A 117,048-nucleotide genomic window follows, 5' to 3' on the forward strand; every position below is an offset into this window, starting at 1 on the left:
TGCCGGCACGACTTCTTAAAATACCGTACGACTTCGTGTTGGCACGACTTCTCTTGTATTCCTTGCACAGTCACCCAAATTCGACTTATAAATTGAACAAGCCCGAATCTGTATACATGTGCTTAGTATGGAATCAGCAAATAAGTTGAATTTATATCCCCCGCCTGATAAGGCAAAGTAGATGGAATGGAGATCACGTATTCGTGAAATATTCTTAACGAAACATATAATACGGCTGCAAAGTGATGGACTCTTATGAACGATAGACATGATATATGAGCTTTGTTTGCATTTGTTTGAATTTATAATGTAACATTAAGATTTGACTTTGTAACCTAGGGTTTGTCCCTGCCTTGCCCTATTTCACCAAGGCAAACATTCTGATAAAGTTTCATTAAAATTGGGCAATTATAAACATTACAAAAATATAGCATCTAGAGTATTCACAAGTTTGTTTCTAAGATTTGACCAAATGACCTCATAGCTGTCGACCCCATGTGACCTAGTTTCAAACTACTGATTTTATCGAGGCAAATGTTCTGATTAGTTTCATGAAGATTGGAACTGATATATTGCGTCTGTTTGTTCCCAATATTTCTATAAGAGTTGACCTAATTACCTAGTTTATGATCGACTTTTAGATTACATCAAGGAAACATTCTGAACAATCTGACATTTCAATACCAATAGATGGTTCTAGACATGATTTTTCACCTATTTGAACTATTGACCTAGTTTCTGATCTCTAGTTTCAAACTATTCGGTAATTTCATTAAGGAAAATATTCTGATTAAATCAGATTATAATTTGACCAAATATATTGGCTCTAGTATGTTTCCATAAGTTCTTTCTAAGGTTTGGTTTGGCAGGGAATAAAAAATGTCCTTTAAATAGAATTAAAACAATCCGGTCAGGAAAGCATTTTACGAGTGCAGGGTTTGCGCGGGCTGGTGCTTATTTGGGCCATGCATCCATTACTATCAAAGTTTCGCAACACTGAAATATGTCCTCTGTGTAAAATGATAAACAAAAATAAAACTATACATGACATTAAAACCTAAAAACTCTGGTCGAAACAAAACAAACACATTCTTTCATGAAATATGATTTTATTTCTGATTCTACGGCAACAATAACCGACAGCAACAGCAGCACAAGTTATGTGTAAGTACGATGGGTTTATAAATTCTACTGGGCATGAATGTATCTATATTTACAGTGATCACTAGAAGAAAAATAAAAGTCATCCTACTACAAGAACTCCTTAGGAGCATATACAAGCATTTATCGAGTTCTTGCATTAGGCTGGCAAAATATACCCAATATCAACTTCATAGGGGAGAAAAAAAATGTAATAAGATTAGCCAAAATAATTTTCAGGTAAACGGGCCCCAATTTCTTGAAATATCTGAAGTCCCTTATAGAATGTTTAAGTTAAGCTCAATACTTTTATTTTGGTATAATTTGTGTAATATTTACATTTTTAATAGACTTAAGTCTGAAAAGAAAATTTAATATAATATTGATTATTAATTTTTTTTATTTATCAAAATAGATTTAGTAAGAAATTTGCCTTGATGAAATAAACTACTTAAGCTAGTTACACTTTATAACTTTTGAGAAATTGGGGCCAGAAGCTTTAGTGTTTTTTTTTAATATTAAACCAAAAATATTTATTTTTTCCAAAAAAAAGAGAAGAAGAATAGGTTAATTACTTTATATGGAGGATGTGTTTCTTGACACACTCAGACATTCCTTAAACATTAATGCATAGTTTTATTCAATAAAAGTTATCCTGAGTAAATAATCTGACATACAATAATCTAAAAAAAAATCTTTTCTAAATTCATTTAAATTAATTAATTATGACTTCTACTTTAATATATTCTTGTATTTTTCAGGATCATTACCCTGTAATACATAAATACAATTAAATATGAAAAAAGTTTGTCCTTAAAAAACAATTCACCAACAATTTTGTTGTTTGTTTCCCATATTTGTTTCTTAAAAAAAAGAGGTTTAAATTTCATTCTTGATCTATAGAAGTCTTTCTATAGGCAAAGGTTGTCAATTCAATTTTTTATAAAATTGATGTATATGTCAAAATAAATTCGCAATTTATATTCTAATTAAGTGCAATTGCAGTAGAATTTGAAAAATATATATAATGCATTAAGCAAATATTGGGCATAAAACTTAACAATTATTAAAAAATATACATAATTATTATTATCACTATTATTATATATGAAATATCACAGATACTTTTCACACATATAAATCACATTTGCCGAAACAATCAACAACAGCAAAACATATCACAATCATCAGTTAAAACATAAACACAATTTTCATTTCATCTTTACTGATATTCTCGAAAAAAAAAATGTATTTAAGGCCACTATTAAAAAAAAAATCTGTTTACAGTAACCATACCCACAACCTTGGGAGGTGGAAGGAAGGAAAGTAGGGATTTTTTTTATAATACTTTACTTCCAGCAGTATGCAGCTTTTGGCTACAAATACAAATTGACAATGCAGATATCCAAGATTTTCTTTGATTCGGACTGATTTTATTGATTGGGTCGGGTAACTTCAACCTAACATATTTTTAAAGATGGCCTGACGGAGAAAATTTGTGAGACTGGGGTTCCTTCTTCATCTCATGAAAACAATGATTGCATAGTTTTCAATGTAAGATGGACAATGTCCATGATTATTATTGCATCACATTTTTGAGGCCCTGAACTTGTATTCAATATTGGTCTTAATTGGATCTAAGAACGATGTAGCTAATCGGATTACTTGTTATCAATAACTGATATTTTAATCAGTGATGCATGAAATATAGCTAATCCATAAGACTGTCCTGGCCCCATATACAATATAATCCTTATCCTAAGACAAGCCTCAATGATCACATTCAGTCTATTGGTCAACTATTTTTACTGTCCAATCAAAGCACTTGAATTCTGAGCTTTACTTTAAGTTCAATGTTAGTTTGATATTAAATAACACCCCTGGTCCTTGTAACTACATTGCTGATTGAAATATGGAGTAAGTAATGCAATACATTCTCTTTGTAACAATACAATGTTTACAATTCTAAAAATACTGAAATTATCTGATAAACTGTGTATTTGAATTACTTCCCTTTCAAAAACTATGACCATTTGTAAACCATAATTCATGCAAGGAGAAAATTATACTTAATAATAAAATAATATATTTCATTTAATTCTGATAAATATATCAGTAACACATTTAATCTTCAAAACAATTTTCAAAAATATATCACTATAACAAATGTATAAAATAAATAGATACAAAAAACTTTTAACAAAAATAAAAAGATAAAATATCTTTCACTTGGACGGAATGTAATTGAATGATAAATCATTTGTAGAAAAATCGTTATATTAAACACATTTGCAATTTGTTTCAATAATAGTTAACATAAAGATTAGCTAATTATATGAGAAAATAATAAAATAATGTACATAATAATACATTCACAGTCTTAACATGTTGTTTTTAGGCTTGCATCTTGCAACCATGAAAGCAATTCTTAAAATATAGTACATAATTTGTCATGAAGATATAACATAGCATAAATAAAGTATTATATACACATTATTGTAGAAGAAAGGTCATTTATTACGGAAGCGTATATGGTATATACTGATAAGGATATCATGTTGTCTTGTAGACTTGATTTATGTTGTCATGATTAACTATAACACAACATTTGGTCAAAATTGTGTCAACTTGCTCACTTACCAACTGGATAAGTTGGTACAAGTTTGATTGACAAATCAATATAACTGTGTTACATAAAAAAAGCAGTCGACATAGAATGTTCAATCGATAAAAAATAAGTTGCCAAATCCACTTAATAAGCTGACAAGTCGGCTTAATTTTGACAATTCTCATGTTATCACCATCAAGTAATATAAAACAAGAGGGTAAGACCACATGACCATATTATCAGTATATACAGAATATGCTTCCATACATTCATAGTCACACTTTGAACAAATACTCGAACAATCTGTAACTCCTCTTCGTGAGCAAAAACTAATCAATGACATGATAGTGCTATGAAATTTCATAAACTAAAAACATCCATTTTTACTGGATTCTATATATGTGTCAATAATTTTACTAGATTCCAATTTGTGTCCATTCTTTTTTCGTGAAATCATTTATTACAACATAACCATTTTTCAATCTTGTATGCACAATATAACATAACCAAATTTGAATGAATAACGAGATATTCTGTTGTTGTTTTTTGAAAACAGGTTAAAACAGTATGTAAAACACTTGATAATTTAAAATGACCTTTTTTTCATTTAAGCATATAAATGATATAACTATACACAGATCTATAATGTTATTTATAAGATATTTGCCTGTAACTGAATACTGAATATATATTAACGAATCTTTAAAACAGACTACGCAAAACACTTCAGAATGTTTTAAACCAGTCCTTATGGCAAAATGCAAAAATTTACCAGAATAAATACTAATTTGAGATTTTCTTTGTGGACGGACGATATTCATAATGTCTGTCTCTAAACAAATTGCAAAAAAATAAATCAAAGTGGTATAATTTGAAAAGTTATGTTCATGTCATGAAAAACCTAAAACATAAAGAGGTTGCACAACATTACTTATACATCAACTTGTACGCATAACTACATGTACAGGTAAAATTTACGGATAAGTTAAAACTTGTTCGCAAAATCTCGCTTTAAACTACCTGTAGGCTCGCTTATATCAGATAAATCACTTCCCTCATGCTATTTACCATGTAATTAAAAACTTGTAAAATGTACACAACCTTTGATGACGTTGAGCACAAAAAGTAGTCCACATGTGCATGTACCTGGATGATGTAGTGCACAAAAAGTAGTCCACATGTACATGTACCTGGATGATGTAAAGCAGAAAAAGTAGTCCACATGTACATGTACGTGGATGATGTAGTGCATAAAAAGTAGTCCACTGGTACATTAACAATTACAAGTAGTGTTTGGAAACCTCTTTAATTACTTTACAAAATATTTGAATACTTGTATGAGTATCAATGATGTTCAAGGTAAAGCATATTATAAAAATCAACAAATCCTTCATTTCATTATCAATTAATAGAGAACATGATTTTGTGAATTATTTCATCAATGAAAATTAATCATGATTATTTGACTAAATAGTAACATTGCCGTAAATATGAAGTAAATTTATGTCTGTCATCATAATCAACAATGGAATTATCTAATATGCGATAAAAACATCCAAAATGTCAATTGATTGAAAACAAGGTTGATTTGAACATCTGCATGAAATGACTTATCTTAAATTCTCTCCCTTTTATTGTTTCAACAAAAACCACACAAACCAAAAACCTGAGACTCCTAGTTTGACATTAAAATATTTTGACATTTTAATCCTTTTTTCGGTTTAAAACTTCAAATTTCCATTCTTGCTTTAAAATGTTAAATACAGTTTGCTACTAGATAGTTTCAATTGTAATCAGAAACATGTATGGAAACCTGAATTGGCACTGGCTTTGTATGCACTATATTTCTTTTTTCTTTTTTTGAACTTGACTTGAACTATATGCACTAGTCAGAGTTACATATACCATTACTGACATTGTAATATTAAGCAAATTACATGAGCAGTTAACAGTTATTTCCCTTGTTAATCAAAATCCATGAACTTTTGTTATGTTTTTAAGTTTAACTATCGGCTTAATCCGACTTTCAACAATAAAATCAGCAATCCTATTCAAAAATCATATCTACACATACAAGGTAAACTAAACTTGTACTCAAATATCTGAGCTGAATACACCACAGAGCTACCCTATTTATAACTTTGTCAGCAGTTAGCAATTCAATTATTCATACAACAGTATGTCCATCTATACAAATATAAGCACTTCCGGAAATGTCTAAATTCGTCGATCAACATCATCCAGTCAGAGCACGCTTCTCTTTCATCTTCTGATAGGACTCACGATTCAAAGCAGCCTGGGTTTCAAATTCCTTCCGTGAGACTTTACGAAGCTCGTCTATTCTCGATGCATCCATACTCGACACATCACCGCCACATAGAATCCAGGGGTGGCATAGAACGTCGATCGCCGTGTAGCGACGCTTCTTCTCTACTACCAGTAGATGCTCAATCAGATCTTTAGCACCTGAAAAAATAGATATAAAAATAGTTCATACATGTACTTTAGAAGTTGAGTAAATAGTATAACATACATTCTACAATGGAACCCAGTTGACTCAAGCTCCCAGGGATTGACAAAAATACATCGAACCTCGAAAAATTTGAGCTAAGCAGGAATGCTTTCCTTTAGCATAAAGAAATCTGTCGTTTACATCCAGTACGAGCCAACGAGGAATTTAAGCCAAGCGACTTCGAGTTAACAGGGTTCGTCTGTATCTTAACTTCCTCAGAATGTCTGCTTTAAACACCTCAGAATGCAAGTGGATATCAAAACTTTCAGTTGATCAAGGATAAATTAACAAAAAATAGCTGTCAGAGTTAATAGACCATGCTGACACAGAATGTGAGTTGCCATTTGTAACGCATGTTTTAAATTTTATGTGAATAACTTGAATGCCTATTTTAAAGGCTAAAGTTAAAAGTATTTCCATATCAACTGTATTAAATTCACAAAAAAAGACAATAACAACACAGTCATTACCTTTTTAGTCAATAAAAAAATCAGAAGCATTACATTGCCAATTTCAGACATCATATCGAGATGAGTGTAAGATTTGAATTGCGCCTTTCTAGATTTACTAATCCATCCCGTAAACACATGATGGATATCATTATCTGATTTTTACATTACAAGAATAAACCATTCTTGATCTTCCTTCCAACCAAAGCTTACTAGATGAGATATTGTCCCAGTATGGGCTAAGAAACTCGTATTCTCCCGCCTTGATGAACTCGAACAGTTCCGTCTGGTTTCTGTCGGGACTTCGGAACGGGGGAAACCCGCAGAGTAGGATGTAGGTTATCACGCCCACTGCCCACATGTCAACTTCGAGACCATATCCTGAAAATAATCATATTGAATGTAAACTGACCATATCCTGAACACAAAATTATATTGGAAATAGGCTTCAGTTCGGCGCAAAAAATAACAAGTTTGTTTCCTGTTTCAGTCATATTTTTTCTCGAGAGTCATCTGCTACGAACATTTATATGCTTAAGAACATCTATACAATCAGTATTAGCATCACTTATATGATTGTCTAAAGCCTAAACAGTTCAGTTTTAACTTTTAAAAGAAAAACATTTAAACAAATGATTTTTTTAAAAATTACGCCTTAAACAACATGAGACTTGTTCAGTTTTGTTTCTGCAAGTATGCCAATTAAGAGGAAACTCAAATGATAAATGTTATGAACCAAGCAATGTTTTGCCCCTGCTGGGGGTGTAGGGCATGCAGGGGGAGGGGGGGGAAGGGGGCTATTGATAGTAGATGATTCCCTAAGGGCAAGATTTTGACACATATTATGAGACTCCCATCCAGGGAATAGCAATTGCCAGATTATATATTTATAACTGTCTGACCACTTTGCAATTTGTCTTAATCCCCTGGCCCCAATTTCTCGAAACTTCTTAAGCTTAACAGGCTTAAGTCGTTTATTTCAACTGGCCAAAATACATACTAAAAATGGATTTTGATAAATAAAAATGATTTCTTCTCATTAGCATACAGATTTTTCTTATAAAATTTCTAAAAACTCTTAAAGTAGTAAATATAACGCATTTTATAAAACAACAAAAATAGTGAGTTTAGCTTAATCCTGTTATAAGGGACTTAAGAAGTTTCGAGAAATTGGGGCCAGGTGTTGAGCATTTGTTGGTGACCGTGTCAAACAGGTCACCACCCTAGAAAGTGGCAAGTCAAATAGGCTCCAATACATTGAAACAACTTTAACAATTATCTACAACTTATTCACTGCCTTTTCATTCAGAGTCTGGTCACTGGTTAGACACAGTGGTTATTTCCCTTTGTCAAGAGAAAGCATTGGGCTTGTAAATGGATTTGGTATTACTTAGCCATACCTATTTCTGAGAGGATTTCTGGAGCCACGTAAGTGGGGGTACCACACACGGTGTATATTGACTCCTTCACGTCCATAGCCAGGCCAAAATCGGCAAGCTTCAGGGATATCGTCATGTCCTTGTTACGATGCACCTGAAAAGCAGATGAAGTATTTGTTTATTGATCAAGTAGAACTGACAAATAAAATCTGTCTCGGAATTTCTATAATAATTATTGCTCATTAAGATTTACAAGCTGTGGCTTTAACAAAATGTCATGATCACTTCTATACAACTTAAGTTTTCCTTCAGAAAAAAACAGCTAAAGGGATAAGATTGACAAATCTTTGAACCTCAAATGTACATTTTATCCATGAAACATTTGATTTGATGGTTAACAGGCATGATAAATAATTTTTAAGCAAAACATCATTGTCCGGTTAGAGCATTGGTTAGGGCACTCACTTCTAACCAAGGTGAGCCTGGTTTGATTCCCGGCCTTGGCCTATGTGAGTTTGGTTGATGGTCACTGAGCCAGACAAGTGGGTTTTCACTAGGTACTCTGGTTTTCCCCACAACACAAGACACCACTATCAGGCAATATTGTGTTGTGCAAACCAGCTCTGATTTAACATTAGCTAATGTATACTTCCTTAATGATCATTATAATATAAATATTGTTTAAAAAGCACCAAATCATCACTAATATTTCTTTATCTGTACACAAGTCATAAGCTTTTGTTTTGATCATTAAAGGCAAATGTGTTAAACATAACCCTTTTTCAAAGAGAAATTTTTTGACCCCAAAAAGAAGATTAAACAGTCCCTGTGACTCAATTAGATTGTACAGCAGCATTGGGAGGTTTAATGCGCATTGCATTCTGGCTTGGCCTCTATAATAGGTCAAGGTCACACTTACAATTCAAATGGCTATCACTCCGACATGGCCAAATGGGGGGCATTTGTTATGTTTCTGTGACAGCTCTTGTTTCAAATTAAATCTACGTATCTTACCAACAAGTTTTCTGGTTTCAAGTCCCTATGTACGATGATGCGGGAGTGCAGGTAGAACAGAGCGCTGCAGAGATCTTTCACCATATGGGCTGCATCCACCTCTCCGAACTTGACGCTCTGGGTGATTGCGTCAAACAAGTCACCACCCTAGAGATTAGAGAGTAAAATCTGTTTAAATACATCAAAACCGGAAGTAAAGGTAAATAACAGGTGATAAAATGTACTCAAGAGTTCATTTTTTTATGCTGTTGTACAAAACTCGCTCCATTTCCATGAACAATTTCAAGTCCTTTGCTGATCGAGTTCAGTATTTTTGCTTTGCAATAAATTGTGTAATTTTCTTGTATTGAAGGGTCTCGAGACTTTTAAAGGAGATTATCTTGATGACGCGGTCTAAATAAAATATTTTTTATTACATTAAATCAAGATTAAGTGAGTACTCTTTTGAAATGAAATAAGGTCCTTTAATCTTAAAACACTTAAGGTTTTTCTTGAAAATTTCATTAAATCAAGATTAAGTAAGTAATCTTCATAAATGAAATAAGCTCTTTAAGCTTGTAACACTTAAGATACGTCTTGAAATTGGGACCATGTACACTAAACTAAAGCGATGACAATTATCTTACTTCTCATAAGGGGGTAGAAAATCTCATGGGTTTAAAAAGAAATATAAAAGTCCAATATCAAACTTTTTTTTCTAAGACATATGCACCAAAACATTTGGCTCGTAAATCTGATCAAACCTCATAATTAAATCACAGGTTTTTCAGCTGCAGTCTTTTATAAAAAAAAGAAATTTTGAGCAAAGAATTTTACAGAAACACCTATGTACAAATCTTGAGAAGGTCTTCCTTAATGTTTAAATAATTATGTGACACTGTCAGTGAAAAAGGTCCTTTATTGAGGAAGTCAATAAGAAACTATAGTATTCCACTAATATGATGCCTCGCTTGCTAGGAGCTCCAATAAGCTTTTCTAGTAAAGGCTACCGTGACCTTGACCTTTGACTGATTGACCTCAAAATACATAGGGGTCCTTTACTAACCATGCCCAATATGCATACCAAGTTTGAAGACTCTACCAAGTTGCTCCAATGATATTGATCGAAAATGATAGCACATGTTATTTGTGTAAGGGTGATCATGACAATGACATTCAACAGTTATTGATTGGAAATATGAGCGATGTGCATACCAAGTTTGAACACTCTACACCAATTATTGATTAGAAAGGAAGGTGTGACGACACAGACAGCAGCAGCAGATAAAGTCATCCCTTTGTGTCTGCTATACTTTGCAGGCAGCATAAAAAGTAAACATTCCACATGAAAGCAGTGAAAAGAAACTGATCATGAAGATTTAAAATTGAGTAAACGATTATTGTCAAAAGAATTTTAAAATATCAAATTTAGGCATAGAATTTGCCAAAAAATAAAATGTCATTTGTATCATCTTCGTTGACAATGTCACATAATTATGATCTCAATGTAAACTTTGCTCAAGGCTATCAATGTTTAAAGATCGGTTTGAGACAATCTTTCGTTCCTTATTCGTTGTACAAAGTGCTCACCCAGCTGACAACAAACCCTTCTGTTTTCTGACACTGTGCCAAAACAATGATTTTTTTAAACAGAACAAATATTTGACGTGTAAACCGATATTATTCATCTAAATAAATAAAAAAGCATTGATAGTCAACAAACGATATTTGTTATTAAGTAAAAATGTAGCAAAATGTTTTCTCAATCTGTAAAAAAAGAAATTCAAGGAGAATTTAATTTGTGAAATAGATTTATGATTTTTATTTCTTGTACTTAAGTTGCAGTTATTACATTCTTTTTTTATATTAATACTGACAAAAACTGATAGCTTTAACAGAATAAACTATAAGTTGGCACAAACATTTAATACTGGGTTTGTTTCATCAAAAATTCTAAGAGCGATCTTGTACCTAGACAAGGTTTTTGTTTCAACACTGGAGCATAAAGTATACTGTCTTATAGGGTGACAGTGGTCTTTTGACAGAGTGGAAGTGGACTCATGGTATATATGTCCTCCCCTCTCCCAGTAACCCAAGCAGTTGTGGTGTTCGATCCCCACCAACTGTAATTATTCATGGCCTCAAAAAAGGGACACCAGTACTGGTTTTTACTCAGGAAACGAACTCGAGAGTGATTCTATATTTAGCTATATCAGCTTTCGTCACAATTATTTGCTAAAATAAATTTGTATAAACTTAAAAGTACTGCTAAAAATTGTTCGTGGGTACATAATTGTTGCTTGGAATTGGGATGAAATGGTCCTATGGTGTTCTTTATGAGGGGTCATAAAATAGTTCCCATGATGAGGCAAAAAAAAATAATGGTTTGGTAAGGGTTACATCCTTTTCAAAAACAGGTAGGGCAGGTAGTTTTCTGGGGTTTTTTTTATTAGGCATTACAAAAGAAGTTGACATCATTGTCATCGTCAGGACATGATCTTATAGTAATCTCTAGTATAAAGAACACATATTGTTTTTTAACAACATATTATTAAAACAGTAAGGACTTGGCGCTTGTTTCTAGACCTAGAGTGGCCTATTCCGGTTATGTGGAAAATACTAGAAGATATTTCAGAAAATTAGACCCAGATTTGTACACGTGCCTTCTTGCCCTTAGGCCTAAGGCTACATGCACCACTCTAACCTGCCACAGGAAGACCTAAAAATACCATTAATAAGACCATCTCACACTACCTTCATTAGGATATATATAGAACTGATGGTAATTTGTCTTTTAGTATTAAACTCTGTCTTAAAGGTCAACTTTCACTCATAATGAAACAATAATTTCTTCCTTATCTAAACAATTTAAATCTATCCTTTCACATTGTTTTTTCACAGATAGATCTCAAGATTTCATTAATAAACTGGAAAAAAAAATCATGAGATTAATAATGATGATAAGCGACCTTACATGGCTGATAAAATTACAAAATGGCACAATTGTTCACCTATATATCCTGTAAAACAAAATTGTTTTCAGAGATTTAGAAAATCTCCTGCGATAAAAATTCAATTTAATTGTCAAAAACAAAATATTAAATTGGAAATTAAGTAACATTATTGACTTTTTCATCATTTTAATCATATTTAAACTCTCAATGTCTCGTCCATTACTTATAAATTGGATCAAGGTAAATAGTCCAAAGCAATTTTTCAAGTTTAAACCAACAACAAGTTTAGGTTGAAAGAATGTTCAAGAAAGGATAAGGGTTCAAGGCACTTTAAGTTCATGTCCATTGCTGTTTAAATTCTGAATGAGAATTTTAACTTTCATTAAAATTTATAACACAGAACTGGTAATAAATGTCATCTACCTCATATATTTAAACAGTCATCGAAATTAAGACTTTTGGATGAAAAAGCCCAAATTTTCATACTATCGCCTGGCATTAAATTTTTGAACATTCAAAATTCATTCTTTGGCCTTACCAGACCTAAATTTTGATGAGGGTGGGGTGGGGAGGGGGCAGGCAACTAGTATGGTTTTGTTTGTCTAAATCCATTTCAAAACTCTTAAAATTCTTTAAATTCTGCATCATAACATCAGCTTTCTTTCCCTGTTTGAAATATCCTAATGTAAATTCATAATTGCAGGCATTTTGTCGCTATTTTCACAATTCTAAGGGCCCTGGCCTCATTCACAAAAATTGGAAAGAACACAGACCTGAGAGCTAAAAAAAGTGAGTTGGGTAAGGTCAGACAAACTTATTATAAATTATGACATTAAACAGTTGGATTGAAGTAAAAAATCTTGCCTTAACAAGCTCCATAACCAGATAAATCTTGTCCACTGTCTCATATTCTTCATACAATTTCACAATGTTAGGATGATTACAATCCTTCATTATTTCAATTTCATTTTCCACCATGTGTTCCTTTCCCTTGAGTTTAGATTTATCAATCACTTTCATAGCATATTCTACACCAGTAGCCTTCATCTTTGACATTCGAACAATGGCAAAATTGCCATCACCTAAAGTCCGTCCTAAATCATATTTGGATGTCACATGTTCATCACTACTTATTTGTCTTTCTAACTTAGTTTTTCTTATAATCCTATTTTTACTAGTCTTTTTCTTCCTCCTCTCTGCCTCTTTATTGTCTCTTTCCTTATTGTCAACTTTATTCTTATCCGCTTTCTCATCTACATCTTTCTCATTTTCCGTATCTTTAGCTTTCTCTTCCTTTTCACCGTGTCCCTTCTCCTTTTCTTTCTCCTTATGATCCTTTTCCTTTTCATGCTTTTCACCATGATGTTTATCACTATGATGTTTTTCAGGATGAGCTTTATCTTTATCGTGTTTCTCTTTTTCCTTTTCTTTCATCTCTTTCTCCTTTGCTTCTTTATCCTTCTGTTCCCTTTCTCTGTCCCTAGCAGCTCTCTTTTCAGCTTTTTCTTTCTCCCTCTCCTGTCTGTCCTTCTCGGCTGCTGCTTGTCTTTCTCTAGCAGCTGCTTCCGCTTGGTCTCTGTCATGTTTGTCTTTTTCTCTTCTCTGTCTTTCTTCATCTCTTCTTTGCTTGTCCTCATCTTCCTGTCTCTTCCTTTCCTCATCTCTCTTTCTCCTCATTTCTTCCCTCTCTTTTTCCTTTTGTTCTTTCATCTTCTTAAAAGGATCATCTCCTCTACCTTCCTTTGGAACTTGTCGACGTTTTCTGTTTTCTTCTTCCTGAGCTCTTCTTTCTGTATCAACCATCTTCATTCTCTGTTTTTTTACTCTGTCCTTCTCCTCCTGTGCCGCTTTCTCTTTCTCTCTATCTAATCTCATTGCAACTTCCAAGTCTCTTGGATACTCATTCCTACGTTTCCCCTTCTCTGTCGGTCGTCCTTTGTACAGAACATATTCTGAGTCGGCATCTCTATTGCTTCCATCACTTCCTTCCCCGAAACCACTATCACGTTTATCCGCATCATGGTCTTTTATTGGTTCTTTCACTTGTGCTAGCCTTTTCCGTTTTTGTCTTTCAAAGTCTTTCATAATGTTCTTTGCATACGGACTGTCTGGGTAGACCTCCTCTATAATGTCATGAACATCATGTTCTGTGAGTGGCTCATTTCCGACACCAATAAAAATATCATCATCTCTGAAAAAGTCTGCAACACCTTGCACCTCCCTTCCTCGAACAGTGAACAACTTTCGCACTTTATTTGTTTTCCATTTAGGACCGAACGCTTCAGAAATATCACCCATAAGTTGTTCAAAGGACTGAACACTCCTACGGTTTAGTAAAATCTTAACATTGTTTCTAGGTTTGGCCCCATTGCGAACTATTGTTATCACTTTGGGTTTCAACGGAACCTGAGCTTCACCCCCATGGGCCAAGTAGCTGTTTCGACTTGCGGGCCCAAACGCACCCGGAAATCGCCTGTGATGGGTGGAGGTCTCGATGCCACCTTTACCCTGCAAGTACCGCCCCGGTTGAAATGCATTCCCATACATGCGGGGTCTGGTATTGAGACCCTGCGTGTAGTTTTGATCTGGGTCATATTGGTCATGCTGGTGGGCTCGTGCTGAAATAATACAATAAAAAATGTAAATGTTCACAATGTGAGACACGTTAATGAAAAAGTTACACCGAATAATGAATAGTTGTAATACAAAATTTATACAGTTCAAGTGCTTCAAACTAAACAAGATCTAAGTAATTTCCAGATAATTTATTTACATTTATAGCTGAAATAATTTTGATTTACAATATATGCGCACTGTGGTCAAACAGCAGAAAATATGCTTTATTTATAAGTTCTGTTCTATTATAATCAAACACCATTAGCATTTGTTAGTTTTGTTAGTGTTGGTTTCTTTACAAACATGAAGATATGATTACAAAGCTGTTACCAGGGTAATATTGTGCAACTTGAAACATAATTCCGTGCTTTAACAGTTGATGCAAATATCTGAATCCAAATCACAAACTATTGTTTATTCCTTATAATTCAACATATTTGTTTCTTAAACCATGTTTTCAGGTTGCTAATTAATTAACTAATACACAACATCAGGAAAAGACAAATAAATTTAAATGATCAAAATCTGGCGCAGTGTCAAATGCCTTTCAAAGATCAATAAATGGGAAAAACAAAACCCTATTTCAGGATCAGAATGTATGCAAAACAATATAAAAGCTGCAAACAATTAACAATTAATGATTTTATAACAAAGGAATGGATGAGTTTTAGTACAATTTGATATAGGATCATGATTAAAAGGCGTGGTTTCGATGTCAATCCAAGATTGATGATGTCACATATTGAGTTTAATTTGAAACAATAGTATGATGTACAAATATACTTATATTGCACCAAATTACATCATGTCATATCACTGGGACATTGCATGATCTTTTGTTTTAAGTTTTGATGAGCTTAAATGGTATGATCATCCTATTTAACTGACACTATAACATTTTTTTTCTATTCTACACTGCAAGAACTTCCACATCCGGTGCTATTCTTCAAATCTTTAAAAAACAACACCACATTTAAGGTGTGTTTTAGTGTATTTCATCAAACATCTAAGTAACCAATGACATCATTTGGCATTGATCAATATCAATATAAATATCATAAAGGACATACTTAATCAACTATCCTGAGTCACCTCAGACATGCAAAACTGTCCTACATGTTCATTCCATGATCAATAGGATTGACAAAATTGTCTACATCAGGCTCAACCAGTATGTTGGCAGATTTGCCTATATTTTAAAATGGAAAAAGTAACTAATACGTGGACACAACCCTCTTATGAATGGTCGGTGAGGATGAAATTTCAATTAATTAAACTTTATTGATAGAAATTGTAATTACTGCGATTGTTTGTTTAAAATATGTGTACACATGTATAACTATAGTGATAATGAGTTATTGCATTATGGTGACGAACTGCAGGAATACCTGAAGTAGGATATTTTAAAGCCTCAGGTTTCAAAAGTAGGTTTTATTTAAACTTAATATGATGAAATATACAACTAGGGCGGTATTAAATAACGAACTTATATTTAACTAAAATCTGAGTGTTTTGATTGGCCAATAGACTAAAATCGATTTACTACGATATGTCTAAGGATAAGGATAAGACTGGCCCAGAGGCGGTATTCTGAGCAAGTGTTTTGATTGGACTGTTAAAATAAGTGGCCAATAGACTGAATGGAATCAATAAGGCGTGTCTATAACGATAACAATTATATTGAATTATGGCCCCTGGGTAGATTTATATGTTTAAATCCGGAAATAATTTTTCAATGGTGTATGTGCATGTATATAAAATCTCTTAAAGCACAATAATGATTATATTAACCATTATGTCTACATAATGTTTAATCTTTGCTTTACCAATTTAGACATTTAAATTTGGCATAAGCTGGTCGCAGCCTCGCTGCTGATTCAATTGTTTAGTAAAGCAAAAATAAAATAAAACATATCATAGTGTTTGGCACGAATGTACTCTATACTAGCCAGATGGCTTATGGGAACCACTGAAGAACTTGGTGGAACCCACTTTTTAAAACATTGTAGTGTCAAAATGAAATTTTGGCGATCATTCTTGTCTGAAGTTTTAATAATAATAAAATCATAAATAGTCTGGAGATCTCATTGATGGAGACATAAGCGACAACACTAAGTACAAGCCAAATCTAGTATTTTACTTTTAGTAAAAGTTACCTACAATTAATGTAACGCCAGGCCCAACCACTGAACGGTGAGTTAAAAGCCATAACTATCCCATTATTTCAACACAAAACATTATATTCCAAATTTATATAAATATCTAATCCATTATCTCGTAAGAATTAAGATCCTAAGCTTCATTTCTGAACCGAAAACTGTTGCTCTCAAACTGTACAAATTAACACATGTTAAAGCGTGAACGAGATTTCATGTACATTATTGAACTGTCATGTACATCTTGATTATACTATGAACAAAGATTATTTTGTGCATCGAAAAAGGCCTTAATAATATTCTATATATTGTATAGCTCAGTTGGTGATATTCATTTTAGAATCAGAACAATCGCATGGTACGGTATCAATGTGTAACAGCGTAGTTTGTAACATGGCGGCTATTGTTTTATGGAGATCCCATATTATGGACAAAAGTTATCTATAATCTTGCTGATTAGTTTTGGATTGATTACTTTATGATGTGCAAAATATCTTTTTACTGCCTCGGTAAATCAATCCGAATGATCAGTTTATTTGTTTGTTTTATAATAAAAACACACATTCAGACAAGTAATTCACACTGGATTTTAAGTCATTAACACAAATCTATATCATAATTTATCATCCGGAGAATGTGCTCGATTTCAGTATGCGTTTTGAAGGCTAGTTTGAGGTAAACATAATATGTATATATGTATTATAAGTGAAAGATGAAGAGATCAAAATATAATTAATAAGACATAACAAAAATGTAAGTTTCCAGTTTCTGGATCTAACCTTTTTTTCACCTGACTTGCTTGAGGAGAAAACTGACAATTCAGGGTTATTGAAAAGTATTTAATTGTAACATGCAATTTCATTGGAGGAAGAGTTGTCTCCCCTGCCTCATGCATATTCATATAATCAAGATTTTGTCCGTCAATTTTCCCATGGTATATATGTAAGTGTAACAGAAGAAAGTTTGTGGTTGCCTACAATGATGGTTACCAACAATCCATAAAATTACTAAGATAAAGGGGAATAACTCGACAGATATTTTAATCAGATCTAATAACTATAGTTCTAAATGCTACATTTTTTTAATTCCACAAATATATAGGTCCTTATAGATGTACATGCCCTTAGACCAAATTGTAAGGGTCTTGACCAGCTGTGTATCTTCTCAAGTCAAGTCAAGTCAAGTCAAGTCAAGCCTCTCAGGCCACATTATTTATTTAAACAGCAAAATGAACAATGCATCTACACAAAATTGCTGAGTATACATATAGAGATCTCTGATGTTTGAATCCCTGCTGTGCCTTACATTTGCCAAAGCTGCAGATGTAAGAAAATCAGTAAATTGATGTATTCAATAGTTACGTGTAACAATTAATCTGTCGGTCAGCTGAGAGAGTTCTTTGCTTTTATCCGAATGCACCAGTCAATTGTAACCACGGCCCCCCCCCATGTCCTGTACACCAGGGATAGCCTGGGAAATGGACCGTGTTTTTACCTTCCAGGTGGCCCTGCAGTGCAGGGTGAAAGCAGTGGTTTTGTCTCAGCGCCAAAAATAGCGGGGAATGGGCCTTTAACCTAGTGCCCCTGGTGTGCGTGGCATTTGGCTGGGATTTTACCAGCAGTTCGTCCCTGTAGTGCGGGGATTCTGACCAGGCTTGGCTGGACCGAAATTCAAAGTCCCCGCTATTCCCTGGACCTGGGGGGGCCTTGGTTACAATTGATTGGTGCATAAATTTCTCATAAGTTTCTGCTTTAGACAATTCCAATTATTTCAAAAAGTGACATAACCTTCACAATGCATCTTTAAATAAATTTCAGACAAACATATAATAAAGAAACAAATCCAAAAATAAAAATATTTACCAAACTGTCGCAACGGTCGTGAAATTCCAGAGTCAACCCTTATAGCCATTTTTTAACAAACCGAAGAAAATAGTGATTTTTTTACGTCCAAAAGCTAACTATAATCCACATTAAACTAAGTACTCGATCCTAACTAAAAGAGATCCAGTGTACATATTTCATTACAATCCATAATGTACTGAATATTTTTATTTTACTGAATTCTAAAAACCAGCCTTTCGTTAGATAAAAGTTCACATGATTGCTAAATTTCAATAAAACTGAGACTGGGTACACAGACAATGCACTTCTGATAAGAGACCACAAATCACTGGAATGTCAATTTAGCTGTAAATCGGAGTATTGTCTGTGAAAAACAAGTAAGAACAATCACATTGAAATATTTATGAAGTCGGAATTAAATTCTCATCCCCGTGTGATTGTAAGAGGTATTATCTCATATATCTACGTAAATGAATTCCTTAGAGTACATTGGCCATTAGGCCAAGCTGATGTTTCATTCCGTGGATTTACTTAACCAACTTTTAAGTCTTCTTCTTTTTTTAAAGGGGCTGTACTCCGTATGATAAAATAGCAAAAAAAAAGAAAATTGTCAAAAACTGACATAAACTTGGCATCGATGTGTACAATGCATTGAAACTTACTAACTGAAGTACCACATAGTTTACAATTTATTTAAGTTTAGCAGTTATTTCGTATTTTTCCATTAAAAAAGATTACTGGGTATGTCTACCTAGTAGAATTAATTCCTTATGCGTGATTGGCTAGTCGGTGTTATCACGTGATATTACCGAGGTAGGTGTATAGCTTAATTATGTCACCCGATTGGAGTCATAGCTCAGTGTATACGACGCTGGACTGCACTTTTGGCGACACGGGTTTGAACCCGGTCTCCGACACAATTTTTTTTTTTACATTTTGGTACTTTTTTTACAATTATGATATCAAAGCGTGACACATTCTATTAGATAATTGTCCTGAGATTCGTTACAGAAAAAAACTTTTTTTGGTGCCAATCTGGTGTACAGTCCCTTTAAATCAAGCAACAACGGTTGAGGTCCTATTTATTTCAAAAATGTGCCGAAGAACGCTTCATTGGGAAGACATGTTATTTTTTGTCAATGGCAAACTTTCTAAAGACTAAAACAGGTATATTTAGGAGTATTTCCTTGCACTTAGTAGAGTTAATAATGTTATAAATTGTTCCGAAATATAAATATATCATTTATCACATAGGATAAAATGGTCTGGCCTTAATCCTGTTCCTGCTTTTAAACCAAAAGATTGTATTTTTATTATAAAAAAATGTTCACTCTCACTAATTTTCTTGGCCAAAGTTTGTAGGGGTTTTAAATCATTAAAATGGTGCAGCCATAGTTATTGAGTGGAAAATTTCACATTTAGGCAGAAGTCATTTTTATTTTGATGTTAATTTTTCGATTTCAATACTGTCAATTTTTTCCATTCCATGTATCCTATAAATATTATATCAACTTAAATCTTGCAAAAAAAATAATCTTGCAACCCAAAACTGAAAAACAAACTTGAGATATGAACTTGCAATACAAACTTGCTATACAAAATTTGCAATACAAACTTGCTATACAAAATTTGCAATACAAACTTGCTATACAAAATTTGCAATACAAACTTGCTATACAAAATTTGAAAATTTGCAATACAAACTTGCAATACAAGATGTTTGCCACTGCTTGACAGAAACGAAAATAGGACACCTTTAAGACCTAAGAGCACTTTTAAAGGTGCTCTATAATTGTTTCTGTAAAGCTAGCAAACAATTTGCTTCAGTTTCGCACCACCAAATCAAAGCACTTGATAATTCTTATCAGTTTTGATAATGTTGAAATTAATCAAACTTTAGCCAAGTCTAATAAAGCTGCACACTCACAGATTAATTGTTATGACAACTTTTTTTTATTTTTTGTCTTGGAATGAGCCAATTTTTTCCATAAATGTCTGGAAACTAGAAATATAAGACTCAGCTGACAAAAGAGCTGATCACAGTTTTCATATTTACATTCCAAACTGATTTTTCATGGCTTAAAAGCTTTACTTAAATGCTTTCAGAAAAATGAAAATTTCGGCAGACTTTTCCAAACATTTGACATTTGTTGAAGTCTATATTGTGAGTTATCTTATATTACTAAATTGGAGGCATTCAGATGCCAAAATCAGCTGATTCTGAGATTTTTTTGATTTTTTTTTTAAAAGTGAAAAACTGTCAATCAGTGAGAGTGCAGCTTTAACGAATGGCAATGGCATTTAAATAAAATGTCATCATAACTCTCAAATTCTAGTGTGAAGTCATTGATGTGGGTATACATTGGACAAAAACTTTAAGATAAAAAAAAAACAAATATTAGAAACCTTAAGATAAAAAACAAATAAGAAGAAGAAGGGGTGTTATAAACTTAGGTACAAACTTGTTAAAACACTCGAACACGAGTAATTTTAGTGCAATAATATTCACTTGAAAGCAATAAATTTCAAGATGCAGGCATAGCAAATATTGAAATATGGACTGATTTTTTCATTGCATTTAAAGTTAAACATAAATTTCTGTCAGCAAAAAATGAATTTGTCACATGATAATAAGATAATACCGCAAGATCAAAATTAGAAATTTACTGCAAGATGTCTGTTTTTTAGTTAATAAAGGAGCTTATCTCCTCAAATGTTTTGCAAATGAGATATGACACTTAAAGCTAAACAATAATTACCTGTTCACTGTGAACCAGCTGTGAACCAGCCCGCTTGATTGTGAACACTGGTATAGACTGAGATAATCAGCTCAGGGCTCTTATCACTAATAATAATATATAATAATAATTGAGTCTAAGTTTGCAAATTTTAATTTTGTTGTTCAATAAATGCTAGAATGAATTTTAGTAATTGAAGGAAATGAAGATTTGCAGTTTTGTTACTTGAGACTGAATTCAGACTTGAGACTCACAGTTTGTTATCATTTTCAGGCCCCAGAGTTCACAATCACCATATAACATCTTGAATCTGAGTTTGAGGCTTGACAGACTCAAAAAAGCCAATCCTTAAAGGTCTGATAATAAATTTTAAATATAGTGTGGTTATTTTTAATATGATAAATTTTTGTTAAACACAATATTTGCAACATGTATGGCAAGTTTTACCATTATCATTCTAATCTATTAAAAATGTACAACAAAACAAGGAATTGCAAATTTAGACTCAAGACGTAATAAAGAGCCCTGAGCGTGACTATCTTGGCCTATGCCAGTGTTCATAATTAAGAGGGCTTGTTCACAGTGAACAGATGACCTTGTTTTCATCAGAATTTGAGCCGCATTGCGCAATTTTGGGCCGTCGGACAAAATTAGTTCAAATGAAATAATCATTAATAAAATGATCTTTGGCTCTCATAACTCTGTATTTTTTACGCTTTTTTATTTTTAAGACTCTGAGACACCATTCTTAAAAGTTCTAAACCTTCTAAGAAAAGCAATACTTACTTTTCCGTCCCCAGATATACCTCTTCATACAAAGCGGGGGGTCAGGCCCGATATTAATGACCTTGATCTTGGATTTCTCAAAATCAGGGTTGTCCCCATATTTCACTTCCTGTGTCAGAGTAACCTTGGTTTCGTCAGAAGTTCTTCTCTCATAACTTTGCCGCCAATCGAAAATGTCATAGTACGGATTAAATTCCTCTACATTATTTTTCACAGTCTCGACCATTTTAACTGATTATTCTCCAAAACTGATTTCTGTTAAAGTCTTTATAAACGATGAATATTCTCAAAATTCTCTTTTATCATTTAAAGTCTCAGGCGATATATCACAAACAATTTAAAAACTCCATGCTGAAAAGTTTACTTTTTTTACAATTTAAGAAATTCTTATCTTAAGATACGATTGAAACACACGTACAACTTCATGAATATCATTATTAGCAACATCTTCGGTATATGAATCCAATGAGTGTATTAAATATTCAGTGAAATCTTATATAATTTCAACAGTCTCACTATCACAATAACATTTCTCTTAAGAATAAAATGATTCAAATCCATTTATTCCATGTCAAGTCTTTAAAATTCTTAACTTTATTTACATAAACCAATCATTGTATAAAGTTGTTATTTCAATGTAAGTGAATCGCAAAATAAATAAAATTGAAATGATTCCATTTTTCTTTCTTACACAAAACAAACTCATTAGGAAAAAACATGCAAAGCTATTCAAATGTACGCTCTGGGGTAATAAAGTGTTTAATCCTGAATGAAATGTTTTCATTAAAAAAAGGTTGAAATTTTTAAGTATATAAGTTTACAAAAGTGAAGCACTTTCTCACACTAAAGCAACAAACTTTGGCTGACATTGTCATAAAAATTGGTAAATATTCGGAAAAGAATAGCGTAGGCACAATTCATGATGTATTTTAAAATAAATAACAATATTTAAGGCATTAAACTTGCATCTTAAACTCAATGTAAATTTGGTCGCCTAGCTGTAAATCCAGCCGTAGAAAATATGTTTACCACCTATGAAAGTAACAAACTTTATTGTCACTTTCATTACGAAAATTTGTAATAAATTTGTAGCTGGTCAATTCAGAAAATACAACTAGAATTAACTTTATCCTATTATGTACTTGTTTCAATAAAATAAACAAAGGGAGGTAAGCATACTATTTTTGAGGGAAATAATTATTTAGAATGGTTAGAGTTGTCTTTCTTAGTAGCATTTAATCATTTAACCTTAAATCAATTGCAAGTCATAAGAGTTGTGACACATTTTAAATTCTCTTACTTTAGAAAGTGTAAAGATTATCATAAAGAGATTAACCGCATAACATGTTAAAATAAAAGGCAAAATCTTTGATCAATTATTATAACACAGTATGACGTCTCAATGAATTACCAAATAAAACGATCTTTTAAAAGCTCTTTGGCTTTGATCCATTTTTGAAATTCGATAACTATAACTGATCTGAAGGTTAACAATTTTGAAAAATAATTGATGTTAATGATTTCAATAATGTCAGATACTTATACTTGATGAGCAAAATACAAAGATGTCAATTTTCAGTATAAAAAATTGCTAATGTGTTGGTGAAATCCATAACTTAACATCCATAGTGGACTGCATGATGCATATGTATAAATAGTGGATTCATACATATGTATACATTAAAGAATGATACATTTATATCCAAATTGGATCCATATATATGTTTCAATAGTGGATACATATGTCTGTATACATTTTGGATTGATATGTCTGTATCCCTAGTGGATTGATATGTCTGTATCCCTAGTGGATTGATATGTCTGTATCCCTAGTGGATTGATATTTCTGTATCCATAGTAGATTGATATGTCTATTATCCATAGTGGATTGATACGTCTGTATCCCTAGTGGATTGATATTGTTGTATCCATAGTGGATTGATACGTCTGTATCCATAGTGGATTGATATTGTTGTATCCATAGTGGATTGATATGTCTGTATCCCTAGTGGATTGATATTGTTGTATCCATAGTGGATTGATATGTCTGTATCCCTAGTGGATTGATATTGTTGTATCCATAGTGGATTGATACGTCTGTATACATAGTGGATTGATACGTCTGTATCCATGGTGGATTGATATGTCTGTATCCATAGTGGATTAGTATGTCTGTATCCATAGTGGATTAGTATGTCTGTATCCATAGTGGATTAGTATGTCTGTATCCATAGTGGATTAGTATGTCTGTATCCATAGTGGATTAGTATGTCTGTATCCTTAGTGGATTAGTATGTCTGTATCCTTAGTGGATTGATATTGTTGTATCCATAGTGGATTGATATTGTTGTATCCATAGTGGATTGATACGTCTGTATCCATAGTGGATTGATACGTCTGTATCCATAGTGGATTAGTATGTCTGTATCCATAGTGGATTAGTATGTCTGTATCCATAGTGGATTAGTACGTCTGTATCCATAGTGGATTAGTATGTCTGTATCCATAGTGGATTAGTATGTCTGTATCCATAGTGGATTGATACGTCTGTATCCATAGTGGATTAGTATGTCTGTATCCATAGTGGATTAGTATGTCTGTATCCATAGTGGATTAGTATGTCTGTATCCATAGTGGATTAGTATGTCTGTATCCATAGTGGATTAGTATGTCTGTATCCATAGTGGATTAGTATGTCTGTATCCATAGTGGATTGATATGTCTGTATCCATAGTGGATTGGTATGTCTGTATCCATAGTGGATTAGTATGTCTGTATCCATAGTGGATTAGTACGTCTGTATCCATAGTGGATTAGTATGTCTGTATCCATAGTGGATTAGTATGTCTGTATCCATAGTGGATTAGTATGTCTGTATCCTTAGTGGATTAGTATGTCTGTATCCTTAGTGGATTAGTATGTCTGTATCCATAGTGGATTGATATTGTTGTATCCATAGTGGATTGATACGTCTGTATCCATAGTGGATTAGTAGGTCTGTATCCATAGTGGATTAGTATGTCTGTATCCCTAGTGAATTAGTATGTCTGTATCCATAGTGGATTAGTATGTCTGTATCCTTAGTGGATTAGTACGTCTGTATCCATAGTGGATTAGTATGTCTGTATCCCTAGTGGATTAGTATGTCTGTATCCATAGTGGATTGATATTGTTGTATCCATAGTGGATTAGTATGTCTGTATCCATAGTGGATTAGTACGTCTGTATCCATAGTGGATTAGTATGTCTGTATCCATAGTGGATTAGTATGTCTGTATCCCTAGTGAATTAGTATGTCTGTATCCATAGTAAATTGATATGTCTGTACCCATAGTGGATTTATGTCTGTACCCATGGTGGATTGATATGTCTGTATCCATAGTGGATTGATATGTCTGTATCAATAGTGGATTAATAAGTCTGTATCCATAGTGGATTAGTATGTCTGTATCCATAGTAAATTGATATGTCTGTACCCATAGTGGATTTATGTCTGTACCCATGGTGGATTGATATGTCTGTATCCATAGTGGATTGGTATGTCTGTATCAATAGTGGATTGATATGTCTGTACCCATGGTGGATTGATATGTCTGTACCCATAGTGGATTGATATGTCTGTACCCATAGTGGATTGATATGTCTGTATCCATAGTGGATTGATATGTCTGTATCAATAGTGGATTAATAAGTCTGTATCCATAGTGGATTAGTATGTCTGTATCCATAGTAAATTGATATGTCTGTATCCATAGTGGATTAGTACGTCTGTATCCATAGTGGATTAGTATGTCTGTATCCATAGTGGATTAGTATGTCTGTATCCATAGTGGATTAGTACGTCTGTATCCATAGTGGATTAGTATGTCTGTATCCATAGTGGATTAGTATGTCTGTATCCATAGTGGATTAGTATGTCTGTATCCTTAGTGGATTAGTATGTCTGTATCCATAGTGGATTAGTATGTCTGTATCCATAGTGGATTGATATTGTTGTATCCATAGTGGATTGATACGTCTGTATCCATAGTGGATTAGTACGTCTGTATCCATAGTGGATTAGTATGTCTGTATCCCTAGTGAATTAGTATGTCTGTATCCATAGTGGATTAGTATGTCTGTATCCTTAGTGGATTAGTACGTCTGTATCCATAGTGGATTAGTACGTCTGTATCCATAGTGGATTAGTATGTCTGTATCCATAGTGGATTAGTATGTCTGTATCCCTAGTGAATTAGTATGTCTGTATCCATAGTAAATTGATATGTCTGTACCCATAGTGGATTTATGTCTGTACCCATGGTGGATTGATATGTCTGTATCCATAGTGGATTGATATGTCTGTACCCATAGTGGATTGATATGTCTGTATCCATAGTGGATTGATATGTCTGTATCAATAGTGGATTAATAAGTCTGTATCCATAGTGGATTAGTATGTCTGTATCCATAGTAAATTGATATGTCTGTATCCATAGTGGATTAGTACGTCTGTATCCATAGTGGATTAGTATGTCTGTATCCTTAGTGGATTAGTATGTCTGTATCCATAGTGGATTGATATTGTTGTACCCATAGTGGATTGATATGTCTGTATCCATAGTGGATTAGTACGTCTGTATCCTTAGTGGATTAGTACGTCTGTATCCATAGTGGATTAGTATGTCTGTATCCATAGTGGATTAGTATGTCTGTATCCCTAGTGAATTAGTATGTCTGTATCCATAGTAAATTGATATGTCTGTACCCATAGTGGATTTATGTCTGTACCCATGGTGGATTGATATGTCTGTATCCATAGTGGATTGATATGTCTGTATCAATAGTGGATTAATAAGTCTGTATCCATAGTGGATTAGTATGTCTGTATCCATAGTAAATTGATATGTCTGTACCCATAGTGGATTTATGTCTGTACCCATGGTGGATTGATATGTCTGTATCCATAGTGGATTGGTATGTCTGTATCAATAGTGGATTGATATGTCTGTACCCATGGTGGATTGATATGTCTGTACCCATAGTGGATTGATATGTCTGTACCCATAGTGGATTGATATGTCTGTACCCATAGTGGATTGATATGTATGTATCCATGGTGGATTGATATGTCTGTACCCATGGTGGATTGGTATGTCTGTATCAATAGTGGATTGATATGTCTGTACCCATGGTGGATTGGTATATCTGTATCAATAGTTGATTGATATGTCTGTATCCATGGTGGATTGATATGTCTGTATCCATGGTGGATTGATATGTCCGTATCCATAGTGGATTGATACGTCTGTATCCATAGTGGATTGATACGTCTGTATCCATAGTGGATTAGTATGTCTGTATCCATAGTGGATTAGTATGTCTGTATCCATAGTGGATTAGTATGTCTGTATCCTTAGTGGATTAGTATGTCTGTATCCATAGTGGATTGATATTGTTGTATCCATAGTGGATTGATACGTCTGTATCCATAGTGGATTGATACGTCTGTATCCATAGTGGATTAGTATGTCTGTATCCATAGTGGATTAGTATGTCTGTATCCATAGTGGATTAGTACGTCTGTATCCATAGTGGATTAGTATGTCTGTATCCATAGTGGATTAGTATGTCTGTATCCATAGTGGATTAGTATGTCTGTATCCATAGTGGATTGATACGTCTGTATCCATAGTGGATTAGTATGTCTGTATCCATAGTGGATTAGTATGTCTGTATCCATAGTGGATTAGTACGTCTGTATCCATAGTGGATTAGTATGTCTGTATCCATAGTGGATTAGTATGTCTGTATCCATAGTGGATTAGTATGTCTGTATCCATAGTGGATTGATACGTCTGTATCCATAGTGGATTAGTATGTCTGTATCCATAGTGGATTAGTATGTCTGTATCCATAGTGGATTAGTACGTCTGTATCCATAGTGGATTAGTATGTCTGTATCCATAGTGGATTAGTATGTCTGTATCCATAGTGGATTAGTATGTCTGTATCCTTAGTGGATTAGTATGTCTGTATCCTTAGTGGATTAGTATGTCTGTATCCATAGTGGATTGATATTGTTGTATCCATAGTGGATTGATACGTCTGTATCCATAGTGGATTAGTACGTCTGTATCCATAGTGGATTAGTATGTCTGTATCCCTAGTGAATTAGTATGTCTGTATCCATAGTGGATTAGTATGTCTGTATCCTTAGTGGATTAGTATGTCTGTATCCATAGTGGATTGATATTGTTGTATCCATAGTGGATTAGTATGTCTGTATCCATAGTGGATTAGTACGTCTGTATCCATAGTGGATTAGTATGTCTGTATCCATAGTGGATTAGTATGTCTGTATCCCTAGTGAATTAGTATGTCTGTATCCATAGTAAATTGATATGTCTGTACCCATAGTGGATTTATGTCTGTACCCATGGTGGATTGATATGTCTGTATCCATAGTGGATTGATATGTCTGTATCAATAGTGGATTAATAAGTCTGTATCCATAGTGGATTAGTATGTCTGTATCCATAGTAAATTGATATGTCTGTACCCATAGTGGATTTATGTCTGTACCCATGGTGGATTGATATGTCTGTATCCATAGTGGATTGGTATGTCTGTATCAATAGTGGATTGATATGTCTGTACCCATGGTGGATTGATATGTCTGTACCCATAGTGGATTGATATGTCTGTACCCATAGTGGATTGATATGTCTGTATCCATAGTGGATTGATATGTCTGTATCAATAGTGGATTAATAAGTCTGTATCCATAGTGGATTAGTATGTCTGTATCCACAGTAAATTGATATGTCTGTATCCATAGTGGATTAGTACGTCTGTATCCATAGTGGATTAGTATGTCTGTATCCTTAGTGGATTAGTATGTCTGTATCCATAGTGGATTGATATTGTTGTACCCATAGTGGATTGATATGTCTGTATCCATAGTGGATTAGTACGTCTGTATCCTTAGTGGATTAGTACGTCTGTATCCATAGTGGATTAGTATGTCTGTATCCATAGTGGATTAGTATGTCTGTATCCCTAGTGAATTAGTATGTCTGTATCCATAGTAAATTGATATGTCTGTACCCATAGTGGATTTATGTCTGTACCCATGGTGGATTGATATGTCTGTATCCATAGTGGATTGATATGTCTGTATCAATAGTGGATTAATAAGTCTGTATCCATAGTGGATTAGTATGTCTGTATCCATAGTAAATTGATATGTCTGTACCCATAGTGGATTTATGTCTGTACCCATGGTGGATTGATATGTCTGTATCCATAGTGGATTGGTATGTCTGTATCAATAGTGGATTGATATGTCTGTACCCATGGTGGATTGATATGTCTGTACCCATAGTGGATTGATATGTCTGTACCCATAGTGGATTGATATGTCTGTACCCATAGTGGATTGATATGTATGTATCCATGGTGGATTGATATGTCTGTACCCATGGTGGATTGGTATGTCTGTATCAATAGTGGATTGATATGTCTGTACCCATGGTGGATTGGTATATCTGTATCAATAGTTGATTGATATGTCTGTATCCATGGTGGATTGATATGTCTGTATCCATGGTGGATTGATATGTCCGTATCCATGGTGGATTGATATGTCCGTATCCATGGTGGATTGATATGTCCGTATCCATGGTGGATTGATATGTCCGTATCCATGGTGGATTGATTTGTCTGTATCCATGGTGGATTAGTATGTCTCAACAGTACCCATAGTGGATTGATATGTCTGTACCCATAGTGGATTGAAAGTGTATCTGTACCTGTAAGTTCATCCACTCCCACTACCCCCCCCCCCCAACCCCCTCTCAATCTCACAAAATATTAAATATGACATTTAACATGATTCTTAAATGTCCTCTTTCCTGTGATCAAAATGTCATTAGGAGTTTAAATGAATGTTTTAACTGTAACACACACTTATTCAAGTATAATCTCCCGAAGATGATCATACCATAAATTTTGAAAAACATTTTGAATATATTTACTGACATTATGATTGCATTAAGAACATTAAATCTACATTTACAATGTCAAAAGTGCCGATTGTGGTCTCAATACTTGGCCATTGTCATTCGTATTATAATAATGTATATTAGATAAGAGTTCGTTCTTGCTAACAATTATTTAATGAAAATAAAAGCACAATCAAAAGGTTCCATTATAATGAACATGTACTTTTATCATTTTATATCAATATATTCATAATAAGGCGTCATTGTTGAACCAAAAATTGATCGAAAGCTTTTTAATAAATATGAAGATTTAAATAGATAAGAAAAGAATTGACAAAGGACAGCAGGTTTGTAGATTATGTTTGTTTAAGATTTCATGTACTAAAAGTTCTTTCAAACAGAAATCTACAAATAAGCGTACTGCACTCCATTTCGAGGACTTGTGTCCTTTTACACAAAAAATGCATTTTACAAAGCATGAATCATTAAAAAATGACCCTAATTCTACTTGATCAATTAACTTCATGTTTACTGGTTTTCACTAACGTCAGACCACTTTCAATGTCTTTATTTGTAAAAAGTTGCGTCAATGACTTAATTTTTCATACGTCAATAGTACATTACAGTCCATTCTTCAAAATACTATATTATCATTACTGATCACTTAATTGACAATGTGAACGCCAAGTAAACAAGGCAATTTACCATAATGTACCGACACTTAAAAGCCAGGATCATATCATATGAATGATCTCATGCAAGGAACTATTTCAATTTGTTCCAGTTTAAAAAAACAGTCAGATTTTTAAAATTATTTATGTAATAAACAAGAAGAATGATGATGATGATGAAGGCTATGATGCTGATGATGATGACAACATTGATGACAAAGAGTCGTCACGATGATGACAACAACGATGATGATGACACCAATGATGATGATGATGATGATGATGATGATGATGATGATGATGATGATGATGATGATGATGATGATGATGATGATGATGACGTTGACAATGACGATGACGACAACAACCATGATGACGATGATGATGATCTTAGATATTGACAATAATGGTTTATCTTTTTACATTCATAAACAGCAAAGTTATGATAAGCCCCGTCCAAAAAATCTGGTAAGGTAAGTTAAGACACACAATTACCTCGACTGGAGTCATGATGTTAGATATTGACAATTAATCACAAAAATGGATATAAAAACATAAATATACAGTAAAGTAATGATAAGCCCCGTCCACACATTCTGGTAAGGGGAGTTAACACACACAATTACCGGTGCTGGAAGGAGGTGGTGCTTGTTTTTTAGGTTCACCTGAAATATTTTCTACCAGATTTCATAAGCTATTGAATTGTTTGTTTTTGTTAATAATTGTCTTGTTTAAGGAGACATACTTATATTACCATGATACAAATTTGATTCTTATACATTACTGCTTACATAGCAGTTTATGAATGCAAGCCAAGTTTATATCAAAATTGCTAAGCTCGATTATAAAAGCAGCTTTAAGCTTATACAGTGGTCGAAATAAGGACGAGCCTGTGAGCCCAGTAAGTACATTCAGGTGAAATATTGTTTTCTGGGCTTGCTCAAATTCTCGATTTTATTCAGCTAGGCTTGTTGAAAAAAACGATGGCAACATTAAAGTAATTGGGCTTGTGCTCATCCAAAATTATCATTTCAATGGTCACTTATACATGTCTATATATATCATTAAAATTTTCTTGCGGGGAAAGGTACCAGTACAGTGGTTTATTTCTAGGGGTCATGAGAAAGAGCCCCTTCAAGTAAAGCTAGAAACCAGATTTCTTTGGTAAGAAGCAGACGCCTATACTGATTGATACACCACTTCACCTAACTCTTTAAGAGTCCTGATAAAAACATACATGACTGTATAACAGGCAAAGACCTTATTTTAATACAATAACAAATAGCACAGAAGCAGCCCTTATAGATTGTGTATTTGTTTAATCAATGACTACAGTTCTATGTTGCGACTTGAATGTGGTTGTTCAGCAATGATTCAGTCACCAATTTTGCCGTAAGACTGAATTCAGCCTTCATTCAGCTTAATTCAGCTTAATTCAGACAAACTTCAGACTTTCTGTTTCATGAGGGTTGAATGTGAAAAATCTAGATATGGCATGGACATCATTTCAATCAGTATATATTTGTTCTAAAGAAGAAAGAAGGAATAAACAACCTAATGAATGGCAAAGTTTCCTGGTTACAGCAGAAAAAATGAAATGTCTGAAGAAAAGAATCCTTTAAGAGGCTGTTCTTTTATTGTAAATTACAGACAGTTTTTTTAAATTATCAAAATTTATTTTTATCAAATTATGACATATAATTCTTATTTATCTCCCACCGAATGAAAATTCCATCTTAATTACTTTTGTTTTGAATTTTAAGACTCCATTTTTTTAACATATTAAAAAGGCATGACTCAAAGCTTTCAAAGGGAACTAACTGCTGAAAAAGTTTTCTTTCTGACCAATTGAAATACATCCTATTAGTGTTGTGATAAATGTGAATGTGCAGGAAAGGCCAAGAAGTGAGCACTTAATCATTATATAAATTCACTAAGTAAATTATTATATATAAGAATTAATAACTTCACAAAGGACTTAAGATAATCCAGATTTCCCATAATTTTGAAACACAAAATTAAGTGCCCACTTTGTAACAGTGCTGTAACTGAGGAAGAACATCAACACATAAAACTCATATCTACCTGCTGCTGAAAGAAAACCAGACAAAGAATTAGTAAATATCTATTGTAAACAGTAAGAATCCTCAAAAGTACATTATAGTCAGATATATCAAAAAGTAATGCACCAGTCAATTGCAACCACGGCCCTCCCAGGTCCAAGCAATAGCAGGGACTTTGACTTCGGTCCAGTCAACCCCGGGTAAAATCCCTGCCCTGCGGAAACAAACAGATGGTAAAATCCCTGCCAAATGCCCCGCACCCCAGAGACCCTAGGTAAGGCCCATTCTCTGCTATATTTTGCGCGAAGACAAAACCACTGCATTTGGGGCCACCTGAAAGGTAAAAACACAGCCCATTTCCCCAGCTATCCCCGTTATACCCCCGGACCTGGGGGGGGGGGACGTGGTTACAATTCACTGGTGCATAACAAAAAGACTGTTAGAAAGTACTCATCAATATTTAAAGTTCAACAAATGCATGAGATACCCAAACAGTAGATGAACTTTGCCCAAGCGCAAGCCTGCAAGCTCAGTATTCTGGCTCAAAATTTGCAGGGATTGTTAATTCTTTGAATTTTGATTGTTAAATTTTTGAATTTCATACAGCTGGGGATTTTACAATTGTTATTGATGCCAAATAATAGAAATTTGGGCTTGTTCATGCAAAAGTTTAGATTTCGCTGAATGCCTAAATGTATAATGAATTACTAATAGTGTACAAAACTGAAAAAAAAGGAAAGAAAAAATATGAAAAAAAAAATAGTTAAGGATGTGACACTTGAGGTTTGTCAAACATATGCACTGTATGTGGATGTAAACGCTTTTTTTTTTAGATTATTCCAGTTTGACAAGGGCAAAGCTCACAATTACTAAAACCTGGGGGCCATTTCAATAAAGATTTTAGTCGATTCTCGTAAATTTCAATTATCTTAGTGTCAAAGTTTCATTATTTCGCTCCATAGTTGAATAAATTGAAATTTAGCCAACATTGAAAATTCACATGAAGTTGAAGAAATAAGGAAAATTGATGTTATTGAATTGCCATTTGTGATTTTTATACAGATTTAAGTTTCATAATATATGTCATGTGTTTTCGGTCCGGATAGAAAAATCCGAAGCGAGGGCACCTGTGTAAATGCCAGGTAACAAGGCTTCATATAGCAGAGTTACCGGCTACTAAGCTGTCTGAGGGTCAGAATTTTCTATGCCAACCGGACAAACATGATTGAAATTTTTTTCTTGCATACCTTTAATGACATTTTTGTGAAAAAATGACATAGGCAAACACATTTTTGTACTGACGACATAACATAATTTTTATTCACTGCATACGTCATAAAGTTCCTTCATTAAAGTCTTATTTTGTTTTGTTTTGAAGCTATAATTTTGCTAAGTTAATGTTTATGGAAATCATCTATTGAAAAATCCTATTTATACTTGCTTAAAGTATATGATAAAAGAAATAAAAAGTACTGCGTCACAGTGCACATTTAACCCTGTTGAGAATAACATGAACTATTCATGAACTATTCATGAATGACAATTTGGACAAATCAGGTTCATGAACTTAATGTTGGTTCATGAACTTTTAAGTTCATGAACTTATTTGTAGTTTTGAGTTTCAAGTTCATGAACAACTTCATATTAAGAAGTTGATGATCGAACAGTTCATGAATTATTCATCAAAGGTTCATGAACAGTTCATGACTTGTGCATGAACCATGCATGAATACATTTCATGAATGTGATGAATAGTTCATGAATTATAACTAGTTCCTGAACTATCACTGAATGTGATAAATAACCCCGATCCCTCCTTTGTCACAGGAAATAATTTAATATTTCATTAAAAGCATAGGGGGTGCCAGATTGTTTTCCAGTATGGCTGAATTCACCAAAAATGCCTATCCGGTATGCTAGAAACAGTTAGAACTTAAATCCTTCATTGAAATGGTGCCCTGGGTTTCTGTGTACAATGTTTCATGTAAATTCTGGGGTTTTGAGTTTTTCGCCAACCACGTGTGCTAAAAAAGCTTTGCAAAAGCATCGCTAATGCATCGCTTAAGCTGTGCTAAATGCTTTACTTAATAGGCTAAATTTTTCGCACAACCACACTGATGACACAAAGGCTATTACAATATCTAAGTGTTGTTTTTTTTTTTTTGAAAAACAGACATAAATAAAATAAAATTAATACATTTCCAGAAAAAATATCAAAAAATTCAATTAAAATCTTCACACACTTAATTCAAAAGCTAAAACTAAAAGAATTTACAGTTTTCAGTATTTTTATTGCTATTTTGTGAATTGGAAGTTTTGACCATAATATTTTGCATTGCTTTCCATATATTTGCAAGAAAACAAGAAAGATCTAATGCTCTAATGCAAAAGACACCACAAATGCTTGACATGCATTTTCTACTCAAGAGTACCACTACCGGTATATAAAAACTTCAAAAGATGCAAAACCAGAAATGCGTGAAAAAACATGGCTTTATTTGAACATAATTATTCCTACAAATTTTTGATAAAACCTTGCCTATTATTAAGGTACTTTTTATACTCCTAAGCTTAAAAGCGTTTTTATTCATTTTGTCTTGGGAACCATAATTTGTAAATTAAGAATATAAAGAATATTAGAATTTACAAACGAAAACTCTGTGTTACACATATATTATAATTACCAGCGGAGGAGTAGACCTTGGACAGTTTTTGAGGATTTTTCAAGATGCCTTCATGATTTGTTGTGATATCAGGTATTTTTTTCTGAACAGAAAACTTCAGTTCCTTTTCTGTTAGAAATATACAAGATTAGCTGAAATCAAACTTCTTGGTTGCAAATAGTTCCTAAAAAGAATAGAAGTGATATACAATTAAGAGCTTGCAAGAGTTCTCGGACTTTTCTTGAAAGATATCATCAAATATTTTATTGATTTTTTTTCTATTTAATATTTGAATTTTTAAACATATACTTTTTGTATGGAGCTTTATGAATAATTTTGTTTAGCAGAAAATATGTCTCCTTTATTTTTATGCCAAAACGTGATGTTTGGTGACGTCTGACATATCTTATATGACGTTCAGTGATGTCTGGCATATCTCATATGACGTTCCGTGATGTCTGTCATATCTTATATGACGTTCTGTGATGTCTGTCATATATCTTGTAAAAAGAATATACACAGTAATAAAATCAAATGAAACAAAAACAATATGCCTCACAAACTCTATAAAAAAATGTTTAACAGACTCTTGAAAATAACTTTCAAAATGAGGCAAAGATCATGAATGTCCGAAATCTAGTCCTGTCCGAGATCTACTCCTGTCCGAAACCTAATTCGCACTTGCTATGTTGATTTGTTCAAGTTAAATAAAATAAATTATTTTAAAGGTCTGAAATGGTATATGTTTACAAGTACCTATGATTTCAATTATAAATAAAATTAACGCACTAAAATATGGTCCTTTTATTTTTTCAGTTTTAATAAAATTACATGATAGTTTTTACCCGAGTTATTTCGCTTACAATTGAGTGCAACCCTACGTCACCTCAAGTGATTGAGGGTACTGAAGTTATCTTCTGAAGATAAAATTTCAATCATTTTTGACACTTTAAAACAAAAAATGACAGCCATTAAGGCTGCACTCTCACAGACTGAACGTTTTGACAACTTTTTTATTTTTTGTCTTGGAACAAGCCATTTTTTGCGAAGTGCATGGAAACCAGTTATATTATACTGCTGACAAAAAATCAGATCACAGCATTTTATATCTAAGTTCAAAAATTGATGTTTTATGCATTTTTCTTAAACCGTTAGCCAAAAAACATTAATTTTCGGACAGAAAATGAAAAATTCTGATCTGATTCTTTTGTCAGCATTCTTATATCATTGGTTAGCAGCTATATACGCAAAAATTTGCTCTTTCCAAAAATTTTTTTTTTAAAAGTTGTAAAAACTGTAAATCTGTGAGAGTGCAGCATTAAGGCATCCTATGTGGAATTGTGTGATTGTATTATACTTTAGATAACTTATTGAGCTACTACAGCCATATAACTTGTACCAAACTTTTCCGAGATTTTGCCAATACACATTGAAACTAAATTTTTATTCTCCAAAGTTATTGATTGCAGGACAAGAGAATTCGCGGTACTTTCTATAATAAATGGGCGATAACCCTCCAGCTACTTGAGCGTCATGGCTGGTAATAAAACTTATCCGAGATATAATGCTCATACTCATTCTGACTAAAGTCGATGGTATTTGGACAAAGACTTCGAAAGTTATTGAGCAGATTAGACATAGTCAGGGCGCTGCCAGCCCATCCACCTGTACGCTGTAGGTATAAACTATAAAACTTCCCCTTTTTTTTAAAACGGTCATATAAAAATTCATACTGCAATACTTTGATTGATTTTTTCGGTCATTCATTTAACACATTCATAATCAGTCGGCAATGTAACCCTTTCAAAGTTTATACCAAAATTACATGAAGTCACCAGGCATCAAAATTTAACATTATTGCCGTACTAGGCTTTCAAGCATCCTTGGCACCCCAGCCTATCATAACCTATATGATACCCTGGGCAAATCAGCTGTAAAAATCTCATACTCATGAATAATTAAAAAGGTGAAATCCAGACGCTTGATTGGTCGCATGGGACACACCTTATGCAGTGCGGAAATGGCCAAGAAGTTACGGATGTAATCTGCGTTCGAAATAATCAAATGAGGTCACGGTTTACAAATCGTTTTAGACTGGATATTGTTAAATATGCCAAAAGCTCTTAACAAAGGAGATTCTTTCCTTTTATTATTGGCTATTTCATTGGTCAGAAAAGCTTATAAATGATTTACGAAGTTTCCCTAGCCAATTTAATTGCCCAGGGTATCATATAGGTTATGATACGCTGGGGTGCTGAGAATGGTCCATAAGATACTTTAATTAAACCAACAAGAAACATGTTTTTAAGACAAGATCACAGTAGGTAATAATGTTAACCTTCCAGTAATACTGCTATAGGACCACTCCAACTTTCTTCAGAATTTATAGAAACCCTCCATAGAAACGCATATAGTTGGTATAACTATGTGTTTTATTGTTGAATTAAATTGGATACTTAAAGAAGCCATGTTTTATGGACAGATAGACAGAAATATGGTGGGAAAACCACAATTAAATAGTTGCTGGTTTTTGAATGACAAAGCTTTTAACAATAAAAGTTCTGCATTTCTCCATCCAAAGAAATATGTCCGTTTCATGCTTGAAAATTTGCAAAAATAACGTTAAAACTCCTTCCCAATAGTAATTTAATTATTACTCCTTTATGCCAGTTTTCTTCATAATGATAAACTTCAATGAATTACTTTAATAATCGTAAAATCTTCACTGGATTTGATTAACTCCCCTGATTTGGACTGACAATCATACACTCCCCAATATTCCCTTAAAGGGGGCTGTACTCTGTATGATGAAATAGCAAAAAAAAGAAAATTGTCGAAAACTGACATAAACTTGGTATCAATGTGTACAATGCATTGAAACTTACTAACTGAAGTACCACATAGTTAACAGTTAATTTATTTTTCGCAGTTTTTTGGTATTTTTCCATTAAAAGAGATTATTTTTCGCAGTTTTTTTGGTATTTTTCCATTAAAAAAGATTACTAGGTATGTCTACCTAATAGAATTCATTCCTTATGCGTGATTGGCTAGTCGATGTTATCACGTGATATTACCAAGTTAGGTATACATTTGTCTTTAAGAATTGTTATCTTCCCTCAAATTCTATATGTAATGGCTATCTCTCCTGAAATCCTGGTACAAGTAGTTATCTCCCCTGAATTATCATTGCAATGGTTTAGCTTTCCTAAATTTCCTCCTGAATTTCCATTACTATGAAAATCTCCCCTGAGTTTGCTTTACAATGATTATCTCCCCTTAATTTCCATAACAATGCTTATTCCCCCACCCCCACCCCCTGAAAACCTGCAACACATAGTAATCTCACCTCTATTTCCTTCACAAGAGCAATCTTTCTGAATTTCCTATAAAATGGCCGGTAATCTCCCATTAATGTCATAAATTGTACTTTTCTATTAATTTCCATTTCAACATTTATTCCCCCTAAATATCCTTTATAATAATGGTTTTCTCCCTGAATTTCTTTTAACATTGGTTATCTCATCAGAATTCTTCAAAATGGTTATCTCCCCTGAATTTTGTTTAGAATTGATATCTCCCCTGAACCTCTTTAGGAAAGGTAAACTCATATGTATTTCTGCATGAATCATATTTCTGATCAATGAAATGCTAGGAAATATACATATATAAAATATAATTAAGTTATTCAATTATAATGAAAAAAATAATTTATTTTCAGTGATTTTCGGTGAAATAACAACTCTCCTGCAATCACAGTGATTTTTATCTTGCAAAAGCAAAAAAGTCTGCGTGCATGTTGAAAATTTAAGCATCTGAATAATTCCTTACTTGCTAAATCTGTAAATGCTAAAAAAATAATAATACCATGTTAATAAGTTCCCGATTGAAATTATTAGTATAATTAAGTTTAACATTAAAGCAAATAATAATTATCATTATAGGTAACAAGTTCAAATACAGTTGCGCATAAAATGAATTTTGTAATAAAAGCTGAAATGTAATAATTTATTGTATATTATTTTGGAATTTTCATGACACACTTAAATATAATAATTCATCTAGAATATTGATTGTTATTTTATCATTTTTTCATAGAAGATTATGAGTTACGACTTTTTTTATACCATTTTTTTGAAAGATTAAGATATCAATTCTCCTGAATATAAATCTTAAATTTTATTACTGATATAAATTAATATACCACCCTCTAAAATTGATTTATGATAAATTATTGATATAAGTATCATATATGCATATCTTAACTTCACAGACTTTCATTATTACCATTACACCACGTTCAGTATCCTTCAAAGGGGGCAATAATCTGGTAATCCCCATTAGCAGGCACCCAACAAAGGCATGAAGATATCTACAAATCCTAATGCCACATTCATTATTGAAACCTTATCTTGGTAAGCAAACATTGATACAAAGCTAAAATAGTGCAATTATTTGACATTGGGCATTAAGTAAATTTTAGGTAAAATTTAACCCTGACCCATTTCATTTTTTTAGGCAATATGGCTTCCTTATGATTTTTACCTAATTGCGTGTTTGCATTTATCGAGATGGGAATTCGTTAAGTTAAGCTGAGAAAATTATTGAAAAGAACCAATTTATTTTTTAAATGATTTTCAGTTCATTGTCAGGCAATACTAAATGGCTGTTGTATTTTTTTATTTACAGTCAAACCCAGATGGCTTGAACTTGCTTTGCTCGAATTCCTCCTTGACTTGAACTGGATGTAAGGACCGATTTCTTTATACTGAAGTTAAGCATTTTCAATACACCGAGGCTCAAGGTAATGTTGCTGGTCCCTGGGAGTTCAAGTCAACAGGGTTTGACTGTATGTTAAGTATAATTAAGAACAAGAGTGATGACTAAGCCAGGTACCAACAATCATTAAGTATGATTGCCTTAAAGATAATTTTATTATTTTTCACCAAGGGCCATAACTCATAAACCTTTTATGCTTTTGGCAAAAAATAACAAAGTAATACAAGTCACTTTATAGATGAGTGCATAATTTAACATATTTTTAAACATTAATGTCAAGTTTCACAATTTTAAACATCAGTACCAGAAATGTTACCAGTTATGGCGAAATTTTAAGTAGATCTTGGCTATGTATTTCATTTAAATAATGGATATATTAACTTCAAATATGTGTAAACCTTACGCTCATCAAGGGACATAATTCGGATTCAAATGATCTTAAAATATCAGCTCATCAAGGGAAGGAACTCCCGAATTTTGAGTAGCTGATATGTTCTCATTAAGAGATTGCAACTTAAGATTTTTCTTGTATTTGATTTGTGCTCATCAAGGGACTAAAGTCCTGATTTTTTTAAGTAGTTGATTTGTGCTCATCAAGGGAACTAACTCCTGATATGTTTAGTTGTTGATTTGTGCTCATCAAGGGAACTAACTCCTGATTTTTTGAAGTTTTAGATATGCACTCATCAAGGGAAATAATTATTTGCGAAAATCTGAATCCATTTCAAGTTTTAAGATGCAATTTTCTAAGCCATAAAAACATAAGAGTGCTTGAACTTTAGACAAGTTATTGACAATATAATCACTAATCTATCTGCATGGTTCTAGATGGGTTTAACTCTTTTAAGAAGGTTTTTATTGCAGTATAGATTTGCAAATATGTGAGGTGGCATCTCTAATGGTATCCTAGCTTCAGATATTTGCAATAAAATAACAGGTTAACAAAACCTCAACTAATTTAGACAACCCTACGGCCTAATGCAAAAAATAATATTTTTGAAAAAAAGTATTTTTGCAACCATTACAAAGTTTCAAGTTTTAATCTTGTGTGTTTTGTGATCTTTGATGTGTTATTTGCTTTAATTAAAGTCTTATGTCTGTATATATAAAAGTTTCCTTTTCAAGAGTTCTTTAAGTTAGTCTTAAGTTATGATAAATTATTCACTTAAAAATAATCACTCTGAATGATCTACCTAATTTGAAACATATCAAATAGAAATCAATACAATTGTTAAAAAGGAAGTCAAATGCATAAAATTTAAATTAAATTTTAAATTTTTCTGTCATTTTTGTAAGTAGTTATCTTGAAAATTCATGTTTCACTTGTGACTTGAATGCCATCAAAAGATAAATCATAAGGCCTAGAGAAAAGGGTTTGTTTCTTGTAACAAGACCAAAAAGATATGGCTCTGTAGTTTGTTTTGTTTTTTAATAATGCATGTTAAACAACTGTTGTTGAAAATTTTCATTGAGATATTGAAAAAAGAAATTATGCACAGTTTGAAGCTGAAAAAAATCTAGTTGTGAAATTAGCAACTGCCATATATTCAGATGAAAAAAATTGGGTATACCTCATTTCTTTTGCATTTTTTTCTATTTCCATTTTTGGCCCCAAAAAATGAGTTGGTGTTAAATAAAGAGGTGTGGTTGGGTTACCAGAAACAAATCTATTTTTTTATTTTTTAGGCCGAGAGAGAAGATCATTCAATTTTGGAATTGATATTTTAGTGCATAATTGATCACTTCCTATGAACTTGAACCCCATGTTTTCAAATCACTGAAAGCCATTTAATCCTGAATTTCTTCGTATTAATTTTTGAAATACATACATTAAGTGCCAAGGGTTTGGTGTGTATTTTATAACTATATATATTCCAAATCACTAATTGTCCTGGAGTTTAAAAACTTCCGTCTAGTTAAATGAAACAATTATATTTACTTAATACATAGCCTCAAATGCCAGTATTTCTTTCAATAAAATGGTCTTGAACAACTTAACTTACATTAAATGTTGCAAAATTGTGATAAAAATGGGAAAAAAACTGTAAGAAAAAGAAAAAAAACTAAAACAAAACAGATGCTCAAAGAAATAAACATGAAAATGAAATATTTGCTACATATTCTATAATGTTTATTATATAATTATTGAATAATTAAGGATGTGAAAATCTTTATTGCATCCTTAAAGCTCACTTTTCACATTGATGTTTATTCAGAAAGTCTGGCTTTATGACACAAGCCTTCTAATTTTAGACTTCCCTCGTTTTACCAATTCTATCAAAGAATATATATATATGCCCATACATATATTTTGTACATATCTGGAAATAAGTGTTTTTCGTATCAGATTCATCTTTCAATTACGAATTAAGTATATATAAGTTTAGTAAGGATCATGAGAAAAGTGAGTTTCGATGAAATAAATAATTTCACATGTATGCATAAACGTGCTCCGATATAGTACTTATATCTCACCTAAAGACCACGGTTCCAGCTCCGCCTTCCCATATTTGATGGGTTTATAGCCCTCAAAGCCAGCGCACACGTACGAGCGCCCATCTTGGAGATCCTCTATATCCACAACACGATGTCCGCTACTTGGAGTAAAGATCTGTCGTACCCCGTACGGCAAGCTGAGATTAGATGGCAATTTACCCGTAAGATCATTCAACAAGTCGTTGAAATTAAAGTATCTGTGCGGAGTTATGTACAACTTTTTCCCCTTAAAGTAACGATCCCCATTAACGAAGAACCGCACTTTCCTAGGGCGCCGCAAATCACGGTATCGATCGTCAACAACATCTCTATGGGCCTGCGATACTGTGTTAAAGTTGAAGGCCCGCCGATGCATTGTTTCCGTCATTGAAGCGGTTTTAAGATGTTCCCGTTATCAGCAATGAAAAGTACGCTGAGCGACGATGCTGATTATACTTGGATCTTGTCTATCTGTCACCATGGCAACTGAAAATAAACAAAAGACTTTGTTTAAATTTACAGTAAAAACTGGCTTTGTCAAAATTGTTGGGACATCGGGGAAAATTGCAAGATAACAAACATTTGATATAACCAACATACCACACAATTGTCTTACTAAACCTCAAATATTTTTTAAAAGTTTGACATAACCGGAATATCGAGATAACAGAGTTTGACATAGCGAGTTTCGACTGTATTTACTTTACAATAATGGTGAAATAATTTACTTCATCCTCATACGAATTCAGAAATAGTACAGACCACTGAGGACCTCCTTGCATTATAGCAGGGCTCTCGTGAGGGGGGCTACTTGGGCAAAGTCGTTACCTAAAATTTCCAGACTTCGCCCATTTGTTGCATGAAAATATCGACTTCACCACCATGTTTTTTAAGTGACCAACAATTCAGCCGACAAACATTGAAAGGATGATATCCATTCAATATTTGTGGGCTGACTGGGAGGTCTGTTTATTTGAGCCGCTTTGTGATGTTTCAATCAAGTTCTTTTGCTCAATACATCATATGCGTGACATAAATTTTAGAAGCAAAAAAGTAAGCAGACGAAACTCACGTCACATTGTCTTGCATGTAAGGCCATATCTTCAACACTATATCCGACATAATCTTGAAATGTTCAGCATTGCCTCCAGAAATATCAATAAATTCAAATATCAAATAAAATCAGATAAGCAAGGCCAAAACTCATGTGTCACGGCTCATTTACAATGTTTCAAGTTTGGGTAAAAGGAATTGCATGTTCCTAAAGCTAATGCTTCCCTGTAAACTGACGGAAATGGTCGTCTGCATGAAAGTACACAACCAGACCTACAGATCAGACCTTTTTGAAGATAAGCTACCCCTTTTGTGAGAGATTGATTCCTTCAACCACTTTATATTAGTTTTTGTTTATTATTTCTTTATTGAACAATTATTTCTGTGTATGTCAAATTCATTGTTTAGTACTGCAAAATAGACGTTATACTCCTTCCAATAGCAATATACCCCCATCTGATTGCAAAATACCCTTCCCAATGCAAAATACCCCTTCTGATTGCAAAATACCCTTCCCAATGCCAAATACCCCTTCCCCTTCCCAATGCAAAATACCCCCTCTGATTTCAAAATACCCTTCCCAATACAAAATACCCCTACCCCTTTCCAATGGAAAATAGCCCTACCCCTTCCCAATGCAAAATCATATGTTTTTCCCAAATATGAAAATAAAAATCCCAATTTAAGGTTATAAAAAACATGGATCCAACCCCAATCCATTATTGTATGGATTTTTTTTTATTCTGTTTAACTTTAATGATAAAAAACAACATATGATTTGTCACAGTACAGATAAAGAAATATTAGCAATATTTTGGCGCTTTTTCAATGGGGAATTTGTGTACACTGACATAGCTTAGGTTAATTGAAAACCCCATTTATAAAAACTAATATTTTTTATATGTACACAAACCATATGCTTTTTTTGTTTTGACCATTAAGTCAAATAAACGAGTGAAATTATAATTAAATGATGCATTTAAACTAATATATTTCTAAAATTTCTATCTTTAAAATGGAACTGCAGTTATTCATAATTACTAAATAAATTATCTGTGCTACATAACCTGATTATTTATGTAATGTAATAATCCCTTGATCTTACCTTTCAAACGACCACAAGGTTTACATGGTCAACGCTTTTAATTCCGATAGACGAAAATAGATTAAATTCCTACCCAAGTTTTTTAAACTTTATTGGCCTTAATTTTTGTATCCCATATCACTATATTACTCCATGATGAAGCTAATTGATTCTTCCGTCCATAATATTTTAGTGTCTTAATCACAAACAAACTTCTTATCGTATCATTTGTTAAAATCACAGAAGTTTTAAACAATTTGCTAATGTATCGCATTATAATTTGAAATCATTAAGAACTAGGTGTATTGGCTATTGAAACCATTGTAAGCTTGTTATAAATTTGGGGTTAACAAACACTTACTGCCAGATAGATATATATATACATAAACTTCAGATCAATAATCGAACAAGAAGTAGTGTCGATAGTTTACGCAAATAAGATAATCCTATGACCGACAAGAAGCATACAACAGATGATCAAATTAAATGCCCTCGTGCAAAACCTTTTACGGAAGATGGCTTTAGAAATGATTTTGAAGTAAATTTGCTCATCGATTTCATGTAGGAGTGAGAAAAAAATCTTAAGAAACGTCATTAATAAGTATATTCAATGGGACTTATTAAGTTTGATAAAATTCAAAATAAACAAAATAAATGTTATTTATAATCTAGAAAAATCGATTCACTCTGGCGTAGCTCATGGATTGTGCATTTTTATCCTTATTACAAAGGGATGTTGGTTCATGGAGGCTCCCTTTTGACCTCCCAAATGCTAAAAAACAAACAAAAAAACATTGAGATAGTGGTGTTTGAAACATATGTTATAATCACTTATAAATCTTAAATAATGCAAAGCTGAATACTTTTATTTTCACTTTCACCAATTTAGGGCGCTTCATGAAATGTGCTTAAATATGACAATGACTGACTTAGAGTTCTAAATACTTAAATGTGTGTATTCAATGCAATTTAAATATGAAAAAATCATAGAAAACATAATTACTTTAAAAATTAAGCATGAATCAAATTTCATCGCAAGTAAATCAAAATGGATGAATTTGAACTAAAATTGGAATCGCTATTGTCTTAAGCTTGGTGAACCTGATTAAGTATACTATATTCTTAATTGAAGGGTTTAAAGGTAAAAAAAATTTTTTTGTTTCCGTTATTGGCCTATCATTTTCCGGAAGCAAACCAGAAATAAAAGGAGAACTCGGTGTTTAAGTTTAAAAGCTTTTCATTGATTCCTTAGTAGATACGATGCTATATGATCATCATATCTTTTATAGATGCAAACTTGCCCATATCATGAAGTAACCTGATATTGTTTCCTCAATCAGTAATATCAACCTATTATATAAAAGACAGTTCATTATTGATAGACAATTAAAATAAAAATGATGGGATGATAGAAACTTGAAATACTCATTGATCATGCTAGATACCCAATTCATTTTAAATGTCATGCAGTAATGCACCAGTAAATTGTCATCACGTTCCCCCAGGTCCAGGGGTATACCGAGGAAAGCTGGGGAAATGGGCCATGTTTTTAAGTAATGGTCCTGCAGTGCCAGTGGAATGGGGCGGTTTTGTCTTCGCGTTAAAAAATAGCCGGGAATGGGCCTTTCCTAAGGTCCATGGGGTGCGGGATATTTGGCGGGCATTTTACAAGCAATTGGAAAATTATTGCCGCCGTGGTTACAACTGACTGGTGCATATATAATAATCATTTACATTGGTACATCTTATCTGTAAGACTGATTGCATAGATTTCAAGCACAATTTTCTCATTTGGCAAATTTGCAGGGCTAAAAATGAGCCTATATGGAATTACCTCTTTAATTATTATCTTCTTGAAATTAATTCATGATTATAATGAATAACCAAACAGTGTATTTTAAAATGCAGTTCAAATGAAGCAATTATTTGATTTACAGAAATTTATGTTTTGAATAAATGTTCTAAATTTCATTCTTAAAAAGGCAATTTAATACGTAAAAAATGTAATTTTTTTATACAAAATATCTTACACAGTTACTTTCAATTCAACATTTGATTAATAAAAAAACTGACTTCAAATTATTCAGTTTATTGAGTTAAGTTATAATCAGCGTAAATTAAAGTATTACCCAATACTTTAAATTATAAGAAAATTGATATGGACAAATTTTCAAGCACAAACTTAGTTGTTCGTCAGTGGTCGAAATTAAAACAAGCCCGTAAGCCCTGCACTGGTAAAATGTCTTCCAGGCTTGCTCAAATTCTGAATTTTATATAGCAGGCCTTGTTAAAAAAATTGATGCCAAGCTATAGTATATGAATTCGGGCTTGTTCATCCAAAAGTCTAATTTCAATGATTGGCACATTATAACATTCTTTTTCATCTAGTAAGTAAAGTAATTGTACTTCTATCATAAGCTGATAGCACTTTTCTTTGATAACGACACCCTCAACCCTATATAAGTATCAATCTCGTTTGACGATGTCAATCTTATAATTTATCTTGAAGATTTAAAACGTCAAACAATCACACCGTAAAACTATCGACAAAAGGATTACTTCTGCCAGGCACACCGTTTCCTAGCTGGAAAAATCTATACATCATTATTGTGATTATTAAAGCCGTCGTGGGACATCGCAATAAATGTCAACCTGTTTGTGCCTATTATAAGTATATTACGGTTTGAAATTACATTGCACAGGCAAAGAATAAATCCACTGATGCTCTTGAATTGCTCAGAAACAAACAGAAATTCTGTCAATAATTTAAGTAAGCAATTGTGAGATTGTTCAGAACTTTGTCAAAATGAACAGCGTGAACAGCATCTTTGTTAACTTTTATAAACATGAATTATTTAATGATTTGCTCCCATATTTAAATACAAAGTACAGCTGAAACAGTTGTCTTAAATCTTGTTAAATACAGTAGAGATTACAATCATTGACTTAAAGGGTGATTCTTGAAGAATTCATAAAGTTCTAGAAATGAATTATTCCAGAACTGAAGAAAATTCTTGAACATTTTTCGCAGAGGAGGTGTATCTATATTAATTTTCCTGTAACAATTTGAAAGTTAACAATGAGAATATAAGCAAAGTTTCGAACAATCCGCCCATTATTATGGTAAAAGAATAAAACTAAATCATTTGCGGTTTAAGGAGGAGGAGGGGGTAGGGGGCACAACTAACATGTTCCCATTCCCCATTTATTCTTGTCCAAGATAATGCATTTATGTCAATATATTTTTTTTATTTTTACAAATACTTCACATCAGATTGCATCAAAATTTCCTTTCACATACACTTATATACGTAATTAACAAAATTTTAACTTCATATTTTTTGTATTCAAAGTTGAGTCCCTGAAGTTGCATGTCCGGCTACACGACCACTTACAATTAAATTGTAAATTATTTTCAAATACCCAGCACCTTGAAGCGTTTTTTACTTTTCAAACTTATAAAGCTTATACTTTCAAGAGTAAACAAAAATTACTGGTTATACATCTTAAAGTCCCGTTATGTAACATACCCCAAGGCAACAAATAACAAATAATGTGTTTGATGTTTCTGACGGACTCACGAAATACTTGTGACTCTGAAAAAAAAAAATTTGCTTTACAGTCGGTCATTTTTTTTTATCTTTCATTTTCCATAAAAGAATAAAAGGATCACAAAAGAAAACACACACACACAAACAATTCAATATGCGGGTAGGCAACGCCAAAAAACCTATTTGTTACTGTGGCCCAATGATACAGAATTTATAATGAGGCACAAGACAAGATGAATGTTTTGTACATAGTGATATTAGTTAAATACTTCACCATGCCTTTGTATATTGAATCAGTAAATATTTGCTTAACACAAGGACACCAGGTCTAACTAAATCTTTAAATTTATTGGACATTGAAGGCACGACGGTTTTATTGAACTCTCTACCATGAGCCTTATTAGCCTTTAGCCTTTTTGAGCAATGATTTGTAGACCAATAAGAATTGAGTATTGAGAATGATTCAAATTTTCTCCGGTTTTAGACTATTTGTATTCTAAAGAACAATGTGGCTGCTGCCTATATTTTGTAGAACATATTCACTGGAAAAGTTTTCATTTTCTCTTTTAAAGATAAAAGTTCTAGCCAAGGGTTTGCGCTGGTGAAAGTCAAACTTACAACGAAATGTATGTTAATCAATTTATCAACTGAGCGATTAAGGATCACATAATTCTTATTAGTTAAACCATTGCTTAAATTTTCTAACGTCAATGTCAGTTCTCATTGGTCCACAAATAACTGCATCCGCAAAAAAAATATGTGGCCAGACAATAACATGTGGATCTGATACACACTAGATTGAATTCATCATGGGTCTGATACACCATGGGTCTAATACACCATGGGTCTGATACACCAAGGGTCTGATGCACCATGTGTCTGATACATCATGGGTCTGATGCACCAGGTTTGATGCACCAGGTTTGATACACCATGGGTCTGATACACCATGGGTCAGATACACCATGGGTCTGATACACCATGTGTCTGATACACCATGGGTGTGATGCACCATGGGTCTGATACACCATGGGTCTGATACACCATGGGTCTGATACACCATGGGTCTGATACACCAAGGGTCTTATGCACCCTGGGTCTGATACACCATGGTTCTGATACACCATGGGTCTGATGCACCATGAGTCTTATACACCATGGGTCTGATACACCCTGTGTCTGATGCACCATGGGTCTGATACACCATGGGTCTGATACACCCTGTGTCTTATACACCATGGGTCTGATACACCAGTTTTGATACACCATGTGTCTGATACACCCTGTGTCTGATACACCATGTGTCTGATACACCATGGGTCTGATACACCATGGGTCTGATACACCATGAGTCTGATCCACCATGGGTCTGATACACCATGAGTCTGATACACCATGGGTCTGATACACCATGTGTCTGATGCACCAGGTTCGATACACCATGTGTCTGATACCCCATGGGTCTGATACACCATGTGTCTGATACACCCTGGGTCTGATACACCCTGTGTCTGATGCACCATGGGTCTGATACACCATGGGTCTGATACACCAGGTTTGATACACCATGAGTCTGATGCACCATGGGTCTGATACACCATGGGTCTGATACACCAGGTTTGATACACCATGTGTCTGATGCACCATGAGTATGATGCACCAGGTTTGATACACCATGGGTCTGATACACCATGGGTCTGATGCACCAGGTTCGATACACCATGGGTCTTATACACCATGTGTCTGATACACCATGGGTCTGATACACCAAGGGTGTGATGCACCATGTGTCTGATGCACCAGTTTTGATACGCCATGGGTCTGATACACCATGGGTCTGATACACCAGGTTTGATACACCATGGGTCTGTACACCAGGTTTGATACACCATGGGTCTGATACACCCTGGGTCTGATACACCATGGGTCTGATATACTGCGTGTCTGATACACCATGGGTCTGATACACCATGGGTCCGATACACCAAGGGTCTGATACACCATGGGTCTGATACACCATGTGTTTGAAACACTAAGGGTCTGATACACCATGGGTCTGTTCACCAGGTTTGATACACCATGGGTCTGATACACCCTTGGTCTGATACACCGTGTGTCTGATACACCATGGGTCTGATACACCGTGGGTCTGATACACCGTGGGTCTGATACACCATGGGGCTGATACACCATGGGCCTGATACACCATTGGTCTGATACACCATTGGTCTGATACACCATTGGTCTGATACACCATGGGTCTGATACACCATGGGTCTGATAAACCATGGTTCTGATACACCATGGCTCTGATACACCATGAGTCTGATACACCATGGGTCTGATACACCAGGTCTGATACAGCATGGGTCTGATGCACCATGCATATATAGGTCTTAACCCAGCTGCAATAAAAAAATATATACCATTTGCGGAAAAAGCCTTGAATTATCTTCCTTTTTTTCTTTGGCACAGTCTTAAGTATCAAAAAAAGTATTATTTTGCCAACTGAAAAACTTTCAGGTTAACAAGCTAGGGTTTTTGTTACAAATATTTCAATTATAGTCTTTTTTACTATTCTTTTGTTTTGATTTACACGCTTTGGAATTTCATTGTTCTATCTAAAGCGTAAGTTCAACTGGGTTCTATGAGCAGTGAAACAAAAAAGATCAAGTTTCATGACAATTATTTGATGAAATAAGTTTAATCTAAGGTGTATTGCAATTTCCCTTGAATGGGGTCAACTGGTAATTTTGTAGATTTTTTTTTAGCAAAAATGTTTTTCATGATAGTTATACTAACAAATATAACTGACAGATGATCGGCAATTTAGGCAAATTGTATTGATTCAAATATGTAAACAAACAACATTTTGAAGTGCATTCCTCTTTTACAAAAATCTGATTTTTTCTCTGAAATTCCTGAAATAGGCAAACACTATGGAACTCTGAAGGGACTTTTTTCACTAATAAGCTGTATCTTGAAAGAAATCAGGTGCAGTTCCATTTGATTTATATTTTATATGAGCAGTCAATATGTATATATGTGTACTTTGGTTTCATAAACAGGTAATGCCTGGAGAAAACAAATGTCTTACTTGAATGTCTTTCTCGGAGCACTGTATGAATGGAGAGGAAAATGTTTGCATTTGAAACTTTGTCTGCATATTTGGAGAAGAGTCTGGTTGTTTATGTAAATACGAGTAATCTAGTTTCAGTCATATTTTTAACCAGTCAATATGACTCAATTAATATGCCATTAATTTTAGTGACAGCTCCATGAAAGGGCTAGTTGTGAATGTATTTTAACATATTTTCTATTATGTTTACTTCTGGGGATAATATTTTTTATTATTATTTTGAGCGCACAGACCGGTTGTAGTTAAAATTTGCCTGCCATAATTTTTACTTGTCCCAGGCTTTGTGCAAGTGGTTATTATTTTTATTAGTGCAACACGAGTTAATAATAATCTCAAGTGTCTTCATTATCGATTAATGTTTCTCTAAATTAAAATGTCCACAACATTCATTAAGCATTTGAGATTTTTAAGCATTTGAGATTTTTTAATAAACTGGATAGATTAATGTTATTTTGTCATGTTGGATAAATGAAGAAAAAAACACCTTAATACATCAGGCAAGTTAAAACAAACCATAGATAATAAACTTTAATTTTAAAACAGACTTTTGACATTTTTCCTCTCTTACTCTGATAATGATTTGTATCACAATCATTACCACTGGTGGAAAAATTGAAAATTGTTCTTCAAAGTTCCGGTGAGGGTACTGTCAACGTTTATCTTGATTAGAAAAGGTCGGTGGTCAGCTTTGATGCCTTTTTATAACACATTTTAAGAATGCTTTTGGAAAATGGGTAATGTGATTTGATGTGTGTTAGATCTACTTGCACACTGGTAAATATGAGACATATCAAAACATTGTTGAGTTATGCACCAGTCAATTGTAACCACAGCCCCCCAGGTCCGGGGAATTGCCGGGACTTTGACTTTCAGTCCAGCCAACCCCGGGTAAAATCCCCATCCTGCGGGGACGAACTAATGGTTAAACCCTGGCCAAATGCCCCCGCACCCCAGATACTCTATATAAGGCCCAATCTCTGCTAAATTTGACGCTATGACAAAACCACCGTGGTCACCCGGCCCTGCGGGGCCACCTGGAAAGTAAAAACACGGCCCTTTTCCCCCGCTATCACCGGTATACCCCCGGACCTGGGGGGGGGGGGTCTTGGTTACAATTGACTGGTGCATTATAACGAACATTCAGGCTCTGAACTGAGAGAAAGTCAACCAGAGATGAAGTTTTTATCAATTTTTATGCAATATTTAGTCAAATTCTCGTCTTGTTTCATTTCAAGTCTTTGTTCCGTTGTGTCCTGTTCTTTGAACGCCTATTATTTTAGACTAGAAATTCACTAATTAAGGCTAGGAAATAAATATTTTAGACAAGAAAAGAACTAGAGAACAACAGTAAATCTTATGTAATATACATACTAATACACAAATTGTGCATATGCATAATTTATTAACACATTTTCGATACTTAAAAACAAATTTTGTAAATATTGTAAACTGCTCGACAGCGATGAAAACTCAATTTACACCTTACCAAATATCGTATCCTATGAAAACAATAACCCCAGATACAAAGTTAATGAATGTTTTCTCAAAGTCAACAAGTTAATTCGCTTGAGACTTATAATATATAGCAATAATACTGCATTATTTATTAAAATGAATTGATTTGACATGACAACAAACCATTTTATGTCCATTAATTGGCACGAAAATATCCAATTTACGGGATCTGTGTTTTATCGTCCGCCATCTTGTTGTTCTGTCAAACATTGAGGCCCCGAGAGGGGAAAATTCCGATATCTTCTGGCCTTTTTCCAAATTAAGGCTACATGCAACTATCATTATCTATTCTAATTTATCTTCGATATGTTGATTTAGATATATCATCAAATTTATCAATATATGGAGAGTTCGGGATATAATCATCCTATACGAACAAGAAGAGCTGTACTAAAATGTAGTACGCACCTGTTGGTTACCGGATGAAATGAACAGTTCAATCTTCAAAGGGCACATACACTAAACAAAATTCCTAACCGGCCACCTAAGTTATCTTCTAATATCCCTTTCCCTGTAAAATAATCCTTATTACAAATTAGTTTCATGAAAAGACCATTATCTCGTACACATGCTGTAAAAACTTGGTTCATATATATCGCTTTGTCAAAAAGATACAGTGTCTCAAATGACAACACACTCAATCATAGAATCACAAAATCTAACATAGAGTGTAAAGGAGGAAAAATAAAAAATACCAACTTTAGTCACTTTAAAATGATATTACATCATATGTGAGACTAAAACTGAGTCATCAACGGCTTATTTAGTTCAAATGAATGTTTAACTTTAACATTACCTTCTATGTGAAACCAAGCTCGAGTCAAAAGATTGCTAAAAATACAAAAACAATGAAAGTTTCCCTATATATGGACTTTGCATTGTTATTTCTTTTCCTTGTGACTTTTGGATTTAGGAGTAACCGCATATGAACTGTGTTTTCTCTGCCGTTTATGTTTCGATTTAGCTGAAATTTTCAAAGAATGTTGCCACGTGAGGGCAGATCGATATCGAATACTGAACTGTATAGTGATTATACATTGTACTTAATGCACTTTTCAGGAAGGTAACTTTACTAAGTGGCCGGTTAGGAATTTTGTTTAGTGTACATCATGACTGTACTATTTACTTTCTATCCAACCTTTTGAAACTCAAAACTATTTCCAAAAATGCAACATTAACGTCACTCTTTTGTTCCTATTAATTTGCTATATACCGCGTATACTAACAAAACTCCAAACAAAACCTTTTTAAATGGGATTTCTAAGTATGATGCCAATACACTCTTATGAAACTTAATGTTCTTTAAATTATACCGAGGATGCATTCAAAGCTGGAATCAAACATTCTAACTGAATATTCCTAGAATTTTGTTCACACGGTATTGATGTGATGACAATTCTTATGGTCAGTCGGACTAATAGCACTCTTAGCGCATAGGATACATGTAACATTATTAATTGAAACAACAAGAGCATCATTAGCGGGCTCAAACGCTCGTCCTTTTTCTCGATTTGCCAAAATGAAATTGATTGCTTCCATGATTTCAAAGTCCAGTTTCAGAACCTATCTACCTGACACGAACAAAAACAGATGTGCGAAAAACGTATGGTTTCCTTAATTCAACATATTTTGAGATATATACAGCTATACCTGGCAATGAAAAGCTTATAGACACAAGTTTGCCTAAATTAATAAGCTGAACTTGCTTACTGTTAATATTTGGTTAATAACTTATTAAAATATAATGTTAGATACACAAATGTCTGTAGGTTTTCTTGCTTCATTTTGATTTTTAAAAGCTCTGTGTGTTGTTGTTGTTTTTTCGAAGGCTCAAAAGATACTAGCTAAATGTCGCTTAACGCAAATTCTCTTTGACATTGCCTCAGTCAATGGGAAACAAATAATCCAACATTTTTTAACCTGAGTTATATGGGTCTTGCTACCCTAGTCAACAATAGTACATTTTCAGGCGAATATCGTTATCGGTGTATTAGTATGGACAAAAGTTACAGTGTTTGCGTCAAAAATAGAGCTGTGTTATAATTCTGTTGTTGTTGTTTTTTCAAACATATGCTAAACTTTTTTTTTATTTTTAGTATGGAAAATGTCTTTGTGGTAGATCCATCGATGTTAATGTATAAATTTAAATGTTTCATTTTCATTTGAAAGCTGCACTCTCACAGATTGAACGTTTTGACAACTGTTTTATTTTTTTTTCTTGGAACGAGCAAACCAGTTATAAATGACTGCAGACAAAAGATCAGATCGCAGTGTTTCATATTTCCGCTCCAAAATTGATGTTTAATGCATTTTTCTTAAACCATTAGAAACGCTTTAAGCCATTAAACATTAAATTTGGAATGGGAATATTAACATCTGCGATCTGATCTTTTGTCAGCAGTCTTTTATCATTGGTTTGCAGATATATTTACGCAAAAGTTGGATAATTCCAAGACAAAAAAAAAAATTGGAAAAACGGTATATCTGTGAGATTGCAACTTAATTGTTTGGACAATTTATAAAGGAAAATGTGTAAGCGCCAATAGTTGGGAGTTTGTATAGCGTAAGTATATGGTATATATTTGTTAATCTTTTGTGGTTGGCAACACGACTTAGACGGGGTACATGTAATCCGCAAGTTACAGAAAACAGTCCTTAATTATTATATCGCACGCGTGAATGATGCTAAAAAACATAAGAAAATAGTATCCATGTATTAATAGGCCATACTTGACAACCAGTTGTCTATACGCATGGTCATCATATGTCCGGGCACTTTAACACAACGTTAAGGGACTCGCTCATGTTTTGGTAACAAACAAAAATATTTCCCCCTAAAATGCATCAAAAAACTTGTCATATAATTAGTATACTCTTTGGTACCGAAATTGCAGGAGAAATACAGTTCAAGCTGCACACTCACAGGTTGACCGTTTTGACAACTCTTTAACTTTTTGTCTTGGAATGAGCCAAATTTTGCATCAATACCTGAAAACTATGATAGCAAGACTGTTAATTAAAGCTCAGGTCGCAGTTTTCCATATTTACGCTCGAATATTGATGTTTTATGGCTAAAAGCGTTACTAACGCGTTTAGATTTTTTGTTCATCCTATTTAGACTCGTTCGATTGTGAGTAGTCTTATATGACTTAATTGAAAGCAAATATGCTTAAATCAGCTGATTCTGAGACTATAAATGAAAAAGTTGTCAATCAGTCAGTCTGTGAGGGTGCAGCTTTTAAGTGTAAGACCCTGTTGTAGTGGCGAGCAAACTCAAGTCGGTATAGTCAAGAAATAAATAGACAACTTTTACCATATCTGCTCGCCAACAAGGACTAGTATGCAAGATGACTAACATTTTAACATTTAATAAATACATTTGTAGCATCACGTGATAATATCAATCACTGACAAATCACGTTGCAGTATTTTGCTGAATCGCGTTCCTAACGCTTTTCAAAATCGTGAACTTCAAAGACAATAAATATTTGAACATATATCAACATTTTTTAAAAGAAAAAAATAGACATTTTCACTGTCTTGAACAAAACAAACAAAAAGGAATCTATTTTGAAAATATTTTTTAACTTTTTAACTTACGTTTTTAAAGCTGCACTCTCACAGATTGAACGTGGTGACAACTTTATTATGTTTTGTCTTGGAACGAGCCAAATTTTGCGAAAATCCATGAAAACCAGTTATATTAGACTCCTGACAAAAATTTAGATCGCAGATGTTTATATTCAAGTTCAAAAATTGATGTTTTATGCATTTTTCTTAAACCGTTAGTAACGGTTTAAGCAATAAAACATTATTTTTCTGAACGGAAATATGAAAATCGGCGACCTGATCTTTTGTCAACAATCTTATATCAATGGTTTGCAGATACATTATTTACGCAAAGATTTGCTCTTTCCAAGACAAAAAATAAAAAGTTGTAAAAATGGTAAATCTGTGAGAATGCAGCTTTAAGTAAATTTTATTGAAAACTGGTTGAGCGTTTGTTGTGATTCGAACTCACGATCCTCCCACGACAGTATTACGTAGCATTTCCAACTCCAATTTTTTATCAACACATTGCATGAGAGAATGATTTTGAAAAGTGTAAAAACATACATATTTAAAAAAAAAGTTATTATATGGTAAAATAAGTTGAGATTGAGATTTGAGCTAAGTATTTTCGTGATATTTGGGGCAGGTCGACAACGGCGTCCTGAACACCTGCTTGTAGAACTTTCTGCATGTGAAAATCGACATACCAGCTCAGTAATGGTGTTTAATTACAGAGTTCTATGATGACTCTTTAGACATACTAGTATACGAAGGATTCACTCTTAGCGACATAGATAAGGTCATAGTTGTAGCCATGAACTAATCGTCTCGGACAACTTGGATTTTTCAGCATACACGACCAGAATGCTCCTAGACACTATGGTTGTGGGGTATGTTGCCTTACAGTGGGCCAGAGATAATTCCCATAGCTTTTAAAGTGATTAAGATTATATAACCATCTTCGGCAGCTTTTCTGGTGTTACCAGCTTTGTTTAAAAATCTCTTTAGAGCACCTGCCGTAAGCTGCAGCTGACCATACCAACATGACCATCCTACAAAAACGTTCATGATAGACCTCTGTACAATCAGAATGTGTATGCCCCGTCCCTACACACAGCAAGCATAGACGAGCTGGAAACCCCAAACACATTCTTATACATGCGTTAAGTCTATCCGCCAATGAGCTTCATGTAGCTTCTCCGAGTCTACTAGGAGAGCTGGGATTTATGTTAGGTTTTCCGGGTATTAAACACTCTTTTCTCGTTTCAACTACGCGATTAATGACTTGCACTGAAAATGCTTAAATGACCGAAGGTCATGATGAGGGTGTGGAAAGTTTATCGCCCAGTTTGGATGGATGCTTTCTTTCCGAACGCTGACATAAGAATTAATTAAGGGTGGGGGGGGGGGGCTTAAAGAGAATCTTCAACTGGTTGAATAAGGTTTAGAACCGAAAGCTTGGATGTCATCCTTTATGGTAAATGTATCAATTAAACTACTGCTCAGGCAAAAATAAGGCTATAAATCAATGAGTGTTCTAGATTGTCTCCAAAATCAACGAAATAAGACTCAAAAACCTCTTTCAAACGTAAATGTGACATCGCCTGGTTCCTTGTGTACTGATATCACATACCGATAATGATAATGTAAGGGAAGGTACTCCACACTAGTTCTTCTTAGTAATGGTGTAATTTGACCTACAGATAATATCCCCGTGGGAACCTCAACGGGAAATATCGCTTACCTAACAAATCCGTTTTACAGTGTATATTGGCCAGACGTAATAATTTATTCGAATATTTTTTAATAATTATGTTTGAATAAAGGAATCAATGCACCATTTTTTCTTAAAATTTGCTTAAAGAATCCACTTTGAGTTGATGTAAGCGACACAACATGGCGGAATCCGGAGATAAAAGTCAAGAGAAGTCGAAATCTCAGGTTGAGACTGAAATCGATGAAGAACTGAATGAATTATTAGACAGTAAATATCAAACATATATTGTATTAATGTTTTTTATTTCTTTTTCTATAAATGAACTAAGGCTATCATTAAAATGTTATGATGTCATGTAATTTCGCGACATGCGTCGTCCTAATTTTTATCCGCAAATATTATTTTTTATGAATACTTAACGGATGTGCATCACCGTTAATAATGTACAAGGTTAATACAGATAAACCTTTTAAGGAATTATCATGCATTGTTGAAGAAACCTCAGAATATAACATTTTTTAAGTTATTTCAGCAGTCACTTGCTGTATCTACACGAACGTATTTATTGAGACATCATGTTTAAGCAGTAAGGGGGCAATTGACTGCCTTCTAAAGGCTGTTTCCTTGAGCGAAAAAACGTCCATTTTCCCAAATAAATCATAATTTTTTCCCCAATTTGATCAGTGCAGATTATGTTGGTGAATAAAAAAGAAATGAATTTCTTGAAAAATAAACAAAATCTTGACACAACTAACTCTTACACAGCATTATGTATAAATTTAAAAGTGAAAACAGGTATATTCGCCATTATGTTTGCTATTTGGATCAGATTTTGTATTTCTCCTAATCTCAATTTTTTTTACCCAATTTGCCATTAGAAAAAAATCACTCATTAGGGGGATGAAATTTGCAAAACTGATGGTGATGAAGTAAAATACAACCTGCCTTTCATTTCAGGTGCATTGGAGGATTTTGATGCAAATGCAAAGCCTGGGCAAAAAAAGGACCAGAAAACTGCAACACCAAAAACAGATGGAGCAAAGGTAGTAATCAGATATTGGATAGGCATCCTTGTGGACGTATCTATGGAATATATACATTGATGTTTATGAGGTGTCTATCTGTCTAAGTCCAGATGAGGTAAAGTGAAAATCTTGTTCTTTAATTTAAAGAACAAAATATAATGCAAAAATCTTGGTATAAGATGTCAAACAAAGCATATTTTGATTAGGCTTCTTGCCTTATGCTGGCCAAAAGATTTGTTCCAGCTTTATACCATCCACATGGGAAATTCCTATAACAGGCTTTTTCTATTCTTTTTTTCCTTCCTATCTCAGGGAGCAGCTGCAGGCGGAGGTGATGATCCCATCTCGGACATGTTTGCAGAACAGTTTTCTGATGAAATGGCGCGAGAGTTTGAAGATGCAATGAAGGGTCTACTCTCAGATGACCCAAACATGATGCAGCAGATAGAGAAACTGGCTGAGGCTGCAGGCAACACAGGTCTCTTTCAGTCCACTTTTGTATATTTTATGCTGCTGAATAGGCTCATTATTGTTAGGCGATTTCTTTTGTTTATTATTATGCGTTCTGATGATTTATAGAGATTTATCAGTGAAATGAAAAGTACCGGTATATATGAAGAGGTGAAAATATCAGTTTGGTGTTTTTCACTTTGAAATTTAAAACTGCTTCACTTTCATCAAACGTCAGCACGCACAGGGCCGATACATAAACTCTCTGACCTCATCTCGGAAAAGACTTTAATTGCGCTTACAGATTGGCAAGTTTTTCTAATAAAATGCAATAAAAAAGGTCTTAAGTACCACATTTAAGCATATAAAGGAAAAAAAAATGTTTGTTTTGGTTTAAAATCTCACTTTTATTCACCCAATGAATACCTAAAGTGAATATTTCACTCTTGACTACACCGGAAAATCAAGAGAAAATTCACTTGTCCAGCTTGGTGAACAATAACCAACTCACATGAGCCCACGCATTATTGAACCCGTGTCACGATGGTGAGAATTGAGTGTGATAACCACTTTAGTAACCAAATATCCAAATATGGCATATGATATCGCTCTGTGAAATATGGGATGATCATAGCAGTTCATTGTGAATAAACACTAAGTGTGACCTTGACCTTAGAGATAGGGACATGGGTCTTGCACGCAACACGTCATCTTGGTATGGAGAACACATATGGCAAGTAATTTTAAAATCTGTCCATACAAGGGAAAGTTACAGCCCGGACACAACAACCTATACTTTATGTCCTTATATGCAGCATTCCATTGTGAATAAACACTTAGTGTGACCTTGTCCTTAGAGGTAGGAACACGGGTCTTGCACGCGACACGTTGTCTTGGTATGTGGAACACATGTGGCAAGTTGTTTTAAAATCTGTCCATACAAGGGAAAGTTACAGCTTGGACACGACAACCTATACTCTATGTCCTTATATGCAGCACTCAGTTGTGTGACATAGAGTATAGGTTGTTGTGTCTGGGCTGTAATTTTCCCTTGTATGGACAGATTTAAAAATAACTTGCCACATGTGTTCCATATACCAAGACGACGTGTCGCGTGCAAGACCCGTGTCCCTAGCTCTAAGGTGAAAGATACACCAAGTGTTTATTCACAATGGAATGCTGAATATGAAGTCATAAGATTGTAGGTTGTTAAATATGGGTGGTATTTTTTATGTTCAGAGGCAATTTAAAATAACTTGCCATATGTATTTGATATGTAAAGGCAAGATCAACTTTTCATGTACTGACCTTGTTCATAGGTCAATGTCACATTCGGGGGCATTCGTCACATACTGTGACAGCTCATGTTTTTAATAAACTCAAATTTCACTTGAAAAAGGAAGACATTGACTTGTGTCTTTTTTTCAGATGATAACCCTGAAGGCCAGAAAGAGTTTGGAGAAACATTAAAACAGACTCTAGCAAGCTTAGCTCAAAATACAGAAGGATTACAGGTGACGATTGTGTTAATTTGTTGATCACTGATACTTACAGTCAGTTGCAGTGCCCAGATAGGCCTAATAGCAAGGTGGGGCACCCCGCTGCCCTTTTCCAGCACACAACTGCCTTTTGACTTCACCCTGCTGTGCCCTTTTGTCTGATAGAGTCATTTTTCAGAAAGAAGTATACAAATAATAAACAAACATAATTTTAACACTAAAGTAAAGATAACAGCTATTAGAGATATTCATAACAAACTATTATTATTAAGAGTAGTTGCAACACATACACAATAATAATTGTACATTGTTCCTTGCTGGACTATGCTCTATTAAGGCTCATTCAAAGCAGACCAAAAGCGCCCTTTCTGACCTAGCACCCTGCCCTTTTAAAATCCTTGCTGGAGCACTGGAGAAAAAGTAAAAAATTACCTCTGCTTTAGGGAATACATGTTCATACAAAAATGTTTTCGGCTTTCCATTTTTGTTGTAAAGATCTTTGATATCTTGCTTTTTATATATTTATGCCTAAAATTATGTGCTTTTTATCTTCTTCAGGATGCTGCCTCAGGCACAGGAGTGGAGGATGATATGATGAAGATGTTTTCTGGTCTGGGCCTCGACCCAAATGCCCAGGAGGACAACTTTATGCCAATGATGCAAAACATGATGAAAACATTGCTTTCAAAAGACGTGCTATACCCATCATTAAAAGAAATTTCAGAAAAGGTGATAAATGATAACAGTTTTAGCTCTCTTTTTTTTTTTTTAAAGAAAAACAACTTCAGAGATTGCATAACCAAAGAGCTGCACTGATTTACAGTTTTGACTGTTTTATTTGTTTGGACTAAGAATATGTTTTTTTGGGCATCAGTTTTGTCATAAAAGATAACTTGCAAAAGAACAGATTGAATTTGTTAGAAAAACTGCCAAAAATTACATTTATCTTTTAGTATTTGTAACACTTTTACCAATGGAACATAAATATGAACAACTGTGAGGTACAAATGTAGTATTTTGCCTTCTTATATCAGTGGATTCCAGATATTGATACAAACACTGGCTCATTCAAAGACAAAAATAAAAAGTTGTCAAAGCGGTCAATTTGTGAGAGTGCAGCCTTAAAACCGTCGTTAGCATCATTCCTTTACTTTAGCTGGCCATGACTAAAAATGACCATTGTACAAAAACGTTAACTTACTTGTTACAAAGTTCAAAGCATTGTCTTTAAGGTATGTTATAGCTAAATGCCAAGTGCCTGGATTGAGTATGCAGCATTGCTACTTTAGGTTAAAAAAAGTAAGTCTGAGTAATGCTCATTATGAATAGGTAGTTGTTATACTTTGAATTCAGTCTAATACCTGCAATCAGAAAGAAAGATAAACAAACTAATAATTCCAAGATTAATATATTTTCTGCTTGATTAGGCTTTTGCTAACTTCCGTCCTAATGCAAATGGATAACATGAAAAATTAACATTGCTTAAATCAACTGGATTTGAACTGAATTTTAAGCAAATGTATGATTGTCAAATATGCAAAACCCCAAAAGGGGCAATTTTAACAGGTTAAAGTTTGTAAATATACATTTAAATGTAAAAGGAAATTAATTTGTAGTCTGTAACGTTAACTGCACCTCTGGACTGAATGAAAAAAAAGTTTCAGCTTAAACATCATTAATAAACTTTATTTTATGCCTGCAGTATTTTTTATAGAGTTTAAGCAGTGAAATATAGTTGATATTTTACTGTTTTGAAACAGTGAAATAACTTTTTGAAACCTCAATAACACTGATATTTCACCGTTTTTTTGTAAGGTTTTCCAGATTTGTCTCCCTTGTTCCTTAATCAAACTACAATTGGAGTTACTCCCCTTGTGGTAGCCATAGCAAATATAAAAAAATGTTAACCATGATTTTACTCTGATTGTGTGCAACACGTTTTTATTTATTTTTCCTTTTTAGTTTGTTTGTTTGGAAGAAAATATGTTTATGTATTACCAGAGCTTTTGGGGTGTCAGCTTAAAATTCTCAAATGATAAAAAAGTCAAACAATTTACAGCCTGGCACAATGTGCCATCCCCTCCCTAAGCACCCTGCCCTTTCTAAAATCCTAATTTCTGTGTATATTTTTCAGTATCCCCCATGGCTGGAGAAAAATAAATCCAAAATTACAGAAGCAGAGTTCAGCAACTACTCTAAACAAAATGTCATGATATCACAGATTTTAGTAGAATTCGATAAAGAAAAGTCTACTGACACAGATGATATGAAGAAACAGAGATTCGAACAGATAATGGAAATGATGCAAAAGGTATTCTCATTAGTGATAATGTATGACATTTAACTGTATATAGGTTGGTTGGGAAGTTAGTACATTCGTGATTGAAAATATTTGTAAACTGGTTGAAACTAATTTCACTGCAGTCTATATTAAATGGGCACAATCTAGGTTGATGCCATATTTTTTTATATTTTTTTTAATGCATTATTATGTGTAAACCACATTTGATTTTAATGATAAAAACAAAACAAAAGCATATGGTTAATGAACAGATATAAAAAGTTAAACAGAATAATTCGTTGAACAATAAATACATATTCAAAGTGCCCATGACATCACACACATATGATATGTAACTTACAGTTCCTACATATGTATAATAAATTGGATATAGAGTCAGTAAATTAAATATGACACATACTAGATGATTGTATTAAGCAAGGTTTAACCAATGAAGAACCTTCATATTTCAGATGCAGGATCTGGGTCAACCACCGAAGGAAATAGTTGGTGACATGGCTCCAGGACTTGATTTTGATGCCAATGGTGTTCCAAAGTTTCCCGGGACTTCAGATGCCTGCTCAATCATGTGATAATTTGTAGACATTTGATTAGTTCTTACCTGTATCATGTGACACTCAATCAGCATTTTCATTGGTTGTTTCTAAAATCATGTGACAGCAGTCAGCCTTTTCATTGGTTGATTGTTAAAGTCATGTGATTCTCAACTAGCTTTTGATTGGGTTGCATACATGTACAACTATTATGTGATATACACAGCTGATTTTCTTCGCTGTTATTGTTTAAATATGCCTTTAGATATTCTATGTTGTTTTTTTGATCAAGCTTGAAGTTTAAAAAATTGTTCCAACGTAGAAAAGAATGAATTATTTGATAATATATTAATAATAATAATGACTTAAAAACTGACTGTAATAAATTAGTTTTATTGTAGATATTTTTGCATATTTGTTGCTGGTGAAATGATTGTTGTAATTATATTGTTTCAGATTTTTATATTTTTTTGTAGTACATGTAAACGTCAATATTTGTATTACTCGTACATCCCTTGTTTTGAAGAGATGCTCTTTATGATTATATAAATGAATAATATTAAGAATTGACATTATAGAAGTGGATGTCTAGTGTTTTCATTGAAATTATTCATCTGAAGGTACATATTTGTTTAATTTTCACTAGTCTCAAGATTCCATCCTGGGCTTTTTTACTGTATGATGACTACCAGGGCCGCAACCCATATATACTAATACTCTTGGTGAAGATATGAAACGGCAGTCTGATTTTATCTTCATGGTATATCGTAATAATGCTTTTTAAACAGACTTTTTCCTGCGCAAAAGGATTTTTTAAAAGTCATCAAAAGCTGATAGATTTTTCCTTATTCTATTTGAATTGCGGCTATAGAGTCTTTTGGCGATTTTTTGTTTGGGCGACTCTACACTTCCATAGTACACTGTATCATTCGTATGCCAAATGCAAGCGCTAAGAATATCTTGCGGAAAACACACCTGCTAATAATCATTAAGAAAAAGTCACTATTGGTAAACCAAGATGACGATGAAAAGTTGACACTAACAAGTCATTAGTAAATGGTATTGGCTACTAAATCTACGATTCAGTGTTATAGTGGAGTTATAGTGGTAGAGTATATTTTACTTTGGTATGAATCGGTTGACTTTTGTTGTTAAGTAGAACATAATGAATTTACAAATGTTTAAAAAGTAGCCCTTACACACATTATTGTAACTAGACGAACCTTGCGACTTACCAAAATTTAATTAAATGTTATAATAAATTGTCCTAGTCCAACAGCTCAATATTTGTTGATTTTATGGATCTTTTTTCTTTTAAATTTCCATTATGTGATGATAAGGCTTGAAAGATTTGTCTTTAGTTTTACAATTTTAACGATATTGCGATATATTGCAAGAAGGGCGCTGTATATTTCCAAATAATTATTAATATTGAAAAAAAAGTGTTTGGTTTATTGTTACAATGCTAACGTATACAAACCAAATTGGAAACTTAAAATTCAAAGATTTCGACATCATGAATCCGTGTCACAAGATATAAACATTAAATTTTTCTATGAGTGTCTTGTACTTTGAATGGTGTTTGCCATTGTTCAGTGGACTGTCCTCGTTGCTTTAGAATGCAAATCTGGATGCATTAGCAGTGTAATCGGGGAAAAAAATAATGGCGGGTGGGGTAAATGGGGTAAATTGGAATTTTATGGTTAAAGACACACTTTTAATGATAATACATAATGAAATCTAAAACTTAATGTCACACGTTTTTTATTCAATTTGGTGACTTTTTGTTTTTTTTATATGTATTTATATAACATTCCTGATAGATTTTACCCTTTGAATGTATGTGAAAGTAAGCATAATTCTTATTACGTTATGTTATTATTTTGCCTATTATTGTTTGAATGTAGCCACCGTTTTTGTATAAATATTGTACTTTGCAGACTGTATTTGATATTAATACATCAATTGTTAAAAATCAAAAATGGAAAAAATATATGTTTTAAGAAAATTTCATTACAAATGCTTACCAGGTAATGTCTTCCTATCTGTTCTTCAAAATATATATTCTGATAATGTTCATAGTATAGTTTGAGTTGGGAAACTACAAATTAATTGCTAGAATTTCATCCCCGCAAGCCCCTTAAAGTTTATTGACCGAATAAAAATGTTGAATTAGGGTCTGTATTTGTGTATCGCTCCGGTACTGTCCGGGAACGCAACGGTATTTGTGGTTTATCTAGAAACACATGTTTATGGTCCCTTATCAGCATGAACACATATTCAACCATGAAACAGTGATCGAAGAAAAAAGAAATATGAAATGTCACCCAACGCTTCCATTTAAAAAAAAATTGGTTGAAAATCTAGCAATTATTTTATATTCACCTTAAATGGGAAATTAAAAAAAAATCACCAAACATAAACTAAATACATTCTATAGATACTATACTATAGATACTCTGCTTTTAAAAATACTCTGAACGGTGGTTTTTCGATCTCCCTCGATACATAATACATCATATTAATTTTGCATTTTTTTTTTAAATATGTCTTCAGATCATTTATCTTCCTAGATATTATACAATGTATGTCAAAGAACATGAAAAGGATCATAAGAGCTTATTAATTTTGTAACAGAGAATATTTCGATTTGTTTTGTAATGAAAACTGCATTGTAACAATTGCATTGTAACATTTATGCATTATATTTTATAAATGTAGTTATTATCAAAGAAGATGATAATGTCCGTGTAAAAAAAATCACCGAGATTTTACTACATGTTTTTGTTTAAAATTGTCAAACTGAAAGTGATTCCTTTTCAGTACTGTTTCAACTTTTACTGATGGGCGTTCAAGCAATAAAAAGATTAATCATGTTTCTATCTATTTGTCTCTAAATTATTTTTAAAATCCATGATATCATCGTGACATATTTTTGAAAGGCTTCCCAGGGGATTTTGGTCTGAATTCCAGGGGATTTTGATATTACAGCAGGGTCCAGGGGATTTTGGTCTGAATTCCAGGGGATTTTGATATTACACCAGGGTCCAGGGGATTTTGGTCTGAATTCCAGGGGATTTTGATATTACACCAGGGTCCAGGGGATTTTGGTCTGAATTCCAGGGGATTTTGATATTAGACCAGGGTCCAGGGGACTTTTACGCAGCAAAATTTTGCGCAACATCTACATTTATGATATAAAAATAAATACAAAAACACCCTAATTACAATAAATTGTGGACTTAGACATCATCATGTCCTTTATGGAATTTCACACTCGTACTATTATGGATGCTTTCCACTGACAACCTGGAGCTTTTTTTAAAATTCCAGGTGATATGGATCCCCCGGCGGGGAACCAGGGATGGGTTAGACTTTGGGGAAATCCCCCCCCCCCCCCCCCCCCAGAATGGTCTAGTGGTATTGGTCTTCGTCTTTCACCTAAGTGGTTGTTTGTTGGATACCAACCAGGGTGAGAGTGGTCTAGTGTTATCGGTGTTTGATCATTTCCAGGGTGATAGTGGTCTAGTAAATTAGTGGTAATAGGTGTCCACCTCTCACCTAAGTGGTTGTTTGTTCGATCCCAACCAGGATATGTTTCTCGTTAAGTTTACATTTGAGCTTTGAACTGTGTGCCTTAAAACAGGGCTATCGTTAAATGTTATACTACTGGGCTTAACCCTGTAGATTCCATTATTAAAACAGGCAGGGCAAGGCCCAGAGTAAACGACATAAACCTTTGGCCTAGTATAAAAAAAAAAACAAAATACTTGTATTGTCATTGTGTAATTTTAATTATCCTTAAAAATGGCCGGAATTTCTCAAAAACTCTTAAACATAACAATCTTTAGTAGCTTATTAAATAAAGCCAAATTTCTTTTTCTTGATTAAACTGAATGAATAATTATTTGTCGTGATTATCTTAAGGATAATTTCCTTTTAAAGTACAAACACTCTTAAGAATGTAGATATTGTACAAATATTACTAAACCAACAAAGAAAACATTCTGATTAAGTTTCATAAACATGGGACCAGACATATTGCCTCTCATATGTACCTATTTGCCTCTAGTATGTTCTTAATATTTTTATTCAAGATTTGACCTAATGACCTAGTTTTTGACACCATATTTTCAAAGTAGTCATACAGTTCCAAAGATTTTCCTACAAATTGACCTAGTGTTTGACCCCACGTGACACACATTGACGAGCAGTCGAAGATTTAACCAAGGAGGCATTCTAACCAAGTTTAAACATAACCTGACCAATGCTACCAAGATATGGTTTCAGACAGAAAAAAAGTGAAGGACGGGAGGTCTGACGGACAGATGGAATGACAGAGGGACGGAAAATGCCTAAACAATATTCCTGTCCACAAACCTTCAGTTAAGCGGGGGTAAAAAGTAAGCTAATCTTAATCCTGTTATTATGGACATAAGAACTTTGGAGAAAGAAGTTTGGGGCCACGCCTTTTTCTTTAAAACAACAATTAATCAATTCAGAAATTTATTTTAAGAAAAAATGGAATGTTAGACATTCATTGCTAAATATGTAGTTTAACTTTATTATAAACACACACACGCCGCCTATGGCATAAAAAGAGTATAATATCAATGCAGAAAATACATTTGAGTATGTGTGAAGTGTGAAGTATGTACATAAAACATAGCAAAGGAATAACATGAAAAATAATAAAGTATTAAATACTTAAATGTGTTTGCTATTCTGACTACTAAATCACAACAAAGCAATAAAAGTCTCAGAATGAAGCACTACAGTTATGAAATACTAATTTATTGAGTGAGAATTGCATTATTGAGTAGTTTTGATGTAAAAGTTGATCTAGTGGTTCACTGTATACTAAAGAATAAGTTAGCCTGAAAGCTTACCTTAACATTATTTTAGAAAGAAAAGTCTGAGGGAGTAAACATCTTCCCATAAAATGTTGAATTATGTAAAACGACCTAACTCTTAAGAAGGGGCGTAGCTAACCCCTTTTAATGTGCAGGCACCAAGTAAGAGAGGCCATGGGTATGCCCCCACACATGGAAGTTTAGCAGATAGTGTTGAAATTCTGCATTTCCTTCATTTGATAGCTTTTAGTGTGTACATCATAACACTAATAAATCAAATGCTAACGCTTGCTTATATACATGTAAATAATTAAAATAAAGTGATAATAAAATAAAATGCAAGTGAAGGATAATGAGATTCATTATATTCACAGGGCAAAAAAGATAAATAGTTTAGTTCAAGCTTGGCCATATATATACACTTTAGAAAGCATGTACACTTCAACTACAAATATTAAAAAAACACATTACCCGGTATTCAGTAATTGTAAGTTACATTTTTTCTTTGGATTTGTATTTTCAACGGATTTGCAGAATAACATATAAATAAAAAACAAAACAAAAAAGCATGTTACTTGTCTAAACGTTTCGGTGAAAAATCGTCATCAGCAATCGGAACACCTCGGTCATTATGTAATTGAACAGTTGAGTCTCTCCCGATTGCCGAACATTGCCGAGTGTTTACGATTGCATCTTCAGAAATATAAACCGTTACTTTAAACCTGGATACCAATAATCTTACTCCCAGCTTAAACTGCATGAGCAAGAATGTGTTTTGATGTAAAATAAGGACAATAAAGATATCTGTACAAGTAAATGGAATAAAAATATAAAAGCATAAATGTCAGCACATGGTATCTCCTAGCAGTACATCAGATAGGGTTAAAGGCGCCCAATAAAGGCTGATGCATTTTTTTATTTGAATTTAAATGATAAAAATAATAAAACCGTATGATTTGTGTATACAGATAAAAAAGTATGTAACTTTTATGAATGTTTTTTTTTAATTAATACCTACGTGACCTCAAATTTCCCAGTATAAAAAAGCCCCAAATATTGCCAATATATTTTTTTCTCCCACCTCAGATAATTAGATCCAATAATTTAACCATGCTAGATATTCTTATCTTGCCCACGGGCGAAGATAAAATGCCCGTATGGAACTCATTTTTAATAGTAACCACATTGTAATTACCTCCCTTGTTGAAGACTGTCGTCAGTAGCATCAAGGAAATCTTGTCTTATGGTAATATTTAGAATGCTGATTAATTATTATTTCTCGCTTCAAATGTCACCATAAAACAGTTTTTACGCACCATTCAAGAAATAATGCTTCATTCTCCTTAGAACTATTTAAAAAGACCGATTTTACTATTAACATTAACTGGATCACTGCGCGCGTATCCATGACAACCACGTGCTATCGCATATCCATACGCAATTATTTTCCCTAAGCACAAAAGAGTTCCAGCAAAAAATACATTTTTAATTAATTTTGTTTAACTGAAGTGGGAGAAAAAGCATCTACCATAGCCGCTCGTGTAAGATAGTTTCATCCCGACCCTCGCGCCGGGTGTTTTGCGGAAACCTCGTTTCCGCAAAACACCCTACGCTCGGGTCGGAATGAACCTATCTTACACTCTCGGCCATGGAAGATACTTATAATCTGTATACATCATATGATTTTCTTTAAATCATTAAAAGCAAATGAGCTAAACATGAAAATGCATTGAAATATATATTTTTGGCATTGACTTATAATCTGTGCCTTTAAACTTCATGGGGAGCATCTTATCAACAAGCTTACGACAAAGTATCAGGGGCGTACCTAGGCAAACTCCAGTACGCCCGGGCGTACAAATGAATTTAATCGAAATGGCAAATGCTTAAAACTCGAAATCAAATGTTATAATAAAAGTCTCAGGAGGTGTTTACTGTTTATACATAATAATTATTATATTTTCATTTCATTGGTTCAAGTTGGACTTAATTTGACTGAATATTGACCTACATAATACTTGAAAATGGTTCCTTTATAACTGTATTCTTTAAAACAAATCATGGGACACCCCATTTGCTTCCACCCCATATAGCGTATTGTGACCTTAGTAAAGAAAGACTTTCATTTGTCGACAGTAGAATGCAAACTGTATGTCACAGCACCGTTAGCAAATTCTGACCTGGTGCTGTGAGATACAGTTTACATACTACTGTCAACACCTGGAATAAGAGTGCACGGGCGTTCAGTTCTAAATACCCCAGGTACGTCCCTGAAAATACGTTAAGATGAAGAATTTCAATTGTATATTATCATTATTATGTCATTGTGATAAATTGACTTAAAAGTTTTATTTGCAAAATCAAATAAATGTTGCCTTAACTGACCAATAAAGTTTCATTATATAGATTATAACAACTAAGAAATGACGATTTGAAAAAAGCGGTCGTATGCTACGAGTGTTAGTAAGATGAACCCCATATCCATATAAATATAATACAAATTATGTAAATACCATGGTATAACAATCTCTAGTTGTATACATTATGCCATTTGGTTATAAAGCTGCACTCTCACAGATTGCCAGTTTTGAAATCTGTTTAATTTTTGTTTCAGGATCAGCTGTCTTTTTGCATCAAAACCTTCATATAAGATAACTCACGATGAAGGATCTTAATTATTTGGAATACCTTTTTTTCTTTAAGCGTTAAGTAACACTTGGGCCATAAAACAGCAATCAAATGTAAATATGATAAACTGCGATCTGATCTTTTGTCAGCAGTCTTTTAATACTGGTTTCCAGACGTGTATGCAAAAAATGGATTACACAAAGACAAGAAATACAAAGATGTTGTCAAAATGATAAAACTGTGAGAGTTATTTGATCATGTAGCATTAGTTTTTATCACATTTGGTGCTATCATACAGTCAAAAAATAATTGCCTAAAACGTAAATTTTATTGGAAGAGCTGGTCACTTTTTGGTTATAAAGTCCTTAAAGGCCTAGATTCTGGTCAATTCCCAGCTATGCGCCCGCTGTTTATTGCCCTGTTGTCTCAGCAGTGTGCCCACATGTGTACGTTCATTAGCAATTTTTAATTCTGCCATTTGTAACAACAATAATGAAATTGTCATGTTTTAAAAATCGTTAATTACTTCATTGTTCTTGTTGGATTTTTAAATATATATATATATTGATTCTTTTCCATTTGCAAGCCCTGACTGGTATTCAATATGCGGCTTCAGTTAACGTTATGACCATACATCGTTGATCCATTCAATGTATAGGTCCGTTATTTATAACACGAGCTCCGATTGGCTACACCATTCTCAGATCAATTTAAGACCAATATTGAATACCAGTGAAGTGCCGTTAGTTTAATTCCTCTCACTATGAAAATATTGTACACAAATTGAAATGCTTTTTAATCTCTGTAAACTCATTCATTATATTTTTTTACACATTTCCAAGTCCTTTTTCATAGCAATAAACCCTTTTATTATGAAAAATAGCTTTACACATTTCAAAGTCCTTTTTCATCCCCATAACTTCTCATGTAGATATTTTTACACATATCGAAGTCCTTTTTTATCTGTTTAAACTCTCTCATCCATGGTGTAAGAGTCGAGCCAGCCATAGTCGGATTCTTCATAATCACTCAGCAGTATGTAGTCATCGTCCATGAGGGCCTCGTGGTGGGCCACGATGTCCGCAAAACTCGGCCGGTCCTCGGGCTTCTGCCAACACTTCTCCATTAGCATGTACCTAGAATAAAAGCGAATTCAATAAAACAGTTGCTTTCGTACTGAAAGCTGCACTCTCACAGATTGAACGTTTTGACAACTTTTTTTTGTCTTGGAATAATCCAATTTTTGCGAAAATGCATGAAAACCAATTATATAAGACTGCTGACAAAAAGTTAGACCGCAGATTTTTATATTCAAGTACAAAAAGTGATGTTTTATGCTTATTTCTTGTAACGTTGTAACGGTTTAAGCCATAAACCATTAATTTTCGAACGGAAATATGAACATCTGCGATCTGATCTTTTGTCAGTAATCTATTATCATTGGTTTGCAGATATTTACGCAAAAGTTTGCTATTTCCAAGACAAAAAAAATAAAAAGTTAAAAAAACGGTATATCTGTGAGCGTCCAGCTTTAAAGCGTTACCAAAATAATGATAATTGTTATGTTTTTGTTTTCCCGACCTATTCTAGTTTTTAGCACCAGACCATATTGTGTGTTTTTGCCAATAGACGTATTATTTTCTGTCCGTTTTCCCCCCTTCTTTTGGGACATATTTTCGGTATTTTTTTAATGCACGGGAATGGCTCGTTTATGTACACAGACAAAATGGCGACGATTTTTATTGTGAAATTTATCGTTATACAAAACTTTATAAAAAAAATACCGACCTACCTACCGTGAAAAAAAGTTCTGCCGTGAAATCGAAAACAAGTTTTTTTTTGTTTAAGGCTAAATTGAAAATAAGCCATTCACGTGAAATTTGAAAGGCATGCTTATTGAATTATAATAAACAAACACTGCCTGAAGTCAGTTTTGTTTATGCATTTCATCTTTCAAATTTTAGTCCTGTTGGCGTAAGGGAATATCTGGATACGAATTTTAAAGTCATATAATTATGCTGCACAGTTGCTGTTAGAAGTTTCAGTTGCTTCAAAAAATTTGCGATATTAATCATTGTCTCTTGTAAAAACTTCTTAATATGACTTATACGTAAATAAATAATGTACTTTAATATACTAGGACATGCAAGCTAGCCATACAATTGTTATAGAGAAATGGCATAGTAGATCTATGTTTTCATAATCCTGATGTTTCTAACATTTACCAATAGCAATATGTGTGCATTGTTTGACGTTTGCTTGTCCTTGGTCAGTGTGTATTTAATGAGGACATTGGATACATTTTAGGCTTCTGGGCTTGTCCCTGTAGTTGCCATTGTCTTATACACACATTTCTTCTAAACAAAGCAGGGGCCCCTGTAGTTACCATTGTTTATACTCACATTTCCTGCCTACAGTGCAGGGGCCGCTGTAGTTACCATTGTTTTATACACACATTTCTTCACTACAGTCCAGGGGCCGCTGTAGTTTCCATTGTTTTATACTCACATTTCCTCATTTCAGTGCAGGGGCCGCTGTAGTTACTCTTGTTTTATACACATATTTCCTCCCTACAGTCCAGGGGGCGCTGTATATACCATTGTTTTATACACATATTTCCTCCCTACAGTCCAGGGGGCGCTGTATATACCATTGTTTATACTCACATTTCTTCCCTACAATACAGGGGGCGCTGTAGTTACCATTGTTTTATACACACATTTCCTCACTACAGTCCAGGGTCCCCTGTAGTTACCATTGTTTATACTCACATTTCCTCACTACAGTCCAGGGTCCCCTGTAGTTACCATTGTTTATACTCACATTTCCTCACTACAGTCCAGGGGCCCCTGTAGTTACCATTGTTTATACTCACATTTCCTTCCTACAGTTTAGGGTCCCCTGTAGTTACAATTGTTTTATACACACATTTCCTCCCTACAGTTTAGGGTCCCCTGTAGTTACCATTGTTTTATACACACATTTCCTCACTACAGTCCAGGGGCCCCTGTAGTTACCATTGTTTATACACACATTTCCTCACTACAGTCCAGGGGCCCCTGTAGTTACCATTGTTTATACACACATTTCCTCACTACAGTCCAGGGTCCCCTGTAGTTACCATTGTTTTATACACACATTTCCTCCCTACAGTTTAGGCTCCCCTGTAGTTACCATTGTTTATACTCACATTTCCTTCCTACAGTTTAGGGTCCCCTGTAGTTACCATTGTTTTACACACACATTTCCTCCCTACAGTTTAGGGTCCCCTGTAGTTACCATTGTTTATACTCACATTTTCTCCCTACAGTTTAGGGGCCCCTGTAGTTACCATTGTTTATACTCACATTTCCTCCCTACAGTACAGGAGACGCTGTAGTTACCATTGTTTATACTCACATTTCCTCACTACAGTCCAGGGGCCCCTGTAGTTACCATTGTTTTATACACACATCTCCTCACTACAGTCCAGGGGCCCCTGTAGTTACCATTGTTTATACTCACATTTCCTCCCTACAGTGCAGGGGCCCCTGTAGTTACCATTGTTTATACTCACATTTCCTCCCTACAGTGCAGGGGCCCCTGTAGTTACCATTGTTTATACACACATTTCCTCACTACAGTCCAGGGGCCCCTGTAGTTACCATTGTTTATACTCACATTTCCTCCCTACAGTACAGGAGACGCTGTTGTTACCATTGTTCTATACACACATTTCCTCCCTACAGTACAGGGGCCCCTGTAGTTACCATTGTTCTATACACACATTTCCTCACTACAGTCCAGGGGCCCCAGTAGTTACCATTGTTCTATACACACATTTCCTCACTACAGTACAAGGGACGCTGTAGTTACCATTGTTTATACTCACATTTCCTCACTACAGTACAAGGGACGCTGTAGTTACCATTGTTCTATACACACATTTCCTCACTACAGTCCAGGGGCCCCTGTAGTTACCATTGTTTATACTCACATTTCCTCCCTACAGTGCAGGGGACGCTGTAGATACTGCCCTTGCATCACCTTTCTCATCACCTCCATCGCCGCTACGCCGGCGTACGGCGTAGCGCCTGAAACATGTTAGTTGAAATAGTATTTATGTTAGAAAAAAATGTTCACTCTTTTTGGCACAATTTTACGCAAGATTGTGGTCTTGTTTTGTGAGGGAAACCGTATAAACCCGCAAAAACACGTCTCCGATTTAGGGACCCCAACCAAACTCCTATTCTCCCAGGCCGGTAATCGAACCCGCGTCTCTATTGGTTTAACAGTACTGATTAACTACATCGATTTCAATTATTTTTGCTTGGTATTTGATCTGACATTAAACTCGAGCCCCATCGTATGTGCATGTCTAATGTTGGATGTTTGTTTCAAAAATGGGTAAATTCGTAATATCACATTATGTATTGATATTTTAATTTTAATAATTATCTGCATGCAGTAATCAATATTAAAACAAATATCAATTATGACCGTTTATGCAAGATCAACAACTAAAGTACACACACGTTTCTATTTTTTTCATAATCCACCGGTTAAATCTTTCGATTAACATGCAAAATGTTGATGCGTTGTTATTTCCATTTCAGAAAATATAACGACTGAGTGGTGAGGCAAAATTGCGCCAAGTGGAGGGGAAGACATGCGCCGAATGACGGGACGAAAATGCGATTTTTCAATGCGGTGCATATTTGCCACCCCGTTTAACGCGTTTTCGCATGTTCGTCATGCCACTTCCGGTAGGCATGCACATGTATGTGTGGGTGGCGTAGGATTCTCTTTTTGACGGTTTTATTCACCCAGATATACGATCTCTCGGTAAAACTACATGTACATAATAGTTTTAAAACACTTACGGCATATTGAATAAATGCCATTTTTTCATTCAATCTACGTGTCTGTTTTTCCCTTCATCTAAAATAGTTTGCCTTAGACTGATATCGTTCAAACCTATCTTTTTTCAATATATAAAACACTTAAAAGGGAACATTATTGCATATGTTTAAAACAGTAGTGGTATGCTTTGCTTTGATGCCGTTTTGCGTGACTAGCGGAAGCTGAAAATACGCCAGGCAGCAGAGCAAAAAGCGGAAATGCGCCAAGTGGCGGGGTTATAGTTGGCACATTTATAAAGCCCCTCAACTTCGCACATTTTTGCCATATTGTCATACAAATGCAAAAAAAACACGAAAAGGGAAAATAATCAACTATCATAAGGAAATGTATGCAGATTGAATGACGTTGTTCTGACAGAATTTCTTACCGAGCGTGACAATCTCCCACAGCAGGACGCCGTACGACCAGACGTCACTTTTGCGAGTGAACATGTTGTCAGCGAGCGCTTCCGGTGCCATCCACCTGATTGGTAGCGGTCCCTTGAAAAGTAAAAAACGTACTTACATTGACAATGTATCCTTACGCTTAACAATGTTCTTAGTATGACAAGTAGAAAACGTGCTCCCGTTACAAACATCTGTGGCCGTATTCAAAACTGGTCTTAATTGGATCTTTATTGGATCTCTCCGATGATGTAGTTAATCGGATTGCTAAAAATAAATAACTGACCTATATAGTAAATGAAGTCAATGATGTATGACCATACTATTGACTTAAGTTGCATTTTGAATACCACCCCTGACCACAAAATTCTCATATTTAATTACATCATGAATTGCTCGGGAAAATCGACCCGATGGAACGTGCTGAAGCAGCGTGCCCGAGGGTCAGTGTATCCGATCCAGACTGCAACATCTTATATTCCTTTATTTAAACAATTTTAACGTTAGGATTAACTTTTTGATCAAGTATTTCAAAGAAAGTGTTAATTACCTTGGATGTGCGCTCATACACGTCGATCCCTTCAACGTCACGTGCAAGGCCGAAATCACAGATCTTGCACGTGAAATCCGTGGCCAGAAGAATATTACGTGCTGCGAGATCGCGGTGGATTATCTGCAAATAAAAGTGAACATATAACGTGATTCACAGCTTGAAAGAATTTCCTATAAAGAAATCAGTGTTAAAACTTAACATGAAACCGTCGTTCTTTTATTTTTGTTTTCGTTTGTTTATCTTTGGGTGTTTAAGCTAAAATTCTGAGCAGATTCTATTTTATTAACTAGAATCTATGCAATTTAGTTTACTATGACGTGTTTCTCCTGTCAAGTTTATTTCAAGAACATAATATATATCATTTTTTATTATCATTTACATTATCGAAATACGTCAAACTAGTGTATGTCTAATTAACTTACGCCTAGGTTTGCAATGTGTGACATTCCGCGAGAGATTTGTAGAGCAAAAATGGTGAGATCTTTAGCACGTGGCTCCATGAAGCTTGATGACGTAGTAACTGACGTCATCGTACTACCACGTGACATGCGACTGCTTGGGCGGCATTGGCGGAGATAGTTCATCAAACTTCCCCTTTGAACGTACTCGAGTATGATATAAAGTGGATCTGAAATTCAGTAATCCGAACCAAAAATAAGCTAATTTTCTGATAATAAGGTTAAATTTTTCTGCCTGATGTCACCATATAATCGATTTGGAAGGTAATTACTGGCTGAGTCACAACATGCATACTTTGCTGAGAGCAGCACACCTAGAGAGTCACAACATTTATATCTAGTTTGGGGCAGCACCCATAGAGAGTCACAACATTCATATCTAGTTTGGAGCAGCACCCATAGAGAGTCACAACATTCATACCTTGTTTGGAGCAGCTCCCATAGAGAGTCACAACATTCATACCTTGTTTGGAGCAGCTCACGTAGAGAGTCACAACATTCATACCTTGTTAGGAGCAGCACCCATAGAGAGTCACAACATTCATACCTTGTTTGGAGCAGCCCCCAGCACCCATAGAGAGTCACAACATTCATACCTTGTTTGGAGCAGCCCCCACAGAGAGTCGCAACATTCATACCTTGTTTGGAGCAGCCCCCATAGAGAGTCACAACATTCATACCTTGTTTGAAGCAGCTCCCACAGAGAGTCACAACATTCATACCTTGTTTGGAACAGCTCCCATAGAGAGTCACAACATTCATATCTAGTTTGGAGCAGCTTCCATAGAGAGTCACAACATTCATATCTTGTTTGGAGCAGCACCCACAGAGAGTCACAACATTCATACCTTGTTAGAAGCAGCACCCACAGAGAGTCACAACATTCATACCTTGTTAGAAGCAGCACCCACAGAGAGTCACATCATTCATACCTTGTTTGAAGCAGCACCCGCAGAGATTCACAACATTCATACCTTGTTTGGAACAGCTCCCATAGAGAGTCACAACATTCATACCTTGTTTGGAGCAGCTCCCACAGAGAGTCACAACATTCATACCTTGTTTGGAGCAGCTCCCACAGAGAGTCACAACATTCATACCTTGTTTGGAGCAGCTCCCATAGAGATTCACAACATTCATACCTTGTTTGGAGCAGCTCCCATAGAGAGTCACAACATTCATACCTTGTTTGGAGCAGCTCCCACAGAGAGTCACAACATTCATACCTTGTTTGGAGCAGCTCCCACAGAGAGTCACAACATTCATACCTTGTTTGGAGCAGCTCCCATAGAGAGTCACAACATTCATACCTTGTTTGGAGCAGCATCCATAGAGAGTCACAACATTCCTACCTAGCTTGGAGCAGCATCCATAGAGAGCCGCAACATTCATACCTTGTTCGGAGCAGCACCCATAGAGAGTCACAACATTCATACCTTGTTTGGAGCAGCACTCACAGAGAGTCACAACATTCATACCTTGTTTGGAGCAGCTCACGTAGAGAGTCACAACATGCATACTTTGCTGAGAGCAGCACACCTAGAGAGTCACAACATTCATATCTAGTTTGGGGCAGCCCCCATAGAGAGTCACAACATTCATATCTAGTTTGGGGCAGCACCCATAGAGAGTCACAACATTCATATCTTGTTGACAGCAGCACCCATAGAAAGTCACAGCACTCATATCTAGTTTGGGGCAGCACCCATAGGGTGTCACAACATTAAAACCTTGTTTAGAGCAGCACACACAGAGAGTCAAACATTCATAACCTTGTCTGGAGCAGCAACCATAGAAAGTCACCACATTCATACCTAGTTTGGGGCAGCATCCATAGAGAGTCACCATATTCATACCTTGTTTGGAGCAATACCCTTAGAGGGTCACCACATTCATACCTAGTTTGGAGCAGCAACCATAGAGAGTCACAACATTCATACTTTGTTTTGGAGCAGTACCATTAGAGGGTCACCACATTCATACCTTGTTTGGAGCAGCAAACATAGAGAGTCACCATATTCGTACCTTGTTTGGAGCAGTACCCTAAGAGGGTCACCACATTCATACCTTGTTTGGAGCAGCAACCATAGAGAGTCACCACATTCATACCTTGTTTAGAGCAGTTCCCTTAGAGGGTCACCACATTCATACCTTGTTTGGGGCAGAACCCTTAGAAAGTCACCATATTCATACCTTGTTTGGAGAAGTACCCTTAGAGGGTCACCACATTCATACCTAGTTTGGAGCAGCAACCATAGAGAGTCACAACATTCATACCTTGTTTGGAGCAGCATCATAGAGTGCCACAACATTCATACCTAGCTTGGAGCAGCATCATAGAGAGTCACAACATTCATACCTAGCTTGGAGCAGCATCATAGAGAGTCACAACATTCATACCTAGATTGGAGCAGCATTATAGAGAGTCAAAACATTCCTACCTAGCTTGGAGCAGCACCCATAGAGAGTCACAACATTCATATCTAGTTTGGAGCAGCTCCCATAGAGAGTCACAACATTCATACCTTGTTTGGAGCAGCTCCCATAGAGAGTCACAACATTCATATCTAGTTTGGAACAGCTCCCATAGAGAGTCACAACATTCATCCCTTGTTTGGAGCAGCTCCCATAGAGAGTCACAACATTCATATCTAGTTTGGAGCAGCTCCCATAGAGAGTCACAACATTCATATCTAGTTTGGAGCAGCTCCCATAGAGAGTCACAACATTCATACCTCGTTTGGAGCAGCACCCATAGAGAGTCACAACATTCATATCTAGTTTGGAGCAGTACCCATAGAGAGTCACAACATTCATATCTTGTTTGAAGCAGCTCACGTAGAGAGTCACAACATTCATACCTTGTTTGGAGCAGCACCCATAGAGAGTCACAACATTCATACCTTGTTTGGAGCAGCTCCCATAGAGAGTCACAACATTCATACCTTGTTTGGAGCAGGACCCATAGAGAGTCACAACATTCATACCTTGTTTGAAGCAGCACCCATAGAGAGTCACAACATTCATATCTAGTTTGGAGCAGCTCCCATAGAGAGTCACAACATTCATACCTTGTTTGGAGCAGCACCCATAGAGAGTCACAACATTCATACCTTGTTTGGAGCAGCTTCCATAGAGAGTCACAACATTCATACCTTGTTTGGAGCAGCTCCCATAGAGAGTCACAACATTCATACCTTGTTTGAAGCAGCACCCATAGAGAGTCACAACATTCATACCTTGTTTGAAGCAGCTCACGTAGAGAGTCACAACATTCATACCTTGTTTGGAGCAGCACCCATAGAGAGTCACAACATTCATACCTTGTTTGAAGCAGCACCCATAGAGAGTCACAACATTCATATCTTGTTTGGAGCAGCTCCCATAGAGAGTCACAACATTCATACCTTGTTTGAAGCAGCACCCATAGAGAGTCACAACATTCATACCTTGTTTGAAGCAGCTCACGTAGAGAGTCACAACATTCATACCTTGTTTGGAGCAGCACCCATAGAGAGTCAAAACATTCATACCTTGTTTGAAGCAGCTCCCATAGAGAGTCACAACATTCATACCTTGTTTGGAGCAGCACCCATAGAGAGTCACAACATTCATACCTTGTTTGGAGCAGCACCCATAGAGAGTCACAACATTCATATCTAGTTTAGAGCAGCTCCCATAGAGAGTCACAACATTCATATCTAGTTTGGAGCAGCTCCCATAGAGAGTCACACCATTCCTACCTAGCTTGGAGCAGCACCCATAGAGAGTCACAACATTCATATCTAGTTTGGAGCAGCTCCCATAGGGAGTCACAACATTCATACCTTGTTTGGAGCAGCACCCATAGAGAGTCACAACATTCATACCTTGTTTGGAGCAGCACCCATAGAGAGTCACAACATTCATACCTTGTTTGGAGCAGCACCCATAGAGAGTCACAACATTCATACCTTGTTTGGAGCAGCACCCATAGAGAGTCACAACATTCATATCTAGTTTGGAGCAGCTCCCATAGAGAGTCACAACATTCATATCTAGTTTGGAGCAGCTCCCATAGAGAGTCACAACATTCCTACCTAGCTTGGAGCAGCACCCATAGAGAGTCACAACATTCCTATCAAGTTTGGAGCAGCTCCCATAGAGAGTCACAACATTCATATCTAGTTCGGAGCAGCTCCCATAGAGAGTCACAACATTCATATCTAGTTTGGAGCAGCTCCCATAGAGAGTCACAACATTCATATCTAGTTTGGAGCAGCTCCCATAGAGAGTCACAACATTCATATCTAGTTTGGAGCAGCTCCCATAGAGAGTCACAACATTCATACCTAGTTTGGAGCAGCACCCATAGAGAGTCACAACATTCATATCTAGTTTGGAGCAGCACCCATAGAGAGTCACAACATTCATTTCTAGTTTGGAGCAGCTCCCATAGAGAGTCACAACATTCATACCTTGTTTGGAGCAGCTCCCATAGAGAGTCATAGCATTCATACCTTGTTTGTAGCAGCACCCATAGAGAGTCACAACATTCATACCTCGTTTGGAGCAGCTCACGTAGAGAGTCACAATATTCATACCTCGTTTAGAGCAGCACCCATAGAGAGTCACAACATTTATATCTTGTTTGGAGCAGCTTGTTTGGAACAGCCCCCACAGAGAGTAACAACATTTATATCTTGTTTGGAGCAGCTTGTTTAGAGCAGCACCCATAGAGAGTCACAACATTCATACCTTGTTTGGAGCAGCTCCCATAGAGAGTCACAACATTCATATCTTGTTTGGAGCAGCTCCTATAGAGAGTCACAACATTCATACCTTGTTTGAGCAGCTCCCATAGAGAGTCACAACATTCATTTCTAGTTTGGAGCAGCTCCCATAGAGAGTCACAACATTCATACCTCGTTTGGAGCAGCTCCCATAGAGAGTCACAACATTCATACCTTGTTTGGAGCAGCTCCCATAGAGAGTCACAACATTCATACCTCGTTTAGAGCAGCTCCCATAGAGAGTCACAACATTCATACCTCGTTTGGAGCAGCTCCCATAGAGAGTCACAACATTCATACCTCGTTTGGAGCAGCTCCCATAGAGAGTCACAACATTCATACCTCGTTTGGAGCAGCTCCCATAGAGAGTCACAACATTCATATCTAGTTTGGAGAAGCTCCCATAGAGAGTCACAACATTCATACCTCGTTTGGAGCAGCTCCCATAGAGAGTCACAACATTCATACCTAGTTTGGAGCAGCTCCCATAGAGAGTCACAACATTCATATTTAGTTTGGAGCAGCTCCCATAGAGAGTCACAACATTCATACCTAGTTTGGAGCAGCTCCCATAGAGAGCCACAACATTCATATCTAGTTTGGAGCAGCTCCCATAGAGAGTCACAACATTCATACCTCGTTTGGAGCAGCTCCCATAGAGAGTCACAGCATTCATACTTTGTTTTAGCAGCACCAATAAAGATTAATAACATTCATACCTAATTTGGAGCAGCATCCATAGAGAGTCACAACATTCGGGTGAAGTGGAATCTTCCTCATAATCTCAAGTTCCAGGAATAAATCCTGTTTCTCTGAATCAGTGGCGGTACCTGCAATTGGCCAATCGCCGCTTATCAATGGAATATTTAGCTGATATATGAAAAATTCGCCGAAGATTGCAATGCATATGATATATTTACAAGTACAATCATTAATTGTGATTCTGATTAAATGCTAGAACTGGTATAAGTATTGATTTAATATATACATGTACATTCAATTCAGGTCTATTTTTATCTGAATTACTTGATTTGGTATATAATCTTATTTGCGGCTGAAATTTGAAGTAACTATTGAAGAATTAAAGCTGCACTCTCACAGATATGCCATTTTTACAACTTTATTATTTTTTTTGTCTTGGAAAGATATTTTGCGAAAATATCTGCAAATCAGTGATATAAGACTGCTGACAAAAAATCAGATCGCAGTATTTTTGTTCGAAAAATGCATAAAAATTAATTTTTGTACTTAAATATTAACATCTGCGATCTAATTTTTTTGTAAGCAGTCTTGTATAACTGTTTCTTTTTATGGATTTTCGCTCGTTTTAAGACAAACAATAAAAAAGTTGTCAAAACGTTAAATCTGTGAGAGTGCAGCTTTAAAACTGGTATTATAAGGCGCGTTTCAAAGGGGAAATTTTTCGAAAAAAAATCCCATATGTTACAAGTTACCTCTGCATGTTTTGACCGCAACCTGTGTCCACTTCCCGTTCCCGGAAATGTTAAGAGCCCGGGCCTGAATCACCTTCCCAAAGCGGCCCTGGCCCAGGTCCACACCAAGCTGGAGGTTCTCCCGGGGAAATTCCAGCTCGTCCTTCCGCAGACTAACATATGTGTTCTGTAATCAAAAGTAAAGCCAAATTTTTAAACAAGTATATTCATTTGTATTTATTTCTTATATCTTAAGTTTGTTTGACATATCGTCGAATACACGATCTGTTATTAATATCCAAAACTTCATGATCGACATGTAGTATTTAATGCTAACAGTATTAGAAACATTGGTACCAACAGTATGAAGTTGGTAAGTTTTGTAAAACATAGGTATGTTGTTACAGGCGCCTTCACTCTCATGGAACGTGAATTTGTTTTGTTCATGGGATATAGTTAAAGTGATACTCGCATTTAAAAAAAATACATATACATGTATAACAATTATAAATTTTGAATGATGAACCTTTTACTACTCACTAAATGCATTAATAGAAAACATTAATTACTGATAACAAAATTGTAATCGTGTATTTCATAGCTGAAAACACACAAATAGTAAATGACTGGTGAGTGCTAAAAGAATTACAGTGATCAACTATCGTCTCATAAGGTAGAAATATTGTGTTTTCTGCACCTTTCTTTCAAATTAAACACGGTCTCCTTCATAAGAACCATTATTTTTGATATGTATTCATCCTTTTAGGTAATGTACATTCACATTCATCAGAGGTTCGATCGTGATAAATCTGTGGTACACATAGCATCATCACTCTGGTGTACGAGAATAGTAAATTAAAACAGTGGTATTATTGTGGTACATCTTTTGCACCAGTCAATTGTAACCACGCACCCTACCCCAGGTCCGGGGAATAGCGGGGACTTTGACTTTCGGTCCAGCCAACCCCGGGTAAAATCCCCGCTCTGCGGGGACAAACTGATAGTAAAATCCCCGCCAAATGCCCCTGCACCCAAGGGACCCTAGGTAAGGCCCATTTCCCGCTATATTTTGCGCGAAGGCAAAATCACCGCATTCACCCAGCACTGCGGGACCACCTGAAGGGTAAAAAAAACGGCCCATTTCCCCGGCTATCCCCGGTATACCTCCGGACCTGGGGGCCGTGGTTACAATTGACTGGTGCATTATTTGGGAGTAAGAGTGCATCTTTAACATAGAATTGCCATTCTTGGTTTTCACTCTGGATTTATTCATGGTCTGATGAAGTATACATATCGTTACATTTCTCTTTGTATACCTCTTTCCTAGCGACTTGTTTGGGCATCTGGCCGTACGCGGGGTTCGTGAAGGCTGGGTTGTCTTTCATCAGGTTCGCCTCCGAGTGGTACTCATACTGGTACAGAGCGCTAGGGTCTGTGTAGGTGCCACCGTTTATCTGGAAATAATGGTTGAACTTCCATAGACATTCTTCCCGAACTCATTATTATCAAAACCTAAATCCATAGGTGTCAATCACTTTACTAGTAACTTGTTTAAACTTCAGTAGTTGAAGTAACACCATAGCTGAGATATAAGGTCGAATCTCGTTATGCCGAACTATGTTATCTCGATGTTCTGGTTATGCCGAACTATTTTCGAATGTGTTTGGTTAAGTTATACACTTTTTGTATTTCGGTTATATCAAATGTGCTGGAATGCTTTAACATCCTTTTCATCCAGTTCAAGTCAACGAGGAAATCGAGCCAAGCGAGTTCGAGTCAATGGGGTTCGACTGTACCTCAGTAGAACAAGTAATACCATGGCCATCATCCCGCGGGTTAAACCCATTCTTTTAAAACGGCCATGGCGTATGACCTTGTTTTTTTGTTCTAGCTTTTTTCCTGTGACGATATCATATACATCCAATTAAAACAATTAAAACTACAGCTAAACTTTAGGGTTGAACCCACGACTAAAACACCGATATTTGTTTTAAAACGACTACGGTCGTATCTACAAGTGAATTATTGGGAACCAACCTTTTGCATTCTTCCGCTGACGATATAATATATTTCCAATTAGAACAGCCAACGCTCCAAGGGTTAAACCACGCCGTGACTGAACCTCTGATATTTGTTTAACGACCATGGTCGTATCTACAAGTGAATAATAGGGAACAAACCTTTTGCGTGTCCGCCTTTTTCTTCCACCGACGATAGCATATATACAACAGCAGGACAAGGAGTACCATAGCCAACGCTCCGAAGGTTGAGCCCACGATTGTGGCCACGGAGGTGTGTCGTACGACCACGGCATCATCGTCCTTGTCCTTGTCCTTATCACCACCCTGTCCACCTGACATACCCCACTCATCTCCTGAAATTGGTTTTATCGTGTATTGATAAACACATATTTTTATTATTACATTATAACATATCAATTTAAGACTCTTTTTGCGCCATGTTATCAAACTAGACCCCGTGTTTTGCGCCATGTCATCAAACTAAACCCCGTGTTTTGCGCCATGTCATCAAACTAGACCCCGTGTCTTGCCCAAAGCCACCAAATGAGACTCTATATTATGCCATTGGGCTCTACGTTTTGTCTAATACCATCAATTAGAATATACTTTTAGTCTAATGCCATTGAAATAGACCTGACTTTGTGTCCTATCAGACCATTATTCTAATGCGATCATGTTATGCCGAATCTTAAAGGGACTGTACTCCATAAGATGAAATAGCGAAAAAAAAATGTCGAAAACCGACACCATTTTTTTTAATTCTGGTATTTTTTTTAACATTTATGATATCAACGAGTAAAACATTTTATTAAATAATTGTCTTAAGATTCGTTACAGAGAAAAAACCTTATTTGGTCCCTATCTGGTGTACAGCTGCTTAAATGCAGATCTTCGGTTGATCTGTGGAGTTTAATCACTTTAGTTGCTTACGTATATAAAGTCTATATCACACGAGACCTTATTCAAACAACGAGAAGTGATACATTCCAGAAGATCACCCGACAAACATCGTATTTCATTTTTTTTTCATACCTGTAATTATTTTTTGAAAGAAAAAAAAAGTTTTCTTAACAATGGCAATGAATTCCGACAAAAAAACAAAACAAATTGTGAGGCCAAACATATACTGTTTAATACTCTTAAATAATTAAAAAAAATAGCCATTTGAAACAAGACTCTTCCAATAAGTACTTTTCTATAACACAGTTACATTTATTTAACGATCGAAGTATTTGCCAGTTATTTTGGACACATTTTGTATCATGCAGTTTCTTTTTTCCAGTAGTTTATATCGTAAATGACTTTATTGCATGCTAACATGGAATACCCAAGGCGATATGATTACGTCATAAGACTGTGCTAGATAAATAATACGATTATAGTGTACTTTATTTATATAATGTGTAATGCTGTGTGTTATATAATACAGTTGAACCCCGTTGGCTCGAACTCGCTTGGCTCGATATATGTGTTGGCTCGAACAAGATGAAAAAGGACCGATTTATTAAAACTGAAGGTAAACAATCCCGTTTGGCTCGATGTTTTCGAGGCACGATGTATTTGTGTCGGTCCCTGGGAGATCGAGCATTCGGAGTTCGACTGTAATAACATTTTCTTACATGCTGCATCCCTTAATTCAATTACTTTTTTTTGACACACTTATCAAAATGTATGTTAATGCCAAACAAATGTAACAGACTGCAAAAATTGTTATGTGCTCCTGCCGGGGTTCGAACCACGACATCTCGCTCTGCTGGCGGACACTACCGCGTCGCTATAAAAGCTAGCTCTATAGCTAGACATCAAAAGTGCCGCTATATACACAACAAAGACACGGTTACACAAAGTTCAAGAAAATGGATTAAAGATTTCTATATCAAAATAACAAAGAAGTAGGACGAAAAGATTTTATACTATTGTTTTTATGAGAAATATTAAACTCTGCAACTACATGTTTCACATACATGATTCTTATAATAAGAGTTATTTCTTGCTACATATTAACATAATCCCATGTTTGTTATATATTCGACCATGCAAAGCAAACAAAACAACATAGCAAGGTGCGGCTAATACGAAACAGAAAAGGGAAAACATTACCGTTCTGGAGATGAGAAAAGATATTTGAATAAGTGAACGATGTGCGTATAATGTTAAAATAAAAATCCGTAATCATACCATCGTCCTCTTCGTCCGATTCGGATCGCCCTGACAAACCATGATTACATTACATACGCATTTAGTGTGCTAAATTTTTATGTCGCAACATTAAAGCTGCACTCTCAGAGATTGACCATTTTAACAACTTTTTTTTTATTTTTTGTCTTGGAAAGAACAATTTTTTGCGTAAATATCTGCAAACCAATGATATAAGATTGCTAACAAAAAATCAGATCGTAGATTTTCATATTTCCGATCGAAATTAATGTTTTGTGACTCAAACCGTTATTAACGGTTTAAGAAAAAAGCATAAAACATCATTTTTGTACTTAAATATAAAAATCTGCGATCTGATTTTTTGTCAGCAGTCTTAAATAACTGGTTTCTGTAGATTTTCGCAAAAATTGGCTCGTTCCAAGACAAAAAATAAAATAGCTGTCAAAACGTTCCATCTGTGAGAGTGCAGCTTAAAACAATTTTAAGATTATAACCTACATTTTCAGCCAATATAATCTCTTAAATTGCTTTATATATCGGATTAACTAAATATACATAATAACGATAATGCACCAGTCAAATGTAACCACGGCCCCTCGAGGTCCAGAGAATAGCGGGGACTTTGACTTTCGTTCCAGCCAAGTCCGGGTAAAATCCCCGCTCTGCGGGGACGAACTGATGGATAAATCCTCGCCAAATTCCCCTGCACCCCAGGGACCCTAAGTAAGACACATTCCCCGCTATATTTGGCGCGTATACAAAACCACCGCATTCACATGGCACTGCGGGGCCATCGGGAGGGTAAAAACACGGCCCATTTCCCCGGCTATCCCCGGTATACCCCCGGACCTTGGGGGCAGTGGTTACAATTGACTGGGGCATAATTTGTCAGTGTCAACTTGTTCTACAAAATATAGTCAGCGATCCAACGTTCTAGGCGAAATTAGACATGTTAAATTCTTTTTGGTACACAAGAGAGGTCATATATACTAAACATTGCCTTACTGCACGACCACGCTCTTATGCACGAGACCACGGCAAACCACTCTGTATGTATAAAATAATTTGAACTAGAATTCGAGTATAATGATATAATGTTTCCCTTATATGAATAACACATATATGCATTACATTATTATTATTACAATTATTATTATTATTATTATTATTATTATTATTATTATTATTATTATTATTACTATTAATATCATTATTTTATTATTATTTTTATTATTAAGTGTTCGAAATTATATTTTGCACAACGGGATAGCAGTTATTTTCGAATCTGCCTTAAATGAAGTTTTATATATATGTATTCAGCTGTTTTTATTTCAATCAGTTACATTAGTAGATATAAAAAGTGACTTGGTCAGTAGACAACATATAATCTCAAACACTAAGCTGGTTAAAGGTTGCGACGCTCCAGGCCAATTTATTTATGTAAATGTATACAAAAAATATTTAACCATCTATACGTTGTTTGTAATGTCAACAAATATCTCATTATCTTCCTCAAGTAAATTAAGAATGATTTTGATGCAAATGAACAACCATCGCCGTTTGTTAAGTAGACGTGAAATAGAAAAGAAGACCTGAAACGTAATAATCTTTGTATCGACAGTCGATGCACAGTCGATAAGAGAAAACTAAGGCAATATTTGTATTTTTTGTTGGACGACTGACAACAATTGTTAACTATGATTATCCACATATATTTGAAGGGAATGAACTCATACGTTCGTGTCATATGACCTGTAAAGAATTAGTGACATTTAATCTTGCATAAAATAACTACGAATTTGTTGATAGGAGTGACCCCTTTGATACAGTTAAAGAAAATAAACTTTTATGTTAAATGTCACTATATTTTACAGGTCATATGACACTAAAGCACGTGTTCATTCCCTTCAAATTAATGTGTGATTATCAACAAGAAACTGCTGTTTCTGTATCCCTATTACATCGTAACGTATTCACTGCAAGCAGGGAACCAACCGCAAAATGTTTTTTGAACTCTGAATAAATCGATACCTTCAACAGTTTACTGTTTAATAATATAGAAAAAAGCATATTTTTTAACTTTCTTTTTATAATATTTTTGTGTCCAGTAAGTGAATGTTTGTGTAGAACTGTTTCCTATCTCAGAAGATTCTGGGGCAGATTCAGGATCGACATCTGAAGGGGCGTACTTGGGGGGAGAGGGCATTTCTTAGAAAGTATACATTCGAAGCCTTTTGTTATCCGTTACTTTAGTCAGCTTACACGAACATATGTGTATTATGTAATGAAATAGAAACTTTCATCCATCCGAGTTAGGTTTTGATAAAGCCAATTAATTGCGAACAAGCTTTGTTAAACTTCAGGTTTTAGTGGTGCTTAAATCTTACCTGGTGTCGTACTCTCTGTACAAAGTACAAAGTTTTAAATTTGTGAGCTCTTAAAAAATGGTCTTAAAAAATCATTTTTTGCGTTACTAAACAATTAATTCGGCAGCCGAGTTGCGCCCGTGTTATGCCGAATAAATAGTAAAATACAAATGACCAATTACTTGCAAAATGAAAAGAAACTTTCTTAGTGTGACCGCGAATGCCTCTACGCCTCTACGCTAGCCATTCCGCATGCGGCAGCTTCTAAATTACCTCTTATTATTATACAACCTACATTGACAGCCAATGAATCATTTAGTACAAGGCTTAATCATTAAGTATTTCAACTTTCACGGGTGTTTAAGGCCCGCCTACTGCCACCTATCCGATACACAATCTCTGCGTCAGACTTGGCGTTGACAGTGCGTCAGCCAATGAGGTTGTATTTTATGTCAGTTAGATGACCTGAATTAAAATCTAAACGATTAAGAAGGACTCGTTTGCTACGCTCACTCCTCCCAGTCTTAATCATTAAAATTTTAGTTCATGCCATCTAATTATACCATAGAACCAGTTGGTTGTTTGACTCAGAGGATTTCTAAATGATTAAATGTAAATCTTATCGGTGATCCAATCTGCGCGGAGGAATACGCGTGAACACTTATATGACTTATGTATGTCTGTTACACATTGCATGTATATATAATCTGTTTCGAAAACTTACACAAACAAGTATACAGCATTGTTAACATTATTACATTAAAATGCAATACATGAAATATAACTGAACGTGCCATTTTCCCCTAAAGTCACCCAAACGAATAAAATAAAAAAGTACAGACGTAGACAACAAAAATAATATAGCGCATGTCAACTCAACAGTAATACACATTTACATCTACAATTAAGGGTTGGCTAAAGGAGCAGAGACAGTATTCAGTCTAATAATTATTATCCTTATCCTTGGATATACATTCAGTCTATTGAACAGGGCTGGTATTTAATATTGGTCTTAATTGGATCCAAGAACGATATAGCTAATCGGATCACTTGTTTTAAAAGACTGACCAATTGAGTGAATAAAGTCAATGATGCATGACCCTATTAGTAAGATGAACTTAATTTGCATATTGAATAACACCCCACAGTTATTACTACAGTCCAATCACACCACTCATATTGATTCTACTCTTCAACTTAATTTAGATCTAAGTCGGGTTTTTTTAATACGGCCCAAGCCTCAATTTCTCGAAACTTCTTAAAGCTGCACTCTCACAGATTTAACGTTTTGACATTTTTTTATATTTTTTTGTTTTTAAACGAGCCAATTCATGCAAAATTGCATGGAATTCCTTAACAAAAATCAGACCGGTGAGTTCCATATTTAAGTTTAGAACTTGATGTTTAATGCATTTTTTTAACCGTTAGTAACGCTTTAAGACATAAATTAAGACATTCATTTTTATAGCGGAAATGTGAAACTCTGTGATCTGATCTTTTGTAAGCAGTCTTAAATCACTGGTTTGCAGATATTTACGCAAAAGTTTGCTCTTTCCAAGACAAAACATAAAACAGTTGTCAAAACGGTAAATCTGTGAGAGTGCAGCTATAAGACCCTTATATTAGCATTAAGCTTAGCTTACTATTTTGACTTTTTGGTGTAACTTTGGTATTAAGTTTTCTTTGTGATAATCACGATAAACGAATTATGTAGTAAAATCAAGATATAGCAAGAAAGTTGCGGATAATTTTAATAAGCTACTTAAGCATGTTATGCTTAAGAGTTTTCGAGAATTTGGGGCCAAGCCAATATCACTTACATACAACATAATCTTAACTTTAATAACTAAAACCGCGACAAGCAAAAATAGGACATATCGTGTTTCTGTTTTTTCAACAATCAGGTTATGGCATTTTACAAAATTTGTTGTGTTTTTTTTTTCACAAAAATAATGTTAAATTACACTTTAAAACATCCAAGAATATTTTCGTAAGGACCCCTGTCATTTTCAATACCACGAATCTATGACGCCAGAGCTTTGCTGACGTCATCTTTACTAGATACATTTCTGCTTGTCGCGTTTTAAATTTAGTCTACCACCACACAGTTGGTTTAATATGTTGGAGAACAACATTAAACAACAGGGTATGAAGGAATTTCGTGAAACAAAAAGACAAACTTTCTATTAGCAAACATATTATTTCTTAAACAATTATTGTTACGAATGACATCGTAATATATCTTGTTGTTCATACAATTCGTAAGAATATAACAATTACTCGTTGTTCAGACATTACGTCGATATAAAACAAATACTCGTTATACAGACATCACGTCGATATATAACAAATACTCGTTGTTCAGACATTACGTCAGAATACAACAAATACTCGTTGTTCAGCCATTACGTCAGAATACAACAAATACTCGTTGTGCAGTCATTACGTCAGAATACAACAAATACTCGTTATTAAACATTACATCGATAAACAACAAATACTGTTGTTCAGACATTACGTCAAAATACAACAAATACTCATTGTTCAGCCATTAGGTCAGAATACAACAAATACACGTTGTTCAGCCATGACGTCAGAATACAACACATTCTCGTTGTTCAGCCATTTCGTCAGAATACAACAAATACTCGTTGTTCAAACATAACGTCTGAATAAAAAAATGCTCGTTGTTCAGCAATTACGTCAGAATACAACAAATACTTGTTGTTTAGCCATTACGTCAGAATACAACAAATACTCGTTGTGCAGACATTACGTCAGAATATAACAAATACTCGTTGTTCAAACATTACGTCAGAATACAACATATACTCGTTGTGCAGTCATTACGTCAGAATATAACAAATACTCGTTGTTCAAACATTACGTCAGAATACAACAAATACTCGTTGTGCAGTCATTACGTCAGAATATAACAAATACTCGTTGTTCAAACATTACGTCATAAAACAACAAATACTCGTTGTTCAGACATTACGTCATAATACAGCAAATACTCGTTGTTCAGACATAACTTTAGAATAAAACAAATCTTGTTGTTTAAACATAACGTCAGTAATTAACAAATACAAATTTCATTCCTACAGTTTGCTAATAGATAGTCCAAATTTTTAAACAACAGAAAGTGAGCAACTAATTTATTCCGGGTGATTTTAAGCTAACCCACCAACCTGGAGGCTTTCGTCCTATGTATAAGATGTAAATTTTGGTTATTTGATAATATCAAAATCTTTTTTGGCCACCGACACAAAACAAATCAAGATGAACAAACAGAAAAATAAAAACACGAAACAATACAAGGTGTACTGTGAACATCAGAAACATATCAAACATATTGGACAGTCTTCACTGGGGTTCACACATATGTCAACACGGGTCAAAACCGATGTAAACAAACAAATACGTGACGTTGATTTCTAAATAACGTTTTTGACTGAAAAGTTATAAAAATAGCACTTAAACTATGTTGTTGTTTTCTGATCTACACGTGTAGAATATTTTACAATTGCTTGTATCTTAACGATGCAATTCTTGGCCGAATTTTCACGGCCCACACAGCGTGTCCTCATCGTTCTACAAAGTTCTATCAAAGTGAAATTTTGGCCAAGGATTGCATCGTTTAGAAGAAAAATATGAACTTTTTAAGGCTAAGAAATATTTTGATATCACTTTTGTCAAAAAAATGTCTTTAAAAATTAACGTCACTCACTTGTTTGTTTACATCGGTTTTGACCCGTGGTGACCCACGTAAAAATCCCCATTTGAAGTCACGTGATTCCCCACCCTATTGGCTAGTGACATTATAATCTATACATAGATCTTGAGCAACAGAATAAACATAAGGAAAAAATACAGTGTCGACACAATACTACAATCAATAGAAAATGTATCTTTAATTGTCACATATACATTTGTGAACGGTATAATTTGATATTATGTTTTTTTAAAACAATTGTCACATGTTATTATGAATTATTATTTTCACATTACTACAACATTTTAAGGCATAAGAAATAAACAATGTAAGGTTATGATTTCTTAAAAAAAACAATACTATCATATCTATGTTTAGTTATGTGCGAAGTGTATAAAAATAAAAACCCTTTGAAAGTAATACTCCATGTACGGAGAGGAAATTTGGACGGATTAGAAAAACAGATATACTACTACTAGAAAAGCACCATAGATAACTCGTATTTAAAAAGAAATAAAACCAAAATATAATAATTTAATCATTCTTTATGTCTTTCCATTGCAATATTCATTTTTTTTAAATTCAATAGAAAACATATTAGCATACTTATACTTAAACTGGTCACTAAAGTAAATATTTACTTATATGTATCTTACCATTTCCTTCTAGAACACACCCCGTGCCGATACCGACAGGGTTGGGACGAAATCCGGGCGTACACGAACATTGCCCTTTCATGTCACACTTCATATTTAGCCCACACGGCGGTTGACAGCGTTGCTCTGAAAGTGCACACACATAGAAATTGAAGCACCTGTAGTTTTGTATCTTAAAGACACTCTTATTTCAAATCAATACAAACACATGTCTAACAAACATTCATGTTGAGTGATAAACCTGTAACCACTTACTAAATAATGCATTTATGGAAGATATTTATTACTGATAACAAGATTGCAGCCGTGTATGTTATAGCTAAAAACGCACACAAATTAAATGACTGGCGAGCTAAGATTTACAGTGATCAACTATCCTCTCATAAGGTAGAAATACCGTGTTTTTCTACACCTTTCTTTCAAATTAAACTCAGTATACTTCATAAGGACTACTGTTTTCGAGATTTATTCATCCTCTTGGGTAAATAAAAGCAATTGTATCAATTGTGGTACATCTTATTTGGGAGTAAGCGTGCATTTTTAATATTAAAACTGTCCACACTTTGGCCTAAAACTACCTGCATGCCTTTTACGAACACGCAGGACACACTTACAGCAGAACGTGATATGCTACATGTTAGATTGATACCGAAGAACGTCTCCTTTTTTCAAATGCATTGATACTAGTACAGTAGAAACTGGGACCAGGGCTGGTATTCAATTTTAGTCTTAAATGGATGCAAGAACGATGTATCTAATCGGATTACTTGTTATTGATAACTGACCAATAGAATGAATGAAGTCAATGATGTATGACCACAAGATTTACTAATGTTGGGAAATTGAATACCACCAAAGGTCAGTAGCCAAAACCGTGTTTAGAGGCATCAGATTCATGGCCTAACAGACGCTTGTAACATTGTTTTGTAAAAATACAACACAGACAGGCATAAGCATTGTACTATCATTTATCGGTACATGATAGGGCTGCCGACTTGGAACAGTCAGTAAAACAGGGGACTCAGTGGATGTATAAATTGTTAAACTGTTTAAACTATATTACATAATTTTTTTCGATAAATCAATAAAATAATGAAAATAAGTATTTCAGATAGTATTATGTTTTATAGCACATGAACAGTGAGTTTTTCGTACATTAGGAAACTGACTTACAGCTGCAATTGAAAGTTTTGACAGCCTTTTTTATTTTAGTCCTGGAATTTGCAAATTTTTGCGATAATGTCTTGTAACCAATGTAACAATGATGATGACATCAGATTGTAGTTTTTCATATTTATTTTCGAAAATTGCAATTTTATGGCTCAAAGGTTACAAAGGCTTTAAGAAAAAAATAAAATTATCGGCAGTATTCAAAACAATTGAGATATGTTCTATTGTGAGTTACCTTATAAATGACTGTATCGAGCTTTGATACCAAAACCGGCTGATTCTGAGACAAAAACTCTAAAAAAGAGTCAAAACTGTCAATCTGTGAGAGTACAGCATTAAGATAGGACAAGACCTAAGATGTCTTATTAAGAACAGCATAGTACGATGTCTGAGGCAGACCAGAACATAACAAGTACTTACGTATTTGCATATTGATATATACGTATTGGTCCTTGATTTGGATTTTAATGCGTTTGTTGATTAGCCGATACACATATTTCCCGTTTATATCTATTGTTAGGGTCCAAGAAGTTAAAGGGGGTCCTGGCTCCATACCTACACTGCAACTGGAAACCAAAATGTTATAGTTTGCGTGTGTGCATTCGCCATTTACAGTCGAACCCCGTTGGCTCGAAATCGCTTGGCTCGAATTCTTCCTTGGCTCGAAATGGAAGTAATGAACCGATTTCTTTAAACTTAATGTAAGCATTCCTGCTTGGCTCGAATTTTCCAATGCTCGAGGTATTTTCGCTGGTCCCTGAGAGTTCGAGCCAGCGGGACTCGACTGTATTGTATCAGTTAGGTTCAATTAAAAAATCAAGTATCAAATATGAATGTTATAAAAGAAGCTCTTGAGAAATCATAAACACATTTAAGCAAGCCTATATTAAGGGCATTTTATTTCATTACCACTAAATCATATTTGTCATTACAAAAAAAACCGAGATATTATTTTATGAGTTTTTTTTATCTAACTCTTCCGAAAAGGATTACACTACCAAACTGTTTCTGTGAATTTTTTAAAACTCTTATTACTACAGTGGCACATAGGCGACATCCGCAACACTGTATATATATTGTGGCTTAAACTTAAACTGTGGCCACAACTTATTGATTCATAGCCACTACTCAGTAACCTGAGGTCACAACTTATTAAATCGTGGCCACAACTCAGTACTTTGAGGCCACAACTTATTAAATCGTGGCCACAACTCAGTACTTTGAGGCTACAACTAATAAAATCGTGGCCACAACTAAGTAACCTGAGGTCACAACTAATCAAATCGTTGCCATAACTTATTAAATCGTGGCCACAACTTAAAAAATCGTGGCCACAACTAAGTAACGTGATGCCACAACTTAATAAATCGAGGCCACAACTAAGTAACTTGATGCCACAAGTTAAAAATTGTGGCCACAACTAAGTAACGTGATGCCACAACTTAATAAATCGAGGCCACAACTAAGTAACTTGATGCCACAACTTAAAAATCGTGGCCACAACTAAGTAACGTGATGCCACAACTTAATAAATCGAGGCTACAACTAAGTAACGTGATGCCACAACTTAATAAATCGAGGCCACAACTAAGTAACTTGATGCCACAACTTACAAAATCGTGGCCACAACTAAGTAACGTGATGCCACAACTTAATAAATCGAGGCCACAACTAAGTAACTTGATGCCACAACTTAAAAATCGTGGCCACAACTAAGTAACGTGATGCCACAACTTAATAAATCGAGGCCACAACTAAGTAACATGATGCCACAACTTAATAAATCAAGGCCGCAACTAAGTAACTTGATGCCACAACTTAAAAAATCGAGGCCACAACTAAGTAACTTGATGCCACAACTTAAAAAATCGTGGCCACAACTAAGTAACGTGATGCCACAACTTAATAAATCGAGGCCACAACTAAGTAACTTGAGGCCACAACTCATTAAATTGTGTTCACAACACAGTAACTTGAGCCCACAACTTAGGAAATCGTGGCCACAGTTAACTAACTTGAGGCCACAACTAATTAAATCGTGGCCACAACACAGTAACTTGAGGCCACAACTTACGAAATCGTGGCCACAGTTAACTAACTTGAGGCCACAACTTATTAAATCGTGGTCACAATTCAGTAACTTGAGGCCACAACTTATTAAATCGTGGCCACAGCTAAGTAACTTGAGGCCACAACTCATTAAATCGTGGCCACAGCTAAGTAACTTGAGGCCACAACTTATTAAATCGTGGCCACAGCTAAGTAACTTGAGGCCACAACTCATTAAATCGTGGCCACAACTCAGTAACTTGAGGCCACAACTCATTAAATCGTGGCCACAACTCAGTAACTTGAGGCCACAACTTATTAAATCGTGGCCACAACTCAGTAACTTGAGGCCACAACTTATTAAATCGTGGCCACAACACAGTAACTTGAGGCCACAACTTATTAAATCGTGGCCACAACACATTTACTTGAGGCCACAACTTATTAAATCGTGGCCACAACTCAGTAACTTGAGGCCACAACTTATTAAATCGTGGCCACAACTCAGTAACTTGAGGCCACAACTTATTAAATCGTGGCCACAACTCAGCAACTTGAGGCCACAACTTATTAAATCGTGGCCACAACTCAGTAACTTGAGGCCACAACTTATTAAATCGTGGTCACAGCTCAGTAACTTGAGGCCACTACTTATTAAATCGTGGTCACAGCTGAGTAACTTGAGGCCACTACTTATTAAATCGTGGCCACAGCTAAGTAACTTGAGGCCACAACTTATTAAATCGTGGCCACAGCTAAGTAACTTGAGGCCACAACTTATTAAATCGTGGCCACAGCTAAGTAACTTGAGGCCACAACTTATTAAATCGTGGCCACAGCTAACTAAATTGATGCCAAAATATAAATAAAGAATTGTATGTCACCTCTGTGCCACCCTAAATTACTTACACATCGTTAGGTATTTTCTCAAATTTGACACTGCCAACGGTAGGTGACCACCACAAGCCGACATCAGCGTCTCTTTCAATAGCCGGATTGGCTTGGACAGTGCAAACAACTGTATCATCAACACCCTCAGTTAAAATCATATCCTGGTTATTCTGGCTATGGCAAATGATCGTCATTCCTGCAGTGTAAACAAAAAGGCTGAATACATTTATGTCATATTTTTTCATTATTTTGTTATTAGGCCATACCAAGTTGTTGTTTATTTTTAGCGTCTATCCTTAGTTCAAAACCCATCTAGCTATCCTGAAAAACGAGCCCGAGAAAAAACAAAAACCCATACTAATGAGTGATACCCTATAACAGAGTACAATATCAATACAGTTAATTGTATAAAGCTTGATTAAGATGTCCACATGATTGTCTTTTGGTCACTTTTCTCATTTCAGTGATTTCATTGGAACGTGGTTATTATTGGATAAATATTGGCCAATCAAAATAGTTGCGGCTTTCTAAACCAAAGAATTAACCAGTTTTGAACAATTAGCTGTAGAACCTCTTAAGTCCATTCTGGACCACTTTAAATGTTAGAAAGATTTCCACTGCACATGAGTTCAAATAAAACTTGTACTTAAGTGTGTTGATCATGGAATCACACAGAAAGCATTATTTTCTGATATCATTTTATCACGAATCCTTATACAAAGTATAAATCCTGTTGTTTACATTCGTGTTCTAGAGTCGGAAAGTTGAACAATAAAGAACTGCCTGTAGATTAACAGTGATTTTTTGGTGCACTTTAATGCCTTCTAAAGGCTGTTTCCCCTTTCAAAAAACTGTCCATTTTCCCCATTTTTAAAAAAAAAATTATTTCCCAATTTGATAAATGTGCATCACGTTAATGAATACAAAAACAATGAATTTCTTGAAATATAAACAAAATCTTACTCTTTTACAGTATAATGTATGAATAAAAAAGTTAAAACATGTAAATTTGCCATTATATTAGCTATTTTGGCCTGATTTTGTATTTTTTTCCCAAAGGTGATTTTTCCCCAATTTGCAGGGCACAGGCGGTAAAAATATTTCAAAAAAATCACTGATTATAAAGATACTGATAGTCATCGTTTAAACTTTCTATTCACACTTAAAGATGCACTCCCACAAATTGACAGTTTTGACATTTTTGTCTCAAATAAGATAACTCACACTAGAACATATCTCTGTTTGGTTTACTGTCGAAAATTTCATTTTTCTTAAAGCGTTAGTAACGCGTTTACCCGTAAAACATCAATTTCCAAACGTAAACATCAAAATTAGGATCTGCTCTATTGTCAGCAGTCTTATATCACTAGTTTCCAGACAGTTACGCAAAAATTGGCTCATTCCAAGATAAAAAAAATAAAAAAAAGATCTCAACACTTTCAATTTGTCAGTTTTAAAACCCTTTTCGAATAAAAGATTAAACAAGAGCGGGAAGAGTTCTTTCCCTTGCACTTATCGTAAAGTTGAGTTTACCAAGGACGTCTAATGAAGTTTTATCTTCCTTCGGCTGGCCGTTTTTATTGAAACAAATGTAGTTTCCACTTTGCTCCAGAGTAACATTGTGCAGCGTAATGTTCTTCATATATTCAGGTGCGCCCAAGCTTGTCACATGGTTTACAAATCGCTGAATGTATTCAGCCGACGAAAGAACATTTTCCCTTCTGTCCTCGAATTTCCAATCCCCCTAGAACAAAAGTCGTCACACAAAATAATAAAAGCATAAAGTAAAATACGTAATAATATTGCACGATATATGGCCATAACGTAAAACATGAGCTTTGAGTACGACGCAAGCATTTGGAAGCCATGTTTATCGAAAACAACCTCGGATGTATTCCGGTACATCAGTTGAAGAAGTTCGTAATGTTTTTGTTTATATCGTTAATTAAATGCAGTGTATTAGCTTGTATTTATTGATCCAAGTTTACATTGATTGCCTGTGAAGTGTATTTGTGCAAACATAATTAAGATTCCAAAGATTTAAGTCATTAAGTTTAACTCCTTAATTAAATTACTACGCGATCTACTTGCAGCGGACTTAAACATACTGATTTCTGAGTATATAAATCGTTCAAATACATCCGAGTTTGTTTTCGATAAAATGGCCGAGGAGGTCCGAATGCCACGCATGGTCTCGTCTGCAAAGGGGCATAACTGGACAAGTATTAAGCAAGAGGAATTGACATATGTTGTCAACTTATACATGTGCATTTTGTTTTTGAGAACATGTTTACCAAGTTTCATTTGAATATCGTTAATGGCTTTTAAATAAAATGCAAATTATTAGGTGGCTGCAGGGAAATGCGCTGTAGTTTCTATCTTAATAAACATAAATCAATTTTGAATCCATGAAACAGGTGAATCCAAAACAGCCAAAAACCCGATACAACCCATTTTGCAAGCTCATTCCAAAACCAAACAAACTATTGAACAGAAACTACGCATAACACACTGAAAGCCATATTAAAACGGTTTTGTTCATCCAAGTTTATGCTTACCCATGTCTGTTTCATATCATACAAATACAGGGCGAGGAATCACGTGACTTAAAGGGGTTCTCACAGTAGTCACCACGGATCACAACCGACGTAAACAAACAAATGTGACGTTAATTTTTAAATAACTTTTGTTGACTATAGCCCTCCTTATTTTTCGAATAGTAAAGCTAAAAAGGTATAATTTCTGATGGTACATCATCAATTTCAAAGAGTGAATGTGCGAACAGTTACCTGATTCGGATTGTGTCTGCATAACATGGTTACCGCGTCACCGATCTTTACTTGGCGTTCGCTCATGTAAAGTGCTGGACCTATTAAGAAGAAATCAAAGATATAGGCTCTAGGTACATTGTATGCATTACTTTCATTTTTATGTCATACTATCTGTTTATCGATATATCGAAATATTAATGAAAATCTAACGCCAGAATTATCTTTGAATTAAAAGTAAGTTTTGTTATTCATCGTGATCAATGAATATGTATTATAGATTATAGACAACATAATACTACTTGAAGGCCTAGTTTAATCCTTCTATAAGAGTCCCCCCCCCAAAAAAAAATAAAAAAATAAATAAATAAAAATAAAAATAATAATAATAATAATAATAATAATAATAATAATAATAATAATAATAATAATAAATAAATAAATAAATAAAAAATAAAATAAAATAAAATAAAATAAATAATAAAAAACCTCTTATCAACAACCTCCGTGTGTTGATCTTTATCTAAGTGTCTTTTCAGATCTCCGATCTGAGTATCATGTTGTGCAGTTTTTGAGGTTTTATTTTAGAAATGGACCCTGAATGGCACTGAGCCAATAAACAAATAATAAGGAAATTGGCCCCTACTGTGACACCAGTGCAATAAGCAGAAGATGCAAAGCAGGGAATTGTCATGCCAAACATTCCTTAAACTAGGCCTTAGTTTAAGCCTTCTATAAGTGACCGCATCCCCATCCGTGTATAGCACACACTTTCTGTGTATTGATCTTAATCCTCATGGCTATCAGATCTCAGATCTGAGTGTCCTGCTGTGCAGTTCTGGAGGATTTATTATTGCAATGAACAAAACATCTTTTCTATTAGGTTTTTGGTATACCTTTTTAAATAATAACAAAATTATTAATCTAATGCTTTAGTAAGAGAATAATGGCCTAGTCATGTCTGGTATATTTATCCCCAGCTATGCATCCTTGTGTATTACTCTGGTGTCACAGTCAGGTGACAAATTTCATGTGCATTGTGTATTGGCTAATTTCCATTTGGGCCGTTTTCAAAGAAAATGGGTTGCTCCGGTTATGCTTAACATGATCAAAAGTCATTGATTTGTGACCTGATAGACAGTAACAGACACAGATGGCACTTAAGATTTTTCCACATTTTTCTTGACTCTACCGGCGAATGTTCGAGCCCCACTAAAACCAAAATACTTTGTTATGCTCAAACGGTATTTTGTTCTGAAATTTCGATGACATAGAGTAAATAATGATAAAAATAAGTGTTTTCAGATGCATTACCGGAAACTTATTTTTGGTTCAAAAACATGAGCGAGTCACTTTAACCACACTGCCAACATTTTAAATAAATAAATAACGGTTCTGAGGGAGGGACGCAAGTCAAAAGGTTATGCCCCTAAGTTACGCCCCTCTGACGTCAAATCCTGGATCTGGCCCTTGGGTCTATCTGCGCTGTTTTGTTAAATGTGTGTCTCTCGTTTAAAGGGACTATACACCTGATTGGCACCAAAACAAGTTTTTTCTGTAACGAATCTCAGGACAATTATTTAATAAAATGTTTTACACTCTCATAATTGTAAATAAAAAATACCAAAATGTAAAAAATTAAATCGAGTCGGAGACCTGGTTCGAACCGGTGTCGCCAAAATTGCAGTCAAGTGTTGTAGCAACTGTGCTACAATGGTTTAACCTAAACACTTGGAATATTTAAGCTATTTACCTAACTAGGAAATATCACGTGATAACATCGACTAGCCAATCACGCATAAGAATGAATTCTACTAGTAATCTTTTTTAAGAAAAATACGAAAAAAATGCGAAAAATAAATTAATTATAAACTATGTGGTACTTTGGTTAGTAAGTTTTAATGCATTGTACACATCGATATCAAGTTTATGTCAGTTTTCGACATTTTTTTTTTTGCTCTTCCATCATACGGTGTAAAGCCCCTTTAGGCGTACATTTGGCTTAAAAACTGAGACTTCGTAGACGGTGTACTAGTTGATCTGACTCTGTAGTTAACATATTATTGGTATACTTACTAAAATCGAAATCCAGGTTGTAGTTGCCCGACAGCTTTCCGTATGCGCTACTTCTTACATCACACTCATATTGTCCCAGGTCAGCGTGGCCTATATCATGAATAGTAAGGTGTGAGTAACCGCTTTTCAGATCTTCCATGTATTTCCCTCCGGAGGACATGTTTCCAATCTGCACGTCCTTAAATATCCATGTAAAGACGGCCTGCAAGACAAAATGCACCAATGTTATGCCATTCGCGTTTGCATATGGACGTCTATCGTAAAGCTGCACGAGATGTATTTAAATCCATGTAGTTGGTCAAGCAGATGTCAACTCTTCTCATGGTTATAACGTACGGTTCGTATTGTATTAAACTATTTGCGTATTTGTATGCACCAGTCAATTGTAACCACGCACCCCTGGTCTGGGGAATAGCGGGGATTTTGACTTTCGGTCAAACCAATCCCGGGTGAAATCCCCGCCCTGCGCAGACAAACTGCTGGTAAAACCCCGCCAAAATGACCCCGCTACCCCGGGATACCTAGTTAAGGCCCATTCCTCGCTATTTTCGGCGCGAAGACAAAACCACTGCATTCACACTAGTGAATAATAGAACTATTTTGTTTCTCGATGCTACAACTAAAACACAATAAAGTAAGTAAACTTCTGGCGCCAAAATAAACAGTTACAGCTGGCCCATTTCTCGAAACTTCTTAAGCTTAACAGGCTTAAGAAGCTTATTTCAATAAGCCGAAATACATACTTGAATTGAATTTTGATAAATGAAAAATAGTGTATTGTGATAATCATTAAGATAATTTCTATCTAAAGTGTAAAAACTCTTGATGAAATTAATATTACGCAATTTAATGAAAACCAAAAATATTGAGATTAGCTTAATCATTATACGTGTTTTTCATTTTCTTCGAGGCACCCAAATATTTCCATTTCTTTGCACACTGCTCGCCACTAGGCGGCCATACAAGCACACAGCGGGTCGTCGCGTCCTACGGGAGGCGCGGCGGCCCTTTTACTTTTGCACGTTTAGTTGCAATAATCCTGTTATAAGGGACTTAAGAAGTTTCGAGAAATTGGGGCCTGGTTATTATATACTTTCTGGTGTTACAAAGAGTTATCAGTGAACTTAAATGACATTTCACTGTTTGAAACAGTGAAAATATCCAATTGATGTTTTTCACAGTTTTGACATTTTAGCCTGCTCTCAGCTGAAAATGAACCGTCCGCGCCCTATGAGCTGGAACACAATTCCAACGACATCATTTCCGAAATGAAGTTACGTGCGCATTCAAATGGCGCGTTTTTTCTAAAAAACGTGTAGTTAAATGACTTATAACTCCAATTTTAAGCTATAATAAAAAGAAAAAAAAGTTTGTTCATTGTAAGATTGCATCTTACTTAAACAAACAATTATCCTCTTTATAATTATAACAGACTGTTATACATTTTAGTTGTACTTTCAAATACATCTGTGGCTATAAAAACATTGCCCTATTGGCTGTTTTAAGTGTCGTGAGATAGAAAAAACTGCAATTACCAATTAAATTCAGATATTAGAAACATAATAAGATACAAGATCTCCGGCCGCGAAACCCTAGCTCTTCGTCAAGAGACCTCTTGGTTCTTTAACATGCGCGATGTACAGCAACGATACATGGAATACATCTTAACGATCATAAGTTTTCATTTAAACCTTTATTTTTATATCACAACGAATATGAAACTTTTGTATTAGGAACATATTTTAAGATAACGATTTAACGAGCGAGGGAGATCTAGCATTGTGATAAAGAAATAACCGGAGTAAACCCACTTGTCCGGCTAAGTGACCACGAACCACATTGACCCATGCTCCGGCCGGGAATCGAGTCCCTGTTGCTTAGTTTAGTAGCTAGGGCGTTAACATGACAACCAAGATTGCATATTAAGTGTTTAGAACTGTATATTTTTTATCAAAATGCTGCATACAATATTTTAAGCAACAAATAAGACATTTTACTGATGAAACCATTGTTTAAAATTTGGAATATCCTATCAAAATACTATTTATGTAAAAAATCTTATTGTAATTACATCGTATCCTTTGAAGTCATCAGCTTCACACTCAAGAACGACACTGTCTCCGAGTTCGGGGTTTCGGTCGCTATCCAGGTTTACCGACACCGAAGGAGATGATGCAGTCGAGGTGCCGAGCAAGACAATCAGAAGCACGCCTGAAAGGGGAGTTAAATAACACATAATATACGAATATAGATAGGATTTAAGGCATATCGCGGAAGAGATCCGGCTGGGATGGAGGGTGGTAATAGGAACACCTCGGTCATCTAAGCCATACGATGAGGAATATATGACGATGCATAAGAAAAAGCAGTGAAAACTGGGATACATGCCGGTGCATTAACAAAGCGGTGACAAAACTGGGATACATGCCAGTGCATTAGTAAAAGTGGTGACAAAACTGGGATACATGCCGGTGCATTAGTAAAAGCAGTGACAAAACTGGGATATGTGCCGGTGCATTAGTAAAAACAGTTACATAAGGGATATGCCGGTGTATTAGTAAAAGCAGTTACAAAACTGGGATATGTTCCGGTGCATTAGTATAAGCAGTTACAGAACTGGGGTATGTTCTAGTGCATTAGTATAAGCAGTTACAAAACTGGGATATGTTCCGGTGCATTAGTAAAAGAAGTTCCAAACTCTTGGGATACATGCCAGTCATTAGTATAAACAGTTACAGAACTGGAATACATGCCGGTGCATTAGTAAAAGCAGTTACAAAATTGGGATATGTGCCGGTGCATGAGTAAAAGCAGTAACAAAACTGGGATATGCTGGTGCATCAGTAAAAGCATTTATAAAACTGGGATATGCCGGTGCATTAGTAAAAGCAGTGACAAAACTGGGATACGTGCCTGTGCACAAGTATAAGCAGTTACAAAACTGCGATACATGCCAATACATTAGTAAAAGCAGTTACGTGCCGATGCATACGTAAAAGCGGTGACAATACGGGGATGCATGCCGGTGCATAAGTAAAAGCAGTGACAAAACTGGGATACATGCCGGTACATTAGTAAAAGCAGTTACGTGCCGATGCATACGTAAAAGCGGTGACAATACGGGGATGCATGCCGGTGCATTAGTAAAAGCAGTTACAAAATTAATAGTAATGGTTTTAATTAATTAATTAATTGTAGTGTTTTAACGTGAATGTTTATTACTAAGCTCAGTTTTTTCCCTGTGATGTATAGTTATTAATGCAATAACCATAACGATTCTTATGAGTTTATTCCTAAGACTTTACTGCTTAAATGAAATTACTGTAAACCCTCCATATACATCCAAGATTGTTTTCGAAAGAAAATGGCCGAAGAGCTCCGATTGAGAGATTGGATAAAATGTTTTTAGGTTCGCAATATTTAGAACCTTTATGGACAGTGTGTGTGTACCAAGTGATAAATTACGTCATATATGCTACGTCGGAACGCAACATTTTGCTTAAAATGAAGACTTCAACCGAAGATAACTTTTCTTTTACGACACCATTTTAAATGAAACAAAGGGCAGTCTATGCCGCTAAAAGAGCCCCGCATTTTTTTATTTCCGAAATTTGATAAAGTAATTAGTTTCATCAAACACTTTGACAAACCTGTTTCCAAAATAATGTTTTGACAGTGCTCCATCATACGGTCGTATTGTGAAAAAGTTTGTCGAAGTGTTTGAAGAAACTAAACTCGTAATCAAACCCTGGTAAAAGACCGAAGGTGGGGCTCCATAAGCGGCGTAGACTACGCTTTGTTTCATTTAAAATGGTGAATAAATAGTGAAGTTATCTTTGTTTGAAGTCTTTTTTTCAAATCAAAATATTGCCTTCCGACGTAGCATTTATGACGCAATTTATCACGTGGTATACACACGCTGTTTATGGAGAGCACGGGCCTCAAGAGAGTGGTACGAGGTACGCAAAAATTGTATTGTTTGATATGCAGACCAGAAAAGGGGTGAAATAATATTCGGTATGCAGTGTTCTGGTTGAAAACGTTGAATTATTCTGTACTCAGGAGGGAAGGCATTCGGCCTTTTTTATCGGAAACAACCTCGGATGCGTTCGGAGATCCTCGGGCTATTTTTTTATATCGGAAACAACCTCGGATGCGTTCGGAGATCCTCGGGCTATTTTTTATCGGAAACAACCTCGGATGCGTTCGGAGATCCTCGGGCTATTTTTATCGAAAACAACCTCGGATGCGTTCGGAGATCCTCGGGCTATCGAAAACAACCTTGGATGTTTATGGACTGTTTAGAATGTCAAGAATCGGGTTAACTTAATGACTTTACTCTTGGGAATCTTAATTATGTTTGCAATATTACACTTCACTGGCAACAAATTTGAACCTAGATCAACAAATATAAGCTAAAACACTACATTTATTTAATTATATAATTAAAAAAACGAACTGCTTTTAGTGATGTACCGGCATACATCAGAGGTTGTTTTCGATAAAAATGGCCGAGGAGTTCCGATTGGGGGGAGGGAGTTACACCACCATCAGGTCTACCAAACAGACAGAGATGAATGTAAATTGAAAACAAGATAGGAATGGAACTACACAACCTAGCATAGGGCGAGAGTGCTCTAGTTGTATAGGTGGCCGCCTCTCACCCATGAGGTTGTGGGTCCGATCCCACCAGGTGTACTTTCTCATGGCCTTTCAAATAGGACACAGTACTGATTTCAACCCAGGAAACGGAATCGAGATTGATCTTATAAGCTATCAGCTTTCGTCAAAATCGAGCTTAAATAAATTAGTATAAACCAACCGAGTGGTGGAACGGTGTTCGATGACCTTTGCAAGACAGCTACTCAACAGTCTTAAATTAATGTAAATTGAACCCTCTATGTATATGCTAAAGGTCATTTTAGCGATCTATATTGATTTAAAGGTACTGGGTTTGCGCTCGAAGTTACCTAGAAAAACAACCACCAACCAGGGTGCAACATTTTGGGATAGTAAGGATTTGACCAAATTTAACAAAAGAAGATTTTATCAGATTATAGATAAAAGCATTCACATTTTTTTTCGGAAAAGTCTTTCGACATTATAACTTTGTTTGTGTCAAAATGTCCCAGACTACCTAATCAACTACGTCTTAAAGCTATTAAAAAAGTAATGAAAAAATGTGGATCAAATTCATTTCCTGGTAACAAAAAAGCAGCCAGGATAATATTCAATACACTTTTTGACTAATGTATTAAAAGCTGCACTCTCACAATTTGAATGCTTTTACAACTTTTTTATTTGGTCTTTGAATGAGCAAATCTTTGCGTAAATGTCTGGACACCAGTATATAAAATTCTGATTAAAAAGCAGATCGCAGTTTTTCATACATACGTTCGAAAATTGATGCCTTATCGCTAAAAGCGTTACTGAAGCTTTAAGGAAAATGTATTTTTCGGCAGTTTACCAAACAATTGAGATCTGTTCTATTGTCAGGTATCTTATATTATCTGTTCTATTTTGAGTAACCATATATGACTGAATTGAAGGCACTGATGCCAAAATCAGCTGATTAGGAGACAAAAAGAAAAGAAAAGAAAAAGCTCAAAAATGTCAATCTGTGAGAGTGCAACTTTAAGAACAGCTGGGGCATTATCACCTATGAGTGACTAACTGGCCATTGTTAATTATTTATACTCATTGTACATATGACGTTTATTGCTCATAAATCTGTCAGAAAAAGGGTTTGAAGATCTTCGATCGTTTGGTTGAGTCAGTCCACTAATGATATGTTCATTGGATACAGAGATACAGGTCGATGTATCAGTTACAGTCAATACAGTTTCTTCTAAAGATTTTCTACATGTAAATAATACATGTACTCCCTATTTGACCCAACGAACTAAATAAAGGTCACCTTTTAACTAAATAAATAAATTGGTTTAATAGTAGCGTGAAATAACAATATCTTTACAAATCAAATGTAAACATACATCAAATCCGACTTTTTGGCGATCTGTAGAGAGTATTTAGAACTATTTATTCTATATTTTATATTGTATATCTGCTTTAGAATATGATATAACCTTTCCTCTGATTTAACTAGTCCTTAAAGTTATGATAACCTTCAATGGTTTCGAAACAGTAACAGCAGAAAAAATGTTTACAAATAGTTTAAAGTATGTGATGTTTATTAAATGTCGGTTTGTGGTTAAAATCACCTATGCGAAAACAGTTATAGCTTTAAGTGCAATTTTCATAATCGTTTGTTATGTTGAAAAATATTGTTCAATTTATTACATTTATTATACATCTTAGTGGTTATTATTTCCACAACATTATTGAATGTGAAATCAATGTTAATGTTTGTACTGAATATATCTATTCATGCATTAATAAATAAATAAAATCGCTTTAATTTGTATTTTGTGTCTTCAAGTATTTAATATAAGCGTTTGTCGGTTAAGGCTGATCTGATCTATGCCAATTTCTAGGACAAACAATCATATGACGATGAATCTGTACATACCTTTCAAGTGATATCGATGACTTCGATCCATTATAAATCCTCCGAAAAATATTTGTTTTTCCTTAACTCCAGAAACTCATTATTCCAAAATTGTAAACCACTAAAATTTAAATCTCTTAGATCACAATTTACACTAAAATATTTCCTAAAGCGCCATTTTTTGTGAAACTATATTCGGTAAGCTGATCGGTGTATTCCGTTTTAGCCGAAAGCCTAAAAATAGAAATTCAATTGTTCAAACAGTCACGACTGCTTAAACTATCCGGGTACGAACTGGATATTTATTATGCTATCAAAATGTATGTTTAAAGGCTCTTAAACATCGGGTGATCGATTTTGCTATTCGATTGCGAAATAGCAAAATTTAAGCCGGTATTATATCTATTTCGTATTCCGTTTAATATCAATAGGACAATTATATTTAATTAACATGTTTATATTTTATTTTTAATACGTAAACAAATTATTAAACTAACATTTCTTAAACACAACATTTGCAAATTTCAAAAACGTTTTCTTTCAAATGTTCACCTTAAACGCATTAGATTATTCAAATAAACTAAACACAAACACGCTTACATTTAAACCATATACCTATAGGTGAGATGCAAGTTGGATACAGTATACATGTATATGGCTATTAGTAAAAAGTAAATAAATCGTCAGATTTAGCGACTGGATAGATACCTTTCCGGTCTAACGATTTTCATTTCACCTTCGTAGATCTCCGGTAAGTGTCGTGTGTTTCCGTAAGCTGTATACGTTCAGTAATTTTACTTCCGAACTGTATCGACAACTTTCGTAATGATAATATAAACCTCCGTAGTCCAAGGTTATGTCGTGTGCAAATTTCATCGTATCTGATCTGAATGCATTTACAGTTTTCCATTTTACTTGCCAAAGTGAGCGTATTTATATGATAAAATAATCTAATACCCATTACATACATCAGCATTAAATTGACAAATACAATACCAGCTATCAGCCAATGACGTTTACGGTACGTCAACCGCTGCAGTGTAAGATATAATGCATAATATGTCTGTCAATTTGGTTATTGTCATATATATCTCACCCACGCACCCACGTGCATACACTACACTACACGCACGCGCGTAACCGAGCACGCGCACACGAGCACGCACACGCACACACGCACGCACACACGCACGCAAGCACACACACACACACACACACACACACACACACACACACACACACACACACACACACACACACACACACACACGACAAAAACAGCTCTGTATGATATTTTATGTTCAGTTTAAGTGTTAACCTGCCATTGTAAACGTTTGTTTTCATATTTTCATTTATTAGATGCAATCCACCTTGATAGGGAGCCTGCTTTGTTCTTCATTAGCATACTGACAGACAGACAGACAGACAGGCTGGCGGACGGATGGGCGGGCTTTAGGGCGGACGAACGGACTGACGGACGGGACGGGACGGGACGGGACGGACGGACGGACGGACGGACGGACGGACTGATAGATAGACAGACAGACATTTTATTTCGACAAGTACAATATACATCGTCAAAAACCCATATGTTTATAATTATCAATGTCAACGTTTATGCTTAGTAACAAACAATGTAGTAGAAACGAACATATATACCAAAAAATAACAGAAAAGTTAATACGTTAATACGTTACAATAAATTTGTCAAATACTGTAAATGTTAGAATCTATCTAAGTCAGAGGATAAACAATTTTTACCATATTAAGCTCTAACATTAATTAAAGAGGGTCTTACTTTAAGAGAGTCTTTAACAAACATGCATGATAGTTTAATAAGCTCAGTTCTATTATTTGTTTGCAGCAATTGTATATATTTAAATACAGACGGTCTTACATAATAGCATTTCTTAATATATAGCTTTGTAATATCAGACAAAAGCACACAGATAAAATGCAATTGAATAACGTATAGTTGTATATTTTACTTAACCAAGTACATAAAATTGCATTTTATTTTTATAATGAAAATAATGTCCCTCAGATATATCGATTTCATACTTACAATTCAGGGTATATCTTATGCTAAATTTCCATTTCTAGCTGATGATAACTAAAATGGATGATGATTTATTTTGTTGCCTAGCAACAGTTATTAATGTTCAGAAAAGTAATTCATATAATTTGTTAGTTACTAAGTAAGACAACAAAACTGCTTTAAAATTGACATTATCAAGGATATCAAAATCAAATGATATATGTCATCAGTGATCAGCAATCATTTAAAATTAACATTCTCAGTTTTCAAATTTGAGTCGATTGAACATAATATGTAAATCGAAATTGATGTTAATGCCGAAAAAGTTATTTTTCTAAATGCGTAATTAACGCTTTTAGCCAAAAAAACATAAATTTTCAAACGTTTATATGAAGACTGCGATCTGATATTTTGTCAGAAGACTTATATCACTGGTTTCAAGAAAACTGACTTTAAATTGGATCAGTCCAAGACAAAATATAATTAAGTTGGCAAAATGGCAAATCTGTGAGAGTGCAGCTTTAAATTATGTGTATCTTAAATGAGGACAAAATATATCGTGTGCTTTTCAACTTTTGATTTCACTTATATTGAAAGTCCGGGCAAAAGCGGTGACTTTGACTTTGGGTCCAGCCAGTCCCAGTTAAAATCACCACCCTGCGGGGACAAACTACTGGTAAAATCCCCGCCAAATGCCCACGCACCCCGTGGACTTCCTAGGTAAGGCCCATTCCCTATTTCCGGCGCGAAAACAAAAACACTGCATACATTCGGCACTGCGGGGCCACCTGGAAGGTAGAAACACTGCCAATTTCCCCGATATACCACGGACCTGGGTGGGGAGCGTGGTTAAAATTGACTGGTGAAAATGATCACCTCTATGTATGTACAATGAATTATTGTGTTGACGTTGTTAAAATCATTGCCTGTTGTTGTTGTTTACACGTCTTTAATATCGGCCCGTTTGTTTGGTTACTTTTGCTCTTCTATATCTTGAAATAAAGATGTATATCCATTATTTTATTTATGCTGTCCATATATTTTATTCCTTATGAGAATTCTGGCCTTCGAACCTCTGTGTATTTCAATAAAAACATCACATGCAAAAAGGCATCATTAAATGGTTTAACTTACACAAGAGCGAATTTAATTTATCATTAATCTCATTATTATAGTGTTTTGATAATTTAAATAATTATCACTGGTCATATCATAAAGCTTTTACCGTTTAACGCCGGCAGTTTGAAACGTTCTTAGACAATCAAAACAGTAAGGGAAATAACTATTCAGACGGTCAGCAGGGAAACAGTCAACAGTTCGCGACGGTGGTTTTTTTTTACGCATTGGGGATTGCATTTTTTTTTATACAATACCTTATAACTAAATGTTTTCACCGCTGTGATTCTTAGCTTAAATCCAAATTAGTTTTCTTAATTTCGCGAGTAATAATTCAGGAAAAAAAGTTTACAGGAACACATAATTCTAAAACTGTATTTGTAAGTGAGTAGCAGATACCAGATTGATAAATTGTCCGATTGATTTATTAATTATTTAATTAATTGGTTAGTTGATTGATTAATTGATTGATTGATTGATTGATAGTCTAATTAAGGCAAATACAAATTGAATTTCGACATATTTTTTGTGATCGGGTAAAGGTGTAAATCGGTGCTGCTCGTCAGTGCTCGTCAGTGCTGTACGTAAACTGTCAAATGGACTGTCCTCGTTGCTGTAGAATGCAACTCTGGGTATATTAAAAGTATAATCGGGAAAAAAAACATATTGGCGGGTGGGGTGAGCGGGGTCATACTAGGGAGTAAACCGGTGCTGCTAGTCATTGCTGTACGTAAACAAAGTGCTGTAGAATGCCAATGCGGGTGTATTGGCAGTGTTTTTCGGAATAAAAAATATTGGCGGGTGGGGTGAGCGGGGGCAGCAGACCAGGGTGCAGTGCGCTGCTCGGTGGCAATGGTGTGCGAAAACTGCCCCGGGCACTATCCCCAGTGCTGTAGAATGCCAATGCGGGTGTATTGGCAGTGTTTTTCGGAATAAAAAATATTGGCGGGTGGGGTGAGCGGGGGCAGCAGACCAGGGTGCAGTGCGCTGCTCGGTGGCAATGGTGTGCGAAAACTGCCCCGGGCACTATCCCCAGTGCTGTAGAATGCCAATGCGGGTGTATTGGCAGTGTTTTTCGGAATAAAAAAATATTGGCGGGTGGGGTGAGCGGGGGCAGCAGACCAGGGTGCAGTGCGCTGCTCGGTGGCAATGGTGTGCGAAAACTGCCCCGGGCACTATCCCCAGTGCTGTAGAATGCCAATGCGGGTGTATTGGCAGTGTTTTTCGGAATAAAAAATATTGGCGGGTGGGGTGAGCGGGGGCAGCAGACCAGGGTGCAGTGCGCTGCTCGGTGGCAATGGTGTGCGAAAACTGCCCCGGGCACTATCCCCAGTGCTGTAGAATGCCAATGCGGGTGTATTGGCAGTGTTTTTCGGAATAAAAAATATTGGCGGGTGGGGTGAGCGGGGGCAGCAGACCAGGGTGCAGTGCGCTGCTCGGTGGCAATGGTGTGCGAAAACTGCCCCGGGCACTATCCCCAGTGCTGTAGAATGCCAATGCGGGTGTATTGGCAGTGTTTTTCGGAATAAAAAATATTGGCGGGTGGGGTGAGCGGGGGCAGCAGACCAGGGTGCAGTGCGCTGCTCGGTGGCAATGGTGTGCGAAAACTGCCCGGGCACTATCCCCAGTGCTGTAGAATGCCAATGCGGGTGTATTGGCAGTGTTTTTCGGAATAAAAAATATTGGCGGGTGGGGTGAGCGGGGGCAGCAGACCAGGGTGCAAGTGCGCTGCTCGGTGGCAATGGTGTGCGAAAACTGCCCCGGGCACTATCCCCAGTGCTGTAGAATGCCAATGCGGGTGTATTGGCAGTGTTTTTCGGAATAAAAAATATTGGCGGGTGGGGTGAGCGGGGGCAGCAGACCAGGGTGCAGTGCGCTGCTCGGTGGCAATGGTGTGCGAAAACTGCCCCGGGCACTATCCCCAGTGCTGTAGAATGCCAATGCGGGTGTATTGGCAGTGTTTTTCGGAATAAAAAATATTGGCGGGTGGGGTGAGCGGGGGCAGCAGACCAGGGTGCAAGTGCGCTGCTCGGTGGCAATGGTGTGCGAAAACTGCCCCGGGCACTATCCCCAGTGCTGTAGAATGCCAATGCGGGTGTATTGGCAGTGTTTTTCGGAATAAAAAATATTGGCGGGTGGGGTGAGCGGGGGCAGCAGACCAGGGTGCAGTGCGCTGCTCGGTGGCAATGGTGTGCGAAAACTGCCCCGGGCACTATCCCCAGTGCTGTAGAATGCCAATGCGGGTGTATTGGCAGTGTTTTTCGGAATAAAAAATATTGGCGGGTGGGGTGAGCGGGGGCAGCAGACCAGGGTGCAAGTGCGCTGCTCGGTGGCAATGGTGTGCGAAAACTGCCCCGGGCACTATCCCCAGTGCTGTAGAATGCCAATGCGGGTGTATTGGCAGTGTTTTTCGGAATAAAAAATATTGGCGGGTGGGGTGAGCGGGGGCAGCAGACCAGGGTGCAGTGCGCTGCTCGGTGGCAATGGCTGTGCGAAAACTGCCCCGGGCACTATCCCCAGTGCTGTAGAATGCCAATGCGGGTGTATTGGCAGTGTTTTTCGGAATAAAAAATATTGGCGGGTGGGGTGAGCGGGGGCAGCAGACCAGGGTGCAGTGCGCTGCTCGGTGGCAATGCTGTGCGTAAAACTGCCCCGGGCACTATCCCCAGTGCTGTAGAATGCCAATGCGGGTGTATTGGCAGTGTTTTTCGGAATAAAAAATATTGGCGGGTGGGGTGAGCGGGGGCAGCAGACCAGGGTGCAGTGCGCTGCTCGGTGGCAATGCTGTGCGAAAACTGCCCCGGGCACTATCCCCAGTGCTGTAGAATGCCAATGCGGGTGTATTGGCAGTGTTTTTCGGAATAAAAAATATTGGCGGGTGGGGTGAGCGGGGGCAGCAGACCAGGGTGCAGTGCGCTGCTCGGTGGCAATGGTGTGCGAAAACTGCCCCGGGCACTATCCCCAGTGCTGTAGAATGCCAATGCGGGTGTATTGGCAGTGTTTTTCGGAATAAAAAATATTGGCGGGTGGGGTGAGCGGGGGCAGCAGACCAGGGTGCAGTGCGCTGCTCGGTGGCAATGGTGTGCGAAAACTGCCCCGGGCACTATCCCCAGTGCTGTAGAATGCCAATGCGGGTGTATTGGCAGTGTTTTTCGGAATAAAAAATATTGGCGGGTGGGGTGAGCGGGGGCAGCAGACCAGGGTGCAGTGCGCTGCTCGGTGGCAATGGTGTGCGAAAACTGCCCCGGGCACTATCCCCAGTGCTGTAGAATGCCAATGCGGGTGTATTGGCAGTGTTTTTCGGAAT

The 117,048-nt window shown here is 35.4% G+C and overlaps 3 protein-coding genes across 8 annotated transcripts; 1 reads left to right on the forward strand and 2 right to left on the reverse strand.

The window, feature by feature from the left end:
* Window positions 1-1,089: 1,089 nt before the first annotated feature.
* On the reverse strand, window positions 1,090-53,346 carry LOC128234993 (serine/threonine-protein kinase DCLK1-like). Of its 4 annotated transcripts, none has more exons than XM_052949663.1 (8): window positions 53,274-53,346; window positions 42,809-43,294; window positions 31,458-31,496; window positions 12,900-14,653; window positions 9,103-9,249; window positions 8,110-8,242; window positions 6,923-7,090; window positions 1,090-6,214 (listed from the first exon to the last, which is right to left on the reverse strand). In XM_052949663.1, exons 2-8 carry the CDS (start codon window positions 43,194-43,196, stop codon window positions 5,985-5,987), a joined length of 2,859 nt encoding a protein of 952 aa, XP_052805623.1. In that variant the 5' UTR covers window positions 43,197-43,294; window positions 53,274-53,346; the 3' UTR covers window positions 1,090-5,984. The 4 variants fall into 4 exon arrangements, with proteins under 4 accessions (XP_052805623.1, XP_052805621.1, XP_052805622.1 ...); XM_052949661.1 differs by having other exon boundaries at window positions 31,458-31,508; XM_052949662.1 differs by lacking the exon at window positions 53,274-53,346 and adding an exon at window positions 44,967-45,099 and having other exon boundaries at window positions 31,458-31,508.
* A 5,226-nt stretch (window positions 53,347-58,572) lies between these two features.
* On the forward strand, window positions 58,573-67,114 carry LOC128234749 (peroxisomal biogenesis factor 19-like). Its single transcript, XM_052949218.1, has 7 exons — window positions 58,573-58,686; window positions 59,377-59,462; window positions 59,757-59,922; window positions 61,323-61,408; window positions 61,952-62,122; window positions 63,528-63,704; window positions 64,148-67,114. Exons 1-7 carry the CDS (start codon window positions 58,599-58,601, stop codon window positions 64,265-64,267), a joined length of 894 nt encoding a protein of 297 aa, XP_052805178.1. The 5' UTR covers window positions 58,573-58,598; the 3' UTR covers window positions 64,268-67,114.
* Window positions 67,115-68,721: 1,607 nt separating this feature from the next.
* Window positions 68,722-110,896, reverse strand: LOC128234602 (proto-oncogene tyrosine-protein kinase receptor Ret-like). 3 transcript variants are annotated; one of them, XM_052948916.1, is made up of 19 exons: window positions 110,609-110,896; window positions 106,151-106,290; window positions 104,080-104,281; window positions 102,025-102,104; window positions 100,769-100,979; window positions 99,254-99,431; window positions 96,716-96,861; window positions 95,126-95,251; window positions 90,776-90,790; window positions 88,410-88,439; window positions 86,391-86,584; window positions 85,527-85,664; window positions 84,232-84,397; window positions 83,497-83,607; window positions 77,970-78,175; window positions 77,545-77,667; window positions 76,979-77,090; window positions 75,686-75,782; window positions 68,722-72,845 (listed from the first exon to the last, which is right to left on the reverse strand). In XM_052948916.1, exons 1-19 carry the CDS (start codon window positions 110,637-110,639, stop codon window positions 72,677-72,679), a joined length of 2,475 nt encoding a protein of 824 aa, XP_052804876.1. In that variant the 5' UTR covers window positions 110,640-110,896; the 3' UTR covers window positions 68,722-72,676. The 3 variants fall into 3 exon arrangements, with proteins under 3 accessions (XP_052804876.1, XP_052804877.1, XP_052804879.1); XM_052948917.1 differs by lacking the exon at window positions 88,410-88,439 and having other exon boundaries at window positions 110,609-110,889; XM_052948919.1 differs by lacking the exons at window positions 88,410-88,439; window positions 90,776-90,790 and having other exon boundaries at window positions 110,609-110,893.
* Between the last annotated feature and the right edge of the window lie 6,152 nt (window positions 110,897-117,048).

The sequence above is a fragment of the Mya arenaria genome, chromosome 5 (genome assembly GCF_026914265.1).
Source record: "Mya arenaria isolate MELC-2E11 chromosome 5, ASM2691426v1".
Taxonomy (NCBI): Eukaryota; Metazoa; Mollusca; class Bivalvia; order Myida; family Myidae; genus Mya; species Mya arenaria.

Excerpts from the sequence above, each read along its gene's own strand:
- LOC128234993 (XM_052949661.1), bottom strand. The coding sequence starts at position 43,196 with ATGACGGAAACAATGCATCGGCGGGCCTTCAACTTTAACACAGTATCG. Across the intron at positions 9,250-12,899 it reads TGGTTATGGAGCTTGTTAAG|GGTGGTGACTTGTTTGACGC; the intron begins GCAAGATTTTTT and ends TCTAATCTCTAG. Across the intron at positions 8,243-9,102 it reads TGAAACCAGAAAACTTGTTG|GTGCATCGTAACAAGGACAT; the intron begins GTAAGATACGTA and ends TCTGCTTTTCAG.
- LOC128234749 (XM_052949218.1), top strand. The coding sequence starts at position 58,599 with ATGGCGGAATCCGGAGATAAAAGTCAAGAGAAGTCGAAATCTCAGGTT. Across the intron at positions 59,463-59,756 it reads CAAAAACAGATGGAGCAAAG|GGAGCAGCTGCAGGCGGAGG; the intron begins GTAGTAATCAGA and ends TTCCTATCTCAG. Across the intron at positions 61,409-61,951 it reads AAAATACAGAAGGATTACAG|GATGCTGCCTCAGGCACAGG; the intron begins GTGACGATTGTG and ends TATCTTCTTCAG.
- LOC128234602 (XM_052948916.1), bottom strand. The coding sequence starts at position 110,639 with ATGGATCGAAGTCATCGATATCACTTGAAAG. Across the intron at positions 99,432-100,768 it reads AACTTCATTAGACGTCCTTG|GAATGACGATCATTTGCCAT; the intron begins GTAAACTCAACT and ends TTTACACTGCAG. Across the intron at positions 75,783-76,978 it reads GTGGGAGATTGTCACGCTCG|GCGCTACGCCGTACGCCGGC; the intron begins GTAAGAAATTCT and ends AACATGTTTCAG.